Raw genomic sequence first — 124,494 nt, forward strand, 5'->3', positions numbered from 1 at the left:
CAAGATCAATAATACCTTTTGTTTTCAGGTAAATAAATTATACACTGTTAAATTAACATCAAGCATAGTTAAGAGATTTTAATTCTTAATATCACAACAATTATGCACCAAATCAGATCTATTTCAATAACGTTTATTCCTTCGGAGGCTTCTCAATGCATATAATATATGCGATACAATATTGGATAATCAAATTAAGACTTGGTACATTGGTTATATTTGTAAAGCAGAATGTATTTCATCATAATCATAGCATTTAGATCTATGGTAACGTACATTTCACTCAATCACTCAGCGATATTTCCTTTATTAAAACAATTATTTTTCAAAATCATAGTAAATTGATTCATGAATTGTTAGTGTATTCGTGATTATTTCCCTTCTATTCGAAATGCCTTTTTGGAACAAAGTATTAATTTAGTAGCATAGAGTAAATTACATGTTATTTTTTGGAGTATTACATAACATATAGCTAACTGAGAGGAGTATGAGATTGATGAAACTTTCGTTTTTATAACCCACTTTGTACCTTAATGTAGGATGCAACATACTATATGGGCATTCCCATCTTAAATTTGAGAGAACTATCTGGGACACTATTTGTACCTCCTTAATGTGTTTGCGTGGTTGTTTCTGTATTTTGCCCGTGCAGATGTAGCTGATACAATTATAGTAGAATTAGAATGCGCACGGCACAATTTGCCAGTAACTTGAACACATAACAATAGTGTTCATTGAGATCACCATTGTTTAGGCAAAATATCTCACTGAAGAAGCAACCAAATTAGTCGCGAATTCGCATACGTGCGTGGTAATCGCCATATTAGCTGGAATTCAAAATTGGGGCTCTGCCAATGAAATATCAGCTATAATGTGTTGATTCATTAAAAAATGAGTTGATCCATGGTGACAGAAAATTTACTTCTGTGTAACGCTGTGTAACCCAAATACTAATAATTTGAGAGTTGATAACAAACCCGTGCACGTTAATTGAACGTTTTGTGGGATATATACAAGTTATGCACGTATGCAATGAATTGTCAATACAAGTGTATGGAAGTTTGTTTTTATTGAAAATAATTACGTTGTGACTACGTTTTTTAACGATTCACACATAATATCCGGCGACAACCGTGAGATGTACGTGCACGTACTTAATATATAATTTGTCGTCGACAGAAAATTCGATTTTCCGCCACACATTCTCAATCTCCTTGCCAAATTATCATCGTATGGCATTCAGAATCGTATCTAAGGAATGCTCCAGACTGGTTTAATCACAGTCATGTGATTCAGAAGTTGAGTCCTAATAAATTTCAATTAATGGTTATGGACAAAACTGAAAAAATCAATGTGAGAGTGTTGTGAGTATTCGTCTTTGATCATTGCAGTGGTTACATAACCATCCCAAATAAAGGTAATCCAACTTTCTATTTCGGGTAAAGTGCAGCACTTAAGAGAATTCAGAAATTTCAAGCTGCCAAGAGTACATAACTTGGCTGTACTCAATTCGGCTAAATGCGTTACTAATTTTTAACCTGATCTTAAACATGCTGTTTTTAATACTTAATACATTGTCTATAAATTTCATGAATTTTTCCTTTGCCTTTTGCTCATTTTCTTCTAACCGTTGTTTATCAATGTATTATTGCCCAGTGTTGTACCTCAATATATTTGATGGCATATGAATGTATTTTTATATTACACTGTAAAGGGGTTAATTATTCACTGGGTTTTAGTTTTCCTTATTTTGTTGACTGGAAATTGCGCTAAATTAAACCCCAGTGAATATGTAAAATTTAGCATAGAACACATTATCTAAATGATAAAACCGTGAATTTAAAACCCTGGGAATGTGCCTGAAATGGTAAATCAGCGAAATTTAAACCCAGTGAAAATTAGTCATTTTACAGTAATACCGGTAATTATTACATAAGCACTTTATAAAACCTTTTCCGGTTTTGTCAAGTTTGTTTGTTGTCGAGACAAAATGTATTAATCACACTTACAATACTTTTCTCTGGGAACTAAAACAACATTTCAATATAATTTCAAACAGTGTATGCGTAATACTCTGATGAAATTTGAATCTCCAAGCGCTGCCAACAGCAGAGTGCCCAATTCCATTAATCCACGCGGTACTCCGCCATACGTCTCATTCTTCGGCTACATTAATAGGTTGATAAGACAATGTAACAACCCACAAACTATACAAATAATTGATATCACAACCTGGTGCTTGAGTTGGTAGTGAAATGTTGTAGACTGCCTTTATTCGGTGAAGTATTTAATTTAGTCAGAATATAATTAAGTCAAAACATTATACAACATAAAACTATATTACAATTTCCTAATGTCATGGGCATCCATTTTGCATAAAATTACGTCACAGTTACTGTTACGTTACGGTTAGTTAGATCAATGATAGATATAACGTGACGTATACCTAGGCATCGATCCATATAAATAAACCGACCAGATCAAGTAGTCTACAGCAAATTTGTTATCTGCATATACGCTTATTAATCAGTAAATGCTGTCCCAGATGTAGCCTGTTTTTATTTATGTATTTGTACGTTCGTTCATTCATTCAAAGGCAAAGGCAGCGCAGTGTCACATGGAGAGGAAATATACGGAAATCTGTTTTATATGTAGCGCCCTCTAGTGACGTAGAGATGGTGTAGATGAGAAAAAGCAATGTAGTTCACGGCGACAGTAGTTTTTTGCTCATCTGTTACAATAATATTTTTAATTGACAGACAAACTACGGATTCTAACTCAGGGTGCGAATGGCTTCCCGCTCACCAATTTGCGTTTCGGAAACACCTCATCCCTTCGTTCCCTACTGCACTGTGCTTGTATACAAATGTACATGATGTACTGGAAATAAAATCAGTCTGTAATTCTAGTTAATAGTCACCTGATATTAACACTTCGTCAGCTTAATAGTTATAAATTATCACTTTTTATCGGAAATTCGGCCCACAGGCATTCTCTCTGTATTGTCTCCATTGCGAGTTCATCATTTCAGCATGAGCCAATAGAGGGCGCACTTCACTAATATTAGTGGGATCTTACAGATGGACGAATTTGTTAAGGCGCATTCGTGGCATGTTATCGCAATATCTGTAGCTCAAGTAAGTCTATGTTGTGAGAAACTGTGTTGATAATTTTTATTTAAAGTTTTTATTCGAAAGTTTGCATTAAAGTAATATACTCATAGATGTTCTTTTGTGCAACTTTTGTCATTGTCTAAAATCGCAGTCTATAAATGTGTCCGGAAGATTGTATGTCATTTTAACACCGGTTTCTCCAAGATGGCTTGCATGATTCTGCATACTGGATTTTGATTGCAGTTACAGACAATAATGTAAGGTATAATAAAGCTATACATGACAGACAATACGCTTTTTTTCATCATCAATGAGATTAATTAAGCAGTGGTTAATTATATTTGGATGAACTTCATAAATGTATCAGTACTATTGTTAGATATTACCTGTATATGAATATGTAAACATAGATGATAATATACCTACCAAGTCAGCTACAATATGCAAACATCAGTCGCAGTTGGACAGATTTCAGCATCACTAACACCTGCATTTTGTATGAACAATGCATGAAGATAAACCTACCATATACAGTAATATGCAAAATCGCTGATTTGAATAAATTGGCTTGGGTTTATTCATATTTATGGTTGCTTTAAAAGTCACCTTTCTCAAGTTTTTAATTAGTTGGCAGGTATAGCATAAAGTTGTCGATTCAGTTCAGACAGAAACACGATTCCAAATAAATGACCAAGGTATGTCACAGAATTGGTTATTGAAAATCATTTTTGTGGAAACAAATACCCTGCTATCTCGTAATATTCAAATCATATCACCTGAATACCATTGAGACACATATGAGTTCCAAGTTTGAACCCAGCATTTGTGGTTTAATCTTACAGTAAAGTCTCGGGTAAATTTTATGAGAAAGATTTGAATGAAGAAACAAGTCAAAGCAGAGGCAAGTTAGATGGCTTCTCAGAATTTCAGTATCCTACTAATGTCTAGTTGGTTGCTAAGTTACGGATATAGTAAGGTTTCATGAATATGGCCCCAGCAATATATTCCAGTAAAGTGGTTAACATGCCACAGCGTCTGTACATTTGTGCTTTTCAGATAGAGAGTTCAACACAATAGTTATATTCATGTAGTTTATTTTCTTTCTTAATAAGAATATCAAACAAAGACTCAACATGGCAGTTGATGAATTTAAATTTATACAAGTCTTTTCAACTGGGAATATAGAGAAAAAAATTAAATCTGGTTTTCTGCATATATTCTAAAATCATTTCACAAGTGCATATGTGAGATCAAATTTAATTTTTGAGTCCCTGAATTTTATATAAGAGATATGTAAATTGAGTATTTGTGTCACCCTCAATTAGGGGTAAGTGTCGCAGGAATGAAGGGAGCCATTGAAAATTGGATAAAACGATTTGAAAGGAATGTACCGGAGAAATTCATGCAAATCATTTTGTAAACTAAATGTGACATGAAGATTCCAAATTATGAAGTGACCTGACAGAGAGCACCTCAGGTAATCTATATTGCTTGATCCATTCCTGTGCGACATAATAAACTGGAATTTGATATATATTTGGAATTAGAAGATTTTCAAATTTTTGCGAGATGCATAAATGGAACAGTTGCTTTTTCAAAGCATTATGACATTTTAAGCAGAGGCTTCATGAGCGAAGTAGTTTACAGCACCAATGGTCATCTTGGATTTATTCAAACTGTATAGATATGTCCTCTGAGTAACCTGTGGTTACATGAAGGCGAGTCATTAACTACTACTGCAACACGATTACATTTTCCCGTTCACTGTGGGATCCCACATTATGCGAGAAATCTAACATAAAAACAGGACAAACAAAGTCACAGCATTGTAGTGAAGTTAAAAATATCATGTAGGATTCAAAATTTGAATTCAAATCATTCTTTGCAGCAGACATCTGCACCTTTCACGCATTATGCAAGATCTCGCAGTAAACGAAAATAATTAGTGTTGCTGAAGCACCCAAGTGATCATAGCTTCATGTTAGTAGTGTAAACCACAAATAAGCATGAAGTCTGCAGATGGTCCTCTGGAAAAGCACCATTGTAGCTAATTTACGAAATAATAAAATCAGATTTGTCTTCACTGTAGTACAAAATAGAAGCTCCTGTCTTATAAAAGCTCTACTGAATATTACACTCAAATGCTGAAATAACAGTCAAGTAGTGGGTGAAGAAAATAACATGGAAAGGAAACAGGAATTGCAAGAATTCCAGCTTTCATAACTTTAACATGCATAAATGGGATGTACAGAAACCCCAATATTCCACAACGTTAGATAAGGATTTGATTTCCATTACAAGGGGAAAAAATTAAATAAAAACATGAAAAAAATACTCAAGCAATGTTATTTACTACGATTACGCCTAAACCAATTTTTGAATTAAAACACAGAAAGTGACAGAAAGTTGAACACTAAGAAAACATCTGATGAAAGGGTAAACATGCACATAGTTAATATCCAGCAATGCCACTGGGTTAAAAACGCCAAATAAACTTGTCACTACAAAGTGAAAGGTCAGACACATCTCGGTATTTTAGACATATTGTTATAAAACGAACAATTCTTTTTTTCGTAATACTCCAATCTAAATAAAAAACAGTATCCCGGATACCAAACCTAGACCTTGGCTTTGTAATCTTGTGGCAGTATTTGCAAAACACACTAGCAAAACTGGTTTACTTGACGAAAAAAAATTGTTAACAGGCACCAAAAGAAATGCCATCACACTGCAGCAGATCAAGCAAAACTCTCAATCGTGAATAATAATAACGCAACCCCCAACTAACAAATTGACAGACAAAATAAACAGCTCTCGAAATAGAAAGCCATATTGAAAGCTGTATTGCTGAATTTACCATTGCAATGAAGCAAATAAAATGTACATGTAATTTACAATTCATGGATTAAAGCAAACAATGAAATTTGTTTAGTATATATATAGTCTATTCATTAAAGCCAAAGTACAGACACATTTACTAGCCTGACATTTTATAAATACTAAGATTAATTTTAAAACAAAAACAAACCACTTGAACTTCTTATGGCCATCACAAGCTTTAATATGATAAAACACCTTCAATAAGAAAATACACTTTTTTTCAAACTGTTTCTTTTTTTTCTTAAAAAAAATCCCTGAAGTCTTTTTTTCCCTTTTCAGTATAGGCACTGTTACCTTTGTTATAATATTGATACATCTTGAGTACAAACTGTAGAAAACAAGAGTTTAAACACACCAAATTCATATAAAATCTAAACCTACATCATGTCATACAAATCACAAAATTACAGAAAGTGAGGTAGATTGGAGTAGTTGATGATATGCAGGTGTGTCTTGAATTTATTTCACTGAAAAAAAGAGCGAAAAATAGATTAGTCAAGGTTTCCTGGTCTTTCTCTGAATTGTTGTCAAGGATACAAGCTATACAGGGAATGTGTACAGTAAAAAGTTAACTTGCAACACTCCCATTCATCGCTAACCTAAGACATGCCTACGGCTAAGCTATAAATGGAGGAAGATGGTTCAATGTCATCCACCCAGATCTCAACGAGTGTACTTACTATGTTGATAATGATGATGAGATGGTGGTGTTGATATCATTTCACCATTTCTGATTGGATATCCTGCTGGATCCAGCATACCATGCATGTGTGGTTTTGATGGAGTCACATAACCGCTATTCACTGCATACTACAATAGATAAGAAAAGCAGCATTGTGATGGATTGTAAGACCATATTTAACAATGTATAGGTTATTCAGTTATGGTATAGTAGTATCTAAACAAATATTGCCACACAACTACGGAGAATTCCTTTTCACCTTGCACACCCCAACCCGTATGGAACCAAATATTTAAAAAAAATTGACTAAGTCGATCATTATGAATCAGAATGTCAATATATTGAATATGACATAGAGGTATGTCACTAAAAACATAATAACATTTTAAAACAACGTACACGACCCAAATTTATAGTTCCTCTTTTAGGACGGTGACTGAACTGGAACTAAAGAGATACTACCAAGGTTACCGCTAGATAATTCCTAGGATGATTAGAAACACCAAATGACTCTAAAGAAGTTGAAGTGACCATATCAAAAATCTCATTCATGCTTGCTACTGGGATTTTGCATTGGGTTGTAGGAAAATCACTTTATCAACATAAATCTTGAGAATGCATAGCGTAACGTCCACCACTCTTTGAATGTCCAGAACATGCAATGCAAACGCATTTGTACGTATATACATGTATGCATGATTATTTTTCCAAAAGAGGAATGTGCATAAATGTAACTTGCCAGTCTATGAAAATAATATACATGTACATGTTTCAACAACATTTATACAAACTTCTTAGTGATTAAAAAAAAGGTTAAAGAAATTAATTTACCTGTTGAGGGAACATGTGATTTGGCACATCTTTCCTCATTGGGAGTTGTTGTTGTTGTTGATACATTGCTGATTGTTGTTGCATCTGGTGGTAACGCTGCTGTTCTTGTAGATATTGATGGTACATAGGATGGTTGGGATTCAACCTGGGATCGTGTGGTGCTCTAATGCCGTGAACTGCTTGGCTAACTCTGGGATCGTGTGGCATCATATGCATCGGAGATTGGTTCATTTGCCGATTCGCCGTGAGAAGATGCCGCAGACTCGGCGATGACTGGTTAAATCCTGGATGTCCAGGTGGCAAGTGCTGCATTCCCATCGGTGATTGGTTAAAAACGCCTGGATAACCATGTGGCGCATAGTGTGACATTGGTACAGGTGCTCTTTGCATGGGCCTTGGTTGATTGTCTAAGTCTAGAAAGGTTTTGGGACTCTCAGGCTGATCATCAATACCCTCAGCATTAGACAGTTTTGTACATTTTGGCTGATTGTCTAAATTAAGGAATTCCTTTGGGCTCTGAGAGTGTTCATTTAAATCAGCAAATATACTACTAGTTACAGGACTAGAATTGTCAATTGCAGACATAACCTGACTTAGTGGATTTGTAGAAGAAAGATACATGGTAGAAGAATCTACATGACTGTTTTCACGAGCAGTAGTTGGTCCATTTAGATTGAATTTATTAAAATCACCTGCTTTGTTTGCATATTGCGGCCCATTTATTGGGGATGGAGCTAGTTCATTTCGAAAATCAGGTACAGAAGGTTTTAACACTTTTGAGGGATGGGAAATAGCAGACTTGTCACTCATGCCACGTTTACGGTTTTCCTTTGCAGGTTTAGAATCATTGCTTTTGGAGAAATTGAGATATTCGCCGACGAAGGCATCTGGTGTTTTATTTAACGAGGAAGGCATTGACATGAGTGGAGGATTTACTGGTTTATCTGGCAGACTTTTGGTAGGCACTGTATTTGATGTAGTCACAGGTGTAGGCAAAGTTGTGTCAGAGTTCTTGGAAGCAAGAGACACGCAAGGTTCTGAGGCAATATCTCCAACATTGACTGTATCAGGTATGGAATGTCCTGCTGACTTTGCAGTAGCGTTGGGCTGTTTTGAGTCGTTAGTATTCATTTTTGATGGTTGGTCCTTATCATTATTGTCAATAGGCACAAGTTTGGGCATTTGTGGCGGCTGTGAATTTGGGTTTTGTATTCCCTGCCTTTGCAGGATAACATCTTGAGACTGACAAGGTACCTCCTTAGAGAGAGGTGGCATGCCTTGTGAACTTGGTGGCATGCTTTGTGAACTTGGTGGCATAGTTCGTGAACTTGGTGGCATGCTTTGTGAACTTGGTGGCATAGTTCGTGAACTTGGTGGCATGCTTTGTGAACTTGGCGGCATGCTTTGCGAACTTGGCGGCATGCTTTGAGGATGCATCGTCATGCTTCGGGAGTGTGGTGGCACTTCTTGAGCTTGTGAAGTCATGGCCTGAGAACTTGTTGACACTCTGCTGGAGTCTGGTGGCATGTCTTGAGAAGTTGGTGGTATCCCATGAGAAGTTGGTGGCATACTTTGAGAATTTGGTGGCATGCCTTGAGAATTTGGTGACATGACTTGGGAATGAGGTGACATAGTTGCAGAACTTGGGAGTAAACTTTGAGCTTGTGCATGCATTCCTTTCAAATGAGGAGACATATTCTCTGATACACTTTGATTGTGTGGAACCTGCGTTGGTGATTGGGATGGGATCCTTTGCGAAGCCTTTTGCATTCGACTGTTGACTTCTGGGCTTCTCATTCTGGGATCGTTAAGGTCAATCATTTGTGGATGTGGTTGCCTCTGAACATCAAGCATATGTGGATGTTGATATGGAGATGGTGGTGGAGTCCAAGAAGCATCAGCATGTGTACCATTGACAGAATATCCATGCATATTGTCAAAGCGTTGCTGGTGCATTCTCTGAGGAGACTGCATATGACCTGGACTAGCAGCAACTGGAGGTCGGCCCAAATGTTCAGGAGGCACAGGAGTACCTGGCATCTGATTTGGTGGCATTATTCTAGGATGTCGCATTGGACTTTGCGGATACTGTGGTGGCATTGGTATCCCAGTGTTATGTGGTGGACACTGTCCTTGTTGCATATTGTGGGGTATTGGTGGTAACTGAGAACCATGTTGGGAGCCCTGAGGTGTTTGCGGCATGCGGTGCACTTGGTGGGGGTCCATTGGACCTTGTTGCATGGGGGATGGTCCCTGTGGTTGATCAAGTGGTGGCATCTGCTGGGGACCATGCAATAACTGTTGCGGCCCAGACGGATGTCTCTGTGGCATATCTCCTGACATGCCAGGTCGTGGTACCTGTCCAGGCATCTGTCCAGGCATTGGCGGTCTTTGACCATGTACTCCAGTTGGCATTTGCTGACCATTCCTAGCATGATAATTACTCCAGTACTGCTGATGTATCTGTTCCCTTGTCATGGTTGGGTTAGGCATTCTATTCCCGTCTGGATAATACTGCTGGGATCTTGGATGTGGGGCACTACCAGGAAACCCTTGCGGAGGAGGGTATGGGTGATTTCCAGGTTGTCCTGGTCTGTACATTGGTCCACCATTAACAGGGGGACGATACCCAGGATGATTTGGCAGTGGGCCATGCATTATTGGCTGTCCGGGCAGATGTGAAGGCATTGGCTGTCCTGAATTTGGCACACGGGTTATCTGCACTTGGTCACCCATGAATGGAACAGGTGGTTGTACTCGTGCAACATTATTATTAGCCATTGGGAATGGACTACTGCCACGACTGTTGCTATCCTGGCTACTGCTATCTCCATTCACTTGACTCATCATTCTATTGGCAGTGTTTTCAAGTTCAAGAAGTCCATGAGTTGAAAACTGCTTACGAGTTTTTCTGCTTGTAATTGGCTCAATATCTTCACCAACCTGATAGTCATCATCACTATCATTATCTTCATCTGGAAATTCTTTACCTAAACTTTTCTTAAAGCATCTCTCCAAGTTCTCAGCCATGTGTGTGTACTCACTGTCTGGACCATTGTATTCCTGGCAGTTCTCAAAAATCAACTTGAAATCAGAAATGAACTGAAATGGAAAAGTAATCACCAATTAAATTGTTAGATTCACAAAAAGTAGAAAGTAATTTGTACATGATTAACAATATGGTTATGGTATTGGATCTGAGCATGTGCAAAATTAGTGGAGGGGCTCTTTGGAATTAAACATTAACAATTATTAATAATAACAACAACAACAACAACAACAACAACAACAACGACGACGACGACAACGACGACAACGACAGACATTTCCCTTAATATACCTTTCCCTTCCATCTTTGATGATACGGATAAGGTAAAAATGAATCTAGAGTCACGTATTTGACATTGTCACTGAGTCTGAATATTAGGAAAATTGAGAGGAAGGCTTATTCATGATAGAGTAGATTGGAGGTTACATAATAAATTTGAGGAAAATATTTTGGCCACAAATAAAGTTTGTAAATAAATTAACATATCATAATTTGGGAGCAGTTAGTTCAAAACAAAAGTGAAAATATAGAAAAACTCACCTCATCCTTGGATGTGTATTTTTTGCTGTTGATCTTCTTTTCGATGGTGGATAAATCCATCGGCTGGTCAATAATATCAAAGTATCCTGGTGCATATGATTCATCAACAGGCTCCACAAATGGCCATGCATCATCATGAGCTTTGACAGGATCCAAAACTAGGATGAAAACAAAGTTACAAGGTCAGTTACAGATAGATTGACAAAAGTCACATTTGAAACACTACTACTATTACATATGTGATTCACACTTGTATCACAATTTTGTTTAAAAGAGTGTCAATAAAAAAAACTCATCTAACCAGTGGACTGAAATTTCACATAGTTTCACAATAGAACCAGACACTTTCCTTGTTGATTAGCGACATCTGCAAAAATATTTATGTAATATTTTTTTTTTTTTTTTTTTATAAATGAATTGGCACACAAGTTACATTCTGGGGTTCAGAGGGGCATACAACTTTCACCTGATATGGTTGAAATTATGTGCTTATGTGAAATTATTTGCAGATGATGTCGCTTTATTTTCTGACACTGTCATTGGCTTACAGCGACACTTAAACACATTATTGTAATAAGTGGAAAATAATTGTAAATTTATCTAAAACTAAAGTGATTGTATTTAAGGTGGGGGTAAACTTTCAAAAAATGAGAAATGGACTTACGATGGGGAACAAATCGAAGTGGTACCATATTATAAATATTTAGGTGTTATTTTTTCAAACCGACTTTCTTGGTCTGAAGCAACAAAAATATTATCACAACAGGCAAAGAAGGCATTTTTCAATATTACCAGGGTTACAAAAATTACAAGTATGCTATCCTTTGATGTATTTTTTAAAATGTTTGACACTATGGCGTTACCAATATTAACTTATGGTTCCGAGGTATGGGGCTTTGAAAATCATTTATGTTTGGAACGTGTACAATTTCTAGCCTGTCGTTATTTTTTGGGTGTCTCCTGCAATGCTCCAAATGTTGCAGTATTGGGTGAGTGTGGCAGATTTCCTATTTATTTGCATACATCATTAAAATGCATTAGGTATTGGACAAAATTATTTAAAATGCCAGAAACCCGTTACTCAAAGAAACGCTACCTTATGTTATATAATATTGAAAAATCCAATCTTAGATCCAGGTTAACCTGGGTTAGTCATGTTAAAAAAATATTATTTTTATGTAATTTAGATGATGTTTGGGAATCACAAACTGTCAATAACGTAAATGTGTTTTTGTGCATTTTTAAGAAAAAAATTAAATAAGTTCTATATACTGATTGGTTCAGCCAGGTATGTACTTTAGAGAAACTGACATTTTATAGGGAATTTAAATTTTTTTTGGAACCTGAAAAGTGCATTCTCATGTTCAAATGTTAGCTCGACTCCGCTGTTCATGCCACTATCTACGTATTGAGACAGATAGAAAAAATAATGTAGATAGGAGTGAACGCATTTGCTTGCTTTGTAACAGTAACATTATTGAAAATGAATACCATTTTTTACTTATTTGTTCCTTTTTTGTTAATTTAAGAATAAAATATGTTCCTGCTAACTTTTTTAATCCCCCAACAGTCAGTAAATATTAGAAATTAATGGGTACAAAAAATACAGATCTTCTTCAAAGACTGGGAGCCTTTACTTTTCACGCAATGAAATTGCGAAAAGAGCTACAATTATTGTCAATTGTTTAAAAATTGTAATTTTATCTTCAAATATAAATAATGTATGTAGATATTATGGGCCGATGGCCTTCTATTATAAATAAAGACCATATATAAAAATATTTATTTACCATTTTTATAGGCTATCCTTTCCCCCACCACCAATCAGATATATTTTTTGAATTTATATGATGGATGGAAGTATCAAAGCATTTCAGAATTCAGACATTTTTTTAAACAAATACAAAATAATGTGCACCAATTTATGTTCAATGCATGTACCAAGTTTGAAGAAAATCTATTCATACATAACCAAGATACAGCTCTAACAGAAATGCTAAATTTTGAAGCATAAGAGGATGACTTTAATGACTAAAGGGTACCCCACTGATGGTAATAAAACCTCCGGACAGTCTGAGGGCTGAGCCAACAGAGGCACATTGCAAGGGTGGGGACATCAGCAAATATGCTCAAATTTCTAAATGACAGGTTTGAGCATTTCCTAGACAAAAACACTGAGGCCAAAAACTTACTAATTTGCACCTCAATTTCTAAGGACTTTTCAATCCGATGGTTAGATTATTTTTTTTATTAGAGACACTCTGGGAACCAAAATCCAGGATGTAAGTAACTTCAATAATAAAATTTTGCGACAATAGATGGTGAGGGATCTGCTTTTCCAAATGACGTTTTATATTTAGTGTATATATAATACTATAGTTTGATATAATAAATGTACTAAAATTATTGATGAATAACAAGGCAATTTAAATTACCTTTAAATAGTCCAATACATAGTTCATCTAACTCTGTGTAATCATCATCATCATCAATATGGCGTTTCTTTAATGGTCTGGGAGACTGAGAGTCAATGTTCATTAGATCCGGGGGTAGCTCTTTTCCTGCTGATAGCAAGGCTGCTCTTTCTTCACGCAAGCGAACACGCCGAGCCCTCTCTGCAAGCCAAAAAAGAAAAGCAAAAAAACATTGTTAGTATTATCACTAGAGATAGGAATCATCACAACATATATGACCTGGCATTTTAGGGGAACAGTTTGGCCTATCAAATCAACTATGGACTTTGTCACTGACAACTGTGAATATCCTTTCAGCACCAAAACATAACAAAGATATGTCAAAAACCAATGTTGTATTTGAGCTAAGACTAAATGCAGTCACAATCTGTGCATTGAAATGGTTCTATATATATAGATTGAAAAAATTGTTGATAAAGGTATTTTCAATCGAAATCCATGTACACGTATAGAACATGCGACATTGTCGTAGCATCAATAAAATGGGCCTGTATGTGCATGAGAAGTATGAATGACCTGTATCATCCCTCTCAAGATCTCAACATCTACGGCAAATTATTACTTATCAATTGTTTTCCTAACCCCTCATAAAAATGGTCCTGGAGTGAGGCTCTTCAGAAATCAAAGAAACAAAGTCAAATGAAAGGTACACAGGTCAAAAGAAATTACCACTGTAGAGTTTCCTTTTTATTTCTTGTGTACCCGCTAAAATCATATAAAATTATGTATATACACTGTACCTTCTTTAGCAACTTCCTTTTCGACTTGCTCTGCCCTCCGAACTTCCTCTTCAATTTTCTTGAATTCTTCTACTCTATTTTCATCAGTTTCATTTTGGTTTTCCATCTCTTCAACAGCAGCTATAGCAGCAAACTTTTCCTACAAAGCAACAAAGCTCATGAAATGCATTGACGTTAGACTATTTGAGTGGTTATCCACTCACATTAATGAAATACAGTAAGTTGAAAAACACATTTTCGTGCACATTGCAATACAGCAAGCAGTATTAAAACTGTAATGTAATATTTCTTACTGTGTGTTGGTAATTCAGTGAATTGCTGTCAAAGCTCTGGTGAAGAAGAAGAAATCTTTAAATAGATATATTTGGCTGTCATTTTAATGTGTTTAACATGCAAACCAAACGCAGATTACAAATTCAGTTAAGATCTCATTTCAGTTGTGGGAAGACAAGTTAGCATATTTGAAAATAATCTCTAACACATGTTTAATTCAACTAAAGTCTAATGTTTACCTCTTCATCTTGCAACTGTCTCTTTGTTTCTAGCCTGGAAGAAATTCTTCTTGGTGCCATTTCAGACAGTCTTCTTGCCATCTCTTTTTCCTGCAAAACATCACGCAATTAACAAAACACAATGACAACACTGCACTTGCTGTATCTCAAACAGAAGCACACATATTTGAGTAGTTGTATTTATTGTATCTGAATCACTGAAATATGACTAAACATAGACACACTTGTTATTTACAGAAGCATGTATGCTAATACTGTAAAATCTGTATTAGAAACCGTGGCTTCTATTAAAATGGTACAATGCAATAGAGGGGATGAGGCTTCTATTAGAGCATCTACACATATGAGAAATGATGAATTTTTGGTTCTCAATTATTCAAAAAAAAATGGGTGCGACTTCTATTAGGGATGCGGCTTCTAATACAGATTTTACGGTAATAAAGCATATGTGTGTGTACATAAAAATCAATGCAATCAGTACAACATGATTGGTTAGTTTTAACACCAGGTGCAAGCAGTCTTGCAATGAGCTGGATAATGCCAGTACAAGTGTCCTGTAATCATGACTTTACACTGGGTAACAACATTTTATCCCTGACATCAATTTATCTACTTAGATGAAAGTAACATACCTTATTAACTATCATAGTTGCAATCTCAGGGATAAAATCTTCAGTGATTGTTTTATACAACTGCCTTTCACAGACTGTTTTACTGGACTGGAAAGTCTCAGCTAATTGTTCCCAATCTTCTGCAGTTTCACAGATCAGCTGCCATTTTGCTGGTAATCCAAGTTCCTCCTCTTCAATGCCTTCAGTTTCCCACTCGCTGTCACTCACAAGCTCCAAATCAATTTTCTTTTTACTCTTCTTCTTTAGTTTATCCTTTGTAGAAGAATCCCTTTTAGGTTTCCTGCCCCGCTTTTTTGGTGGAGAATCAGTGTCAGTTTTCTTCTTTTTGCATCGTTTACTTTTCTCTGTCGTTTTTTTGAGATTCTCCTGTTCAGGAGATGTAGCTCCATACTCTTCGTCTTCATCATCACTATCCTCAATAAACTCTTTACTTTTATATTCTTTTTTCAAAGTATCTTCTTTGCGTGGCCGGCCTCTTTTCTTTGGTTCATTTTCATAAGTCTCCAGATTTTTCCTCGGTCTACCCCTTTTCTTTTTTTCAACTTGAACACCACCTTTCTTTTGTTTCTTCCTAGCATGCTTCATTGATGCTCTACTACTCTCACAGCCAAGTGTTTCTGTTTCAATTACAAGTTTCTTAGGAAAGTCATCCATTCTATCATCCTCATCATCATCATCATCATCATCATCATCGTCATCTATCTCATTTTCATTCAAAATTCTCTCAGTTTTAATTTCCTGTTTAAAATTCTGTTCTAAGCTGTCAATTTTCTGACATTTGATTTCATCTTTTTTTTTATGTTTAATGCTGATATTTGATATGTTGTTATTTTCCTTTTTAATGTGTCTGCAATTGATCACTGATTCATCATCACTATTGCTATCGCTGTTGGTAGACATCACAGTTTTTTTGTTTTTCTTTGGCGATTTGAATTCATCACATTCCGCATTGTCATTACTGATGAAGTTTTCTGTTCTTGTATTTATCTTTGGTTTAGATATGTCATCAAATAACTCATGATTATCATCATCACTGTTACTGTCACTATGGCAACAATTATTACCCACTTCCATATCTTTCGCTACAAGCTTTTCCACGTTCATAAATTTCTCCTCCAACATGTATTCCTCTTCTGTTGAAAAAAGACCACATCCATCATTATCTTGATTGTCTGATGAATCTTCTTGGAAAGCTTCCACAACTTTTTTTTGAGATCTCGGTGATGCAGCATGTGATGTTTTATCTTTGATACTGCAAAAAAAAAACATCATCAACAAATGACGCTAAATCAATGAGCACAGAAAAATATGTGACTTATTAAGTGAAAACAAAAACAATTGGCTACACAAAACAGCACATCAGATATTGTTGAGTAATCAGAACAATGAAGAAAACTTTATCAAGGCTTTCCTTACTGTTTTCTACTACAATGATAAAGATTGGTTGATCACATTTTCAAACACTGGGTTTAATTGAACACATTGCTAAAACAGCATAGAGTATGAAGGGAAAAATACTGAAATAGTTGTTTTGTTTGTGTGTATGATTGCACATCTATCAAAAGAGAAGGTGTAAAAATGATATCTTTATCTCAAAATTTAAAGGGTTATAGTCGTCATGTCATACTGCATTTACGATTACATGTAGCAGTATTAACTGTGCGATGACTGCTGAGTTTTAACATTACTATTGATGGTGATACTTATATGGTACATAAGCACGACATCACTGTTAGGTAAAATCACTCTAAGCAAGAGGCTAATCCTTTTTATATTCACAGAAGTGTGATACACCATGGGAGTAACACAATACTGATAGGGCTTCATTGTTGAAGTGATGGATTGAGATCTAGAATTTCTACTTTAATTAGTCTCAGGGTGAATACACTGTTGTGTAGACCTCTCTATTGAGTATTCATAAAGAGGCCACACCACTATGACTTGAGTAATGGACATTCTTACTTGTCTTCAACAGTCTTCTTTTTCCTTCCTCGTTTCTTTTTCTCCTTCTCTTTTTTCTTGAGTTTTTGTTTTGCAGCTTTTTCTTTTGCTTTTTGTCGTTTCTTCTTAGCCTTTTCTCGTTCTTTCTTTCTTCTCTTCTTCTCTTTATCCCTGAAACAGAAAATAAAATACTTAAATTCAATCAAATTTCCCCAGGCATATTTTAGATACCACAACAGGTGCAATGTTAACATATTGTTGTCCACACAAATTGTATTCCACACCTTATAGGCATCATTCAAAGGGCTGGCGTGTACTGCATGTAATGCACCAACCCAGACTAGTTGAGAACTTGATTACACATAGGAGAAAGCTTCAGCAAATTTTCCTCTCTCAAACCTTTTGTAACACACATCGGTATGTACAACTGCATGTGTCAATATGTGTCAACTAGTATGGTACAATGCATCAGAGAAGATGGCGCCTTCTATTAGAGCATCTACACATTTACAAGTGTTGATGAAAGGAATATATTGTCACACACATTTTTTCATTAGCACTACTACTACCTACTGGGTGTAACACATACAATAATCACATTCACAGATCCATCCTGAATTTCATTGTTTCACGAGCGCAATGCATATCGACATACTGTAAAACATGTCTTTTTCGCGAACATGTTTTTTTCGCGAATTTGGCGAGAGAACTGATTTGCTAGTTCAAGATGTCGCTAATGACTTTATTATCAATTCAAAATGGCCGCCAAACAAAGAAATCAGCAATGACAAAAGAGATTCGCTAAATCAGCATTTTGCTAATAATTTCTTTGAAGGTCTACTACATAGAACCTATGAATATAGTTGGAGAGAATGCAAGAGCAAAGAATGCAATTCAGAATAAGCTGACATCTTTACCTCTCCTTTTTTTTTCTTTTAACATCTTCTTCTGAAGGACCAGAATCTTCTTTATATAGTCTTGTACCATAAAAATACCAGTATGTTGATTTATTGCTATCATGTCCCAGTGGTTCTACACGCAAGCTGTCGGCATCAAGACCCTGTGTATTCATAATAAACATAGTCATTAGTAATGGCATGGAATGTAGAAATGTTTGAAAGGCAAAAATGAGTCCCATGTATCTCTCGACATTTAAGATGTAAAAATGTAAAAACACAGAATCATAATATAATATTTATTCCTAAGTATTTCCTTACTTGGTCAAATAGGGAGGCCATGTGTTAGAAGTTCCAAATCATTTTTCACAGAATTAAGTACAGGCCACAGACATTTATTTTTGAAAAACTAATTTTCTCATTTTGAAACTTAAAAAAAACTCAAAATATATCGCACAAAATTACTCATATATTACATATTTTTAAGTAATAAGGGGTTAGAGAAAAAAACCTAAGCCCTGGTAATTTAATGACTATCTGTTAGCAAAATGAACGCCATAAAAAGATTTGAAAGCAAAGAAACTTTAAATTTTATGAAATATTTATTATTTCCTTACAGCAAATGGAAAGTAATTCAATTTAGTGCATAATTTGGTTTATTTTAATAATTAGCATAATTACATTGAACAGCTGTCAGGTTTACCATTGGTTGAAAGGAAATCCTTCTTGAATTTAAAGCTCCAGAAAGCCTATTATTTCCTGATTGTTCTACTGCCCTCCAGTCACTCAGTTATTGCAACAAAAGCGTTTTGTTTTGGAACAACAAAGAAAGTTGTAAGTGTTGCTTTAGCTGGCTATACACAATCACACACATAAAGTACGTGCATAATTTACACCACCATGTGGTAATGGATCTTAACAAGCAAGACTTATCTATTTTCAGAGCAAGTTATTCCAAGGTTTATTCACAATATAAAGCAATATAACAATATAACTTTAAAAGAAATAAATGCTAGTGAAATCACTTGTATAAAAATTACATCAAAATTGTTAACCAAAATTGTTGCTTTTGCCAAAAATAAATACCAGTCTAAATAAGTAATCTAAAATATTTGCATATCAATAGACTGCCCTCAGGTGGTGGGATTAGGAATGAGGACTAATACGCACTGTGGTACCTTCAACTACAGACCTAAAACAGCAGTTGCAAGGTGAAACTGATAGGATAAACAAATCAAATTATAGAAATAGCTTTTTGTAATATTTTTATTCTATACCTAGTTGTACATGCAGCATTCAGTTCAGGTCTGTTCAAATATACCAAAGGGGAAAGATGTGTATAAACCTGTTAAATACATCTACATAGGAGATTGTTAGCAGGGTAATAGTGTTATTAGGTAATCATGATCAAAACCCAATCAGAAACTGGAAGTTCAATTTGAAATTTCTTCAACAACCTACTCACAACACCCTATCCCAACCTACAAGTTATTATGTCATGTTTAGATAGTCCTCAATATTGCTCAGCAGAATGATCTCAGCATTTTTCATATTGTAACTAAACAATTACTGAACTGAAATTTACACAAATGTCTCTTTTGTTAATGCTTGTTGCATCACAATGCAAACTCACCCAGACCTATTCATATCTCAGTGACTATAAGTTTTAAATGCTATCACTATTAGATAGCCAAAAAAAATCAGATAACAAGCAGCCTGTCGGCTGAGATAGCTCCGCTGTTAGCAATGCACATTTCAATTAAAGAACTGAAGATATCATTAGAAAATGAACAATATGTATAGTATCAAAGCAAAGGACCTTGCTGTTTTCAACAAGAATTCAAAAATATCACTTTTCACCAAAAATGACAAAAATAATCATCAAAATTAAGTAATTGAAGATATCACCACGAAATTAACAAGGTCCACATGTAATACCTATATATGTAATATAAAAGCAATCACACTTGCGGTTTTTAACAAGTCGAAAATCTCACTTTTTACCAAAAATGACAAAAATATTCACCAAAATTAAAGATATCATTACAAAATGAACAAATCTGAGAGAGGTCCACATGTAGTACCTATGTATGTAATATAAAAGCAACTGGACTTGCAGTTTTCAACAAGAAGTTGAAAATATCACTTTTTACCAAAAATGACAAAAATATTCACCAAAATTAGAGAATTAAAGATATCATTACAAAATGAACAAATCTGAGACAGATCCACTTGCAGTACCTATGTATGTAATATCAAAGCAATTGGACTTGCAGTTTTCAACAAGAAGTTGAAAATATCACTTTTTACCAAAAATGACAAAAATATTCACCAAAATTAGAGAACCAAAGATATCATTACAAAATGAACAAATCTGAGAGAGTTCCACATGTAGTACCTATATATGTAATATCAAAGCAATTGGACTTGCGGTTTTTAACAAGAAGTCGAAAATATTACTTTTTACTAAAAATGACAAAAATATTCACCAAAATTAGAGAATTAAAGATATCATTACAAAATGAACAAATCTGAGAGAGGTCTACCCAAGGTACATATACACCAAGTATCAGGCTTGTAGTTTTCAAGAAGAAGTCAAAAAAGTAAAACATTGCCACGGACGACGACGGACAATCACTCATATGATAAGCTCCGCTCGACAAAGTCGACAGCGGAGCTAAAAAGCGTTTTTATAAGGTGTACAAGCATTTCTATCAAAGTATAACAATTCTGACACATGAATACACAGTGAGAAACATAAGCAATGTTACCTTCAATAGATCTGAGACATCGTCAGCATCTAGTCTATAGTCACATAATGCATGTAGTAATTGCACTTTACTTCTTGTGGGTAATTTCTGAAACTCTTCTTCTCCTTCACCAAATGGGTTCTGTTTACCTTCTTCAATTTCCCAGCGATGTTTAAGAATATCTTTTAGATATAATTCAAAATTAATAATTCTGAAAAAAATAGAAATATAAATGAACTGGTTAAGTATTATCTACTATCTAATATCTAATATTCTACTGTTCTAGCTGCTGATACAGAGAATATGTGACAGATAGCCATAGCGTGTCGTTGTTTATAAACAAACGTCCACACATCAGCCATTGCATTTTTAGCGTGTGTTGTTATCGTTGATTGGGATGTGTACAGTTGATGGCTGATCTGCTTTAAAAATCATGACAAATGGACTCAGCTTCTGCTTAAACTTGAAAGACATATACTGAATTATAAATTGCATGACAGCAACTATTATAGCACGGTGTTAGGCCATAATTTTCACTGGTGACAGAAATATACACTGGCCTATTCATATTTCACAGTTCAATTCACTCTTTGATAATAAGCACAATTTTGACATAGAAATGTCAGACATCTCCAACTCCAGCGTCTGCTTTTTGGAAAAACACACTATATGGAAGTTCTAATCATTTATATGTACGGTAGGTTTGATGATAAATTTGTCAATCAATTTGATGATTGGATTATGATACAAATTAACTTCAATTTACATGTATGTACATCAGCACACTATGTGGACAAACTAGGTCAATGTGTGTTGGAGAAATTATACCCAAAAAAAGAGAATATTCATCACCATTTTATTCAACATCAGCTACCTTGGATTGAAGCCAGAACATGCAGTTGTGTACAATAATGTGCTGAACCAGGTGTAACAAAAGTTATTGATTGCATTTTCAAATTATGAAAATAAACTGCTATGTCCCAGTAAGCCTGTAGGGATTACCAAATATTCCCAGTTTGAACAAAATCAGTCAGTTTACAGAAAACTGTCACTCACACAATTAAATTACAATTTTAGGCCATTTAGGGCAAATATACCTACCAGTCATCCAATTTAAATTAGATCAAAAACAAAATCTATGAGGAAACAATTGTGTATCAATCATATTTGAAGAAAAATCCCCATTCATTTGAGAACTCACCCATGAGTCACTGAACTATATAAATAATTCAATGTGTATATACATTGTACTTTCAGCAATAAACTGCTAGCAGAGGTAAAGATTATCTCGTTGATTATCGCTTCTCTGCTACTTTAACTGTCACTAAAGATCTACTACGTACACAAAGTCTTTATTTTCTAATTTTTAAAAATACAATCATATTGTCACTGGTAGTTTAAACTAATTAAGCCTAAAACAGCAAAGGTATTGGCACCAATAAAAAGCATGTGCATCAGAATGCTGCCCAAAGCATATGGAGTATAATTTACATCAACGGGATCGTTCATTCCATGATGACAGTCTAATGCTCATCATGAATGAGATTTGAAGACACACAAAATAAATAAGAAAATCAACTTCAAAAAAGAAGAGAGAAAATAAAAGTAATTCTATAGCAGCAGAGTAACGCAAGAATGAAGCTGGGAACAAGGATGATTGTAAACAGAGGAGAGGTTATTGACATTTGCTGATATATTCAAGTTCATTATAAATAGTGCATTGCCTATAGCAGGAGTATTTCCTGTCACCATTCACACCCACACACACACAGCAGTCATCAATTCAACAAAGAAGAAAGCTTCAAAATGAGATTACCACTTTATTCCCAGTCTCTCAGCAAACCCAGTTCTTTAATGAATGCTTTCTATTACCTGACCATAATGGATGTCTATCCTGTTTAGACTCTAGGATTTACTATTATCATATTGCATTCAACTTTGACCCTTTCACTCACTATATTCAAATATATGAAATAAATTAATTAAAATTTCAGGAGAATTAAATAGTTTATAGTATGGGTGATTGCACACTGAAAATATAATTTGAGGAGAAAATGCAATAATTACTCTTACAATAAAACTATAATAAATGAAGCCCTATTTGTCATAGCAAATCTTGCAGAGGGACTAGCTTTCTGCTTATAAGGACAAAAAGAATGTTTACATAACAGTCCAACTGATAACTCTTTCTGTCTTACACAAAAGGAGGTGTTGTACACAAAATGAGGAGCATGGTGTGACCACCAGCATGCTATAATGCTTTATAAAAACCCACTGAGAATATCACTGCCCCATCTGTTCTTGTTTTTTAATATATTACAAATGAAAAATCTGCATTTATATGCTTTTGTAGGCTGTAAATTAAAGGAAAATTTAACATATACGAGTCAAAAATGTAAAACAAGTTGGTCATTTTTTATTGGATCACAACACAGATCAAATTGAAATTCTCGAACAAAAATGTCTTTGAACTATGTTTGGACCAAAGTGGACAGTGTTAATTTGGGATATACATTGAATTGTGCAAAATGAACAAAAGACGAAATTAGCCGATTTCTGTCAAACAAAATCCCTGCCAGTCTGTAATATGGGCTAGAATCTCATCAAAATCATCTTGCATCTTTGTGAAATAATAAATTGCCATGTCTTAATAAACTTAGTGATGTATTCTCAAGTTGTGAGCAAAAATGATCAAAATAAATATTTTGACAAACAAAATGGCCACCAAAATGACCAAGTACTTGATGTACAATATGGCCGCCAGTTGGCCATTTTAAATCTGGTCAACAACAAAACAACGTTTAAGCATCTGCATATCATTATGGATCAATTATGTACTGAATTTGAACTGAACTGAGATAATGTGATGAAAGGGAAGAACAAATGAACAAATATAAACCCAGTTGGGACTACTAAAGATAGCTACTATATATAATTTTTTGTTTTGTATTACCTCTCATATTGTTCGGGCACATATTCCTACAAAAATAAAACCACTGAAGCATCAACTTCTCTTTAAACATTCAAATTTGTACAGTTTGCTTAATAGCTGATGAATTGGGCAATGTTTTATTTTAACTCAACGTTATAGTTGGCCATATTAAATTAAAAGAACCTCAGGCTCCCTTCTCTTAAAATAATAATTAACTTATTTTCTGCACTAATTAATAATACCAGGTTTGTCAAATTGTGATTTATTACATAACTATAATCACACTAACAGACGTATTTTACAATGTGTGGTTTTGGAGTAAACTTAAAGAGAGAGACATGTGAAAACTTGTTTATAACATAAACGCATATAATTCACATTTGTTAATAATCAACCTCCTCAGTCACTGTATCAATACCAGTATGACAGGTACATATACCTAGACTATACAGTCTCAGTCAGCTGACGAAACATCCATTTTAAGAGGCATGATCCACATTTTTCAATGTAATAATACTAGGCTAAAATTACCTTTGCTAAATGAGTAAACACGTTAAAGAATAATTCCAGATGCCTAGATGCTACTTGCATATAACATCTTAACATTTTAATACATGTTCATTCGGGATAACAAAATGTCATTCTGGATCAGTATTAAAACATGGATTTAAAAAATATGAAAAAATTTAAATTATAACAAAAGGAAGAGAGACTCAAGCTTAATAAGATAATGCAATGTTAACATAGCAGACATATTTAATCAGGGCTGATGCAGTAATTTTCATCAGATTTAGTTCATGAAAAAAACTTGCTATTATTCAGAGTTTTTGATTATTTTGAAAATGAACAGGTTATAAGAATACAAACAAGATGACTGGTTGCCTATGGTATATTACAGTAAGGCTTGGGAATACAGTTTTATCATATCGGATCTATTAATCAACATGATAACAACAATGTTATTGTTTCCTTGGTATAATTAAAAAAGAGGTGGTCAACCGGTCATCTGATGACAACAGACAAAACAAAATTGTTTTTGTTTTTTTTAACAGGAAGATCATTTTACTTAAAACAATTTGATAATTGTAACAGCAACATGTTTTAAAGTCTATAAATTTATCAGAATCCTCTTGGAGTATCGCAAATCAGTATTACAATTATTCTCTCAATAACTTACATTCTACTAACTTTATATATTTTTCCTAGAAATTACTGGTAATGCAAAAGCAGTGGTTGCACAGATTTAACTTCTATTATATCAGTGAAAGAGTTGCATGTTTAATCCAAGAGATAAATTTCCGATCAGGTTCTACTGGCCAACTTATTCCCTGTGGCCATATGCTACAGCTAAAATAGCTGCCAGATTATGATAGAAAACATTAAAGTATAAATTTCAAGACAAGCACATGTTACATTTAATCCATCATTCTGCAAAAAACATCAGGACAATGTGATCAATCTGCATAACAATAGGTGACTATACCATCAAATTATTGTTGTTATGGTGATAATCTACACCATGGTACAGGGGTCCATGTTATTTAGGTAAAAGCCACCTGCATGCAATTATCAATTTAAAAAACAATAGGGGCTAATTTACATTTTACAATTACTTCTAATCTTTGTACCATATTTGAACTATATCAGTCAAAGCAAGTCCAAGAAATGAGGCTGCACACACATGAACTGAGATGCAAAGAAGGAACACAAACGATTTTTGGAATTGGACTATGTCCCAATAAAGATTAACAATTATTTTGATGATATTGATATAAATTCTAATCCAATAAACCAGATATAAACTGCATGAGCTCATGTGTTATTATTAGACATTTAAGAACAATTTCATTCAATTTCAATCCAAAATGAGGATCACTTCCTGCTCATAGTGCCTGCTTGCAAAAATGATTTAAACAAAGCACACAGATACTAGTAGTTAATTAGTACACAAATTAGCTAATTAATAAGTACAGAATGATTATAAACTATTATCAGATATTTAAAGTGCCTGTGAAATGGCTGCTATTTTCGCGCCTAAAATTATCAATTGATACATAAATATTATTAATTTTTATGTTTCTAAGCATGAATTATTATTTTATTATTATTATTATTATATTTATTATTATATTATGAATTATTACGGCAACTTTATTTTTGTGTATTTTAAAACGAGGCTCCTCATTAGCTTCTCATTTGCATACAGAAATTCCCCTTGTGACGTCAGAAGGGGAAGTCGCATGGCAGCTTGCATTGCCGATACGTGTAAATAAGGCAAATTTCTTGTGCAGTTTTCTCGTCTTTGACTATATTGTCGCTTATGTACTTGTTCGTCGAGGAAGAATGGACCATAATGAACACATAGTATCAATTTTTGTTACATGGGGTTGAGTTAGATGCGAAATATGTCCGTTTTGGTGCAGCTGGTCATCGTGATCGTCATCAACACCGGCGCACGTTTGTACACTGTTGCTGGACAAAATAAAATTTGACGTCGGAATTATCTTGTTACTTAGCAGGTTACTAGGCACGTCACTACACTGTTTTATTTCATCGATCGTCTGAGTAAAACTTTCAAAATTAAAATAAAAGAGAACATATTTTGACATTCTAAACATTAGACTATTAATAGTGATCACTATAAAATAATTAAAAAAAACGACAAATCACAGTTACTAAATTAATGACAGCCGCGTGGAAATAATGTGACATTTTGTTGAAATAGGTGAACGCATCGGGTCACGGCGAGGGTAAGTGCGTTAAAAGCGGCGTTTAATTGGATAACAAAAATAATCGAGATCGACACACATACAGATAAATTCAGAGTGGATTCGAGTTAGCTTGATCCATGGCGTGATTGTCATAATTATAACATCGTATTAAAACTTTATTTGGTGGAAACACATTGACCAAGCCCGGATTCTTATTTCATAAATTATTACACAGATCAAGCTGCAAGCATGGAGGAAAAAAAGAACAGAGGTGTGAATTCGACATTCGACACCAATCACCAAACAATTCAGAAACTTTTAGCCTTCGAAAATGAAAACAGTTAGCAGTGTGTAAGGGCTGTGTAATTTCCCGTTTGTCCGACACTTCGTTTTCGTGTCACTGTCAAAATTATTGCTACCTTTTACTTAACAGGGACTAAATGGTCTCTATGAAACGATAATCAGAATCGCAAAAAAAGTCAACTAATTTGAAACACTTGCCGGACGTCTCTCTCTCTCTCTCTCTCTTCTGAAATCCGCCTCGGTGATCATGGGCTGGTCCGGAATCTATTTCTTTCAAAAGTGTTGCGCCAGGTTTAAGGTTAAATGATGTCGCACCTTCGAATCGATTAGAAACGTGTGAATACATACACTATGGCTATACGTTTCACTGCAACTGTCCACAACACAACATCTAAAAACTCTCTCTCAAAAAAAAAGAAAATAGACAAAAAAAAGAAAAAACGCCGACCGAAAAATGTATATCGTTTAAAAATATACTGAACGACCAGTGTTATTATGGCTCAGGGGTATGACTTCCTCTCACATTTTGTCATTTGGTGGCGCACTTTCAGCGAGAGTCGGAAATCCGGAAACAGTCGACCGTTTCACGATAGGTGGGCGTGGCTACAACACGAGAAATATTCCAAATTTACTTGGATACGAGTAATCATTTGCAGCAAAAAAAAATCAATAACTACCCTTTTCAGTGGGACAGATCTAAAATGGGAAACGTGAGGGTGGGCATTGCACATGCACTTTAAATAATGTGTATAGCATAACTGTACTGGTCCAACTAAGGGCCACTCCCCACTGTCAAGGTCACATTTCCTTCCAAAATAACCTAAATTTGACTCTCTGGTCATAAAACATGGTCTTTGAAGACCTTTCTAAACACCGGTAGTCAAATTTATATAATATAGCATGGATATCAACAGCCACAAATATGGTGCGAATACATGAACAATGATTAGACTTAAAGGCCCAATTCACTTGCCCTGGGCAAGTGTGAATTGGAGGTGGGGCTATGCTAATGAGTGTTTTTAATCACTTGCATAGCCTACGACGCATCCTGTTTCAGCGATCCAACATCACATGACTTTGATTGACACTCAAGATTAGTAGCGCGTCCCTTTCCCGGTTCGTGTTTTTGACTTTTATCCGTCAAAATCTCAGCTCGTACACTATTTATTGTCGTAAATACTACACAGTCACTGCTGTGATATTCAGTCACATACATCCACTTTGGCATGACATAATCAACCTGCAAATTCGAGAAAACACGTTTTTATCGGAACTTGGCTTGAGTTGTTTACTACAGCGTGACAAGCAAGGAAATAATCCCTAATGTTTAGAAGCATATTTATAGTATACCTGGGCCTTTAAGAACTGTGTAAGGCAGTAAATACTTCATTCCACAGTTGCTAATTACCAGTTTTATGCTGAAATCAATCCTAACAGATCGACATTAATGATTACTTAAGCAGAGCAAAACCAGAATACATTTATTCCTGTGAGAATTGCTGAGGTACATTTGTACAATGCAGCATTCTGATTGGTTACTGACAGATTTCACCTATCAGGATGTTGTTGCAGGTCAAACCATGCAGAAATTGCTTCACATGTACCAGTATAATAAGTGTGTGTTCTATCATATACATTTGACAACAAAGATAATGATGAAGATCTTTACTTTGACCGTTTTCCCGTGACTGAATAATAAGAAATGCTATCAAAGCCTCGGAAAAGTAAGTGTGTGTGTGTATGGCAGTAGATGAATGTTTACAAGATGTTTTGATATTCTCAGTTTTCATAAAACCATCAGTTCAACATTTTTTTTGTTTTTAATAATTAAAGCCAAAGTCGAACTAGTGTTCGAAGAAGCAAAATCTTAGGGTTAACTAAATTTTAGCCAATTAATTTCAATTGAATATTTAAAGTTTTTTTAATGTTCATCTTGGATGTCACAGCATAAAATTTTGGTAAAATTGTTGTACTTTCTACAAAGCTCCATTAGAACAACATTGTGTGCAGGAAATTTTTTGCTGAAGTCAGATCTGATCATGTTAAATTTGGAAAAAACAAAAAATTAATATCTATTTAGTGAATCTAAAAAATTATACTATTATTTTGCGCAGAGTAAAAAAAAAAAATTTTATTTGTATCTTTTTAACCTTTATGAAAGAGCATTTCTATGATACTCGACCAGCTTAGCACCCAGAGTACTCCAGTTCCAAAAATCAAGTTTTTATATGGCGATGGGCGCTTACTCGAGCACCCTCTCGAAAAAGTATGCAAATAACAATTTTAGTACACCAAGTGACAGATTGAGGCAAATATGTCATTTGGAGGAAAATAAAATTGTTAAATTAGATGAGTCGTTAGTGATTTCAACAACACTTTTACAATGAAGAAACATAAATGCTCACAAAAATACACACATTTTATTACTATACAATTACGTACCACCCTTAACAAGGTTAAAATTACAAAATTTAAATAAAATTCAAAATCATTAATCTCCATTGATGAATGTGTTCGATCTCACGGCAAACTCTTGATAAAAAGCATTTCCCGTTGCGATGTTTTTTTGCATGATTTGACCTACAACAACACCCATTGACCTGAAAGGTCAAGTCTGTTATCAACCAATCAGAATGTTGTAATGTACCAATGCATTTCTCTGGGAATTCCCAAAGGCGTCATTGGTAATGCAAGGCAGAAGTACAATCTGTTGGAACTGATGTTAATGACAAAAACGGCATGATTTTTTTTTTTAAAACTCGTAATTAGCAATTGTTGAAAAGTAAACTAAATATGGAATGAAGTATTTACCACCTTTCACAGGTAACAGGTCATTGTCGAAGTGTAGTTTACACACAGTTACTTTGGTCTACATATTCACAGTGGTCGATATCCGGGCTGTATTATATGAATACGATTACTAGTATTTGGAAACATCAAATAATGATCAAAGACCAGGTTTTATGATTAGACAGCCAGTGGTGGGGGATGGGCACTTAGCCGAACATGAACCTTAAAATAGAAATGCATGGGCAATCACCCAGGTGCTAAATCATCACCCATTGGTGATCTTTTGGGTAGGTAATGTTTCAGATAAATAAACTTGTCAATTACTTTTAAAAAATAACTTTATAATGTTATATTTTATCTTGTATTTCACAAATTATACATATATATATTGAAGATGATCATACCCAGTTAAAACTGTACAAGTTATTGTAACCACACAAAAAAGACATTTTCAAGCAAATTCAAAATTGAACAAATGAATAGAACAAATAAAATATCCAAAGTTGATAAAAACTGTTTGAGTTACTGTAACCAGAAGATAAAAGTTTACACTGGAGGCAATGACAACGATGAGGACAGACAGTTCTTCTCATATTTCTTTCCCTTCATCTAATTATTATTAATCAAGGTAATAAAAGTAATTATTATAATTATAATTTCCCTTGTTTGATGTTTATTCAAATAAGATTAGCTAATTTAATTAGCAGAGAATACTGAAAATGCTACTTATGCACCTTTAATAATAAACTATATGAAAAAAATGTTGAGATGTGCTAGAAAAGTGCTAATACTGGCTAATTATTATGCATAGGTTTGTACCTAAAACTAATCAGCTCTAATACTCATCACAAATTATCTGTGCACCAAATTTCATTTTAATCAGTGCAAACAATTCTAAGACGAACAGACAGACAGACAAACAAACAGACACACAGACAGAAATACAACATTACCTTCAAAACATGGAAACTAAAACATGTGGTATATAGATAAGATAAGATAATTCTTTATTACAACCTTATAGAATGAATTACATATCTATTTTGGTTTATGAAATGCAATAAAGGTGTTAAAATAAACATAACAAGTTAGATATCTAAAATCTACTACAATACAGTTACATGAAATAATGTAAAAAAAAAAAAAAAATATTAATGACCCATTAGGTGGTTTTCTCTAATGGTATTTGCTGTTTATATAACTGTATATATAACTACAGTCAAGGCAATAGTTGCGTTCACGCACAGCTCCTTAGCACGGGCTAAGAGGTCAAATTCCTTAGCCCGTGCTAAGAAAACGTGCGTGAACGCTTAGGCTAAGGAATGCTAAGTACGGGTTAAATCTGATCCGAATTTAAGACGCGGTCTAGACCTTATCACGGGCTAGCAAAGTATGCGCGAACGCTTAGCCCAGGGCTAAGCGCCCTCTGCGGCAACCTTTGGGTGTGAAAATTGTCCCATGTTCGTATAACGACACTATTTCACCAGTCATGACTCCGCGCTCGCTTCCACACTAATCGGGTTACTGTAGTAGAGCGTACAGCAGCTCCAATCGTAGACAAAATATATTTGGTTCGCTGTCTACGACATGCATTAATAAAACTCTGTATTCTGTTACGACCGTTGTATACTGTTTATGTGCATCCAAATAAGTTGGGTCAGTCTTCTCTCGCGTTCCTGTGCACGTCGCTTCAAAATTAGAACGAAACATGCCAGCAGCAGAAATAGAACCTCGCGCGTGTCATCCATTTTTCGTTCGTAAATAGCGGCTTACCAAAGGTCACCGACTAATGGCACCCCTTAGCCCGTGCTTGCTAACGACTGGCCCTCCCTGTGCGTGGACGCAATTGGGTCTAGCCGAAATGCAAATATGCTAGGTAAGCCTAAATCAGCTTAAATCTTAGCCTGTACTTCGTGTAACGTGAACACAACTAATAACTCTACCTGACATCACAGTGTTACTCACTCTTTTCAATATATAACCTTGACCCTAATCCACCACATTTATCATCTCCCACTTCAAAGAACAAAATTAATAATTTCAATAACAATTCAGTAAAGCACAGAGGGAAATGTGAAAGAGGGGGGATGATAATAATATTTTATGGATGTACAGTAATTACAAGATCTGTCTGTGCTTGGAACCACCACTGGGAATTATTGGCAACTGTAACCTGATATGATAACAAAGCCTTTAGAAATACCAGCTTTGTGTTACACATGGCAGCTTCAATTTAGGCATAATGCCTAATTAATTGAGCACTGTAAAATATGAACAATTTTTACCATAGTTTACCACACTCTTCAGTGTTATTATTCTCTCTACATTTTTTTTTCATTTTTTAAACTATAAGACTACAGTTTGTTTTTGACAAAACTGGGCATGAGCAATTAAAAATAATACTATTTTATGGGTACTTTTTTCATCAACAATTGCTGTGAAAACAGGAAGATCATCAATGGGATAAAATCCATAGTTTGTGTAACAGATGTGGAAACCATGGTGATAAAAAGCTGTAGTTGAAAGGTCAATGAAATCGTGTTGTTGTGACAAAAATACTAGGATGCATTCATGTGCTTGTCTTTCTCGATTTTTATTGAAAATTATTTACCCTATTCAACAAGTATACACACAAGAATTAGCCTGCAGCTAATGTCAGGAGAGAAGAAAAGGTTTCAGAGAATTTCAAATTGGGTGACAGTACTGAAATCGCTCAATAAAACACTACCAATCCAAATAAATATAGGCTCATTCAAAGGACAGTATGGTTACAAGGTCAGGAGTACAGCTGGACACAATGAAGAGACTGAAACTATTAGAGGGGCAAAACAAATCTCACTCAAAACGTGGCCATTTATGTCTGGATCTACTTACACACATCATACCATAAGATATTGTAAACCGTTAATGTTGGGTATTCAATAATTTGAGAGTGTTTGGGCAGAACAAAATTTTTTGAAAACCAAGGGAAATATTCACTTCTACCACATTTTCCCAATTCAAAATTTGTGAAAGTTTGCATGATATTAAAACAGTTTACATACCTAATCAGAGTGCAACAATATAGTGAAAAATACTTTGCCCATCATCAATGCTATTACGAAGTTTATCAGAAAAAGTAGAAACACATTCAGTTATTGTGTGACACTGTCAGTATCCAGAAAACAATACGAATATGACAGAATCGCTAATTGATTCATCAGTTTCTCTAATTTATTTCCCGTCCAAAGTATTGTAGCTGAGATGTTTGACAGGTTTTATGAAGAAGCTGATGTCCCTCTATTACAGCAGTGTGTGTGCTTTTTCTATGTTTTAGAAGCTATCGTATTTATCTGAAAAATTGCCCTGGGCAATGTTCTGGATAATGGGTCATATTTTGGATCAGCAGAATCAAAACATTGCCAAGGGCACTTTTTTCTCAACATTGTATGTACAATCAACTGTTTTTATGTCTATGCCTGGCATCAAGAAAGATCGCCTTTCTCATACAGTGGAGTTTCATCTACACTTGGTATCTATAAACTATTAGTTCACGGTCTCTACTAATTCATGAACAAAAATAAATTTAAAAAACAAAATTTAAACATATTTTTTTTGTTGTGATTAAAAACAAGCAGTCTTTCGGCTGAGATAGCTCCGCTGTTAGCAATGCACATTTCAATTAAAGAACTGAAGACATCATTAGAAAATGAACAATATGTACAGTATCAAAGCAATCGGACTTGCAGTTTTTAACAAGAAGTCGAAAATATCACTTTTTACCAAAAATGACAAAAATATTCACCAAAATTAGAGAATTAAAGATATCATTACAAAATGAACAAATCTGAGAGAGATCCACATGTAGTACCTATATATGTAATATCAAAGCAATTGCCCTTGCGGTTTTTAACAAGAAGTCGAAAAAATCACTTTCCACCAAAAATGACAAAAATATTCACCAACATTAGAGAATTGAAGATATCATCACAAAATGAACAAATCTGAGAGAGGTCTACCCAAGGTACATATACACCAAGTATCAAAGCATTCAGGCTTGTAGTTTTCAAGAAGAAGTCGAAAAAGTAAAACATTGACACGGACGACGACGACGGACAATCACTCATATGATAAGCTCCGCTCGACAAAGTCGTCAGCGGAGCTAAAAAAGTTTAAAACTTGTGACCTTTATTAAAAAAAAAATGTGTTATCCTGCACATCCTGGATAGCTACTTGTGCCTGTGTCAGTACAAGCTCATCGGACTGACATTTCAAAAGCTGCCAGTTGTGTAATTTTGAATTTTTGAGTGTGTCTAAATTACTAGAATTCTAACAACAAACTTGTATTATATATTGGGGGGAGGGAAACAAAATTACCTAGTTTTTTTAATGTCTAGGGCATAACTTGGATGTCACAGCATTATTTTTTGACAGAATTGCATACTTTCTTTCTATAAATCTACGTCAGACCAACACTGTCGTTGCATTGGTCCAATTCTCGCTAAGCCTGTCAATGCTGTTTTGTTTCCTATTAGTTTTTGATCTTGAAAAAACAATTATTTTCACCACAGTGTTTTTTGCCACCCCCAAAAAATTACCCAAGGGCTGAAACACAGCCCATGGGAGATCTCTTGCAGTGGGTGATCTTTCAAATAAATACTGTAGTTGTTGACATGCTTCAATAACCCTTGATGTGCTCAATTCACCCGAATTCACCCGATTTGTTAATACCGGTATTACCTAATAAAATAAATACACAGCAAAATGTCATCATTCCGTATTACTAGTTGACAAAAGAGATCACCATTTAAGAGCATCACACAAACATTAGGTGTGAAGCAGATATGATCAACAACCTGCTAAAAAGCTGGGTTTTTTTTCCCCGACTTGATATTTTCAAAAATTATTCCATTTACACCATTGGCACTGTAAGCCATGGGTTTCATTAAATTGTACCACATCGGATGGTAGCTGGACAATAACGATCATTTTGACTTTTGATAAAATGGTCACTGGATGAACTGATCTGGTGTAGACCCAGGTGAAAGATCTCTATTGATTGTTATCAGTTTTGCGTATTCACTTTAGAACTTTGATCACAATGGTTGGGGGACAATGTACTATTTCAGCAACACCAAATTTGTCTAAAGTCAACCAAGGATTAAAACCATAACCATAGCCCACAGCATGCAGACTTACAAACTCTTGCCTTGGGACTACCATTTTCCAAAATTAGTGGTTTGTCAAAATTAACAAAATAACAATACTTTTGTTTTTTTAGATAAACCAGTTTGTCTTTTAAACCATGATACGAGTATCCTACAAATTAAGCATTATATAATAACATGTATGTGTTTGTGTTAACACTTTTTACATTACCAACTAAAACCAATGGACTAGCCAGTATTGCCATGGGAGCACTGAAGACTTCCAAGAAATTTTGTTAATTTCAAGCCCTATTAAGTTATAATCAAATCAGAAAAGTCTAACAACACTTCAGACAACATTTTCGTTCAAAGTTCACATGAGATGACTATATCAGAAGTATTTGGGTTTATAAAGGTCTTTCATATCAAAGGAAATCTGCACCATTGTGTGTGCAGATTCAGTGGACAAAATAGAATAATTATATTTAGTTACCAGGAAAACAAAATGACAATGTGGATGCTGTTTAAGTCACCAATATTTAGTTTAGCAAAAAGTTAAGTTATGACATACTGCACGAGTAAAATGTTAGCCTTCTTTCATATGCAGGGCTTCACTAAATTTCAATGTGTGAAACACATTTTTTTAAGGTAGAGATGCAGGTTGGGAGACTATATTTCTAATTGCCTTTAATTACTGTAATTACATGAGTAAAATATACTTTTTACCAATCAAGTTATATATCATTTGAAAGAGTTTTATTTAAACTTTTGAGTTTTATGGTTTACAATAATGTACAATGACACCATATTAAGTGGTGTTGATTTTGGGTTAAAATCGTGCATTTTAGGTGAAAGTGCACTTAAAACTATTTAACTCTTGAATGCATACCCTGATTTTAATTTAAGAACACTTATTTAAAACTTCTGTTTACTAGGAACATAATGGCTTATTTATTAGTGCTTCCATTGAAAAGTTTTTACACAGTGCTCTTTGAAACATTCACATTTTATAAATCGTCCACAGTTAACAGAGCCGCTAATTGGCAGCTCTATTGTTTCTGTTCCAGTAAAGACAGTGAAACCATACGAAGCCATTTACTTAGGATAGACCTGAATAATGCCCCTGAAAATTTCATCGAAAACAAATGAACCGTCTAGAAGTTAAATAGTTTTAAAGTCGAAATTTGGAGTAAAAAATTAAACTGAGATAATCGCCATTTTGTAAAAAAAAAATTTTAAACGAATCATTCGCTTCATATGTGTAACAGAAACTCCTAGAAATACACCATACACCGTAATTTGCCGATGTTAAATCGTCAGGTAAAAAAAATAAAATAAAAACATTTACAATTCGAGGGCAACGGACAAAAAATCGTCCGCGAAGTCTCAACCTAGCGTGAAAACTGTCATGGCGTCGTGTTATTAATTCCAGGAGGGGCACAATGGATTATGTAAAGCCGATGACTTATTCATACAGTTATATAAACATAGCGATCGCCATTGGATGGGTTGTGTCTAAATTTACCTTCCCTCAAACCTTTAAAAAATACTTTGTATGACGCAGTTTCCGTGGACCGTGCGAAGTTAGAGGACCAGGTTGAAAAGGGCCCTAATATTTTACTACACAACGACTATTCGCAAACGCCGGTGAAACAAATTCGAAATAAGTCACATTGGAAAGGGAACTATTGTAAATCGATGCAGGTTTCATTCAACTACAGACGAGACAGGGCGATGCAAATTAAACTAACTCTGACCTCTGGAAATACCTCATTCATAGAGTTCCTTAGTACCAGAGGTCGCCGATCACGACCATACAACGTAGTTTGCGACATCGCTACCGGTGCATGCTAGCTGACAAGGGGGTTTCCGATTAAGGTAACCAAGATGGCATCGCAGAGTGCATGATTTTTCCGCGGTGTTTAAAAACAGCATCTCATTGCCGATTTTTCGGTAATTCCCAGGGTATTTTTAGGAAGTTTTAATTAACCGAGCATTTTATGTTTGTGTATTTTGGCACTGAAAAGTTAGTTATCGATGACAGCAACAGCAGTGTTGTTTGTCAATTGCATCACAATTCTATCAGCACGATAATCATTACATCGAAACGAAAAATGTATGTTTTGTTTCACTCCGCTTGCATGCTGGAAGCGTCTATGTCTTGTCTATTTTTTGTAGTTTGCTAGTTAATCGCGCTTGAGGTAAGTAAACAGAGAGCCAGGACAGGAAGTCGCACACCGGCTGCTCCGTAACTGGGGCCAGCACTCATTTGCATATAACATCAACAGTGACTTGTCAATCAAAGAGCAACGCAAACAAATTTTCGGGACTTTTAATCACATATGCGTGCCTCGGTTTCCTATATTTTAAAATTGATTTTTGAGTATGTTCCAACAATGACAATGCTTCGAAATTTTAACACTATCTAGCCAAGACTGTCTGGGTGAGAAAAAGAAAAAAAAAAAAATTCACGAAAAATGCCCACGAACCTGCATCTCTACCTTAAATCCAACCACCTACACACAGAAACCAAACTTCTCTTGAAGGCAGAACTGATGTTTAAACTCATGAATGGTACGGTATTCATTGCATCCATACAACAGTTGTCCTGTTACAGTGAATTAAGGCCTTAATGGCCAACATTTATGTCCCATGGGATGGGCGGAGCTTAATATTCTAATTTGACTGATTATTCAACGTCGACAACTGTCAATCGTTCCTTGTATGCAGATAGTCAACGACTACGCTAATCTCTTGTTTATGTGTATAGTTACTGATCTGAGCTGTGTAAAAAAAACTGTTGGACTCCAAATTCAAGTCGAGTATATGCGCAGTTCCTTTTAGAGTGACGTGGTCTATGCTGCAATGTTCAATAAATATATTCAAGGACATAAACCATGTTGTGTAGAGTAAATAAATATTTTCGGCTGTATGTTGTTCTACTGCAATTCTAAACCTGGTCTCTGAACGATCAATTGTTTTTCATTTTGTCTGGCAATGTTTTCTTCAAGATTACTTTCTACATCAAACAACTAAGATAACTGAAATAATTGTCTGAGATTACATGTATATTCAAGTAATATTTGTATCAATTGCCCTTGCACCATCTAGTGCGCTACCAAGATCTTTTCAAAGTTACGACGCGACATAACTTACTTCGCGATGTCATACACCGATTATACCAATAATTCCTCTCACTCAGTCATGATGCCATGCAAAATATGATACTTCTTTTTTTTTGATATGAAATAAAAGTCAAATTTGACTTAGTTTTATCGGGAGTGGTTATTTTAGATCACTCAATCGCTTTGGTAAAAAACACATACCCGCCACGATGTTTGTGACGTATTAGTTAACTGGCATGTGTCCTTTGACCCGGTGTGTTGGCATCGATTTCAGTTGAAAACTGCATGATGGTTTTCAAAAGAGGTGATTAGCAATTCTAAAAAGGTAAAATAGTTCCTGAAAGAAGAGTTTTTACATGATTCGCGATGATAACAGTTCAAATGTATTTTACCAAATCGCGCAATAAACACGTTGTTTTTTTATTGAGCAGCGTAAACTGATCGTGAACTCCGCATTGACAATGTTATATCGAGGTGGAATTGATTTTGAAAGATTTTTAGCTTTCAATCTAAAGACTGTGTCCATCACAGAAAGTAATCACTTACAAACAAAGAGGTGCTAATTTCACAAAATTGAGCGGCCACTACGTATCGTGCGACTAGGTCTATTGTTTACAAATTATAATCCACGACTGGCAGGATGTGTGTCTGTCAGTGCATAATCACAATAACAATCGGACAATAGTCCTGGTCGGAAGCATTTCCGTGGTGGTTGCTAATTTTGAGTGCCGGTCGGGCCGACCACCGCCGACCAGCGTGGCGAGATCCCTGCCAAATCAAATTTAACAGTTCGTGTGCCCACTCTTTTCACCATCTACAACTCAAATTAGTTGGGAGACCAACAGGACAATATAAGACATCATGCGTCTAACTCTTCATCAAGATTTACGTGTCGTAAATACAGAATAATAAACTGAGGAGAAACAACACATTGAGGTCCACCATGTTGGACATTTCTGCCATAACAAAATAAATAGCCTAAATAATGATTGTTTTGACTTAATCATGTCTATAAAAAGCATTCAACAAACCAAAATTTGGGCCGACCTCTACAAAAATAATTATTCAAATACAAATAACTTATTGTGAACGCCATTTTTCGATAAAGATTTTTAAATGCACAATCAAAATCAATTATTTTGTTATGAGTAAAGTAAACAAGATTACAAATAAAGTTTGAAATACTAAAATTACAAATGAAAAGCTAGTATTATACCCTATTTGTGAAAACACTTGTAAAATCATCTAAGAATGTAATGCCGAATGCAAGTATCTCAACTACAAACAAAATCATTAAAATCAATTTTTTTTTTTTTAATGCTTGGTAAACTCGATTTTTGTAATCATTAATTCACCCTCCCATTTTCATTCCATAATAATATTCTATGAGTCAGTGTGCCTCACTCCTAAATTAAATTTTACCCTAAACTTCAGGCCCACATTAACTTTAGGTAATTCTACGGAAAGCCTGGAAGCTTTCATTGTACACAGGTTATGGGTTCATACAGAGATCAATAGTTTTACTATTAATACAATGTACTTCTGTTTTCTCTGTAACGAGTTAAATTGAGGCATTACTTTGAACTCCCCATGTCAATGATTAATTATGTCCAGGTTTGCTGTTGTTTTTTCCTTATAACGCTTCCATGTTTTTATGAGCAATGTAGGTCTTCAATTTAGGTTTTTTTCTTGTAACAGAAAGTAATGTTTCTGATGGAACTCTCCAATAAAAAAATTAACCCTATTTCCTGTTCTCATGAGATGTTAATCAGGAATCCTTCACATCAATCAAACTACAAATCTCTCAGCACATGTACTTTTTTTCTGTTATGGTAGGCATGATTCAAAATTGTCCACTGACCTCTGTGACCTCCAATTACAAAACCTTTTATTCTGTGTGTCTTGAATGGTTCTACATAATAATGCACACAAAAGAAACCCCATTGATACAATTTCCTTTGCAGTGTTCTAATTAGACTATGAATACAGGCAAAATGAGTTGACATTTTATTTACCCCCTTCCTACATGTAGTACACCCTACAAAGCAATAGGTGTAAACAAAACAACGCTGGCAACAATCTGACCTGGATTTGGAAAAACAAATTCTAGGATATGCACATGCAAACACACACACAAGTTTTTTCATTATTTTTCATTCAGTACTAGAAAATCATATTAATTTGGTTCGAAATGAAAAAAGGAAATATAGTAACACTGTAAATACATAATAAATGTGGAAATGTTCACACCAAAATTTTGGCAGAGAAAAATGATAGCTTTCAAATGGTTAAGGCTTCCCCCCTCCAGGCAGTGGAGAGGAAAACAATCCCATTACATTTATTTTTGTAACAAGTACTGCCCTCAGGAATCTATTTTCCCACAACCTGCAACAAGATTGATACCACTTACAGTTCTGTGATCAGTAGTTTCAACTACGTAAGGAGCAGAAAAAATAAAAATCAATGAATACAGAAGTGTAGCATAAAAATGAGAAAAAAAATACAAAGACTGTCAGTTTTGAATGAAAGAAACAGAAAGAGGTCACTGCGTTTGTAAACAAACAACATGTACGACTAGTGTATATACGTCACAGCATACCTGTATTTTTGTTTAATGCGTCCCTTAAATTGAAAAAATTAATAGCAGTAATCTATACCAAATTCTGTACAAAATCACCAATGAACACACATTGAAAAATATAGAATATATGCAGAAAAACATTGAACATGTATCAGATTCACTATTTACAGGTAATTCTAACAACTACTTTCCTATCTACTATGGCAATTACAATGACCTTTGTATGACCTACAAAAAAATTAGGTCACACAGACCTTGTTTTTATTTCAAAACCTCTTGAATCGTCACAGTAATTAACGGATTCAACATAGATTTCAACTCTTTTACAAATTTAGATATTTTATGTGCAGAATACAGCACCCAATTTTTATCAAAATCCAATTTAAATCAAAATATTTATGAGCTACTGAATGTCAAGTGTAAATCCAAACCTTTAAGTTCAGATACGGGTCTTGTCAAGGTGCACAGATGAAGAAATATTTTTGCTTGTAAGTGATACACTAGATTTTTTTTTTATTTTCTAATTGGTTTCATATTCTGGGAACTACAATTAACATATTAGATGACTGCTGAAACTATTTCACATTCCAAGTGTTCACATTTGTATTCATAACCTGAAGAATATTTAATTTTAAAATGTTACTTTGTATTTCATTCCAGATTGATATGTCCTGAAAATACAACATAGTCTGGTAACATATGCGTCTATAAAAAAAATTACAATTTATTTTAGTTAGGTAATCAAAACCAAATATTATAGGCAAATTATCTATTGACACATTTAAAAAAAAAATACTTTTACCATGAAAATAGAATAAGAATAATCTCTTTTAAAAATAAAAATGGATTTCAATGGTTATCAAATCATACATGGAGCAAAAAAGCCTGAAGTAAAAACAGGTAGAACTACTCATATAGGTGAATTTTTATTTAACTAGCCTAAAAAGACACACAAAACGAAAATTGTTCATGTACGATAGGTAGCAAATTTAAAAACAAAATTGAATCATGTGCTTTTGTTTACATATGTATTCCCTACCTTCTAGGATTACCAAACATAATAGAAATTAAATTTAGAATTAATCTTTAAAAGATTTGAGTATCACAAATTAGATGAAATTGTTTTTCTAAAAAAAAAAAGGAGCGCTGGGCTGTTGGACTATTGTAACATACTACAAAACAAGGCCAAACACAACAAAGGGTGAATTATGTTGAATTTTAAAAAGCACTGTACTTTGTATTTGTGTAGTTTGACATGTGATTGACCTATACTGTAATCTTTCACAATAAATACAATTCGTATGAATGATTATCCGCACCCCTGTTTAACAGAAGGCTCTCAAGAAGAAGTGTAGGAACTACAAAGTCGACTACTACGATATACGTGCAGAAAATAAATTGTTCAAATGACCCTCATCTGTGGTGAGTTTCTATTGTTTTGTTTAATAAATCTAACTTTACTACAGGTGGATTGCACGACACGCACGACAAAATCATTACTATCGTTGAAGGAACGAAAATCACTAGTGCTTAAATGATTTACAATTATGAGTAATCCGTGTATCATCGGAAATGTCGTGAACTGATGAAGGAAAATTCGATGACCACGTTTACAACAACGAGACAACGTACTCCAGATACGACACCACACACGCAATCATACGACTTACGTTATGTCTTTTCTTTGGTAACAACCACGGAGAAGACGTACAATTAAATCAACTAAAAAATCGTTCCATTCCGTCCCAGTATCAGCTGCTAAAGCCTCTTCTAATTCCTGAAAACGGTGAGTGAAAAACAACGTAAAATTAGCAACTACCACGAAACCCAAGGTGAGAATAAACAAAAGACCTGGCTTATTTTAATGAAATTCAAGGGCGTCACAAATTACTTTAATTAAAATAAAAATTCGCACATCACAATTTACCCCATTGGGACTATTTGGAATACAGTGGGGAAAATCGGGACCTGTTACATTATAACTGTGCCCTATCTGGTTCAATAAAACACCCCGGAAACAACAAAAACATAGGCTTGGCAGACTCTCAAACTCTAGTTTCAACTTTGCGGAGTTTCCCCGCTGTCCCGTGAGCGAAACATTGAAATATCCGATGATAAAATCAAACCAATAGTAATATACGCCATACAAATCGAAAGGAATATGTATTTATATTGCCAAAAAATTACAAAACGTACCTCAATTTCAAAATCGGACAAGTTAAATGCTGCCCGGAACAGCGAGCAAAAATGTGCTATCGCTGGTACTTCCCACCAACTACGGATTTCACACAAAACATTGGAGTCTTTTTTCGTTTCTTCTGCCATAACTCTCTTCTACAGCCGCTATCCAATATACCCGATTGACACAAGTCGGTTTGTGTTACGTAAAGATCACGAAAAATAACACAGTTTGTTGTTCATTCTGGCTGTTCGAATTGACCTTCCAGTGTAACGCATAGACAGATGGCACTCGCACACTACAACGATAGGAAGTACGAAAATAGCCGAAGCAAGATCGGAAATTCCCGAACAATAGCAGCCTCGTTCGAGGTTTTTTCAGGCTCATTCAACCATAGTTCAACGAACTCGCGATATAATATTGTACACGATAAAAACCAATCTAATTTCTTCTTTTCCCACAATTATTTGTTTATTCTTTTAGTTTTTCATTTTTTCGCCATTTTTTCTTCTTGTCATATTTATATTTATTTTCTAATACTGTTTTTAAATTTTTTGACATAAAGCAGAATTAAAAGATTATTTTTTGTAAATAAAAACAATACAATAAGTGAAAAATCCGAAAAGCCCGATAAGATTACATTTAAAATATTCTGGACATACTAGTGAAATATTTGTCAAAATGTTGTTAAACCCTCAACACAAGTCATTGGGGAAATGACAAACCGATTCATACCATAAGTGAAGGAAACACCACGGGACAGAGAGGTGTTGTGAGGGCGTCGCTCAAAACAACTCTCCGATGTCCCATGGTGTTAGCTACTTATATACTGGCAACTCCAATTCAATTTAAAGTACTGGGCAAGGTCAACATAACTCCCATAACAACAAAAACGCCCTCTAGAGTTCAATTTTCAATCCCACAATTCTTTACAAAATCCAATATGGATTTCTTCCCTATAGTAAAATAATGGTATTTAGCGAGAAACATCTTCTGTAATCCCAATCTTTGTTTTTGGTCCTAGTCCTAGAATGTTATAAAATTTCGGTATTATGGCCCCGATCAAGAAGCGAAAATTCAAGTTCACGGAACGAGAGGTTTTATTAGTGCGCAATGGAATGATTAGCACTGTAATGCTCGATTGAATCTGCTATGTGTTAACTTGAACATGACTCATAAGGCGGTATTAGGCTTCTCAGTCTGATTTGGCACGTACAGACGTCAATGACTCACACTAAACTGATTGGTTTACTCACTTTAATACTATGTATCTTCGAGGGAGACAGTATGTGATGAAGAAACAGCTAAAACAACAACATGGACACTTTGCCATTATTTATCTAAACATTTCCCGGTCACCTCAGTTTCATAACTGTTTTCTAATGGCATGAACCCATAACCATGAAAGTATGAAGAAAATGAAATCTTGAATACGTCTTATATTGCGCCCTCTAACGACTGACATTTCAAATGTGTCAACAATATAATTTATCTAACTATTTCGAAGTTAAGCTGTGTATCACTGCCCAAAATTGAGATAATCTTTAGCTGATACGTCATCAGGCTGAGGAGTGATCTCTATTCTCACACGTCGTGCTCGCACTAGGGAATTCGCCGTCACTCGACAAGCCCCTGTGTACACCTTACATATAAGTCTCGCCCTTAGCTCTTCTGTGACGTCAGAGAGCTGCGGTTGTTTGTGTGGCCGTCGTTGCACGATGAGTAATCATCACAGCTCCCTGATTATACTGACGAATGAATACAGTTTCACCCATCATGTATATAGAGGGCGTATGTTTCTCTGCAATACTTGAATGTGGTCCATTACCAAATTCCGAATCTTGCCCCAATCTTACGTGGGAAATAATTACCATTTTTACCAATACTTCACATGACGTTCAACTGAATACAATGTAATAATATTATATAAATTTGTTTCAGTCGTCAAATAAACTAGAAAGATCAACAATGTAAATGCGTTGGAAGTAATTTATACAAATTAATGCTAATTAAATACGACCAATCCCGCCCTGTGTGGCGAGGATCTCAAGGCTTGCTGCGGATACTGAAAGAGATAAAGTGTCGAGGCCGCACGCGGCGTCACTTTATCGCGGGAAGAACTTTATATCCCAGAGAGTGCCCACATACGAGGTGTTTAAATTACCCGTCTTGAAATCTGTCACCCGCACCGTCCGAAAACTTACATTTCAAGAGAGTATAATACTTTAATAAAATAAATTCAGTCGTGTGAATAGCCCTCCGCGAGTTCCGTTCTGGGGAAAGGCTCCATATCCCTCCCCCCCCCCCATAGAATACGCTATACAAACCCTGGAGCTTTATTGCGCTATGCATGAATGTAATACACGTGTTTACGAGTCGTGGATATATTTCGGAATTTATTTTAATTCTTCTATTAAATTTGCATATTTAAAATGTGGCAGCTGGACGCTATACTCAAGCTTGCATAACGATCAACTGACGAAAATTCGTGCTCTAACCCTGAACATGACAGTTGAGTCGAAGCATATGTGATACGTCGAAAACAAATTTCAACAAACAAGCTGTTGACTGATTGGTCGATTTGGTGTTGGGTTGGCCAGCCAATCAGGCACATTCTTGTAAGCAGCTTCGTAATGACCCGAACACACTGAGTTCGAATGTCAATGATTGACATGGAATTATATGTAGACTATGGAGCTGTGTTTGTATCCAGACACACGTTCTGAGAGTTCGAAACCAGCTGTGGTTGTTTTTCTTTGTTCTACTCATCTTGGTCAGAGTATTTTTTTTTTCAAATTGTCATCTATTAAAAAGTCCTATGGTATAAAGTATTTATATTATAAGTAATCCCTTTTATGTAATATATGTATTGTAAATATAACATTACATGAAACAATTCAAAATGTGTATTTGTAAGTACATTTGTATTGCGTTACACAATGAAAATGAAGTATGTGTATTTGTAAGTATTACGTTACACGCTGAAATTAAATATGTATTATAAATGACATATCATATGTGTATTCAGTTGAGTGGAAATAAGCCACGTCGTCACAGGCATCGTTATCTCACCATTGACATTTTTGAGCTGTAAATCATTCTATAAAGTTCTGGCTGGTGTTCCGTTGTGTTTGACGACGAACGTATCTCTTTCTGAATATTTACAACAAGCATGCAAATGAAGCTACACATCGGGTACGAGGTTAATTGTTACTTTGAAATGATGACGATAGCAATTAAGCTACCTGGACAAAGATATATCATTTAAACAAAGCTAAACAATCGAAATTACACTTTTTCTTGGCAACTATTTAGATATTGCAGAAATCGAGTTAAAAGTGTTTTTACAGTAAATTTCACAAAACGCTATTGGTGGAAACAAAAACAACCCAAGATTTTCGTGAAAGAGACATTGTCAAAACTTTTATTCAAATTGCACGCAGATCGTAAAAATAAATAATTCTGCGTCTGAATCTAATGAAATTAAAATAGGGGTTCTACAGGGGTCCATCCTGGACCCACTATTATTTTGATCATATGCAAATGATAAGCCGACCGCTGTTTGTAATTCTAATATTAACATATACGCGAATCAGACGGTTATTGATTATGTACAGACTTCACGTGGTGAAGTGTAGCATAACTTTAACGGCGACCTTGAATGATCAAATTCATAGCTACAATACCAATTATTCATCTCAAATCCACCCTGTTACAATTAGGGCGCATTATATATAATGTAGTTTTAGCTACATCGGGGCAAACTTATGGAACTCAATCTCATAAAATACTTTAAGAGTCAGAACTGTCATATTGTTACATTGTATGGAATAAAGAAGGATGTGTACTATAAATATTATAATTTATAGAGGAATTAAGTATGTAAATTATGGGGAGAGGAACTATGTATATTTTAAGTACATGCACTGCGTTGTATGGAGAAAGGGAGTATTTGTTTGTAAGTACTAGTATTACAATATTCGGAGCAAAAATAGCGAAATGATAAACATGGTGCTAAGACTCTCAAGTTGCACTGCCCTCCTTATCAAAGCAATAGCACCACATGTATCCGGTTTTACACATACATCCCTGGCGGTTCAGACAGCTTGTATGTCAAAACCATATTCGCAATAATCACGGGTGAAGAGCGGCCAATGTCACACTCGATACTCACATGGACGCAATGAACGTATACACAATGGCAATAGTAATGATTTGTCGTATTCCCTCCGGAGACCATAGTCGCTACTGTCATCATTCCAAGCTGATAAGCCTGCTAAATAAAGTTTTAAGACAAGTTCTTTGGAGTTGCTGATACTTTGTGAATGAATTGCCATACTATACAAGATCATACGTGAAACATTTGGCGGAACAAACTGTTTTTGAATATTTCATAATTGAAGGTGTTTTATTTTTTTCGCATAGAATCGTGTGTATTATCCCCGTATTCAACTTAAAGTAATGTCGTAGTGTCAACTCAAAAATGTAGTGAACGCATGTTTTGGATATGACTTTGTATAGCAATAAACAATACAATCACAAAGCATCAACACTTTGCAAGAACTGGTAAATGGTATGAGGCTTACAGGTAGGCCAAACAGATACATCAAACAGATGAATGGGTCAATTATATCGATAGAATAACAACTGACAGTTCAGGATCGAAAACATACAATCATGCTATTAAATTGATATCAACACTTGATCTATCAAGATATTGGAGTTATCGGCCACCAAGGCATACAGTTTGTTTCTTTTAAAGGGTGGTAGTCGTCGCGCCACACATGCGCGAGATATACGAGTCTCCTATAAACAAAGATGGCGACTTTGACTGTTGCGCAGATAAACGAGTACAAACTTTGATTAGGTATTTGTTAGGTGATTTGATTATGGGAAAATCAATGTTTATAAACACAAATGTCGCACATGCGCAGCGAGAAGACCACGCCCTTTCAGATTTTTCTATTTGATAAGTATTCTGAGATTACAAAGACAAAATTGAAAAACTATGTTCTAGTCACCCTGGTTCTATTATGAATAGCCTTGACAAATTTGTTAACCTGTTTTCGTTGTTTATGTAATTTACCGTACTGAGATGTTATGTTGCGTATACTGTGTTTTTTATTTTATGTGAATTATTCTGTTTTGCACCTTGAAGTGCATTGAACTATCCTACCAACAGAGAAGCTTTCATGGCAACTACGATTGTTGACACGAGCTAGATAATAAAATATTCTTTAAAGTTTATTGTCCATTTGTGGGGAACACGTGAAGTGTCGTGTGCAAATTATTTGCAGAATTCCTACCCAGAGTTACCCACGGCTTGCCTAATAACAGGAATCTGCCAGTCTGTCTCACACATCTTTCCGTCATTCCTGAAGGTAAGTCCGATGCTCGCATCTTTGATATGAAAACCTTTTGACATTATTGTTATATGAGTTCACGGATCGACGCTACTGATGTTAGAGTACACTGCCCAAGTTTAATATGAATTTAAGTAGCGACTGTCTAACTTTTTTGTTAAAGCTCGTTATTCTTAGTCGGAGTTATCGCTAATTATCACTGATCACTGTTTAACGGTCGTTGTGTTAACAACCTCCTTAAGATAAAGAAAACACATTTACCTTCAAAATTATCGCTTCGTCATGTGAAATGTCCACGGAGTGAGATGTCCATCTCCTGTGAGCTAATGTTCAATGTCCTCCGACTTCGGTATGCCAGCAGAGTGTGGCGTCTGAAAAAATTCGAAATATTCAACTCTATACAACCGCTAGCAAAATGGGAGAAAGCACATGTACGCAATGTTACAGTTGTGAATCGCTGTGTACGCTCCATGGGCCGGGTCAACGTTTGTTTGAGATTTGTTTTTGGTTTGTTTGACAGTACTGTCATTGTGCCAGGCGTACACCGCGAGCATATACATATGTCAAGAAAGTGTGTATTTCATTCCATCAAAGAAAGGAGTGTTGTTTATTTTGCGACTTAAACACTACTACCGGTGTAGTAGTTAATATACACTTTTGATGGGATTCGCATGAAATGGTACGCTTTACGATGCATTGGTGACTTTAGAAAAAGTTCAGGAGTTCATCCAAAGGGGGCCTTGTGAAATATGATGAAAACGCATTGACAGTAAGCCGAGTAGATAACCGGTTATTTCGGTACATTGCTAAAATTATACATAACTAACATTGCAGTGTTGAAGGAGCCATGCCCCCATTGGGGCCCCTTGCCCTTAAGCCCAGACTCCTAAATATGTCAATACAAACGCCTCTCGTACAGTACGTACGTGTTGGTGTATCAATTCAGTAACGGTCTCCCCGGTCACCACAAATTCAGTTTATTGTCAACTTTAGATCCCCGAAATTTGTACAGAATTCAATAACGCGACGGATTCATTTCTATCATCTACTACATGATTGTCTCGTAGCTATCCTTATATGGCCATTAACTGCGGAGACGTGCTCTAGGGCTGGCATTGGTATTTCGCACTCGGGTCAACGTTCTCAGTTACCGATGTATGTGTAATAACAATATGTATATTGGAAAATCCATCACACGGGAAACCGTGACAGTGACATTTTTTGGACAGTTTTGAAGCCATGTAATGAAAAGCTTTTCTCCCCAGTCTACTCAGTAACCAGATATGGTGCTTGACTCCCCGTAGGGGATCTCATACTTTGCACAGTATGCATATATGCGGAATACCCGCTTTGTGGTCACACTGTTATAAGCATAACTACTCTAGTAACTGGTGAAAACATAAATACCACACTTAAAAAAAATAAAACGAACTTGAATCTCAGCATAACTTGAGCAATCGGTAAACGAATTAAATCAGTGAACGGGTAAAAAGCAACAACGCCCAAACGGCTCTGTATAAAGCTGTACAGACTGTACTTTATATTTGTAAAACAAATAAACACAGTAGGCATGACGTCACATATGCCGGATGAAGATTGTTGACGTCCCGGTCGTATTTTTTTTTACGCTTCGCTGATCATCAGATGTTTACATCCGGGCTAATTCACGACCTTTCCCCTGTGCAGATGTTACAGAGTTTATCCACTTATCAACAGATTTTCAGACAGCAGCACAAAAACGATTTGCGCAACGTATTTACGTACATGTACATCAATGTGTAACTAAACTTGTGTTTATACGGTATTGGCTTGGGTTATTTTTGGTGCCGCTCAATCTTGATGTGACGTCACATTACAGCTTCCATGGCAGCGCATGTCGTCCTAACGAACGATCCCTGGCCCTTGACAAGTGATATTTTTTTTACATAAATGACAAACATGCAAATAAAGTGTTAAGACTTGTCTAAAACCCCGTCTAAAATATCAATATGTGCGATAAATTCAGCTTATTTGAAGTATTTGGAAGGACCCGGAATTCTATCGTCGTGCGACGTATAAAACAAACGACGACACAATATGTGCCACTAATCCCCGTATATCGGATAGTATTTCCAGATCGTAGTCATCAACTGAACCAGCGGCTTTTATATCACCAACAGCTGTGCTTTGCCAGTACCTCAGACAACCTCTGAACCAGTACGTACTGTTGTGTGCCAGTGATTTATGCTAATCGTAGTGGCGGTCCTTGTTTCCTAGATGGTACCTCCTGGTGTGTCCGCATTTTCTTCAAAGAATGTGTCGTCCAATTAGGTTTAACATGCCCCTACAAAATAGGGGTCAGGTATGGATGAAATAACAACTGTCATGAACAACGCGAAAATTTAAATAACGTCCACGATGGTCGGAACTCAAATTCCTTGTCATTGATTTATTGATTTATTGATTGATTGATTGATTGATTGATTGCCCGTCTGATTATTTTTTAAAAAAAAAATTAGAAATACCATGGTAGTTTTGAAACATTATGGATGTTTCGAAAACTGTGGAAAACACCCTGAATGATTACAAAAACTTGATGCTAAAAACGCAATGTCAACTAAAGTTTTACAAGAATGCAATGTAGTACAATAATTATATTTTTGTAATGTTGTAAAACATTCTTGACCCCCTGCCCCCGACTTCGTGAAACACCACAGGAATCATACCCTGATTATAGCTGTGAACTTACACACGTGGGCACACATGCATTCTTTTCATGCTTCGATTCATCGTATTGACGCAGCTGCCCCACCCTAAACATATCTGGAATTTTACAAGTGTGCATATTGTTATCGCCTTTGGTTAAATGTATCGCAATCGGACACCAGAACTATGTCGAAATCACCACCAAGTATGGTGTTTTAACTAACATTTTTTGAATAGCAATAAGCATTGCGTATGATTCATAGTGATGGGATGTCTGCTTATAATCACAGCATACCCCTCATTCCAAGCATCGTTGTGCAACTTCACCTACTTATAAGCGAAATGTATGAGCCGTGATAGTTAAAATGTACAAGACACTGAAGCCCAATTAATTTCAAGGGTTACTGTGACAATTGTGACCTTTTCAAAGTAGGTCACAATGATCATAAAGAATCCTATACTTCTCAGGACAAGTCTCGCGAGAAATATCTGACACATATACGAGTATCACTGACAACACTTACAAATTAATATGAATTTGATCACCAATATTACAGGACAACACCAGACGCACCATAGATGTTGTGTGCCTGTTTATAGGGATGTGTACATGCCGCCGAAGTTTGAAGCTTCGCCATCTTTTCCAAACATGAGTGCAATTTTTCAATATTAGTTTAAATTAAAAATAAAACACGATATTCAGATAAACTGTCTGAAAAAAACGAAGTTATCGAAGAATTGACCTACAGTGGTGCTAATTTCCGTGTCATCGGAGGAACTAGTACACTCAAACAAAGACAACCCCTTTCCATTATAAACGTATGCCGATAACACAGCTCGGACAGCCGATTACAGACTTTCACAATTTTAATAGTTGCGTGAACTTCGACAGTAAATAATGTGTATGTATATCTTTTTCATTACAAACCAATAATAAAGAGTCATTTAAAAAAAATACTATTGGTGTGAAATATCTGACGTAATGCGGAGAGAAGATGATTAACATTCTCGAAGACAATATTATTGAACCAAGGGAGGTATTTTCGAGAAAAAATAAACAAGCTAGGGGAGGGGTATTTATCGCCCCAGGCACACCCGTGCTCTCCACTCACCCGCCTGTATAACATACAAAATGGTAACTACTGTGAATGGTTATTCATTGAATAATTTATAAAAACGTGCTCCATTCGCCCCAACCATCCATTAGTACTTTTATTGTAAGTTTGATGTGCCACATTTTTACATTTATGCACAGGCACAGTCAAATACAACATAATTCAACATGCCTAAATTCGGAGGAGCCCCGAAATGTCCCAGATGTTCTGGATCAGTATACCACGCAGAGGAGAAGATCGGTGCTGGAGCCAGCTGGCATAAAATGTGCTTCAACTGCAGTAAGTACCAGTATTCCGTGTAATGTACATTTCCCCGCTTTCCAAGAAACATACAGTGCCCCCAGTTTACACATTACCGTTAAAATTGTTTAGAAACTTAAAATGCCGCTTTTAAAATCAATTACAGCAATAGTAAATTTTGGTGTAGATGTAGACTGGCAAGACTTTACAAAAAATATATAATTAATTGTCAATTTAGCCTTTTTAACGTGATAGCAAAAAATATCGCGACTGCGAAAGAAATTCCTGTCGATCAAGTTCGTTTTCGCAATCACGCTATAAGGACTACAATAACAATTAATTGGTTCTTTTTGTAAAACAAAAAAGAAGTCCCGACTTTGCCAGTCTAGTGTAGATGATATAATTTCGGAATGATTAGAGCAACCATTTGAGCGTCGTCTGATCAAACAGTAACTATAGTTTCGAGCACACATGTACAATATTAAATATTCTTGAAAATAAATAAATAAACACTCCCTCAGTCATTCCATAAGTTTTCGGCGTTATTGTAATGAAAATAAAATAAACTTGCCTAGATTTACTAATGTATTTGAATTACTTGAATTAATTAACGAAATAAATTTCCATTCTGCTGCTGGAGAAAAATAAAAGTTTGGAATAAATTTTAGCCTAAGATTGGCATATTGTGGGCAAATCAGAAGCATGTGATACTAGTACTCATTTTCAATTTGATAACAACAAAATGGACAAAACTTCGGTGGGTTGCCGGGAGTCAATTGTGACAATTAATTAATATAACGTATGGATTTGAATAACCAAAGACATTTCTATTGTCTTTGGAATAACCAAGGCGCATTTTTCTTTTTGTAAGATTTGTGCCATAAAATGTTGGATTCAAGCACCCTTGGAGAACATGACGGTGAAATCTACTGCAAGAGTTGCTACGGGAAAAAGTATGGACCTAAGGGATATGGATTTGGCGGTGGTGCTGGCACATTGAGCATGGACCAGGGTGAGCGTCTTGGAAACAAGCCTACGCAACAGTAAGTTATCTTGTTTACTGTTTTAACAATCCGCCCATGTACCGTGTATATTTTACACGTTGTCAGTTAACTCGACCGTATGGACTCTTGAGTGTTTTGATGACAATCCTAGAAGTAAACTGGTGAGCGTAAACTGCTTTCATGTAGCGTGTAAATAACCACGACAAATGAATCAATCTCTATGATCTTTGTATGAGGCTTTAGACTCTGAAAAGTTTATAACAAATCTTACCTAATACAAAATCCCGAAATGGAATTTAAAATACTCTTCTAAAATCAAGTAAACCGGGCTTTGAGTGAACACAACATTAAAAAGTATGTTTGATTTAGTGATTACCAATATTTCAGGATTTGTTAACAAACCAACCCATTTTATCTTTTTTCATGGTGACCACAAATCAACGGGAGGTGTTCTGATATAATACAAAGTGGGAGTGTAACTTTAAAAATTGAAACAGTGTGAAATATAGTTATACTAGTAAATACTTGACTTCAAGCAAAGATATCCTCATTGCTAGTCATTGTGAGCATTCTCCGTTTTCCTGTGCATTTTACAATAACACGTTTTAATACATGCTATGATTGCTTTGCAGAACTGGGCCAGCAACAGCCCAAGCCTACACTCACTGTGATGTGGCTTCTGACGCCCCATCTAAATTTGGCGGTGCTGACAGGTGTCCTCGTTGTGGACATTCAGTGTACCAAGCAGAGAAGATGATCGGTGCAAACTCAGTAAGTTGTCAATCCCTGTCATATCTATCCCAAATGAAGTAGACAACCTCTCTGTTCACAATCAGTTTATCAATTTCAATGGAAAAGGGTGTATTTACAATATCCATAGATTTGTCTAAAAATGTTCTCACTTATATTTTCTACTCTCTCTTTCTCTCCCTAGAGCTGGCATAAGAAGTGCTTCTCTTGCGCCGCCTGTAATAAAGGTCTGGATTCCACAACGGTGTGTGACAGGGATGGGGAAATTTTCTGCAAAGGTAAGACATTTTATATTCCACCAAATGATACTGTATATGTACAATCAGAGCTTCAGTCCGTACGATTTGGATTCGTATTCAACTTCGCAAGCAATGATATTTGTTCTCCTCGATTTTTCTCTTTACAGCTTGCTACGCAAAGGGATTTGGCCCAACGGGTGTCGGTTATGGCCAAGGAGCTGGTACACTCAGCACAGGACAATAAATTTGCCAGCCGTCAGGGAATTTCATTTGAAGTTCAACCTCAAGTTCCATACTGAAAATATCTAAATACACTGTTCTACAGAAATAATAAAACATACACGACATACAGATCACTGGGGAATTACGGACATTAGAAGCAAAATTTACCATGAATTTTAGAGGTCTGAAATAATCACGTGATAATCACATGGTGCACTGTTTATGTCATGTGATAATCACGCGATTTGTTATAGCTGAACATCAAAAATAATCCACGGTTGCTAAAAAAGTAACTGTGATAAAGCTTACCGGAAAGCACGTAATCGCACGTGAAAAAAAGTTAACACTATTTTCTCGGCCACATTAGTGTCCAACTTGAACTAAGAAATGTTTTATTCACTAATAAATAAAAATAATATGCATATAGGCATACAGATTTTACGACAATTCTACCTATATCCTTAAAATAGATTATATACATTGTAGAAGCTTTCCTTTCCTTTCACACATCTTTCTAGTTTCTTAAAACGCTTCCATATGCATCGCACCCACTTTAATATAGCAGAAACAATAATAGTTTTTAACTTATAAAATAAAGAATTTGAGGGTAAAATTCACCTAAGTGCCTTTCTGAGAATAATATAGCAAGGACTCATTCAAGTCGTAAATCGCACAACCATTCGCATGCAGCACACACTTTGCATAGCCTAGTGTATTGTAATGCAGAATTTTTCTTCTTTCTTCCATAGGCTAATAAAGTTATTTCTTTTTACGTCCTTTTAAAATCTCGGTCTGTTTTGTCGCGTGATCTCAGTCTCTCTCTCTGCCCCTGTATGTCAAAGAACACAAAGTTTCCAAAAGAAACAGTTCAAACACGAGCCCCTGTCTGGTATAGATATTAATAATAAAACAACACTTTTACTGATTTACCCTAATTTACTTCTACTGATAAAATGCGGACCATTAGAAAAATCAACCAAAATACCCTTATGTCAGTCTTTCAAATAATAGGCAATGTTTATGCTTGTATTCTTCCTTCTACGCGGAATTCAGAACGCATATGCGTATCCCTGAACAAGACAAGCGTGTTGGCGCTATATCATTAAAAAGGAAATTTTTATTATTATCGCCAGTGAGATTTAGACCACGTCGTTGGTTACACCATTGGCCATCGAATGTATACAAAAATAATATGCAATATTAAAATACTGACTCTGACAACTATATTTGATTGAAAGCTAGACCGGGTTTTAAGTTGAGATTTCTAGAACAAGTTATATTATTCATACATGTCGATTATTATGCCAAGTATCAGAACAATACAGCATACACGCATTTCCTTGTATCATTAAATAGCGCCACCTAGTGTTCAATCCAGAGTGATCCTTACTGCACTGATGGTGAGGTACATCACTGTTGTCACTAATACACTCTTTAACCAGAGTTATTGGGGAACCAGAATTGCATATTACAGAGTATGACATGGTAGAAATGTGTACAAATCTTTGGCTGAGCAGTGTTAGTAGTGTTGTTTATGTGTGGGCTTCGAATACGAACACAACGTTCAGCACCATCAATGAGGTTTGATTGACAAACCATGGAAAAAGGGACTGAAGCATGCGCATAAAATATTGTAATGACCTTTAACGAGGTTATGATGTAGACACATCTCGTGAATATTATAATTATTAATAGAAAGCATTTATTATGAAATGCCGTAATCATGTATTTTCGGCCTCAACTCTGTCTATTGTGGTAATTTGAATACTGTACACACTTTCTATCATACTAAACCGGTCACCTAATTTAACAACTGTCTCTGGCCTTTACACTGTAATCTGCATGAGCGTAGACAAGCCTATATAGGTTTTGATTGTATATAGCGTCACCAGTGGCTGTTCCCGTCTCCATGTGTCCGGTATAAAATTAAACATTTGGTAACATTTTTGCATACCTGATTTCAGTGGCAAATTAAATGTTACCTTTTAAAGACACACTTTAATGCAAATAAGATTTTTTCCAATATACAATCACCCTAACCATTAAATCACCTGGGATTTTCCGTTGTTTTATGAGATAAACTAAAAAAATTGTGTCCTGGAATAATGAACTTTGTAATATAAAATTGTTTTTAAATTAAAAAAGTAAATTGCTGATTTTAGCATTTGTCTGCATCTCTCATGCAGTGTTCCAAAACAAATTGCAGGATACAGTTGTTGAAAAAGAACATAAAATCAAACTATTGTTAAGAATCAGATTTGTAATCACTCCTATTTTACAACACTTTGCTCACTGAACTAGGGAGTCTTAATAAGCCAACATAGTTCAATACACTAAGTATGAAAATACATACTAGTAATCACAGATTCCTTCAAATTTCATGTTGCAATGATTTACTGTATAGAAATAGAATTGAGTATTTCCCAGGACAAGATATACATTAGCATTACAAAGTTTTCAATCATGATTTAGACAAACATTTTCATCATTTCATCAGCAGCAGATTTAGAGGGGACGCAGGAAGGCGGGCACAGTGCTCAATCTGCTGTTACTTGTACACGTATATCCTGTCTGTCACCATAAGTTACAGTGTGCCTCAATTTTGCGGTACTGTAAAATACTTTATTTTCACTTGGAAATATTTTTCGCTGAAGGAATGATTCAGTGAAAATAAAATCCAGCGAATATACCTTTTTCCTATATTTTACATTCAACTCATCAAAAATCAGTGGAAATAAATTCCATACAAAATATCTGAAAATTGTTTTCAGCGAAAATTAATTACAGCTAAAATAAAGTATTTTACAGTATTGCACTGGGTATTTTCATCCTACCATAAACGCGAATTCCAAATATGGAACAGTTACGCGCACGTAAGTGTCTTCTAATAGTAGGAACCAAACATGGCTGCCCCCAGGGTTTGACTGGACGTTTTTGATTTCGGCATTCTCATTGTGTATTCCTGGGAGATAAAGATGTATAATAATAAGGTTATTACGAGGATATTGCAGCTGTACTTTCTCATGCATACTTTGCAGTATCCTTGCAATAACCTCATAATTATGCAATGCAATAATGATGTCATTATAAAAGCTAATTTCCATAATGTTAATGCTGATATACAGTACAACCTGAAACTAACAATTTCAGCACTAAATCAATGAAAGTGATAAAAAGACTGCTGCTGCAGCAGGCTTCCCTAACTGTTTAACAAACTTCACTAATCAGTACTACTTAACTTGCTGTTTGTACATAGCTGTGATGATTCCAGTGTAACAATAAATAGCTAAGTAAGATCACTATGGCAACCATGAAATATCAAATATGTAATTCCTAAGACATTTCTTTGAATAAATAAAAACAGTAACAAAAAAATTCTAATGCCAAAAGTAAAGAATTAATAACACCTTTGACAAATTGAGGATACAAGAATACTCATGTTGAAAGAAATAAGTAGAAACAACCCTTTATTAGTAAGTGCCATATCTGCTCCTGCCAAACAAGTTTTGATGTCACATTTTCATGTATTATTCAATAATCTTTGTTAATTTATAGGTATTGATAAAATATTGAAATTATTAAAACATAAATGTCACAATCTGGAGGCAAAACAAGACATATATGGCCTTGGATATCATAAAAAATTAGATGGTCACATGAACTTACGTCAAGGCATGTTTGAAAATTGGTTAAGAAGACTTAAAAATAAAAAATAACATGGCTGCCACATTAGACATTTCAAATTATATCAAAATAATTTGTCTGTAAAATGAAGGGTAATACAGTTCTTCAAAATAATACAACATAAGAGCATAAAGATGGAGAGAAGAGGTTACTTCAGAATTACTGTTCTCAGCCAGTGTGATTTTTTTTTTTTACAAAAGCTCTTGCATAGATGTGTATGTACAAAGACAGTAACAAAATAAGATTTTAAAACTACTACAGGAATTAAGAAAAAAATTAGATAAAAAAACACATGCATACATAGCTTGGAAATCATACTCTGGTTTTATATACAAACTTGTATAAACTTATCTTTGGTTAATTGCCGATAACACACATGTACATTTTCATTTTTGATATCATACATACCATATTTGCTCTATTAGTAATGCATGCACTTTCAAGAATTAGAAGTAGTACCTAAAAATAAGTAAAAGTTAATTGATACAGCATACTATAAAAAAGCAATTTCAGGGATGTGCTTCTAATAGAGCAAATACAGTAATCATATTTCATTTAAAAAAAACAACTCCTAATACGCTACAGGGTCTAGCACTGATTAAAAACATAAAAGTAAATGTCACAAGGAAGCAGATGAATAGACATTGATGTTACACATTATTCTTATGAAGATAATTAATCCTTAGAATTAACGAGCCTAAATTACTAGATTGTACTAGAAAATGAACTTCATTAAAAAAAATTGTTCAGTCATTAACCAAACTCCAAATAAATTGATTTGGTCAAATTTGACTACAATAGTGATTGATCAGTTGAGTACGTTATCATCTAAGTACCCTGTACTCTCATCACACAGTATTCTTGAAAGCAGACGCATCACTAGAAAATGTGCACCAGCCAGTTACTGTGAAACATCTACATGGATTATACTACATAAAAAATTGAAGTTCTTGTAAGCAATGTAGTAGCCATAAATACTTAACGGTCCAGTCGTTATACACTGGCGTCACAGACATACAGGTTACAATATACACCAACTCTATAACAAAGTAATAACCATGTACAGCTTGTCACTACACAAACTGATAGTTTTCTTGGGTTGAAAGTGGTTTGTAAGTGTAGCTGCCTGTTGACTGTATGTCCATATCAAACTGAGTCTTCCAATCAATTTTCATTGGCCGACACAATCCACAGCAACGAATCTCAAAGAAGTTGACAATATTTCTGATGTAGCCATTGCTGGAAAACAGAATGAAAAAACAACTGTAAATACTGTTGTTAACATAAACAGAATATTTCAAGTTTAGGTCAAACAAAGAAATAATCTGTTTGTACTCAGTTCAAAAGAGGACTTTCATGACTTTTTTACAAAAATACTGAAAAAGGCGCATCATCACACCTGTTTTATGAGCATTTTAGACCCAGAAACTAATCTTTTTTTTAGTCCAGCCTAGTTAGATAGCTGAATCTTACAGTTCCAGCCAACTCACAGGTAGGATTGCATCCATCTGGACATGCACCATTAGACTAAGATTGATCACATGGATGTTAGCATGCATGAAAGTATACAATGATACTCCACTTACATCACCACTCTAAAGGAAACTGAAGGAAACACACTCACTTGAAAGGACTTCTGATTCTTCCCTTTTCATGTCGGAAATGTTTATATCTTGTCTGGTTCATGCGTTCATTTGTTGACATGCCCAATGCACTGATCTGAAAGAAGAAGTATTATCATGTTTTAGTAATAGTAGTCACATGACACTATCAAAGAAACACAAGACAGTCACATGAATATCACATGGCAACTGTCAACGTAACACATGACAGTCACATGGACATCACATGGCAACTATCAAAGTAACACATGAGTCACATGGACATCACATGGCAACTATCAAAGTAACACATGACAGCCACATGAACATCACATGGCAACTATCAAAGAAACACATGACAGTCGCATGAACATCACATGGCAACTATCAAAGAAACACATGACAGTCACATGGACATCACATGGCAACTATCAAAGAAACACATGGCAGTCACATGAACATCACATGGCAACTATCAAAGAAACACATGAGTCACATGGACATCACAGCAGTAAAATATGCTTAGATTAGTACATACCTGGTACATTTGACAGATGAATAGGAGTCCGACCCATACAACATGTACCAGTGCATTGACAGAAGTCCAAAACACCCATGGTGAACACTTCATTACTTGAAACAACCAGGCAAAGATTCCATCCTCCTCAAAGTTAGTCTCACATTCACCATTCCAAACTATAGTGGTCAAAGACATGTAATTATGAATACCTTGATAAGCAGCTAGGATAGATATTATTCAATGATATATATTTATATACACACTCAAAAGTAAAATGAGAGCAATTTTCAATAACCATTAATACCAATGATATGTCCATGGTTGTTAACACCCAATAATGAACATTCATTTTCACAGCAGATTATCAATTAAACAGGGCACTGACATTTTTTTCAACTTAAAACTGAGTACTTCTCATAGACTAATAAGGTGGAATCAGAGAAACCAGCGGGCATTACACCTGTTAAACTGTCACCGGGCAAACCCAATATCACATACCATATTTTCTCTATTAATAGTGCATATTTTTTAACAAATTACAGTTGTAATTGTTTCTATGGTCAAAATAGGTGATATTTTGATGATTCAGAATACAGTATATGTGATTTTGGGTTTGCAAGTATATGCATTTCTAATCGAGTATTAAAAGTATACTATATTTGCACACAAAAGAGAGACATGATATAAAACAAGCCTGTTTTTAACAAAGAAACGAACACATAGGAGCAAACATGGTAATGTTATTTATATTGTAGGTATTATAAATTTGTTTTCCCATAGTAACTTGGGTCGATGGTGAATACAAACATATTCCCAACTTGACTATATAGCTGTGAAAGATACAACAATGAATGAAAATCAGTAAATAAATTACTCACATTGAATCGTTCCGTACAGACACCATATGATCATGATTTCCAAGAAAAATAAATAACCAATAAAATATTTGTGATTGCCGGCACCTGTTGTTATGAACAGCAGACAATTTAAAACATTAAATTCAATGTCTAGATGTGATGAAATTTTGCTGATTCCAAAAATGTACAGAGCTACCACAACAACATCTTCACATACTGTGGCCCAGTTAATATGCATATATATAAAATTTAAAACAAATCATTAGGAATATTACAACCCTATCTTTTTGTAACTGTATATGTTTCAATCTACACTCTGTACTAAATAATTGGACTGCAATATAATCACTATATAATATAGACAAAAGACCTCAATGGAACACAAAACTCGCTTATTATCTATGCAAGATTTGAGATACATGTAGAAGCAAAATTGCACAAAATAAAATAAAAAAATAAAAAAAACAAATTGATTGCCAGTCAGTCACACTGGATTAGATGATGACACAAAAAAAGTGTTATTGATGTGTTAAAATACAACTCTGTGTACCAAGCTTGAACCTACTTGAACTGAGTGAATTTGATATATACATGCAAGCACTGTGCAAAAAAAGTCAAACATTGTAGAAATTGGTCAAACATACAAACAATCTTAGATTGGGCTATGACGTGGACAAACTTTTACTGTGTTACTGTGCAATTATTTATCCACCAAGCAGAACTGTGCCGAAAAAGACAAAATTGAAAGAGAATGAAAATAGCATACACACAGTAGTAAAACACAAACTAAATCATATTTTATAGTGTAATACTCACCAACACAGTTGTCAATCCAGGGACAGTGGTGGTCAAACTTAGCAATACATCTATTACAATATGAACAATGCTTGGATCTGATTGGCTTTCTAATTATACAGGTTGTACAAAATACCTCAATTTTCAACTTTCCAGTTTCAGCCAGCTCGATAATAGTCTGTAATATTATATCAACGTTTACAGAAAATGGTGAAAAACAAGCAGCCTATCGGCTGAGATAGCTCCGCTGTTAGCAATGCACATTTCAATTAAAGAACTGAAGACATCATTAGAAAATAAACAATATGAATAGTATCAAAGGAATCGGACTTACAGTTTTCAACAAGAAGTCGAAAATATCACTTTTTACCAAAAATGACAAAAATATTCACCAAAATTAGAGAATTAAAGATATCATTACAAAATAAACAAATCTGAGAGAGGTCCACTTGTAGTACCTATATATGTAATATCAAAGCAATTGCACTTGCGATTTTTAACAAGAAGTCGAAAATATCACTTTTTACCAAAAATGACAAAAATATTCACCAAAATTAGAGAATTAAAGATATCATTACAAAATGAACAAATCTGAGAGAGGTCCACATGTAGTACCTATATATGTAATATCAAAGCAATTGCACTTGCGGTTTTTAACAAGAAGTCGAAAATATCACTTTTTACCAAAAATGCCAAAAATATTCACCAAAATTAGAGAATTGAAGATATCATCACGAAATGAACAAATCTGAGAGAGGTCCACATGTAGTACCTATATATGTAGTATCAAAGCGATTGGACTTGCGGTTTTTAACAAGAAGTCGAAAATATCACTTTTGACCAAAAATGACAAAAATATTCACCAAAATTAGAGAATTAAAGATATCATTACAAAATGAACAAATCTGAGAGAGGTCCACATGTAGTACCTATATATGTAATATCAAAGCAATTGCACTTGCGGTTTTTAACAAGAAGTCGAAAATATCACTTTTTACCAAAAATGACAAAAATATTCACCAAAATTAGAGAATTGAAGATATCAACATGAAATGAACAAACCTAAGAGAGGTCTACCCAAGGTACATATACACCAAGTATCAAAGCATTCAGGCTTGTAGTTTTCAAGAAGAAGTCGAAAGAGTAAAACATTGACACGGACGACGGACGACACCGGACAATCACTCATATGATAAGCTCCGCTTGACAAAGTCGACAGCGGAGCTAAAAAGCAAAAATGGTGTGCATGTGAGTGAGTTTTAATGCACCACCCCTTTTTACATTGTTACCAATTTATGGAATATGACGTAAAAATATATCAATGTACTAATTTTTAATTAAAAATTGTAATAAAAAATCATTTGATACATGGATTAGACAGACAAAATTAGCATATATGCATATCAAAAATATTTACATGGATCATGTATATGATAAAGAATGACTGGTCCACACTTGCCAATTTAAAATTGCTCAACATGATTAGAAAATCATTCTGCATTTTTTATTAATTTACTGTATCCATCAATAAAAAGAACTATGTAAGTCAGAGTCAGCTAGAAGTACAACATAGATCTCTGTGCACCCATGTTTCACAGTCATAAGCACAAGGGTTAGACTACAGTAACAAGTTAAAAGGACCTTACCCGTTTCTTTTCTTCAAAAGAGGTCGTAATAACCCCTGGGTCAGATCTCCATGCTTTGACAAAATTGTACAACAATAGCGCAGAGATGATAAAGAATGGAATATGTATACTCATACTATTAATATGTAAGAATACAGTTAAGGAAAGATCTTTTTTTTTTCTCAAGTGGTCACAATATATTAAAGCCTTATGTTCAATGCATGAATTTTGATTATTTTTGTGGTCAAGTGAGGAGATAATATAAACCACTGATAAGAACACAGGCGGTTTATAATCGTTGCAATCGTTGTCACCATATGTTTATAGCTGGGGTTACTCTTTTAACTGACATAAATTTAGATTCTCTGCATATTTTGAGGGGACATGAAAGAGTTACACTCCATCATCCGATGTGGAAATGACTGAATATATACAATGTCTATATAAAGGATATAGGGCCAATAGTAGAAGAACCATGATGAGTACATCAATACCTTAGTTGCTAGGTAAACTGATATTGGCATAATGTTACCATAACGCTCATCAAAGAACAATCTGTAAGATGAGAGGAGAGTTAGTAAATCATTATTTTATTCCGGATACAAAGAGGAAGGGACTAAATATGTACAGGAAATATAAATATACTCAGGTACAAACTGAGCATGTATGTGACTTGTATGTGAGATGAGATTTCCGTATGAGTAACTGACACTTAGAATCACACATTCATTCTGACAAATGTGACACTGAACTTGAAGTGACACTGTCATCAAATCTGCACATATGCATTGGGAAGCCTCGTACAATAAAAGTTTACATTTTAATAGCAATCAGTTTTTACCGTGTTTTGAATTGTGTTTAACACATAGTCAGCTAAAGACCAGCTAGAGAACATTAATTACACTGTAAAATAAGCAAATGTACAGTTCTAATGACAGTATCACTTTAATACTTAAAACACTGGCATGTTTAATTATAGAAGAAAATCAACTTTGTATTAATCACTTCATTTGCTGCATTCTTATTATTTCACAACATTGTGACACTCACATTTTTACAGTATTGATATAAGGCAATGAACAATGAAAAATCATTGCAATATTATGAATATGCACAGATTTAATGATTAATTCCCAAAATATGTACTACGGATAATACTTACTTTGACAAGAACCAAAATAACACGTAGCATAGACCAAACAACAATAGCTTGATTGGAATTGAATAATCTAATTCAGGTATGAAACCAATCACAAAGAATGTAACAAATGGTAAGGTGTACATGACTCTGGTACGACATACCTGGAAACAAAGACAAATGTTGAAAATTATTTTATAATAGCAGGCTTATATGAATACAATAAATTGACTTAACTATTGCAGATATTTTATCTTGAACTTGTAGCGTATACTGTAAAAAATGTTATTGCAGCCAGCATATTGTTTTAGCTAATCCTTAATTTCAAGATGTCGCTAATCAAATACATGTATAAATACACTTTAGTTTAAATTAAGATTGTTAATTTATGCATTGAGTAGCTATTTCAAAATGTTTTATAGCAAGACTTGAAGTAAAGAGCATTTTGAGAGAAGTTTTGTAGCAGTAAGCATTTCAGTGGGATCCTAAAGACAGTGTCACAAAGAATTTTGAAAGTTGCATCCTAATTATCAAATCACATCAATTTATATTGGTGAAGTTGAATGGTTAACAGCAAAGTGCTTTAATTTTGTGCGAGTTAAATTGTCAGGTAAATTGAAAGTTAACGGTAACATTTCATAGTAGTGAACATTTTAAAATTGCTGGAGATGAACCTTTTAATAATTTACTATGTATGTTACACAAAGTTACTCGTAAGTTTACGTTGTTCAAACGATATTCTCATCAAGTTTTCACAATGATGGGGTACCAAGTGCTGACAATACAGTTGTACATGTATGGTGTATAACATCATTACCTTACTCATTGATAACTTATGCAGTATGCCAACATGTTTGAATGCAGTGTCTCCCCGGTGATCCTGAATTTTCTTAAATACATAGAGATTCTTCTTTGAAGCAGCCATCTTCAATACGTCTTCACCCTGGTGGCATTGACAGATTTTTCAGACTCAAGTATTAGTTAATTCTGTTTTTGCAGGTGAATTTTATTTTTTTTCAACTGCATTCATGGAAGTAGGAATGCATAGATTTCTCACCCAAAGCATTTTTTTCTCGTCAAGTTATTGCAACAGGTAGGTAAAGCTTCAAGGGGAACCCCTCAATAGTGCTCATGGGTAATTAAATCCGCCTCTGTCCACTGAGTAAATGAATGCTCATCTTTCCCCCTGTACCGCTAATCCCACAAAACAACAACTGATATAAACATCCTAAGAACGGATTACAATTTGCTTGTTTAAATATAACATAGCAATTGAATTTCAAACAAATACAGAGCAGTCTTCTTGTGCCATGATTTGAAACATTGCGCGCTCGGTAATTTATACATCGTCGGAACAATATGACGCGGAACTAATTCAAGTTGATGATGGCCAACAAGCAAAAGCGGCAATCCACCGGATACACACGACCAGATTGTTGCTGAACGGTCGTGAAGAAAATACGCCGATTCAAGTTTATTTGCCTTTTCCGTTGCGTCAGTCTATTGAAGGTACTGATTTCGTATACAGTAAACCTGAGAACGAAACTTCCTATGCAGATTCTGTATACATACTACTCCTCCAGACTGCTAATATAACAAGTGTGAAAACACGAAGTCAATGACTTCGGTTTTCATATTTCCGTCACAAATCGGTAAACAGAACGTGTATTTACTATTGCCCTCAAATTTCCATATAATATTGACTAATTGGTAGAGACGACAATGAAAAAGTTTACTGTATATTATAAGTTTGGGTTATTATACGGAAATTCCTGTGATAAAATATCAAAATCATGAGTAAAGAAAAGTCGCCGCGACATCACAGGCTTATCTTGTAACCTGTTTACGACACTCGTGTGGAAAATCAAAATGTACCGGTGGTACCGGCTTGTATCTCGTGTGAGATTTGAGTTCTTGTAATCTGGTGGGTGAACGTCGGGTTGACTTTACAGTCAAAATCAAATGAGCGGTGAGGGGGAGAAGAGCATTCTGTCAAAACAATTTTACCGTAGACTCAATTTTAATGACCAATCTGCAGCGTTGTATTTATTATAAATAAGAATCCAAAAATAGAATATAAATACACACATACACTTGATTAAATTTTCTGGACATATATGCGACGCATGAACGAAAATGATCTATTGTAAAAGATATGAATTGGAACTGCCTGTGACGTGTTGTCTGGGTCCCGTTTCATCCTACAGTCAAATACAGAAACTGTGGAAACATCTGATTTCGCGGTTTTGAGCTGTCGAAGTATTTCGCGAAAAATAAAACAAAGGGTAGCACCATACGAAGCAGTCAGGCCAATGTCTTGTTGATATCCGAAACTTGGAATCTCTAACAGAACGGTTATTTCCTGCACGCCTACCAGTATTACACAACTACTATTTGCAGCTCATTGCAGTCTGGCACTTATTCACTGTACCCCTTCCTTTTTTCAGACTGTCTAGAAAGTTATACAAAAAGTTTCATCTCTTAGAAAATGCAAGTCTTTGCCGTACGATCAAAAGAAAAATGTCCACATAGTAGTAACCAGCATCGTTCTGGCGTTCCTAAAAAAAGTTTTTAAAACACGAACACTGCATTGCTTAGTAGCAAATAATCACGGTAGCGCAATCCGACCATGCTACGTTTCACAATTATTATTATTACTTGGTAGTGATTATTAATAAGGTACAAAAAGTAAACTCGTTGAATTGTTCTGAAATGCAAGTAAATTTCAATTTAGTTTCATTGTAAGCGAATGATTCCGGTCGCATGCAAATGCTCGACACCTTATAGGTCAAATCGCTAATCAGCCAGTCAAAATACTCGGTGATGCCAACGTGTTCAAATCACCAAAACGGAGATTTGCAGATGTTCCAGCTCGATCTTTTACCTCTGGTTTTGATGGGAAGACAGCATGTTTTTTTTTTTTGAAATCAAAACATTAGTTGTTTTCGATGATAAACTGACCATTTGAAGACTAATTTAAAATTTTTACGGTGACAACAGCTCATTGTCGAAGCGAAGCTAACCACAGTAAACATCGTAATCTTGAATAGGCGTCAATGACTACGGTAAAATTTGTAAGGTTGTGGGTCAGGAGTGAGTGTTGTTTTGACTTGGGTATTGTGTTTTACATTTCAACAGGAAATTTTTGCGTGGTTTTATTTTCGCGGTTTTGGACTCACCGCGAAATTAAAACCTCGCGAATGATTTCTACTTCTACATTCAATTTATTGCAATGGATATCCGAAAGCCCGTAACCTAATGTTATTGAAATTGTTTACTGTCTTACATCGTCATGTCCCAGTGTTACCGATGGTTAGACCATGGAGGTGGTTAGACATAGACAAACTACGTAACGATAATGCTGTTTGTAAACCAACAAGCTTTGTAGAGTGAATAAATATCTAGAGGATTTACATTTTCGTTTACTCAAACTGTGATTGACAGGAATTTTGCATACATTAGTCACCATTTTAAACTCTTGATTTTCACGCGTCGCGGCACATTTCGACCGAAAATAACAACATTTATACATCATAAGCCCAACCAGACGAGTGTAATCGCTAGCGTACATATTCATGCCCCCGTGGATATGTATTTGGAACCACAGCTTGATCTCCAAACTTCATAATTGGCATATTTCACGGAGCTCCCGCCACAATGTTAGCTGCTTGGTTCGGATTAGCATACTAATACGGTGGCCATGTTGACCCTTATTTATAGTATTGGTTCCCCTTTAACTCTTTGTATGCCATCAATTTCCTCACAATTTCTTTTCAATTAAAATTTTTACCCAATTGGACATTAATTTCTAATCAGATATACCAGTAGATCTTGGTCAAAATTTTAGAAAATATTTGCAAAACAATCACGCAAGATTGTTTTGTGAAAGGAGAGAAAAAGTTGTGCCATTCCAAGGGTCAAAGATTGGCGGTCATCATGACTTGTCATGTTAGACATGGGTACAATACGATATGAATTATTTTTAAGTTTAAATGTTAAATTTGCATCTGATCAGTGTGCATGGCAGTTTGGTCAGGATTGCCAAAACATGAAAACAAATACTACAGAAAAAAAAAAGGGAGGAGCCTATTGCACTATTTGGTTGAACATCTCAGGTACAAAAACAAAACTTGATTTTTCCTGAAATACAAACATAACTTTCCATTCCATAATTTAGTCAGGAAATGATAAATATTTGTTGATTGACTGATGCCTTGGACATGTGCCACTCTCTTGAATATGGAGAAATTCAGGCTTACCTTGGAATTCTCAATATATGTATCTGTACCATTTTGTAACAACAGTGGCATAACATTAGCATTGCCTGACATAATGGCCCAGTGTAAAGCTGTATTCTGGTGTACTTTATCTTGTAAATTCACACTGGCTCCCATTTTAATTAGCAACCTGGCTGGATCAACTCTGTTGGTTTAGAACAGGCACAAATTTACACTTAGAATTACAAATCATTAGAAACACTCAAATACTGGTGTCAATGACTAAAACATGCCCTGCAATCTTGACAGCATTTTAAGAATTAGGGTAGGAAAGATTAAGTCAAACGTGTCAGAAATAATTTAATTAGAAAAAAAAAAATGTTTTTAAACATTCTTTTTAAAGTCATTAGCATTGTATTAAAACATTATAACTACTGTAAAATACTTTATTTTAGCTGGAATTAATTTTCACTGAAAAGAATTTTGGGGTGTTTTGTATGGAATTTATTTTCACTGAGTTGAATGCAAAATATAGGAAAAAAGATATATTCGCTGAATTTTATTTTCAATGAATTATTCCTTCAGCGAAAATAGCGAAAATCAATTCCAAGCGTAAATAAAGTGTTCTGCAGTAAACAACCACAATGTGAAGTAAGGGATATAATAAAACATGTTAAAAGCAAATATAATAAGATGGCATTTCATCGTTTTCTGACTAGAGATGAAAACTTACACAAACATTCTGTAACAACTCCACATTAATGGTGTCATTCCATTCTGATCTAGCATATTAGGATCCTACAGATAGGAAAAAACAGAAAGTATTCGTCATGTACATTTCTTGGATTTCTCGCTCCAGTATATTTTTATGACTATGATAAATAAAAAATAGAGAGTAATCACAACAATCACCTCATCTTGAATACTGAACAATATTAATGTACTAATAAACTGCTATCTCAGTTGTTTGATTTGTAATCAGACTCCTTCAAATTCGAAAGAAACAATCGCATTGGCTGGTAGGCACCTCTCTCTATTCCGTGAAGAGCTCATGTATAAATTAGAATGTTTTAAAAAATCTTACATCAGCCTATATGCACTCATACAATGTGTAATGTGTTGTTTGACATTATAAATATTTACATTTATGCCTTATATTTGACATTTGTGAAATTTTACAAAATTTTGTAGCATGAAATTAAAATGAACACATGAAGTCTATGACTTTCACAAAAATTTGTCTTCACAAACGCACAAATCCTAAAAATTTTCTGTACATTTTTGGTGCTATAAATGCTAAAAATGTTTGTGATTTAACAATTTTTGGGGCATTTAGTAAAACAAAATTTCACAACATTGACACTGACTGTGTCATAGGACCTCAGAAAAATTTCACTGATAGAAAATGTATCAATTTTCAATGAATCGCAAAATTAATGAACATTTGTCTCTTGCGATCGCAATACAGCTGTCACTAAGAATGAAATAAGGAGACTTGCCTGTCCCTTAGCTATCAGATATGCTAAGATAGCTGTGTGTCCAAACTGACTGGAAAGATGTACACCACTGCAACCTTCACCATCTCTGATGGATGGATCAGCACCATACTGCATTAATAATATAACCATTGGTAAATGACCCTGTCTTGTGGCCCAATGTAATGGCGTAGAGTTCAACTCACCACCGGTTCTATCAACCAGTGCACCTTTCAGAATTAGATACCTGGATTGGAAATGTAATCAAATTGTTTTTTATTAACTGGGATGAGTGTTAAGCTTTGTGAAGAAACTCCACCATGCATAATACATGTACCGTAAAATACTTTATTTTCGATTCAAATTCATTTTTGCTATAGGAATGATTCAGTGAAAATAACATTCAACTCGTCAAAAATCGGTGAAAATAAAATCCAAGCAAAACACCCAAAAAGTCTTTTCAGCGAAAATTTATTCCAGCTAAAAAAAAAGGATTTTACAGTACTTGTGTTTTATGCTCTCAACCTAGTGCTAAGCATACCAACTACATTATTATACTCTGAAAGCATGGAAACTACTACCTGTGAGTACTATTCCTGTCACAGGAACAATCACTCACTCAGACAAATAAATGAAAATGTTAGCATTTAATGGTGGCATATATCTCAGACCATACAGTGTTGCTGTTTTGCATTAATTTGGTAAACAAACTTTCTCAAGTATAATTATATATGTATAAGCTCCTTCCTCCCCCTCGTAGATGTCAAACCATTTTAGTGTTAGAGAAACTGATGAGTTAAATTAAAATGTCATGTAACAAGAGTAAGAAACTCTTCTACACTCTAACATTTTAATATAACTATATACATAGATAGTAAACTAGGCATACAATTTGGACTGCTCCATAAATTAATGTGTTAACCCTTTGCACACCATAGATACTTTGTTGCAACAATGTTGCAGGGCCCATTACTAATTTGCATATTTGTACTCCCATTACCCAAAACTTTTTACCAATTCAGTGTGAGCCAGGTAGGTTGACATGTACACAGGGAAAAGAAGACTAGGACACTGTAGTTTCATTTCATTTAAAAAAAAACAAACATTTTATTTACAATTCACTTGGTTTCTAATTTATGATAACACCGAAATAGGCACTCATTTCATCTCTGTCCGTTTCATACCAATGCCGGTCTACGCGCCCGGTAACTTCCTGTCTATGTCTAGCGTATTTATTTGTTTCCCCGACCAACAAATCCAAAAAATCGTCCGTAAAATATAATTTAAAAAAATCCAGTGGTTCCCCGTCGAAACAAACACCATGTCTTGGTCCTGAAAACTGGTCGTTATGTGCTGGAATGTTCACGTCGGTCCTTTCATTTGACCAGATGTTTGGTGTATCGGCGATGTCATCGGCATCAGAGTCCGAGTCACTGTCGGCATCGGCATTCAGCAAGTCTAACAGTTCATTAGAATCGATGTCACTGCCACTGCCACAGTTGGTATTTTGACATAGCAATTCACATCTCAATCTCCCTTCGTCTATTTCTTCCACTGTAAAGCCTTCAAACTCATTGTCTGAATTAGACTCATCGAAAAATCTCAGAATTGCGTCACGATCAGTTTGCGATGACAGCTCCGAGTCGGCCGGTTGTTGTGGCATCCCGGTACTGGGGCCCGCAGTCTGCTGTTCGCTCACAGTTTGGAAATTCATCACTGAGTTAAAACTTTAAACGTATCACACAAATAGTTGTGAATAATTGCATAAAAAATCCAAAAATACTCTACAGGAATTTAATTCGTTCGATTACAAGTCAGCTGTGTTTACAAACAAATGCAAATACGCAGTGGAGGTCAACTGAATGATCGTGTCTGTCAACCACTGAAAAACCTTGCATATTCCCGCCACAGTCAAATTAGTGTGTAATTTATTCATATATTCGGAAGAAGTATTCCTTATTTGGCAGGATTCTTTATTAGGAATATACATATGGAACAGTAGGGCGGGAATTGCCGGGGCAACGACACAGTGATCGTGTTTAAATATTCAAACCAACGGTAATTGATGACAGTGTCGTTTGGCCTACAGAGGTCATTGGATATTCCCGTTTAAAACCCCCATTTTAAAGCGATATTTGAACACTGTGAATGAAAAAAATACATGGATATCCAGTGGAAATACAACAGAGGCGAAATAAGGACTTGCAGTGAAAAATAGCAACGAAACTGGGATGCCTTTTTTACGGAACCAGCGACTACGGCAATTTTCACGTGTTGACCTCTGCTGGCACGCAAGACTGATTGCGATGACAGTCTGATTTTTCGACATTAAAAACTCGCCGACAAGGAAAAACAACATTTTATATAGGTAATTTATTTAAATAATGTTTCCAGTTCAGATGAATATAAATTTTATATGTATTATGCGTTTATTTTGGATAAAAACTGCGGTAGAATAAATGAACTTTCACCAAACATGCCGCTGTGTTTGTTTATTTATGCAAATTGTCACAGCTCTTCACAGACACCGTCCGAAAAACCCGTTGTACAAGAAAAGTACGAGGACAATTCGTATATAATTTTCAGTCTGAACGTACCTGTATTTCTAATTATTTTCATCAACAATTTATTTTTTCATGCAAAGATCATGGGAGATCAGAATCAACTTCTGTTTCAATCTATGAAATACCGGCCGTTTACGGCCGCATTGGGATTTTGACAGTGCATTAACGGGTGGCCTTTTACGGCCGAATTGGGTTATCTTTGGTCAGAAATAAGCGGCCGTATATGGCCGCATTGGGGCGCAAAGGGTTAAATGTTGCCCTGATGATATTACAGATATTCATGCACAAGAAAATACAAATAATTTTATGATAGATTTCATTTTGGGTATCCAATAACCTGACATCTTGTATAAACCTACTTGCAAAGTTCTAATCTATTGTTGATTGCACCCCAGTGTAGTAATGATACGTTTTCATCATCTGGTTGGTTGACATCATAGCCTTCCTGTTCAATCAGGTATTTCACCCTGTCCATGATGCCATACTGCGTAGCTTTCACTATGTCCCATGTACTGTAGTCTTCTTGTTCTTTCTGGATAGGCTGCTGTGTGTGTAGTCCATCCAGATCAATGTCCATCATGGCTGGTCCTGATACTGGCGGCGGCTGTGGTGGCTGCAGTGGATAGGGTGTATCTGGGTCATATTGGGGCTGTACTGGATAGGGTTTCACTCCGTGTGAATGACTCTGGTGAAAGATAAATTTCAAATTAAACACTGGTAATATGATATAGTAGTATGGTAAAAAAACAAGATGGCCACTAGTCACCCATCTTTGATCTGAATGTAAAACAAAAAATTGTCATGGAAATGTAATCAAAAATGTACTATGTATAAGATAAGATAAGATAATTCTTTATTACAACCGTATATAATGAATTACATATCTATTTTGGTTTATAAAATGTAATAAAGGTGCTAAAATAAACACAACAAGTTAGATATCTAAAATCTACTACAATAAAGTTACATGTAATAATGTAAAAAATATTAATGACCCATTAGGTGGTTTTCTCTAATCGTATTTGCTGTTTTTATAAATTTGATAAGCTGTGTTAGTAAATATTTGTTGTTTGTATTCAATATATGAATGAATTTTTCTTTGTTTGTACAGTGCTGAAAATTGTTAATTTTCTTTCTTACAATGACTCTCTTTCATCTGTGTAAAGTTTACATTTTGTGATGTAATGAATTTCATCCTCAAGTAGGTTGCATTTAGTACATTTTCTGTCCTCTGTTTTTATTTTTGGTCTTTTGTGCATTCCCATCTCGATGTTTAGTTTATGGGCACTCAGTCTCAATTTTGCTAACAGACCAATGTTTTCTTTATTATCAAAGATTTTAATGTATGGTTCAGTATTTATATTTTTCTTCAGTAATGTATAAGTTCTTAGTTTTTAATCTAGTCTTTGATTATCTTGGTTCCAAATATAATTGTAATATTCATTTACTTTTTGTTTAAACTGGTCTTTCTTAATTGTTTCTAAATTTTTAATATCATACAGTTGTTTTATTTTATGCAGATTCATTAACCATGTGTCATTATATTTGTTTTGTTGTTGATCTTTTATTGCATCATATACTAGACTGATTGGGCCATTCTTAATAATATTTTGGTAGTATATGATTGCATTCAGTTGAATTTTCGCTAGTAATGGTAGTCGTCCAATTTCCATTCCACTACCAATGTTACTTGCTTGTTATTAACATTTAATAAGCGTCTACAGAACATCAAATGGACGACAGACAATCACTCATATGATAAGCTCCGCTCGACAAAGTCGACAGCGGAGCTAAAAATTTGAACAAAAACTGACAAAGTATGCGTAAGATAACACATTTTGAAAATATAAAATCGCTGCCAGTCAGTCTTGGATTGAATCAGTAAACGTGCATATGTTCCAGATGAATTTCTAGGCACATGGAAAGAATGAACAGATTTGGTTCATAGAGTTCAGAACTATGACTCCGACAGAGACCAATTATAAAGTCCCAGTTTCAAACATTCAAACAAGGACTAAAAAAATTGGGCATCTCACTTAACCTTTTCACCACCAGACTTTCTCACCCAAATTTGTCTGCATTTTTTTTCTTATATTTTTCAATAATGCTGGGAGTTAAAAACAAGCAGCCTGTTGGCTGAGATAGCTCTGCTGTTAGCAATGCACATTTCAATTAAAGAACAGAAGATATCATTAGAAAATGAACAATATGTATAGTATCAAAGCAATGGGACTTGCTGTTTTCAACAAGAAGTCAAAAATATCATTTTTCACCATAAATGATTGTGGATTTTAACAAGAAGTCGAAAATATCACTTTTTACCAAAAAATGACAAAAATATTCACCAAAATTAGAGAATCGAAGATATCATTACAAAATGAACAAATCTGAGAGAGGACCACATGTAGTACCTATGTATGTAATATCAAAGCAATTGGACTTGCGGTTTTTAACAAGAAGTTGAAAATATCACTTTTTACCAAAAATGACAAAAATATTCACCAAAATTAGAGAATTGAAGATATCATTACAAAATGAACAAATCTGAGAGAGGACCACATGTAGTACCTATGTATGTAATATCAAAGCAATTGGACTTGCGGTTTTTAACAAGAAGTTGAAAATATCACTTTTTACCAAAAATGACAAAAATATTCACCAAAATTAGAGAATTAAAGATATCATTACAAAATGAACAAATCTGAGAGAGGTCCACATGTAGTACCTATATATGTAATATCAAAGCAATTGGACTTGCGGTTTTTAACAAGAAGTTGAAAATATCACTTTTTACCAAAAATGACAAAAATATTCACCAAAATTAGAGAATTGAAGAAATGATCATGAAATGAACAAATCTGAGAGAGGTCTACCCAAGGTACATATACACCAAGTATCAAAACAGTCAGGCTTGTAGTTTTCAAGAAGAAGTCGAAAAAGTAAAACATTGACACAGACGACGACGGACAATCACTCATATGATAAGCTCCGCTCGACAAAGTCGACAGCGGAGCTAATAAAAACAAGCAGCCTATCGGCTGAGATAGCTCCACTGTTAGCAATGCACGTTTCAATTAAAAAACTGAAGACATCATTAGAAAATGAACAATATGTATAGTATCAAAGCAATCGGACTTACAGTTTTTAACAAGAAGTCGAAAATATCACTTTCTACCAAAAATGACAAAAATATTCACCAAAATTAGAGAATTGAAGATATCATCACAAAATGAACAAATCTGAGAAAGGTCTACATGTAGTATCTATATATGCAATATCAAAGCAATTGAACTTTTGGTTTTTAACAAGAAGTCGAAAATATCACTTTTTACCAAAAATTACAAAAATATTCACCAAAATTAGAGAATTGAAGATATCATCACAAAATGAACAAATCTGAGAGAGGTCCACATGTAGTACCTATATATGTAATATCAAAGCAATCGGACTTACAGTTTTTAACAAGAAGTCGAAAATATCACTTTTTACCAAAAATGACAAAAATATTCACCAAAATTAAAGAATCGAAGATATCATCACGAAATGAACAAATCTGAGAAAGGTCTACATGTAGTATCTATAAATGTAATATCAAAGCAATTGAACTATTGGTTTTTAACAAGAAGTCGAAAATATCACTTTTTACCAAAAAATATTCACCAAAATTAGAGAATTGAAGACATCATCAAAATGAACAAATCTGAGAGAGGTCCACATGTAGTACCTATATATGTAATATCAAAGCAATCGGACTTGCGGTTTTCAACAAGAAGTCGAAAATATCACTTTTTACCAAAAATGACAAAAATATTCACCAAAATTAGAGAATTAAAGATATCATTACAAAATGAACAAATCTGAGAGAGGTCCACATGTAGTACCTATATATGTAATATCAAAGTAATTGGACTTGTGGTTTTTAACAAGAAGTTGAAAATATCACTTTTTACCAAAAATGACAAAAATATTCACCAAAATTAGAGAATTGAAGACATCATCACAAAATGAACAAATCTGAGAGGTCCACATGTAGTACCTATATATGTAATATCAAAGCAATCGGACTTGCGTTTTTTAACAAGAAGTCGAAAATATCACTTTTTACCAAAAATGACAAAAATATTCACCAAAATTAAAGAATCGAAGATATCATCACGAAATGAACAAATCTGAGAAAGGTCTACATGTAGTATCTATAAATGTAATATCAAAGCAATTGAACTATTGGTTTTTAACAAGAAGTCGAAAATATCACTTTTTACCAAAAAATATTCACCAAAATTAGAGAATTGAAGACATCATCACAAAATGAACAAATCTGAGAGAGGTCCACATGTAGTACCTATATATGTAATATCAAAGCAATCGGACTTGCAGTTTTCAACAAGAAGTCGAAAATATCACTTTTTACCAAAAATGACAAAAATATTCACCAAAATTAGAGAATTAAAGATATCATTACAAAATGAACAAATCTGAGAGAGGTCCACATGTAGTACCTATATATGTAATATCAAAGCAATTGGACTTGCGGTTTTTAACAAGAAGTTGAAAATATCACTTTTTACCAAAAATGACAAAAATATTCACCAAAATTAGAGAATTGAAGACATCATCACAAAATGAACAAATCTGAGAGAGGTCCACATGTAGTACCTATATATGTAATATCAAAGCAATTGGACTTGCGGTTTTTAACAAGAAGTCAAAAATATCACTTTTTACCAAAAATGACAAAAATATTCACCAAAATTAGAGAATTGAAGACATCATCACAAAATGAACAAATCTGAGAGAGGTCCACATGTAGTACCTATATATGTAATATCAAAGCAATCGGACTTGCGTTTTTTAACAAGAAGTCGATAATATCACTTTGTACCAAAAATTACAAAAATATTCACCAAAATTAGAGAATTGAAGATATCATCACGAAATGAACAAATCTGAGAGAGGTCCACATGTAGTACCTATATATGTAGTATCAAAGCAATTGGACTTGCGGTTTTTAACAAGAAGTCAAAAATATCACTTTTTACCAAAAATGACAAAAATATTCACCAAAATTAGAGAATTAAAGATATCATTACAAAATGAACAAATCTGAGAGAGGTCCACATGTAGTACCTATATATGTAATATCAAAGCAATTGGACTTGCGGTTTTTAACAAGAAGTCAAAAATATCACTTTTTACCAAAAATGACAAAAATATTCACCAAAATTAGAGAATTGAAGACATCATCACAAAATGAACAAATCTGAGAGAGGTCCACATGTAGTACCTATATATGTAATATCAAAGCAATCGGACTTGCGTTTTTTAACAAGAAGTCGATAATATCACTTTTTACCAAAAATTACAAAAATATTCACCAAAATTAGAGAATTGAAGATATCATCACGAAATGAACAAATCTGAGAGAGGTCCACATGTAGTACCTATATATGTAGTATCAAAGCAATTGGACTTGCGGTTTTTAACAAGAAGTCGAAAATATCACTTTTTACCAAAAATGACAAAAATATTCACCAAAATTAGAGAATTGAAGATATCAACATGAAATGAACAAACCTAAGAGAGGTCTACCCAAGGTACATATACACCAAGTATCAAAGCATTCAGGCTTGTAGTTTTCAAGAAGAAGTCGAAAAAGTAAAACATTGACACGGACGACGACGACGGACAATCACTCATATGATAAGCTCCGCTCGACAAAGTCGACAGCGGAGCTAAAAAATTGAATATAGTTTCAGTTTTTACTAAAAAAAAATCGGCCATTTTTGTCCCAATCTTCTGAAGGAAAGTGCAGTGACTACTGGTAGTTACATTCCCACAACCCAGCAGCAAGCTTTGATCTAATCATGATGTGTACTAAATATACCAACTTGTAAAATTACCTAATTAAACCATGGTAGTGTCTTTTTTTTTTACATACCCATATCTTGAGCATGTAAGATGCAATGAACACCATCCCCTTTAAGGTATGTCCCCCAATACACAGTTGGCAAATCAATATACATGTACATGCGCAGTTGGACAAAGTATTTGCCATCAACACCGGATTCGTTTAAATAATTAGCAAAACAACAGTATATTGGCAAATCCATCTTTTGAATCTAATTGTAAAGTGAAGCAGGAGTCTGACACACTATTGGGTACTTGAGTATTAATTTGCTTCCAACAGGAAAACAATGTGAAGTCTGACCTAGTTACAGGAAATGCCTGAACTCTTCACCTCTGAACCACATAATCTTCCCAGAAGGCCACACTGTAATTCAGGGTCAAACTGTGCTGTGAGTGAAGGGGTGCTTTGTAAACAGCTTTCTCAATGCCAGTCAAACTTTAGAACAAAGTAGTTTCCCGTGCTTCAAATATATCAGTTTTTGACAAGACTAGAACAGAGTTGAATCATGGAACATACAGGTAAGTGCAATGACATGTTTAAGCTATTGAAAGGAATTGTTATGTCAGGATTCACAGCACTGGTACAATGTATGATAATCACACTTCACATTCCAATGCTTGGGATGTGTATTTTCAGTCAAATTGACATCGTTTTCATCCATGTACTGCAATATACTGACTCAGATTTGAATGAACAAAATTGTTATGTTTTTTAAATACTGTACTAACTGGTACAATGTACATGGTTGTAGGGAAATGATGAGTGAAAGTCAGCACAGCAGAAAAAATAATATACATCCTTGTCATGAATGAGAAAATCTAACCCCACACTCATGGGGTGAAAGGTCAGCTGCTATTTATTATAAGGGGTTGGCCATTAGAAACTTGAGGGGGGATAGCCAAAACATACAATTCTGCAGAGTGAACAATTTTACAGTGAGAATTGCAGTAAAAAACACACAACACAAACACATTTGTTGATGAGTGAACAGTAATGAAGGACAAAGTTAATTTGCATAGTTTTTCTACCATTTTCTTTCAAATGGTGAACCCTAAAACAGGAAGTTCTTTACCATGAACTATGACTATTAAAGTCAATTTCCAAATATTATTTTAAAAACATTCATTCTATCCAACATATGTTGTAAGGTCTGGTACAAATTTGTGATAAAGACCATAATGTAAGTATTCATAGACAAGTTGACACAAGAAAGGTCAACATTAAATTTTGCATTTAGAAAACAAATAATGCTTTTCATCAGGCAATGTGCTACTTAAAGTAGGATAAACTTTGAATTTACAAACTGTGTGTGTAACGGAAAGCATTGATGGTTGCACAAATCATAATGCCTAGATTACGGGCAGCATTTGGTTCCATAGGCAATCAAAGAGTGTAAACATTATTACCAGTCCTTATCATTGTGAAGGGCATATTTGACTAGGAGTTCAATCTATAGGTGTCATTTACAATTTATTTATAAGAGGTAACATACATGTAGATGTACCAAATTTTAATTTTTCAGAATTCACATTTGATGTCTTTACTAATAGGGAAAAATATCAACATTAAGCTTCAAAATTTTGTTGCCTACTATAAAAATTCAACTGTTTATTTATTTTCCAGATTTTCGTAAATAATTCGCTTTTAAAATTTTGACCAATCTGTTTTTAGTTTCTAAAATGTTTTTCTTCTTGGACCAATGTTTTACCAGAAAACTTCTCGCTCAACTGTCGGTACTCTTGGTGGAAGAATGTAAACATCAATAACACAGTCCCTGGAAATGTGCGTAGACAGAAACCAAAGAATCTTACTTTTCCAAGCTTTTATCAACATTGCTCATTATTCACTCATGGATTGATACCAAAATATTACTTTTTTGGTTAGTTTAGAAATACATGTAAACATATAAGTATGTTTCAGAACACTTTCATTGATTTCATACACATGCTGAAATAAGCCATATATCCTACACCATGTCATTTGACATGATATGTCAAGAATTCCAACATCTTCTGAGTATTGACGACCACAATGAATGCATCCCAGAAATAAAATGGGTGAAAAACACTGCAATCATGGAAGTATTAAAGCAGTTCTTTATACATCAGACAGGGATTGAAATAGAATTTTTTCCCTGCATGCATAATGTGCATGTTGAATTTGAAATTTACCTGCACCAACTTGTTGTGAAATGCACTACTTTCAAAGTTTAAATAAAACTTATGGTTTATCGATTGATGCGATTACGAAAGAATTTGCTTTTTTAGCTCCGCTGTCGACTTATCATACGACTTGTCGCTTCCGTCGCCTGTCGTCCGTCCGCTTGTTAGAGTCTCACAATGTTGGTTGAACTTAATTTTGGCTTAGTGAATATAATGAGAAAATGTTGTTTTAATTTCTACATGCACAGCAGGCACATTATATTTTGAGTTTACTAGCACCAAAGTATTTCGACTCTTGTCAGAGTACGAACATATTTGAATGAAGCAGTTATTTATGTCTTTTTAGCCTAATATTAATTTGTATTCCAAATCCTAGATTTTAGTTAGTTAAAATTTATTTGATTTTACCAAATATCATTTTGAGTGTTAATATATATCATCCCATATCATTGCAGGACAATCAAGATCAAGTACAATAGAAACAGAAGCAGATCAAACACCTATGGATGTGTATTTAGATGATCAGGGTCCTATGGATCTGGGCGTGGCAGACATTGATGATGGTAGGATAAAAGTTGAAGAGCAGCAATTACTAGACTACTTAGACGAAGAGAGCGATGAGGACAGCGAGGAGCATGACAGTTATCACAGTGATGATGAAGATCATTTTCCACTCAATTCAAGTTGTTCGAGTTTTGATCTAGACACCTCATCAGGATCAGAAGGAGAGGTTGAACCCACATCTGCACAAATTGCAATGATGAGGCTAGAAGAAAGAGTGCTTTCCCGTGGAAGAAATCTGGCAAAAGTAGAGGATCGATGGGAAGACAGAGATTATGAGGAACCAGTGAAGAGTGATCCAGACGCTTTTATTATTCCGGATGATGATGGGTGGACTCGTAAGTTGACCAGTCTAGATGTCAAGGAGTTCACTGGAGGTCTTCCTGGTGTTGCAGTTCATTTGAAAGATGATGCCACGCCCCTCAGTGCATTCATGAAAATATTTCCACCATCACTGATAGCAAAACTTACTAAAGAAACCAACAGTTATGCCAGGTATATCCAACAGCAGAAAGGATTTGATAGCAACTGGGAAGAGACAGACGAGGATGAGATGAGAGCCCTGCTTGGTTTAATGATATTTATTGGTAGAGATTCAGATATTTCAGATTACTGGTCAACAAACCGAGCACTCAGAAGGGACTTCATTGCCCGCACAATGTCAAAAGATAGATATAAAAAATTAATGAAATATCTGCACTGCAACGATGCAACGAATGACCCAGCCAACATCGAAAATATGGATGAGAGAATACGGCAAGGCAATGCACAACCTTTATATAAAGTAGCACCAATAATGGATGTCATCATGAAATGCTCACAAGACTGCTATAATTTGCACAGGCAGGTAGCTATAGATGAGTGTACAGTTGGGTATCTGGGGCATTATAATGACATGCCCACACAGGTGATATCAAAATCAAAAGTCATCAAAGCATATACCCTTGTCGATGCTGTGACTAACTACATCTACAACATGCTTCTAGTGACCGGAAGACAAGAAGCACTGGACATTTGTGTTGACCTGATCCAGCCGATTAGAGGGTTTTATCATGTATTATACACAGACTGTGATTATACCAGCATCAACATGGTAGATCACGTCATCTCACAACACCATACGTATGTGGTGGGGAGTATTAAACAAAATAGTGTCGGGTTCCCGACTGCCCTGCTTACAAAGTCGAGAAAAAATCCTGAGAGTGATAGAATCAATACCTTACAGAGAGGGCAGTTTGTATCTCGGCAAAGAGATGACATGGTGCCTGTTGTCTGGAAAGACACTACCTTGCTTTTCCTGATCACTAATTATAAGGATGGTTTCAGCATAGGAGATGCCAACCGTGTTGTGAGGTTCATTAGAAATATAGAAGGAAGGAAAGTGCCACATTCCGTGCCTGCACCAGCAGCAGTTCATGATTTCAACCAGTACACATGCAACACAGATCGGGCCAAGTTATGGCCTGTCAACACTATACAACGACAGAGTCAGAGATGGTGGAAATACGTGTTCTATTTCCTGCTGGACACTGCACTGTCCAATGCTTGGATAATGTATAGAGAGGTAGTTGATAAAAAGAAGACATACGAATCTTTTAAAGTTGACGTAGGTATGGCATTGGTTGGAGGGTACACTTCAGGGAAGCAGTGTCTGAGCAATGCTAAGCCACCCCTTCCTACATACAATAACCACAGTTTGATACGGGGGACAAGAAGAGGTGTCCGTTGCACATGGTGCATAAAACTGGATAGAAAAACACCCAGCGACTGCTACATTACAACAGCATTCAAGTGTAAGGAATGTAGCATATACTTGTGTAAGTCATGCTTCCTTCCATACCATGAGTATACCGCAGGTGCCAGTAAGTTTGTCAGCTCTACCCAGACTCAAAAACTAGACTTTGAAGAAGCAGCAAAGCAACTGAATAGTGAAGGGGAAATACCAGCACCAAAATTTCGAGTCATTAGTCATGGCCCAGCAGTTGCCAGTATGACAAGGGATCAAGCTATATGTACTGGTACATGTAGTACAGCTGCAGGTGAGGTACAAAGTTGTCTGACTTCAAATCCAGAACAAGGTACTTTGGTACAAGCAAGCACAGATCCAGCTCTGGTACAAGCAAGCACAGATCCAGCTCTGGTACAAGCAAGCACAGATCCAGCTCTGGTACAAGCAAGCACAGATCCAGCTCTGGTACAAGCAAGCACAGATCCAGCTCTGGTACAAGCAAGCACAGATCCAGCTCTGGTACAAGCTAGTACTTCATGGGGAAGTAGACAAACAAGTGCTGTAGGTTGGTGTAAAGACACGGATAAAGTACATGTACCAGTAAAAAAGCAATGGGACAGAATGATACAAGGGAGCATAGATGTGGAAGGGAAAAATACAGTCAGAAAAAAACCTAAAATAGAAGACAAAAATTGATAGATTCATTATAAACTCCACTTAATGAGAAGTCTTCTTTGGTACTTAAGGCAAGTTTTAAACAGACACAAGAGTTTGAAATGACAATCAATCATTGCTAATGAAAATTTTTATTCAAACTGTTTGTGAAAACACATCTGATTACATACATATACAATGTACATAAATGAATGGTCTATTTAAATTACATCTCCCATATGAAACTTTGCTTCAAGTATTCTATTGGAGATGCAATTCTAGAGCAAATACATTATTCATCCAGGCATGATTGCACCCTCTAGTGGCAGCTTTCTCATAACACACTGTTAATTCATTGGCAAAATATCCATGATTATATTGTTCAGATTTAATAGCCCTGGGTGCATGACCCATAACAATGACATCATCAATGACATCACTACAGTTATGAGTATGGTATGTAATCTCACTATTGTGTTAAACTTGGTATTCCAGAGCTGGCAAATGACAATCATAATATAATATAATCATCAATGATCATTTTAGGCAGGGATCTCGCCAGCCCAATGGAAGTGCTGGTCCCTCATGAATATTAATGAGCTATATCAATATATTATGTATTACAATTTAGAAGAGTTTGAGTTTGAAAAAAATGTAACAATCATAAAATGCAAGTGTGCAGACTAGAAACAGAAACAAATAAATTATTGTTGCAATGTCAAATGTAAAAAGTTAAATGAAACTCATTAGAAACGTTTCAGCCAACATGGAGAGATCCCTGATTTTAGGTAATCCCCCTTGTAGATTAGTTTCTAGTGAGGAACACATAGTTTTTTCTGTGATTTCCACAATTCTTGTTACTTCAGGGCACTGAAGCAAGGTGATCAATACATAGTTGTATTAATAAACATATGGAAAATGTAACTCTGTTAAAAATGTTTTGTAAAACTGGTTTTATTTTCTTATGTAATTATCATTGTTTATAATCTCTAAAATAAACTATGGTAACATCATTGTTGATTTTAAACTTACGAAAGCCCCCTCAACAGCAACATTAAAGACACTTGTGCCTTTGGGATAAAAGTGTGTCATACTGATTTCTAATCACAACAGACTTCATACAATTTATAATAGGGGATTTTTTTTTTTAACTCAACACTTTTTCATTCCCAGAAATCAAATGGCAATCCTTAAGTGGGAATGGATATGTTTTATTTGCTCTACAAATGTGACCAATATGCGATAAAGAATCAACCCCCAACCCACATCCAACATGACTAAAATCATCTATCACTGTCAAACTTGTTACATATGTAATAACCTCAATCAGATAAGAAAGGTGTGGTCACTAGTGATTTCATCGGTGTCATAGTGATACAACTATTAATCTAAAATTGTTTACATATTTTCTACTCCATGTACATGTACCACCAAGATTACATTTAAAACTAACATTAACAGTGTTCTGAAGAGAAACACTAAGTGAAATCTTTCAGTGCAAAGAGACATGTGCTGGTTTGCTGCAAACTTGAACATCAGAGTTGAAAGGTAGTAAAATTTGATAAAATTGCTTTGGGGTATAACAGTATAAAGCCAAATATTTTTTTTTTGTTCAGAGGGCAACAAGGCAAAGTTTAAGAGCAACAATATAATTGCTTTTGGTGTCCAGTGAAGTTCAATAAACCAAACACTCTTTGTGCCAGAATTGCAGTATATTATTCAAATATTAAATGGCCATAAAATTTGCCATAGTGTACTTGTTATGTATAGAAAAGGGTATGGAGACATTCTGATATGAATGAATAACCACAGTACATCTTACATGTACATGGAATGCAAAAAACAGATAATGGAAGAAAAGAATTCTTGAACAGTCTGTTCCACCAGAAAATGTGCGATTTTGTCTTGAAAATCAACTGAATTATGTATATTTGAATACAAATTTGAAATATCATGAAAAAAAAGAATTGCATGTAGAAGTAACACTGTCTATTTTGAGTTAAACTCAAAGACAAAAAGTTTAAATTATCACAGAAAATTTGGACATTACTTGATACAATTGTGAATGTTTGATTACTGGTACAGCAGTTTCGCAGGATAGCTATCAAATTTGCTACCTAATTAACAAAACAGCAACCGACACCTAAGCAACGAAAATACATAGGCGTCGCCAACTGAGACGTTAATCTGAACAACTTAGGGTGTCCCATTTTTTGTAGTTCATCCCTCCCTTCACATTGGGCTTACTGAATATATCACTTCAAAGTTCATATTTATCAAACAAAAGTGAGACAAAATGTACATAAATTTCATCCAAGTCAACAGTTATTAATTACTTTGGCATATTCATATGTAATTGCATCTTCCAACCCCATGCTATAAATAGTATGCCCAGTCTAAACTCTCTGTACAGCTGAAACTTTCAGAATGTGATCGTTTAGAGCAATTACTCAGTACGCATTTGGTTTCACCATTTAAGAAATTATTACCGGTAGCCACGATTCAGTAACCGGTAAACTAGGTTAATAGTGAAATATAAAAAATGGAGGCATGCTATGTTTGGTATAGTCATGGTTCTGTGGTACTTTGGTCCATAAACTTGATAGCATCGCTGTACAGGCTGGACCCTAATGCCGTGGTGCAACTCTATATTCAAGAATTCGTATAGCGGTAAAAATGAAGAGAGCATATATTTCTATACGCCTGCCAATGAAAAAATAACATTAATTCTACGATTTCGACCAACAAAATACCGTCAGGGGAGGATTACATTCTACCGGCTCAACAGCAACATGGACTTGTTATGTCTTCCTTTTAAAATTTACTTTGAACCACTGAAAAATATTTCAATGCTGTGCGATTTCTGCCAGCTTTCGTCCACTGAAAAACTATGAAATGACATGGTCTCTTGTTTCTGGGATACAAAGACCCATTTTTAACGATTTGTTTACAGCTGGAAGCCTGCCTAGTCGTAGAACTACTGAATACAAGTTTATTTTTTGAATTCCGGAGTTTTCACCCACCCGCCTTGTGACAGTGGATTAGTTCCATTTCCACTGGGAGCACAGGTTTATTTGTTTTTGTTTCAAATAAATAGTTTATTATGTGAATTACCACATTGATTGCGAGCATTAATACATCACATTATGCATTTATAATGATGTGGCCCAAATCACGTACACACCCAAACTGTTCGTTCCAAGTGTACGTGCCAAGGTTTTTGCAAATCAAAAAATTTGATAGCCATCTTGCAAAACTGTAGTTCCATGTGCACGTGCCCTTCCAGGAAAATGTGTGACACTCCCTCCTAAAAAGTGAATTCTCATCATTTATAGATTACATGTTCTCATTGAATCTTTTCCACGTATAACACACAAAAAGATTTGGAGTACAGTTTTCATTCAAATCAGTGAGGGTAACTCAAAGAAACAGTTGTTGACATACTGTTATCATACATACATGTATGTCATCATGTACCTGCATTCACCCAATTCAGGCCAATGTACATCTTGCATTATATCCTCATAGCACTATAAACAACCATGTGAAAAACTTTTGCATAAATTGTGGCCATGCAACAACAAATATAATGTTTATTATTGATTTGTCCAAAATTTAAAAGCAGTGGTTTTATTTCATGGTTATCATGGCATCCGTTTTCGCCAAAGATCCAAAGAAATACGGTATTCTTGGTATAATATGAGGTTATTATGTCGATACAGTAGAGCGGTAGTATCGACCGACGGGCGTCGATGCAACAGCATTTTGTCTTTGTGCATACATTGAGGTATTTTCGAATAACCTTATCATTATACACCTTTTCCTCCCAAGGAAATGCCGAAATCCAAAAAGTTTAAAACAGAATCAGCGAACGAGTCCGGTCAAACCCTAGGGGTAACCATGTTTGTTTTTATTATTAGAGGACGCTTACGCATGTAATAATTCCATATTTATATGTTAGGATGAAAATACCTAGTAAAATACAGCAAAATTGCGGCACGCTGTAACTTATGGTGTTACCGTGACAGATGTATAATAAGTACCGGTACATGTACGTAAGTACTGTAGACTGCAGTTTATTTTAGGATGCAACCTTAAAGCGAACCTAAATGCGGCCTTAATTTATAGTTGTGTATATTCTAAACTGTATTCGAAATAATATTGCAGTGGTTTAATTTTGTTTTAATTATAACTGTAGCTTGGATAGGCATTTGAAGTGCTTACCATGGAGGCCATTCATGGAGGGGAATAATTAACGAACGAACGTATTAACATCCGGGTACTTTTCAAAGCTATGACGTTTTAGTATCTGATCGCATTCGTATACGCCATTGTACATAGCCGTTCATGCTGCCAAGCATTGTGTACTATTAGTATAAACTCAACTTTTATATGCACAATGTGCTTTTTAAAACTTGGGTTAGAGCCTTATGCGTTTGAACCACAGTATTCTGAGAGTGAAAGCCCAATTGCGTTAAAGTACCGTACTTCCCCGATCGTAAGCCCCTCCCGAGTATGAAGCCCATCCCTATGTTTTTACTTGGTATTTATCGAGTTGAGGGCATTCACGATTATAAGCCCAGAGTGTTTTTACTGGGCGTCGACGATATTCTTTAAAATATGCGTGTAAAAGGTGTGTTTCATTTCATAATAATCATGATTGGCATGTTAGTTTGGTTCATGCTTTTAGTTTTATGAGAAAACTCGCATTAATTTCAAGTTCAGAGTGCATGGCGAACATACACAACGTGATTCGCATCGTTTCTATTCTGTCATTTACTCAGGATGATCATCGATGTTGCAATTCTGGAGTAATCCATATTTCTTTGAGTAGTAGCCTTCGAAAAGCCAAAAATGTGATCGTCAAGGCGTGTACCTGGTTTTTGGGCATGGTTTACTTTGAGACTATCATGAAAGGCCTAGGGTTTGAACGATGAGACATGTTGGCGACCGAGAAAGGTGTTTAAATTCTTCCTCCACACTCAGTTTACCCACGGTTACTATTAACCGTCGTTTATATTTCGGAAATTGGGAATCGCCAGTTTTTAGGGAAAAAAATCATCGTTTTTTCGTTGCAATCAGTGCTACAGATCGCATTTTAACATTGCGGTAATTCACTTCCGCATTGCGCTAAAAAAATCATTGTCAATAATCGGAAAATTTCATCATTACGACACATCATTTTGATTGGTTAATGAAAGACATGACCTGTTATGTCAAAGGAAGTTGTTCCAGGTCAAATCGTGCTGAAAAACCTTATGGTGGAAAATTGTTTTGCGTCGAGAGTTTGCGTACGTTCGAAAACATACCAAAACGAAGATAATGATAAATGCCTTCGTCCACCGTTTCCTCACAGACCCACCCATTATTTCACCGTAAATTCAGACGGTATGTAAATCGTATTGTAATAAAATGTGTGTGTTTTTTATGAACATGTTTGTTTCTTCATTGTAAGTATCGTTCAAATCAATAACGCATTTTTTTTTCAAAAATAAGTATTATTTTCCCGAGCCCGGCGTGGTGAACGAATATTTTTTTGGGATAATTTTTCGTTGTTTGCAAGATGGTTACAGTGTTTAACCCCAAAACAAAATCATTTTTTTCTGAGTTGGTCCTCGAGTACAAGCTCATCCCTTACTTTTCCTTTACGTGTTTATGCCTCCGGGCTTATGATCAGGGAAGTACGGTATACTGTGACGATTCAGATCAGTCCAGTGTGAGTGATGAGAGTATATCGTCGACGATGCCCCTTGTTCGGATGAAAGTTTTATTTCAAATTACACGGAAGTCTGTGAACAATCTGCTTGGTGTTCCTGTGACACTTGTCCCATGATTTGCCAGTGCAGCCCCGTGAATACATGGACGAAAATGTTTCCACCACCACCCTACGAACTCAAGATAGCATACTCCAGCATCCAGACTTTGAATAATTTGCACGCCGCACAGTGCAGTACTGGAAACAGCATTTATTAGACAGACAAAAAACAAAACAAAATGCCTGTCTCGATCAATCGCACATCCATAATGTTTGTATGTTGATACGCTTGTAAATAACATTAACGTAAAAATCGAAACAACCTAGACTAGAAGTCAATTCACCAGTCCAGCCAGCTATGGCTCCCTAAGTTGCTTATATTTAATCAGATACTATTTCGTCATCATGCTTTGTTACCTTACATGTTTATACCTCATGAGGGCGTTTTTTTATGGAAAGATGGCGCAAACGGAAGTCCTTCGCAGGTTTATGGTTTCTCATATTTAAATCATCATAACTCTGAAGATAATCATTTTTTTTAAATTTTTTTTTCAAATTTATTATCAATATACATAACTTGATAAATACAAACACCAAAATAGGCTCTATTTAGTTCCCCTTTAACAAACAACTACCGGTACATTAGTGCTGAGAACAATGCAACCAAGAGGATACCAAGACGACATGAACATTGTTTATTAACTTATTGATCACGTAATGTGATAATGGAAGATACAATTAAAATCTGTACTAGGAAAAAAAATGAAAAAATGTCAATAGCAGTGAATCTTAGGGCATGATTGAATGTATGACAGTCACACATTTTAGTTCACAGCTATCAGAAGACAGGCATGAAATCCATAGTCCCCTAAAACAACAAGCATCTATGAAAGTGTCCCTGCATAGCATCCATTTTAAGTCTGATATTTTACCTTTATTGTAGTAAATATAGAAAATTTTGAATCAATTGTTAGAGAAAACCTCTTATTGGTAATTTTTTTTTTTTTTTTTTACAGTTTACAGAAGTGTCGTTTTCATGCTCATTTAATGAGTATGCATATAGCAACACTGTAGTAGACTGTCCAGCTGTGAAATAGATGATACAATAGCAACTACAACATTCCAACTATCAAATTTGTTGAAATTTGGGTTTTCACTAAATATTTAGCTTTCTTGTAGTGTAGCTGGGATTGAAAAGATTTTTATAATCAATGTCTGCATTCTGTTTTCAGTAATGGGTCTTTAATATCAAAGAGGTTGTGTCAAATTATTAGTATTACTATTATACAACTTGACAATGCCTGTCACTTTCTGAGACATATATGTAAATGTATTGGAGCAACTTGACAATGCCAAACATCCTGCTTGACAACTTTGTAATATGAAAACAAAACATGTTATCTATAAGCCTGGACACCATTTTGTTAATAAACAAATGACAAACATAGTGTGAAAGTTTCACTTGAAATAAACAACAACTGTGAGAGCTATTTAGATTTGAACGTCCCTGGCAAACTGAAAAACACAAGTGGAATTAAAGGCTAATTTGCATAACCATTCACTCAGAAAGAATTTTGCTAATGTTCATAATTAAAATGCTTGTAACAGTCCAAATTTCAAACCTATTATCGTTTTGTAAAAAGTTAGTGCAAAATATGGAGATTCCATCATTTTTTTGTCACCATGTTTCTTTTTTATTATTTATGTTCGGCCTTGTTAAATCTAGCCAGGGAGCTGTAATGAGATTTACACCCTGATCTTGTCACAGGCGCTCGGAACGTTTCCTGGATAATAAAAAATGACCTAAAGTGGGATCGGCATAGTTATAGTCAGTCGCCGGTAAATTTCCCTACTACTCATATAATAACACAAGGTAGGAAAGCGTTGACACCATGGCATCGAAACTTCCCGAAAATAACACGATTTTCCAAATTATATTTCGATCCGCTTCACAAAACTCAAGCATGATATCGGTTGAAACTATCGATCGACTTACATTACCTTTATTCGAACTAAAACGGGTTAAATCCTGTGAAAATCAAAACACCAGAGCAATATGAATCAACCCGTCTACGCGGATATTTTGAAACAGAGGCTCGTGCATGCGCAGCTCCAAACATGCGCAGTTCCATATACATATACGCGCGTACTGCGCCGTCTCACAATTTGAATATCTAGGCCCAGTACATATTCACAGATGATACCGATGTACCTGTTTTTAAAGTTGTATCAAAATTTAGAAATTATTTCTTTAATAGAATAAAAGATGGAAAAAAGGGTGAAGAAAAATGTACAAGTATGGCTTTATAAAATATAATTGATTGTGAATAGAAGATGAAATAAAAAAAATAAGTGTACTGTACTGCTTATTATTGTTTTGAATCTTGAATTTGTAGAAATTGGCCTTTGTAATGTTTTTTCTCACAAAATTTATCTTCAGCAGAAAATATAAAAGTTAATGCCTGTATAACTTTATTTTTTGTTCACAGTAGGCTAACTTCCTGAAATTATTTTCTGCAAATGTTAGTATGTATTGCCTTTGTGATATTCACTTCTACATGCTGCATTATTGACGATTCATGGATATTTCTTTTGTAATTTTTATAATTAGTTTATAATTTTCCAAATGAACCAGTGTTCTCAAGAAATGTATTATGTAATATGTTATAAGCAAACATTTTATATTGAAGCGTGCTTGTTTAATTTTATTTTGATTTTTGATTTTATATTATAATAAGTTACTTGTATTTCCAATTTCCAATTTCTTTTTTTTTTATTTTGTCTCATCAGAGTAAAACTGAAACACAAATAAAGATTATGAACACTTGTGAGAGTGCTGTTTACCCTTCTTGAGTGTGTGAGGGCGCTGTTCATCCTTGAGTGTTATTTATATTTTCTTTAAATATTCATATTTCTACCTTTGAGATGTATTGTAAATTCTTTATTTTTATTATTAATTTCTGTAGAGGATATGTAATGTATTATTTCAATGTATTTTGTAATTTTGAGAAAACACTTCTTTTGCCGAGGTCATGTGACATGACAGACTCCATCTTGTAAACTTCTGTTTGCAAACACTTTTCGTTTGCTGTCTGCAATTTCACCCAGTTTCAATCTTTATCAGTCTCTAGAAGTTTGAAAACCATTTCATGATTTTCTGAGCTCGAGCTGTGTGAATGGCAACCTGAAGCTGAGGAGAGCACTGTATCTCACTCAATTTAAAGTTGTTCTAGTCAGGGTTTCTTTTTTTGTTTTGTTTTGTTTTTGTTTTATGTTATCTTAACCATAGTATGAACTTGGAATAAAAGAACGCAGTGAATGACATACATGCGTGTCTCTATGTGTGTCTATCTGCACGTTACATTTTGGCGTAGTCGGCAGGATCCAAGTGCGACTTCTACATGGTTTAAACCCTGACTTGAAGAGAGAATTAAGGCCAAGTTGAAAGTGTGTTTCCTGGGTGGTGTGCTACATTTCACCTGAACTGTGCTACTGTGTTCTCATAGAAGACACTGATGTTCAACCTGGGCTGATGACACATCATCAAGGATGAAAAGACAAGTTTGTGTGAACTCTTTCAAATAGACTCTTTTATTGAAGTTTGTTTGACAATAATTGTTTGAATGTTTATTTTGTACTTGTGTATTTCACAGAATTTTCACAGTGTTTGTTTTTAGTAGATCGCTGCAGTGTATGTTTTTACACGTTGTGCACTGTAAAATTTTACTTGAAGCTGTTATTGTGTGAATGTAGTAGTATAGGATCCCTTACTGTGTGATAATCTGTTATTAAGGTCACACTGTATGTATTTAGTACTTGAGTGTAGATTATTTTAGTTTAATGCTATTTGTGTACTGCTGGTTCACAATTTCTTTTTGCTGTATATCCTACTATCATGTCTGATACAGAGCAAGCTGCTACTGAGGCTGATGTCCAAGGGATGTTGCAGAGAATTAAAGCATTGGAGTTGGCTGTTACACAAAAAGATGAGGAAGTGGCTGCAGCATGGGCAGATGCTGAAGCATCTAGTATGGAGGTAAAGCGTCTGATTGCTTTGGAACGAGAGACATCTAAGGTCAGTGCAGACTCTAGTACTGGTATGGGAAAGGTGGTGTACATGTCTCCGAGTAGGAAACTTGACAGGTTTCATGACAAGCCTGAAAAAGCCAGTGATCTGTCAGTAGAGGACTGGATTGAAGATGCCCAAGCAGTTATATCCTCCAGAAGACTAGATGTGAGTGAACAGGCTGCATTTCTCATTGAACATCTTGTTGGTAAGGCCAGACGTGAGATACTTGGTCGTGGAGATGCCGTCAAAAGTGATCCAAGTAAGATATTTGCAATACTTATAAGAGTGTTTGGTGACGGTGATAGTTTACCCCAGCTACAGCAACAGTTCTTTGCGTATACACAGTCTGATGGAGAAGACATCATTGCATGTTCCTTGCAGTTAGTTTGTTTGTATGACAGAATCGTACAACTAGATTCGTCATTCAAACCAGGTAGAGAAAGTCAGTTAAAAAGTCGTTTAGCTGAAGCTGTTCGAGATGACAGTTTGCGAATGGAGTTACGAAGACTGAATGCAGATCAGCCAGAACTTAGTTTTTTCGATGCTCGTGACCAGGTTATCAAATTGATGGGTCAAAGGGGCAAATCTTTGAAAGCAAAACGTGAAGCTGCTGTTCGTGAGGTATTAAGCGACCAATCTAAAAGTGATGGAGAAGTTGCAGCACTGGCTCAACAGGTGTCTATGCTTTCAAAACAAGTTGATACCCTCACATCAATGGTACAGAAATTTGTGAAACCTGAGAATCGTTCACCTGTGTCAACTGACAATAAACCTCGATGTTGGACATGTAACTCACCAGATCATCTAAACCGAGACTGCCCTAAGAGAAAGTCCAAACCAAAGCCTAAACCCCAAGATTTAAACTAAACCAGCCTGCTGCAGAGAGCCGTGTGGTAGGTGAGACTAGGATTGATGGAGGCTCATTTATACATAGCGTGGTGGGAGATTGTCCAGAAGCTGTTCTAAAGTTGGGAGGTACAGATGGTGTGTGTGTACTTGACACCGGTGCCCAGGTCTCAACAGTAACGGAGCAGTTTTTTAGAGAATATCTTGTTAAAGCAGAGTTAATAGATGTTGCATCATTTATTAAGTTAACTGGTTCTCAGGGCCTTGATATACCCTACCTTGGTTATGTGGAGCTGTCTATTACTATTTGTAATCATACATTTAATAATTTGGGTTTCTTAGTTGTGCGTGACCCAACCAATACTCCTGTTGAGTCACGAAAGAAAAGAGTACCTGGTGTTATAGGGTCCAATGTTTTTAGGGATATAAGAAATGAATTGGTAGGGCAGTATGGTGATAACTTTAGAGAGAAAATACAAACTGGGCTTAGTGTGAATGAGATTAACTTTCTTTATATACTAGAAGCTTACAAGCCAACGTTTGTAAACAATGAAGAAGTGTTTGCAATTTCAGTGGAGAACAGACCTGTGAGAATTGCTGGGAAGAAACCTGTATTGATTCCTGCTCGTTCTATACGTGTAATTGATGGATCTCTCAGACCTGCTCCCATTGGACAGACATACAATGTGTTGTTGGAGCGAAATGAAGTTCATGTTGCAGAGTTGCAGAGTGGAGTGGCCATTGGTGCAACATATGTGACTGTGACTGATACTGGTAGGGTGCCTATGCAAATTGCAAATTTCAGTGATCGTGATGTTTATTTAACCCCTCGCACCCCAGTGGGAGTGGCTAAGTCTGTTTCTTTAGAGCCAACTATTAGGTTTCATGCTGTGAATGTAAATGAAGTACAAGTGACAGAAGCACCAGGCAGTGATGTCACAGCTCCTGAAGTACAAGACCTTATCTCAAGAATGAATGTTGGTGATGTTAGTCAAGTCCAGAAGAACAAGTTAAATATGCTGATTGATAAATATCAGAACACATTTAGTAAGGATGAGGATGATATTGGATTTTGTGATTTAGTACAGCATCGAATAATTACCACTGATGATAAGCCTGTTAAAGTACCACATCGTAGAGTCCCACCACATCACTGGGATGAGGTGAGGGAGTACTTACAGAAATCTTTAGAGAGAGGTGTTATTAGAGAGTCGTCTAGCCCTTATGCATCACCAATAGTTTTAGTAAAAAAGAAGGATGGTAAGCTGAGGTTATGCGTGGATTATCGCTCCTTGAATATGAAGACTCACAAAGATGCATATCCTTTACCTAGGATAGAGGAAGCTTTAGAAGTACTTGGAGGCGCCAAATATTTCTGTAGCCTGGATTTGGCACATGGTTTTAATCAACTTCCGGTTGCTGAGGAGGACATTGAGAAGACTGCATTCCGTACAGGTACAGGAGGTCTTTTTGAGTATACCAAAATGCCATTTGGTCTATGTAATGCTCCTGCCACCTTTATGAGGTTGATGGACAAAGTATTTGGTGATATCAATTTTCAGACTCTTCTTGTGTATCTTGATGACATTTTAGTTTTTGGTTCTACTTTTGAAGAAACTCTATCGAGACTCGATATAGTACTTTCTCGTTTGACTAAGCTCAATCTCAAGGTAAAGCCTGAAAAGTGTCATTTATTTCACACTAAAGTACGCTATCTGGGTCATGTGGTGTCTGGTAATGGTGTTTCCCCAGATCCGGAGAAAGTGCGTGCAGTTCAAGAGTGGCCTCGGCCAAAATCAGAATGTGAACTACGTGGGTTTCTTGGATTGTCTGGGTATTACAGGAGGTTTATTCCAGAATATGCTAAAGTGGCTGCCCCACTCCACAGCTTACTAAAGAAGCCTGATGATGTCATAGGGAAGTCAAAGAAAGGGAGGAAGAAAAGAGTTACTACCAATAATGGGTGGTCATGTGATGTCAATGAATGTTGGAACCAGTCTTGTGAAGAATCATTTATGGCACTGAAAAATGCACTGACATCCCCTCCAGTCTTGGGCTATCCTAATTTCAAACAGCCCTTTATCTTAGAAACTGATGCTAGTTTTTTAGGGTTGGGCGCTGTTTTGTCACAGAAACAAGGTGATAAAACTGTTGTACTTGGGTATTCTAGTAGAAGTTTAAAACCTAATGAACGCAATATGCAGAACTACTCCAGTATGAAATTAGAGTTGCTTGCATTAAAGTGGACAATCACTGAAAAATACAGAGATCTTCTTATTGGAGCTGAATTTGTAGTCTATACTGATAACAATCCATTAAGCTATTTCCTGACAACAGCGAAACTAGGTGCCACCGAAACTAGATGGGCAGCTGACCTTGCACAGTTCAATTTCACAGTAAAATATAGGTCCGGCAAGAGCAATGGAAATGCAGATGCTCTTAGTAGAAAAACTAGTCATGGGGATGATTGTTTATCTGTTACATTGGAGGAAATCAGAAGTGAACATTTTGCTGAAAACGCTCTTGATACTCCTGTTTCCACTGTTCTTGAAGACTCCATTCGTGCATGTTCTGAAAGGATGTCTACTGAAGTGTTGCTTAGAGAAGTTCGCGTTAGAACTCAAAACACAGAGCCAAAGACAATTTCTACTTTGCCGTCTATCTCTAAGACCGACTTATCACGTATGCAGATGCTAGATGAAAATATCAGCAGACTTTGGTTCTACTGGAAAACTAGGCACCCTCCTACTAAGCGTCAGCTAATGAGGGAAACCAAACAAGCACGTAAGTTGCTCCGGTGTTGGAAACGGATCATGGAAGATGAAGGTGTGCTGTATCGAATTGTCCATGACACTGGTAGAGAAGTGAAACAACTAGTGCTCCCAGAACAGATCAAGAACCAAGTGTTGAATGCAGTGCATGATCAGGTTGGGCATCAGGCAGCTGAGAAGACAACAGCATTGGTGAGAGAAAGATGTTACTGGCCAGGAATGGTTGGAGAGATTGCCGAGTACTGTAATAGATGTCAACGTTGTACTTTGGCCAAAGCAGGGAAGAGGCTCCATCCCACCATGGGATCCCTGACTGCTTCAAAGCCATTGGAGATACTTGCTATGGACTACACTGTACTAGAACCCAGCTCGAATGGTGTTGAGAATGTTCTTGTGCTCACAGATGTGTTCACCAAGTTCACTCAAGCAATACCAACCAGAGATCAGAAAGCGACAACAGTAGCTCGTGTCTTAGTTCGTGACTGGTTTGTTCGATTTGGAGTACCTCGTAGAATTCATAGCGATCAAGGCCGTAATTTTGAAAGCAAAATTATTCGAGAACTTTGTAACATCTACAATATCACAAAGAGTCGCACAACTCCATACCATCCAGAGGGCAACGGACAGTGTGAGCGATTTAATCGCACTCTCCATGATCGATTGCGCACACTCCCTCCGAAGAAGAAGTCAAAGTGGTCTGAGCACTTACCTGAGCTAGTGTATGCATACAACTGTACTCCACACTCATCTACTGGCTACTCTCCTCACTATTTGTTTTTTGGCAGAGAACCTGTACTTCCTGTCGATCATCTACTTGGCATTGATGTGTGCAAGGATGATTGCTCGGTAGATGGATGGATAGCCGATCATCACAGAAGATTAACAGATGCATTTGAAATGGCCTCACGGAAGACTGAGAAAGAAGCTCTAAGAAGAAGAGTCAGGAATGATAGTAAAGCTGACAAAACTGATTTGGAGCTTGGTGCTCGTGTGTTCTTAAAGAATAGAGTGATAGGGCGCAATAAGATCCAAGATAAATGGAATCCTGAACCATATATGGTCATTGAAAGACTTGACACTGGTGGAAATACTTATGTAGTGGAACCTGTCACTGGTGGGCTACCGCGCAAGACTGTACATCGAACTGAGCTGCTAGATTCCAGAAGTCTTGTCAAAGACATGGAAGTTGGCAGTGCCACAGAAGAAGATGTTAAGTCTGAAAAAATATCTGACAGTGACTCTGAAGATGAAGAGTGTGACTTTCGTATTGATAGTGAGACCAGGTGTGAATTGCGTACTATTCCTCCTTCTGCTGAAGTTAATGTGGATAACAATGAAAGGTCTAATCCAAGCATACCTACAAAGCCTCTGATACCTTCTGATAAAGTGGTTGAGCAACCAAGTATTTGCCTTAAAACAGAAACCATTGCTAATAAAACTCCTCATGATAGATCAGCGGAAAAGTTGACTAGTTCAGAAAACGTAATAAGTGAACCTCGAAGATCAACTCGTGTTACAGCTGGACAACATTCCAACCCACATAATTTACCAAAATCAGTCATCGAAGAAACTTCTGTGTGTGTAAAATATGATCCTAAAATGTTAGCAAATATGGTTCAAAGCCATGCTAATTTGGCCCAGTCCAATATGCTGATGATGCAGATGTTATCTGGGATAAACCATGTTTAACTTTCACAGTAATGTAACGCAAATGTAATTTGTATTGGGTTATTTGCTATTTGAACTTTGTACTTTGTAATTTCTTCTTTGTGTTCAATGAACATGTTTAAGTGTTAATATGATAATGACCCTTTCACAACAGCGTAACGCAACCTGCATTTGGAGCCACTGTATTTGTTCTATTTGATGCGCGTCGTATTCTTAGCGCGTCTTTGTGGATCCAGTTCATGTTGGTTTAGTTGTTAACTGGTCATGATGTCATCATGAATCTTTTTGATTATTACAAAACTTCTGTTCTGTAATTTCTATTCATTGTTTGGTTGTTGAGGGCACCAACCTTCAAGCAGGGAAGTGTGTGAGAGTGCTGTTTACCCTTCTTGAGTGTGTGAGGGCGCTGTTCATCCTTGAGTGTTATTTATATTTTCTTTAAATATTCATATTTCTACCTTTGAGATGTATTGTAAATTCTTTATTTTTATTATTAATTTCTGTAGAGGATATGTAATGTATTATTTCAATGTATTTTGTAATTTTGAGAAAACACTTCTTTTGCCGAGGTCATGTGACATGACAGACTCCATCTTGTAAACTTCTGTTTGCAAACACTTTTCGTTTGCTGTCTGCAATTTCACCCAGTTTCAATCTTTATCAGTCTCTAGAAGTTTGAAAACCATTTCATGATTTTCTGAGCTCGAGCTGTGTGAATGGCAACCTGAAGCTGAGGAGAGCACTGTATCTCACTCAATTTAAAGTTGTTCTAGTCAGGGTTTCTTTTTTTGTTTTGTTTTGTTTTTGTTTTATGTTATCTTAACCATAGTATGAACTTGGAATAAAAGAACGCAGTGAATGACATACATGCGTGTCTCTATGTGTGTCTATCTGCACGTTACACACTGATGAACAAATGCAATGTGTTTGATATTATTGATGACATGCTTACCAAGTTGCTGCGAATGAATTTGTATCAGACATCTTTATTTCTTGGCATCAACAGGTACATCGGTATCATCTGTGAATATGTACTGGGCCTAGATATTCAAATTGTGAGACGGCGCAGTACGCGCGTATATGTATATGGAACTGCGCATGTTTGGAGCTGCGCATGCACGAGCCTCTGTTTCAAAATATCCGCGTAGACGGGTTGATTCATATTGCTCTGGTGTTTCGATTTTCACAGGATTTAACCCGTTTTAGTTCGAATAAAGGTAATGTAAGTCGATCGATAGTTTCAACCGATATCATGCTTGAGTTTTGTGAAGCGGATCGAAATATAATTTGGAAAATCGTGTTATTTTCGGGAAGTTTCGATGCCATGGTGTCAACGCTTTCCTACCTTGTGTTATTATATGAGTACACTGTAGCCTCGTTATAACGAACTCTTTGGGGGACATACAATTAGTTTGTTATAGTGAAATGTTCACTATAATGAAGCACATATTACATTGGGTTTGTTGTGAGCGGGAGACACACTATGTGTTCATTATATCAGGAAATTCATTATAACGGTGTTCATTATATTGAGGTTACAGTGTAGTAGGGAAATTTACCGGCGACTGACTATAACTATGCCGATCCCACTTTAGGTCATTTTTTATTATCCAGGAAACGTTCCGAGCGCCTGTGGATCTTGTACGGGTCGGCGTACCGAAATACACAGTCTCTCTATTTTTAACCATTTTACCAATAGGGTCGACCGCGGCGTTAGGGTCCAGCATGTAAACCGAAGCTGCAGTGTACACTGACAGACGGAGCCCAAGACTTTTCCCGGACCCAAAATGACCCGAATCCCCAGACATTTCCAAATATAGTGAATGTGTAAAACTAGATTGTGGTCGAAGACTAAAGTTGAACATGTGTGCATCAACCGATTTTCCCCAAAATACATGATTTACAAGCTAAGAACAATACAAACACAACGTTTTCACATTGTGACACTAGCGAATTTTTGACGCGAGACTTGACCGCACTATTTCTACAAGCGATTTAAAAATGGACAACAACAAAATTAATTAGTTGATAATTTTATTGTCATCGCCGCTATCGTGACCCCGTGCAATCCCAAGGCATATTATTGGAAATAATAAAGACGCAGTCGATAGATGCTATATTTCGTATTTGTCCCGTGAAAATAAGTTAATAAGGCAAATTACTTACATGTCCGGGCAAAATCGTGTGGTTGCAACTCGCCTCTTCGCCGTATTCCGCCATCTTGTTTGCTTTGCTTGGACTTCTGGGTATGAAGGGCCCTCTAACAAAATGAATTAAGACTACTACGACTACTACCTACCTAAGTTTACGTAAAATGTCTGCTCCTATAGGGCGCCATCTACGTACGTTCAATACATTACAACGTTTACAAAATAGTCACAACCGAGTTGGCAACTTGGCATTACGTTCTTTTATGACACTTTCTCTATTTTTACGCAAAAGAAACTGCAAAACAAAAATAGTACAAAAATATAGGCGTTTCTTTCAGTTTATGTAAACAAATAAACTGTAACTTTTTTTTTCAAAAATGTTCCCAGAAAATTATTTCGATAGATTAACCATTGACTCACAAAAAAAAAGAAAAAGAAAAAAGTTCTATCAGATTTCGGGAAAATTTCAAGTTTACGTAACGACATCTAAAGAAAGCCCACAACGATTTACTACAGGTATTTAGTTGTAATTATAGCTTACTTACAAAAAACCTTGACAGCTGTGGTACAAATCGTGGCCACTTATTTTATATGTCGTAAACTATAACATGACGACGATTCAACTCGTACGTATCTCAAATCAACTTCATACAACCGCACGTGAAATTCTGCTTTAATGCAGAATGTCTTCCAAACTCTACCAAATACAACATGTTATAAATCAAATATTCATCTGAAGTGTACATATTCGATTGTAGAACATCTTGATCGCAGTGCTTTTGGTATGGTATATATTTGTCATGGCGAGACCTACGCTAATGCTTTGAGAACAATTTCATATTATAATGATTAGACAAAATGTTTCATTGGCCCAAATCAAGCTATGTATCATGTTCCTCGCCATGATTTTTTGCTCTGAATTTTGTACTTGTATTATGTTTAATGTATTCGGTTACATTATTCGGTTTCGTATCAACTGGTATGAAAATCAAATAAACTGCGTGAGATGGGGCCAGGGGGAGTTCTATTTCCCTTTCTTTCAGTGTACCCAATGGTGTTAGACAATATGGTGTCGCCTTCCCTGTTCAATGTGTATATATATGACCTAATTGTGAAGGTAAATAATCTTCCATGTGGCTGTCTTGTTGGCAACAAAGTTTTTTTTTAATAATTTCAGTTATGCGGGTGACATGTGTTTACTAGCGCCCTCTATAAAAAGGCTACGAAAACTTGTGAATTATTTGCTACTGATCATGATATGCTCTATAACGTGTTGGAAACGAAGTGTATGCACTTTCCATCCAAGATTAAACTGAACATTCTGCCTCCGGTTAGCCTGATGGGCCAGAACATGGATTTTGTCTCGCAGGTTACGTATTCTCACAGACGGAGCTGCGTCACGATCCCCCAAACGTTGCTAGGACCAATCACAAACAGGAAAAGACAATGTATTTTTGTGGATTAACACCTCTGTTTTTCCCCCACGCTAACCAACTTTCGCCACGCTAACGAAACAAAATTGTTGGGCCATAGAGCCACGTGTGCGCTTGTTTTTTTTTTTTTGTTTTTTGTTTTTTTTTGAGCTAACCTACTTCTTAGGACATTTGTCGAGTGCAGCTATGATGATTATAACGTATTGTTATAATATTTACTGTTCACAGTTGTAGTGTGTTTTTTTTTTAAACAAACCGACTTTTTTGAAGTTTTTTTTTTCCGTACTAGATTGTTGGTTCTTCATATGACCACAGTGTCCGATCTATGTTTGTTGTTAACCGTGTCAAATCATTTTATGAAACTTACAGAAATATTGCATATAAATTTAGAGAGCGTGCTTGTCTCGTCCAACAACAGTATATTTACTAGTTTATTGAGATGTTATGTGCAATTACGTAATAGCAAGCGAACTATTGTTTCCTGTTTATATTTTTTAGTCATTCTACTATTTATTTATTATTATTTTTTTAGATATGGACCTATTTGTCTGAAATAAATAATAATGACAATTGTTCATGGTGGAACAAATAAAATAATAAACAAATCGGCGTCCGAATATTTCCAATCACGTTCGCTCAAAGAGGAATTTTTATTCGAAAATCCCGGTTCCTATACACAAAGGCACTGTGCCTAAAACTATGGGAGCGTTATGTGATGTAAAGAGTTAGATATAATTTAGTTTTTTAAGTTAGCTTGAAACTTTGTCGCGCATAAATATCTTTCGATTTTCGTTACTGGAAACATTATTGATAGAGGGCGTAATTTGAAAGCAAGGTGGAAGAAAACGATATACGAGTAGGCTTCGCACAACAATTATAGAAATTACATTCTATATTGTCTGGTCATCGCTGTATTTTGTTGCAATACATCGCCTTCGCCGCAAACTATCGAGACTGTGATGTCAAATCATACAGAAAAACACGTATGTGAAAACTTTGAGCCATGGTGAAATCAATATTGCATTTTTTTGCTAGCATCCGGGTGGGGATTGGTTGCCTTGTAATGTACCCGCCGTTTTCCTTGAGTGTAGTCGTGACAAAGTCACTAAGCCATATTTTTCAGTCCAATCAAATCTATGATGTTTCAGTTATAATGTTGACATTTATGATCCCCAGAACACCCGAAAAAACACAGTATGTTGTATAACGATAACATTTTCCAATCACGCAATTAATTTTTTGTGTTGGAAACGGATTGAACGATTCACCTACCGGAAGCGCCCTCTACGGACCAGCCGAACATCTACCGGTATTTCCAATTTTATTCTGAAATGTAGGGATGTCATTTTTAATATCCTCAATACGTCGAGTTAATAGTCAAGTTTATAAATACATTTATTTTTGAAAAGGTTTATATTAGGAAAACTAGTTTTCCCGACAATAATATTAAAGTATACATCTAGTTCATTGTCTGTGGAGAAATAGTAAATGTATGTACAGCTATGTATGTGAAATCAAACCCGAAATACATGTTTATACCTGATGAATTTTCTGCACCAGAGACGTGTAATTATGAGACTGCTACCTATGTACATTTGCATATAAATTCTAGCCTTGGTCTCACCCGAGATAATTATAGCACATCTCACAGATGCCCTAGAAAAGCTGAGCCAGTATTGTAGTTCTTTGTAGGCACCTATCCATTCAGAGAAATTGTCAATGATTTGAAAGTAGTCATAGTAAAAACAATCCTATTTTAGGTATACTTAAGACATTTTATAAAAAAATTGTTTACAATGGCCAAAATTTTTAAGTAATTCTTTGTATACATGTGCATCACTAGGAACATTAATATTAATATTTTTGCAAGGCGACAGCAATTGAAACCCCAACCATAAGTTTTTGCAGATTGATACTGTGTTGCTGAATGGTGCAGTTTGATCTGTGGCCAAAATGTGTTCTGGTTTAAAACAAATCTTTGAGGAAGCTGTCAATTTCACAAAGAAATTGTGCGATGTCATTGTTTATGTTGTTTTAAATCCAGTAATTGAATTTGGTTCGAGTTACCCAGTGTTGAGAATGAACGTTTTCAATTTTCAGAGAATGACATATTAAAATCACCTGAACTCAGTGTTGTTAAAATAGTTATTGCTTTATGTCTGATAAACAACAGGTGATAGCATCGTGGTTATCGTACATGAGGATATCCAGAAAAATAAAAATTCAACCTACGGGTAAATAATGATTGTAAAGCATTGAAAAATATGCGAGTCCCCCCCCCCCCTCAAGTTTGCTAACACCATCCATACTTTGTCATACACACAAAATAACCTGATAGCATCATGGGACCTGGTTATGAAAAATGATTATATGTCATTCATTTATAACTTTCATAATTATGTGTAATGCCATGAAAATACAGAAGAAACTTATTTCTAATATTACAAATTTTGAAAACCTTGTGTCTTATAAAAGACTATGCTGCCCAATGGGGTCAGCTGAAAAAAATCCTTGGAAATCAATTAAAAACATTCAAAGACAACTCACTATTCCTGGTGATGAAATTAAAAAATCATTATTTTGTCGAGCAAAAGGCTATACACAGCATGTGTAATAATAATTTCTGTAATGCACTGCACATCAGCTTAGTAACGCAATATTTGAATTTGTCATGAACTCCCTTTCAGGGGAACCGCACCTTTGCAATGTTTAACACTGACACAAATGTATTTATTGATTTCATAATTTTATTTATAACTACAATCTGTACCACCACCAGAAAATAGTAGAATCATAAATCAAATTAAATTAAAATTTTCCAAATTACAAAGTATACTATGCAGAAACAACCCTTCCAGGCTATTCACATTACCAAAAAATATTTCATAGAATTAAATATAAAGATTTAACACTAGTTTCTAAATGCAGAGACAACTTACTGGAGGAAAGATTAGTTTGTGTGGAATGTAAAATAGAGATGGAATAAAATAATTACATTTCTTTGTATAAGGAGAACTGTAGAGGGCACTTCAGCCACTTAATATTCAATATTCATATACAACATAAACTAGGAATTGTTATAATATACAAACTTGTATAAATGAAATGTACAAACTGCAACTTTGTTTTTGACAAAAAAATATCCGATATCCTGTGTTTAGTCTAGTTTAGTAAAAGAGAATAATAAATTTGGAAATTGTTATTTAAAGTAATTGAACAGAAATAATGATACAGTTAAAACAATGATGAAAAATTCATTTTAATTTCATTCAATTCATTCAGCTAATTATAAAGTAACCACCCCCCCCCCAGACTCTAAATGAGTCAGATTGTACAATTCTAAAAATATTAAATACTCAATCAGGTACAGGCACTTAATTATGCAGAACAATGTCAATGGTGAAAATATTGTAAATAGATACAAGACCAATCACATGATTGGATGATGTGTAGTGTTATATTCAGAGAATTGGTCATGATCTTGGAAATAAAATACTGTAAAACAATTCAATAACAAGTGTCATCTGTGGTGACAACATTATTGTAAAGATATAAATATGTGTTTACTTCAGAAAGTTAAATGCTGATGGGAGTTGGTATTTCTCACCTCTGGTAGTGAGGTGCCATGTGTAAGTTTTCATTTTATCTTTATTTTTCTTAAAAATACACAATTTCAGGTTCTCAAAAACAACACCATACTAGATGACGACACATACTTGTATACCTGTATACCTTAACTATAGAAGAGCACCCACACCATCCACTATGTTGGAACAAAGAATTACATCTTCATTCTTCTACACAGTGTAATGAAAGACAGAATGGTTTAGTTGCTTACTGCAATTGAACTACATATACAACTACTTATAATGTTTCCAATGCACAGATTGGATAGAATGCTTTAAAGTCAGGTGACCCATCAGGTGACATTCACATGTTTAATTAGCATGAGATAAGGAACCTGCACCCTGACCAAATCCAACTCCTTTAGGGCCGAACTCTTTACCATAGCAAGCTGAAGGGGGAAAAATACTAGTAATATTATCAATATAAAACTATGAATATTATAGCAGAAAAAAATATACATCATTTGGAAGGTCATATTAACAGGCATGTAATACACAAAAAATGAAAGTATCCTTTTCACTGGGTTCACTATACTATATTACGTAACTACTAGTAGACATTGTTATTAGTGTTGGCATAATTGAATTTGCAACGATGATTATTTACAAAGTCTAGTAATCTAGCAGAATGATATTCACTGTAGCAACTGTAATAGTGAGTCTAATAAATAAAATATTCTAAGTGAATGAAATTTACCTTTACAGAAAACTTCACCTTCTCTGTCGGTGCACGTAGTTGAATCCAAACTCTTCCCACATATGGCACAGGTAAAACAAACTTTATGCCAAGACTGTGAAAATAAAATACTTTAATAGTTATGAGATTACAACAGATAAGCAGTTACAGTTGTAAGAGAGTTACTGAGTTAAAATGCTGCTGAAATGCCATTTCACTCTATGTGGTAGTTAAAATGCTAGTCTGTGCACAGTGTACGTGTGAATTTTTAGTACATGTAAATAAACAATGCATTTTGCACACTGTATCTATGTTACAGTGGACCTGTATCAAACGAAATGTCAGTGGCACATTTACTATGAACAATTCATTAACTCAAACCAGAAACTGCTCAAATTATGCTATTTTTTTTTTCATGAATACAAAAGTATACAAACTTGTACCGGTAGTTTATTTTGTATATTTGTAATTTGGTGGTGTATTAGTATTGCAATTTTGTTCAAATAATGGTGTTATTACCAACCTCTCCAGCACCAATGATTTTTTCAGCCATATACACTGCTTTACCACATCGTGGACATCTATCACCTCCCCCAAAACTACCACCCGTGGATCCTCCGGAACCTCCACTCCACCTATCATGAAATATATTATCAATCTTTAACATACACAGGAAGGTTGTAACTAAAGCTACACAAAGCTATGTCAACGATATTATGGCTCACTCGCATGTTCTTATTTGTAATTACCAATACCGAGTAGACTGGTACCGGTATGTCATATTTATACAACAGTAACTCAAAAAATATCTGTAGGACACAGTGTATGAATATCTTCTAACCCTGGAACAAACCCTGCTAAGATGGACTGAGTAAACAGACTCCTGTATAATGGAACTTATATAAACCAAAAATGAGAAAACTGTTAACTCAGTGTTTTGTTTATATAGTTACTCTAGCTTTGGTATGCACGCTGGGTTTTACTTTACAATGTGCAGTGCATGGGAATACATAGTTAAACTATATTCAGATTCCAATCTATTACCATGAAGATATATATTGTCTGAAAGCTAATTTGTCCAGGTACAATGTATACAAAATTGTCAAACAGTACAAGATGTCAAACAAATAAAAGAGTTCACGAGTTAATTTGGACCCGGGCTATATATAAATAAAGGTATATATGTGTCTGTTATTGCACAGACAATAACCACAGACTCACGTTTTCTGTGGTTGCTTGGTGCCACCCTCCATGCTAAGGGCACCGGCTCCTCCACCATAACCAACTCCTGTCGGACCAAAGTGCTTCACATGACACGATTTGCAGTAGACAACACCTTCATGCTCAGCAACAGTAAACGAATCCAATAATTTATTACAATCGTCTGATAAAAGATAAAAAGAATGTCATGTTTTATATTTAAAAAAACAAGACATGAAATGTCACAGTCCCCGTTATTTGATTATAAAGTAGTACAAGGAACATCTGCAAACAGGTGAATGAATATGTACTCTATGTGGGTACAACTCATCATAAAGTGATTTCCCATAATCTAGTTTTGTACTGACAACTAAAAACTTCCACTGACCCATGTTCAGAATCTCAGAGTACACAAGTGCAACAAAACTATTTGTCATACATGTATACTTGCTCAAGAAACTGCATTCATAAATCTGAGTGAACCTTGATGTACATGACTTCTTTGTTAATCAGGTCTTAGTATATTACCAGGACCTGGGTTTGTTTCAACATCACCACTGGGCATCAGAATCATTCTCATGTTGTCAAATACAATTTTTTATTAATACAGTAAGGTTTATTATTTAAAATGTATTCATTGTACATAGAACAACATCTGTTAATTTAAACAATTGTAAAAGCTATGTTTTCAGAGCAAGTACATGTAATAATTAAGGAAGCCAGTAAAGGTTGGTCTGCTCATAACCTTCAATGGAGAAGTAACAATAATTGTTTGAAGTCTTTTTAGTGCAGTGATATTATTGCATTTCATCATTATTAATGGGTATAAAATACTGTAAACCATTTAATTTTCACTTCTAGATATATTCAGGATTCTATGAAATTTCAATAAAGTCCCTGACACTCCATGTTGTAGGAACCCAGAAAAAATTGCCTTGCAAAATTGAAGCAGTTCACAGCACCACTGTAAAAAAAAAAAAGTTTAAAATGAGTATTGTTAAAGATATACACATGTGGGTTCATAAGACATACCGGTATGTACCAATCTGAGCAGTTCTAGAGATTAGTATCACAAGATTTTACTCTCCGTGATTCAATATCAGCCCTATGTATAACGCTGTGTTGATCAGGCGAACTAATTGACAATGGCCCTACAGGTATCGCTATGCAATCACAGTAGTTTTGTATTCTTCTTGCATTTCGACCATGGAAAAATATTTGTTTTTGAGAGTGGCCGAATTATTAGAAGAAAAACAGAAACTATTTTTTTTTAGTATAAATTCTAGTAACTGAAATGCAGGATTGGTAAAGAACAAGACAATAAGCAAGATTGATAAACCTTCAGCGAGCACTCCTGAAATTTCAGATCATTGGTACCATGTTTTTGGATACATTCAATAAAATTGGGTTATTTATTTGATGTAACGAAACATGCATTCACAGCAGACGGAAATTCGTTTGAGATGTTACTGGATTTTTGTATTCAGTTTTCCATTTCAACCACCATCATCACTTAGTAAGCTGAGATCATGCATAAATGCACAGTGTAGTGCCACCAGAAAACCAATTGCTTGAGAATATTTTGCACCATTACACCATTTCAAATATTATATTAATTCACAGACAACAAAATAAAGATTTTCAATAACATATAAGTTTTCCCACAGTTCATGATTGTATGGCAATTACATGGCTTCACCAGTTTTACTCTGGAAGAAGTTGGAAACAGATAACAGGAAGGGGCTACATGGCTACATCTTTTTTTTTTGAATTTGAATCAAGCATGATTTTTAAATTTTTTTTTTTTACAAATGTCTATTTCAGGGCAACAGAAACAAAAACAATAAATGTGTAGGTAGGCATTTTAACAATTGCACTATTAATATTGGATGAAAACGTCATTACCGATATAAATCATAATTCTGTTCAAATTAAAAATAAGATCACATTTAATTTAGTCAGTTTTCATAATTAAATACATAATAACATGTACTTATAAATTTGAATAAGGTTCAACGGCTTTTTCATTTAGTGCCAGTTTATACACCATAAAACTTCTGGTTTAGGTGTCACACTCAAAGAGTGAAAGGCCTTTGGTTTGGCATCGCGAAATGTTGGAATTGAATCCCCCCAAAAATTCAGTAAAGTTTACGAAAAGTAAAGTATTTTCTAAAAGAAGTTTCGAATAAATACAAACACGAATACATTGCTTAGTTGTTAGTACCGGTAGCAAATGATCACGGTAGCACAATCTGGTCATTCTGTGTTTCGCAAGTGAATAACTTACTTGTTTTCGAAGTATTGCAATTGTTTATTATTATTCAGTAATGATTATAATATGCACAAAAAAATAATTTGTTGAATTTTTATGAATTGGAAGTAATATTCAACTTAGTTTCATCGTAAACGAATGATTTCGGTCGAATGTAAATGCGATGCGATGCGATGCGATATCCGCCATGTTATTTCAGTACACGTGGTCATTTAAATATGTTAATGGCGGCTCAGTGACCTCGTGGTGAACGCAACATGGGATTCACCGATGTTTAGCAAGATCTTTATGCTATGATTTTGACGGGGAAAACGGCATGATTTTTTTTAAATCGAAAAATTAGTTGTTTTCAAAAAAATAAACTGAGCATTCAAAGAATAATTTAACATTGTTCACAGAAATAACAGCCCATTGTCGAAACGAAGCTTACCCATTCACGCTATTCACAATAAACATGATACTCTTGAATAGGTGTCAATGACTACGGTAAAATATAAATTAGACTCTTTTAGGCATCAGGAGTGAATGAAATATCCAAAACATTAAAAAAAAAAAACTGCCGACAAAACGGGCGATTTCACGGTCCGTTCACAGACTGTGGTCCGTTGCAGACTGCTCGACCGACCGTCCATACACGTGTTGTCACTGTACATCCGCCATGTTGAATCGCACAAGATCGCCAAAATCTTCATTGCAACTAACAGTTCAATGCTCACAACATAAAAAATACGAATATAATCATAGGCAACCTGCTATTATATAATGAATAAATTGATCGACACAGGGAAATTCTCCCCCCCCCCCCCGAGTTGTGAATATTTCGGAAATCGCTACACAAGCAAAAGACCGGAAAACGATTTACCGGTACTTGAAAACTATGTCCTCGTGAATTAATCGTTCGTGTACAATAATTTGACAGGGTATACAATTCACAAACTAGTTTCGTAGATTAGAGACAATTGTTTGCTTTTTTTGGTTTTTCACAAGAATATAAAGCTGGCAATCATCATAATATTCACGTCCGTACGTCACAAAATGTACACCAATCGTACCCCAATAAACTGGAAAACTTACCTTTGCAAACACGTCTCTTATGCCGCCTTCTTGAAGTTCTTGAAATCAAATAAAGTTACTAGTTCTTCTAGTAACGAGTGAATGAGACCACTGAGCCAAACAGAATACATGTATAAACAGTACTATAATAAATTGCACGCAATGGAGAAATCACGTGCCGTAATAACAGCAGCCTTACTCACAGATCTAATCTACTGTAAAATATTTTATTTCAGCTGGAATTATCATTCGCTGAAAAGACTTTTTCTGGTGTTTTGTATTGAATTTATTTTCATTGATTTTTGACAAGTTGACTGTAAAATATAAGAAAAGGGTATATTCGCTGGATTTTATTTTAACTGAAACATTCCTTCAGCGAAAATAGCAAAAAAATGTTGCAAGCAAAAATAAAGTATTTTACAGTAATTAATTTATTCTGAGCATGCGCAGACGTTTTGTCAATGTTGCCGGGAGAGGCAATTTTTGATAAAATCGTGAAAAAGACCCACTTGGGATTTTCAGATCTGGAAAAAAAATTACGTGCATACTCGGAGGGGACATGTTCATCAACCTGCCAAGTTTCACTGATATCTGCTGTAGAATTTCTGAGAAAATGTTGGAGACGTAATTATGGACATAACCTGAATTAGTAGTCCCCTTTTCAGGCTGCGCCTGAACGGGGACTAAAAATGTATTTTAATGTATGCAACATTTTTGAAAACCATGCAGAATGCCAAGTCTGTTTTATTTCAAGGAAATCCAATTAATCAAATTCAGCAGGATTGGTAAACCAAATTTATGTTATTTATAACATGAGAATAATAATTGCCTTTTATTCAGCAATATATAAATAAAGACTGGGAAAATGTGAAGTTGGTTTTTCCCAGCTGCCTAACAAAATATGAAATGCCTCGAGAATGAAATAAAACATTTTTTGGAATAAAATGAGGAACTAGTGGGACTTCAGATAAATGTAATGTAATGATGTTAGGTATGAAGTTACCAAATTTAACATTACGACCATTTTATTCACATTCTAAAGATGACCCTGGGTAACATAATGCCTTGAGTATGTATCTCCAAGTCCATTATTGTTCAAGACAAAAAAAATCCCAAACTTTATTGATCAAATTTGTTTACATTCATTCTGTTAAAAATTATTGAATGTTTCTATGGAGAAAATGGCAGCACAAGATAATTCAATATAGTGTCAAACTATTCCTCGTGTCAATAATTGGAAGTCTACTCACCACATTTGAAACACATTTTATGCCACTTTTTGCCAGCGCCCGACACTTCCTCTGCTTGGTAGACCGATTTCCCACATTTACCACATTTTGGACCACCTCCCCAACGCGACATAATGATGTAATCTGATAACAAGTGACAGAAATTCAGACATTATGCAAATTCATTCCACATGTATTTGCTCTAATAAAGCACATGTTGCATAAATTATATATACTGGGTTATGGCAATATGATTTAATATGTAAGCATTTTACAAGTTTGACATGATATTTATTTTTTCATAGTCAGATGGATATGAAAAAAAAACAAATTTTTTTCAGAATGATTTTACATATCACAAAAGTATGGGAAAATAAAGCATTTTTAACCAGGACCAGTGAAAAATACAATGTCTTGAAGGGTACTGTTAAGTAGACCAGAACTGATGAAATCATCATGGGTTCAACAGACATGTAAATTGAATCATCACTACATACAACTTTGGTAATATGTTTTCTCAAATCACATATCTTTTTATATCTATGCTTTCAGAATATTGTCTTAGCTTTAAAAATAATCAAGTTGGAGTATTTTATGTTAATTAATTCAGGAATTAAAATTGAATGAATTATAACTCGAACTACAAACTGATAAAAAGAAAAACAAAAGTAATCTAATAACAATCTGATATAGGTATAGTCTCCATAATGATTGCAATGTGTAATTAAGGTGATCAAGCCAAGTTACAGAAAATAAGCAAAAAAATGGTAATTAACTGGCAAAAAAATGATGGAGTGCATACCTACCATTACATCAAATTGAAACAAAATAAGCTATTACAAGAAAGCTGATGAGATTAGTTTCAGGACTTGGAGGTAGAGAATAAATATACAGAATTCTTTAAAAAAATACTTCACACATAAATTTTTCCACGGAAGAGAATCAGACTCAGATGACCATTGGAAGCATAGCTGACCAGCATTTTGCCCAAACAATAAATTTATAATATTAGCAATGAGTTAAGCAAGAATGCAAAGCTCTGCAAATGAAGCATTCTTGTTCTGATGAGAAGCACTAGCTAAAATTTAATTTTCAATAAAATCTATAAAGCCTCCTTGAACCTAGCAAGTCAAGGATTTCGAATCTCAGTAAAAGTTGAGTGGTGCAATTAAACTCTTCACAAAACTGGCATAATGTTACACTTAATCACTAAAAATACATCCAGTTTAAGCCAGTTCACTCCTTCAATGAATTCAGTTACAATTCACAAACACAACAGTCAAGTGTTTTATTTGCTCTTTTTTTTTTTTCATTCTGGCTATAACCAGGTAACACCGAATTTACCACATTATTATAATTCTGATTATTAGTTCACAGTATATTTGATTTTCATTAAATCCATATATAAACTGTAGAATGATTCCCCAATAACATTCTCACAAGTTCTACTGTGAGGAATTTTCCCAATTTGATGATCTTTTGGTATATGACAAAATTTTGCTAACATTGCTGTCACTCGATGTTGTAGAGAAATTTCCACTGCCACAGAATTTCATGATTATCGCCAACTCACAAAAATGCTCTTCTTGCAAAATTAAAGCAGTTTACATCATATCTGCAATGTTGGCTAATGTATAGGATAGCAAGAACCTGGCTGGTTAATAAAGTTAATAATTTAATATGCAATACAATTTTTGCTCATATCTGATGAAGTTAAAATAAGAAAGATAAAAGCCTAGCCCAAACATCTTGAATTATACACAAAACACACTGAGTGAACATGAATGCTAAATGCCAAAAGCTACATGATGTATTCAATGTCATTCAAGTTGTTGTGGAAACAATTTGAGTCAGAATTAGTGCAATCTGATATTTAATAATAATAATAATAACGATTTAATAATAAAATTAATTTTTAAAATACTAGCAAACTATTATTTGGTTTGGGCATAAATTTCTTAGCATAAATTGCATGCAATAAAACATTTACTTTAGTAATCCACATACATGTTGTATTCAGAGGAATATTGATACATTATGGCATGCAATAAAACATTTACTTTAGTAATCCACATTCATGTTGTATTCAGAGGAATATTGATACATTATTGCAAATACATTATTTATACACCTATTATCTGTGTGAATTAAGTTTCTGTCACACTTTTTTATTTAGGCAATATACAGTAAATTTAGGGAAGATTATTTATGTACCCCACTCCAAGGGGACCATCACAATTCCATGGTGTATGTGGAGCTAAATTGAAAAGCCCTACACATACACTCATTATAGTATCTCTACTTGTTAGAGAACAGATTAGATAATTTGGATGCATTAACATGCTTCTGTCAAATTCCCTTCAACAATTAATTATTTAATCTCAGTGCCTCAACAGGGACTGTGATTTAATGTTGCCATGATACCCTTGAGTTATGCTGCCCCCCTTAGGGCACAATGTCACGTCCACTGGCAATGCAGATTCGTTTCCAAGCTCACACGCAGACTATTGGATCGCTACACTTCCCTGGCCTGTGCGATTCAAGCCATGCAATATAGGGATCTCCACGATCTGCTAGACCTTGATTATGCAACCTCGTCGTGAACAGTACACTCTTGTTTAATGTGTGAAACGTCCTTCGTTTCGAGTACCAGTTTCATCGCGTTGAGCGTCGAACATTCGAGTAGGACTTCCGCATTAAATGTTAAATACTCTGTACCAAACCACGGGCCATCATCGCCGTAGAGAGTTCGCAATTAGTGATTTGCCCAATTCTGAATAAATTCATCATCAATAATATTTAAAGGCACTTGCAAGTTTTCGATTACGATTTATCGAAAGTATTGCCAGAACTAGCGGTGTGGTCACACCCACCCACTCATCAACCACATGCATAAACTGTTGGTGATCCGAACTGTACGTCATTCGACGAACCACGCAACACTCACGGACAGACAAACATTTAAACTGTTACCTGTTAGGATTTAAACAGCGGAGATACAACTTCAAATACGGTTATCGACAACTAGTAAATGGACCCTACCAAAGAAGCTACAGCGGCAAACAACTAAATGAACCCGGTTGGACTTTTTGAATGGGTTCAATCTTTTGCACACCGCACCAAAATGTCGTAATTCACTAACTATGCTAATATGGGCATACTTGTCCTTGGTTGGAAACCCAGGTAAACACAGCGTGGCGTGGCGGGACACACATCGGACTTATTCTGATTCGTATCTTAGGTCATTTGTGGCGAAATATTTAGTAAAAGCTTGATGAATCGTGATTCCAGCGATCGAACTGACAACGCTTTCTACCCACATCGTTCTGCGAGTAGTACAGTTGATATACCATAAATAATAACTTATTTATTTATTTTATATTTTTGTAAATGATTTATCTATCGTGTTCGATATGGGTCCCATGCGATGCATGTTAATCAGATCATTTGGATAAGTTGCGGCGCAGACGACTGATTTATTGACATGCTGGCTAAAACGTTCTTTCATCGATAATCTAGAAGCGTTAAAAAACATTGTAGCGAGTAGCGAGCGGTATTTCATCATACACATAATACACATTTGGGAAATTATCCCGTATGTGTCGTGTATATGATACAACATTAAATCCACGGGCAATAACTAGATCATCAGTGTGTCGTGCTGTTCACGTTGAGTGTGCCTTCTCCTGACAAGTTGTTAGCTGGCCCCACACGCCCCGTGACGCCGATGAGAAAGGCAGACATAATAATGTGCCGCTGGATAAAAGAACATGTGATATGTGCAGCCAAAATATAGTTGAGGATGAGCAACATTTTGTAATGAAATGTCCAGCTTACAGTCACCATAGGGACAAATTATTCCTGACTGCACAAAATAAAATTCCAAATTTTGATAAAGAAAATTGTCAGAATAAATTCATTTTGATTATGGCAAACCATACTCTAGCACCAGCCTTAGCTGTCTTCTTAAAAAACAGCTATGGAACAAAACAGCAACAACTATCAGTGTATTAGGCCACATTTTGTGTTCATTCCATATTCTGTATTCACTATTGGCTGCAAATTGTCTTTATTGTTTTTGACTTGTTTTATTTTTTTTAGAAAAGTTTTTATTTTTTGTTTTCTTTTTTAGATTGTATTTTTTTTAAATTTCTTTCTGGAAGACCCTTTTTATCCTTTCCTAAGGATTTTATGCGTCTAATAAAAAATATGTTGATGAGGTGGGGGTGGTGTGTATTCCGAGTCAGACCTGGTACCCATGTTAAAGTATAGCTTTTCAAAAAACAACAAAAAACATCTAAACACGTACTTATTTTTGTGAAATTATACCCCTTTTCATCAAGTGCAGAAACTTAAAATAGGTACCCTATATACTGTACATACTAAAATCATACTGTTTCTAAGTTGAGGTAACATGAATTCATGAGATTCCTTTTTTCACACTTTATTTGTATACATGTATTTTAAAATATTCGACCCTAAACACAGTACACGCGTATAACGCGTCAAAAAACTAAATAACACCCCTTTTACGCGTTTTTTTTCTTCAGCTTGCGTACCATATTTTATTCAGAGAACCCCCTGGGCCTTGATGGTCCATTCAGAATGCCGGTCTATTACTAATATAAAATACAGTACAAAAATTAGTTACCAACCCTGTGTGGCTTTGAGTCAGCTAAAGTGAATAACATTTGGATCACTAAATCCGATAAGAAATCCGAGCCAGCAAATCGTTTTGACACAGATTACTATAATGGTGGGCCATTTAAAAATCAAGGAGCAATCTTTTCACGTATTGTGTATCCAGTAGAGCTTGTTGTTTGACCTTTCTTTTTCAGTATAGCCATGGAAGGTACTCCGGGGTTACCTTCCATGGTATAGCGAAATTGTTATAATGTATACAACCAATGGTGGTCGTCGCGCCGCGTTCTGCTCGATATGGGACTCATAGCGACCTCATAGCGACGCGTTGCGGGACGACCACCGCCCTTTAAAGAACTCACTGACTTTTAAATACGGGAGAATTGTGCCCACAAGGATTCTTTAGCTGATCTGGTCAGCAAAATTTTGTTAACTTGCCAAATGTTTCTCGCCAATTTTTCGCCCCAGAAAAAGTTGCACACGTGCGGAGACACAGTAGTGTGTTACAAAATATAGAATATAATCCACCGACGAGGGCGCAGCAACTCACGGCGACTCATGTCAAGACAGCTCACCGATTGTTCAGCAATAATAAGTACATGTACTCAGTTTTTTTTTTTTAATGTGCCATTTTGGTTGACATTTATTACTACTTAATAATAATACTCGACGTAAACAGCTGACATGAATCACTAATACAATGCCATCTACGCCGAAACTGACTAAAATACACTGCTGCCGCGGTATCAGTAGTGGCGGCGGCACGGGGGAGGGGGTCAGAGGGGCGGCCGCCCCTTCGAAAAAAACGTTTGGGGCGTCGCCCCTCCAAAATCAAGCTGAAACCTTTTGTGTCAGCAAAATTTGCCCCTCGAAATGCAGGAAATAGCGTTTTAGAGGGTCTAGATTTCAAAATGTTTAAGGGTGAGCATTCCCCGGACCCCTCAGTAAGATCGCGCCTTCGGCAAGAGCGAGGTTGGTAAACAGATCTCGCCCCTCCATGGAAAATGTTATGCTGCCGCATCTGATCAGTTATCACGTTGCATACTTGGGCCACGTACAAGTCATTACAAACTAACTGCTAAAATGTTATGAGTCATAAAATGTAGGTTTGAATATAATACGTGTGGAAATAATCACCGCCATATTCATGTGTTCTTTGTTTCAAATGTTAACCTAAATAGAATAAGAAATGGAATGTTTGTGTAGCTTATGGTGCTGTAGCCGACATTACTAAACCAGGGAACAATATTTCTAGTACTGAGTTAGGTCTCGTACGGAGATTAATATATAAGCACGTTAGTAGCGAATCTCGCGTCAGTTATCTCAAACCACTAAGTAGAATTATTCTTGGTAATTTACCCTGAAACATACATTTATTCTCTTGGTGATATAGGTCAGATTCAAGATACATGATTTGGCACAGATGCAGCTATTTTGAGAGAACTCTATTAGATTATTCAGTTTCGGCTCTAGTTGGCGCTGTCTGCGAAAATGCATTATCCGCTTCACATGTCCTGGGGTCAACCTGTTTGGCATCTTCGTCAGCCAAGGACCAATTACTAGTATTCGACCGAAGTCTCAACATTATGAATGGCCGGCTTTAGCGAAACTGTGCGATTCGGACGATGCCTGTTTGGAAACACGACAAATCGTATCAATGCCAGATGCGAGCAATCTGTGAAAACAAATTAGCATAATTTAACCCATAATTGTGGACCATTCCCATTCAAAACAGACAAAGTATAGAATTGAAATGATGATATTAAGATTTTATTTCAAATCAACCTGTTATAAACTGCACACACGGTATATGGTTATTATCTTCGTTCGGGTGAGAACCACTTGTTTTCGATTCCTTACCAGTATCTTCACATTTTCAATGGTACGGCGGCCTTCCCTAAACGCACTCACACCCATCATAGTCCCAGAACATGGAATATGACTTGTTCAGGGAGTAAGGAAAGAGAAGATGTTCTAGAATAAAAACGTAAGTCACATCGATTCACATGAATTAACTCATATAAATCGAATGTATTTGTGAAAGTAACCCGACCAAAATGTACGTTGCGTCCTAGGTTGAGTCTAAGTCCGTCGACGAGGGCGCAGCAACTACACTGGAAATGATCACAGCCTCTGTGATAAGGTAATATTGATTATTCTGACAACTAATACATGGCCATGATTGGTCACTCATAGCCCTATTTAGCGTACATCATTTATTCACATCATGTTTGTATGATAGATACAAACTGCTTATTTGCAATGTCCAATTTAGGAGAGATGTTTACTAAAGGAATACACGGCGTGTATTGATGCATGTAGTACTGATATTTGATAACACATCTTGATAAATACAGTAGAGCATGATATAAAAGTGTTATTTCGACAACAAAAGTAGTTGGATTCATGGAATAAACAGATTAAAACACTAGTACGACAGCACTGCGTTTGACATATACGTACAGAATATTCAAAGCCCCCTGGCGATTTTGTTTATTTATTCAATATATAAGGTTAGTTAATTGCCAAAACGATGTTTTTATTTACATCAAACAATATTATTTGAACATGCTCCAAATACATAAATATGTATGGTGCTTTAACTCGAATAGTACTGGTATCTGTGCTAAAAACTTTAAAACGATTGGTGCAAATAAGCTGACATCAATAGAATAGACCCCGATAGTTAAAGGGCGGTAGTCGTCGCGCCACGCATGCGCGAAATATATGGGTCTCATATAAACAAAGATGGCGACTTTGGCTGTTGCGCAGATCAACGAGTACAAAGCTTTAATTAGGTATGTTTTAGGTGATTGGAAGGTATCAATAAAGTCACAGGCTGTAATTAGTGCTATTCGCGCCCAAGTCAAGCCTCATACTTATGATTTCCATTAGAAAAGCGCATTGGATTGTGGGAAAATCGATGTTTATCAACACAAATGTTGCACATGCGCGGTGTGACGACTACCGCCCTTTAACAGTTATAGGTGTGAACAAGAACTTCTTTAGTAGTCTGATGTCAAAGTCAGCATGTAAGCTACACATGCACGGACGACAGGAATTTGTAAATTACGAATTACTTTGTCGTGGTGCACAACTGAAACTGGAATAAAAAAGACCGACGTTGAGGACGTTCTTTGGCACAACAGTTTTGTAAATTTAAATTTTGAAAAAAATAGCCGAAAATTTTAAAATTCGGGGTGCAAAGGTTTGTGTTATCACAGTGTTAGTCCGTTGTAATGGCGTTAAGAATTGTAAATTTTTGAAATTTGAAAACAAGAATACCTCAGCACCTGTGTTATGCTATCTTGGACCTAATCGAAAGAGATATTCGTAAATATTGATTTTATAATTTAATTATGACCTATATTAGTTGTGTTCACGTTACACGAAGTACGGGCTAAGATTTAAGCTGATTTAGGCTTATCTAGCATATTTGCATTTCGGCTAGACCCAATTGCGTCCACGAACAGGGAGGGCCAGTCGTTAGCACGGGCTAAGGGGTGCCATTAGTCGGTGACATTTGGTAAGCCGCTATTTACGAACGAAAAACGGATGACACGCGCGAGGTTCTATTTCTGCTGCTGGCATGTTTCGTTCTAATTTTGAAGCGACGTGCACAGGAACGCGAGAGAAGACGGACCTAACTTATTTGGATGCACATAAACAGTATACAACGGTCGTAACAGAATACAGAGTTTTATTAATGCATGTCGTAGACAGCGAACCAAATTTATTTTGTCTACGATTGGAGCTGCTGTACGCTCTACTACAGTGACCCGATTAGTGTGGAAGCGAGGGCGGAGTAATGACTGGTGGAATAGTGTGGATAACATTTGGATCACTAAATCCGATAAGAAATCCGAGCCAGCAAATCGTTTTGACACAGATTACTATAATGGTGGGCCATTTAAAAATCAAGGAGCAATCTTTTCACGTATTGTGTATCCAGTAGAGCTTGTTGTTTGACCTTTCTTTTTCAGTATAGCCATGGAAGGTACTCCGGGGTTACCTTCCATGGTATAGCGAAATTGTTATAATGTATACAACCAATGGTGGTCGTCGCGCCGCGTTCTGCTCGATATGGGACTCATAGCGACCTCATAGCGACGCGTTGCGGGACGACCACCGCCCTTTAAAGAACTCACTGACTTTTAAATACGGGAGAATTGTGCCCACAAGGATTCTTTAGCTGATCTGGTCAGCAAAATTTTGTTAACTTGCCAAATGTTTCTCGCCAATTTTTCGCCCCAGAAAAAGTTGCACACGTGCGGAGACACAGTAGTGTGTTACAAAATATAGAATAGAATCCACCGACGAGGGCGCAGCAACTCACGGCGACTCATGTCAAGACAGCTCACCGATTGTTCAGCAATAATAAGTACATGTACTCAGTTTTTTTTTTTTAATGTGCCATTTTGGTTGACATTTATTACTACTTAATAATAATACTCGACGTAAACAGCTGACATGAATCACTAATACAATGCCATCTACGCCGAAACTGACTAAAATACACTGCTGCCGCGGTATCAGTAGTGGCGGCGGCACGGGGGAGGGGGTCAGAGGGGCGGCCGCCCCTTCGAAAAAAACGTTTGGGGCGTCGCCCCTCCAAAATCAAGCTGAAACCTTTTGTGTCAGCAAAATTTGCCCCTCGAAATGCAGGAAATAGCGTTTTAGAGGGTCTAGATTTCAAAATGTTTAAGGGTGAGCATTCCCCGGACCCCTCAGTAAGATCGCGCCTTCGGCAAGAGCGAGGTTGGTAAACAGATCTCGCCCCTCCATGGAAAATGTTATGCTGCCGCATCTGATCAGTTATCACGTTGCATACTTGGGCCACGTACAAGTCATTACAAACTAACTGCTAAAATGTTATGAGTCATAAAATGTAGGTTTGAATATAATACGTGTGGAAATAATCACCGCCATATTCATGTGTTCTTTGTTTCAAATGTTAACCTAAATAGAATAAGAAATGGAATGTTTGTGTAGCTTATGGTGCTGTAGCCGACATTACTAAACCAGGGAACAATATTTCTAGTACTGAGTTAGGTCTCGTACGGAGATTAATATATAAGCACGTTAGTAGCGAATCTCGCGTCAGTTATCTCAAACCACTAAGTAGAATTATTCTTGGTAATTTACCCTGAAACATACATTTATTCTCTTGGTGATATAGGTCAGATTCAAGATACATGATTTGGCACAGATGCAGCTATTTTGAGAGAACTCTATTAGATTATTCAGTTTCGGCTCTAGTTGGCGCTGTCTGCGAAAATGCATTATCCGCTTCACATGTCCTGGGGTCAACCTGTTTGGCATCTTCGTCAGCCAAGGACCAATTACTAGTATTCGACCGAAGTCTCAACATTATGAATGGCCGGCTTTAGCGAAACTGTGCGATTCGGACGATGCCTGTTTGGAAACACGACAAATCGTATCAATGCCAGATGCGAGCAATCTGTGAAAACAAATTAGCATAATTTAACCCATAATTGTGGACCATTCCCATTCAAAACAGACAAAGTATAGAATTGAAATGATGATATTAAGATTTTATTTCAAATCAACCTGTTATAAACTGCACACACGGTATATGGTTATTATCTTCGTTCGGGTGAGAACCACTTGTTTTCGATTCCTTACCAGTATCTTCACATTTTCAATGGTACGGCGGCCTTCCCTAAACGCACTCACACCCATCATAGTCCCAGAACATGGAATATGACTTGTTCAGGGAGTAAGGAAAGAGAAGATGTTCTAGAATAAAAACGTAAGTCACATCGATTCACATGAATTAACTCATATAAATCGAATGTATTTGTGAAAGTAACCCGACCAAAATGTACGTTGCGTCCTAGGTTGAGTCTAAGTCCGTCGACGAGGGCGCAGCAACTACACTGGAAATGATCACAGCCTCTGTGATAAGGTAATATTGATTATTCTGACAACTAATACATGGCCATGATTGGTCACTCATAGCCCTATTTAGCGTACATCATTTATTCACATCATGTTTGTATGATAGATACAAACTGCTTATTTGCAATGTCCAATTTAGGAGAGATGTTTACTAAAGGAATACACGGCGTGTATTGATGCATGTAGTACTGATATTTGATAACACATCTTGATAAATACAGTAGAGCATGATATAAAAGTGTTATTTCGACAACAAAAGTAGTTGGATTCATGGAATAAACAGATTAAAACACTAGTACGACAGCACTGCGTTTGACATATACGTACAGAATATTCAAAGCCCCCTGGCGATTTTGTTTATTTATTCAATATATAAGGTTAGTTAATTGCCAAAACGATGTTTTTATTTACATCAAACAATATTATTTGAACATGCTCCAAATACATAAATATGTATGGTGCTTTAACTCGAATAGTACTGGTATCTGTGCTAAAAACTTTAAAACGATTGGTGCAAATAAGCTGACATCAATAGAATAGACCCCGATAGTTAAAGGGCGGTAGTCGTCGCGCCACGCATGCGCGAAATATATGGGTCTCATATAAACAAAGATGGCGACTTTGGCTGTTGCGCAGATCAACGAGTACAAAGCTTTAATTAGGTATGTTTTAGGTGATTGGAAGGTATCAATAAAGTCACAGGCTGTAATTAGTGCTATTCGCGCCCAAGTCAAGCCTCATACTTATGATTTCCATTAGAAAAGCGCATTGGATTGTGGGAAAATCGATGTTTATCAACACAAATGTTGCACATGCGCGGTGTGACGACTACCGCCCTTTAACAGTTATAGGTGTGAACAAGAACTTCTTTAGTAGTCTGATGTCAAAGTCAGCATGTAAGCTACACATGCACGGACGACAGGAATTTGTAAATTACGAATTACTTTGTCGTGGTGCACAACTGAAACTGGAATAAAAAAGACCGACGTTGAGGACGTTCTTTGGCACAACAGTTTTGTAAATTTAAATTTTGAAAAAAATAGCCGAAAATTTTAAAATTCGGGGTGCAAAGGTTTGTGTTATCACAGTGTTAGTCCGTTGTAATGGCGTTAAGAATTGTAAATTTTTGAAATTTGAAAACAAGAATACCTCAGCACCTGTGTTATGCTATCTTGGACCTAATCGAAAGAGATATTCGTAAATATTGATTTTATAATTTAATTATGACCTATATTAGTTGTGTTCACGTTACACGAAGTACGGGCTAAGATTTAAGCTGATTTAGGCT

The 124,494-nt window shown here is 35.5% G+C and overlaps 5 protein-coding genes across 7 annotated transcripts; 2 read left to right on the forward strand and 3 right to left on the reverse strand.

The window, feature by feature from the left end:
- Positions 1-4,190: 4,190 nt before the first annotated feature.
- Positions 4,191-43,138, reverse strand: LOC100373268 (uncharacterized). Of its 2 annotated transcripts, XM_085500563.1 has the most exons (14): positions 42,805-43,138; positions 42,279-42,385; positions 21,062-21,251; positions 18,312-18,454; positions 17,416-17,565; positions 15,454-16,705; positions 14,822-14,911; positions 14,603-14,638; positions 14,310-14,448; positions 13,531-13,710; positions 11,096-11,253; positions 7,507-10,608; positions 6,674-6,803; positions 4,191-6,460 (listed from the first exon to the last, which is right to left on the reverse strand). In XM_085500563.1, exons 1-14 carry the CDS (start codon positions 42,931-42,933, stop codon positions 6,453-6,455), a joined length of 5,814 nt encoding a protein of 1,937 aa, XP_085356689.1. In that variant the 5' UTR covers positions 42,934-43,138; the 3' UTR covers positions 4,191-6,452. The 2 variants fall into 2 exon arrangements, with proteins under 2 accessions (XP_085356689.1, XP_006817978.3); XM_006817915.3 differs by lacking the exon at positions 14,603-14,638 and having other exon boundaries at positions 42,805-43,137.
- Positions 43,139-48,121: 4,983 nt separating this feature from the next.
- Positions 48,122-55,190, forward strand: csrp2 (cysteine and glycine-rich protein 2). The gene is given in 6 exon segments (NM_001164997.1): positions 48,122-48,168; positions 52,091-52,229; positions 53,062-53,233; positions 53,827-53,965; positions 54,129-54,222; positions 54,351-55,190. Coding segments are annotated over 5 exon segments (594 nt in total). The 5' UTR covers positions 48,122-48,168; positions 52,091-52,117; the 3' UTR covers positions 54,428-55,190.
- A 2,521-nt stretch (positions 55,191-57,711) lies between these two features.
- Positions 57,712-101,240, reverse strand: LOC100373420 (palmitoyltransferase ZDHHC17-like). 2 transcript variants are annotated; one of them, XM_085500571.1, is made up of 14 exons: positions 101,171-101,240; positions 73,241-73,566; positions 70,342-70,564; positions 69,576-69,640; positions 68,885-69,047; positions 65,443-65,568; positions 64,650-64,789; positions 63,938-64,042; positions 63,509-63,629; positions 61,884-62,040; positions 61,089-61,172; positions 60,229-60,386; positions 59,714-59,808; positions 57,712-59,328 (listed from the first exon to the last, which is right to left on the reverse strand). In XM_085500571.1, exons 1-14 carry the CDS (start codon positions 101,222-101,224, stop codon positions 59,163-59,165), a joined length of 1,983 nt encoding a protein of 660 aa, XP_085356697.1. In that variant the 5' UTR covers positions 101,225-101,240; the 3' UTR covers positions 57,712-59,162. The 2 variants fall into 2 exon arrangements, with proteins under 2 accessions (XP_085356697.1, XP_085356700.1); XM_085500574.1 differs by lacking the exon at positions 73,241-73,566 and having other exon boundaries at positions 101,171-101,200.
- LOC146750829 (uncharacterized) lies at positions 93,546-94,723 on the forward strand. Its single transcript, XM_085502834.1, has one exon. The coding sequence runs from the start codon at positions 93,546-93,548 to the stop codon at positions 94,584-94,586; it is 1,041 nt and encodes a 346-aa protein (XP_085358960.1). The 3' UTR covers positions 94,587-94,723.
- Positions 101,241-106,217: 4,977 nt separating the features above from the next.
- LOC100373570 (cysteine and glycine-rich protein 2-like) lies at positions 106,218-115,754 on the reverse strand. Its single transcript, XM_002735873.4, has 6 exons — positions 115,617-115,754; positions 112,665-112,787; positions 108,111-108,273; positions 107,413-107,524; positions 106,911-107,004; positions 106,218-106,602 (listed from the first exon to the last, which is right to left on the reverse strand). The coding sequence occupies exons 2-6, from the start codon at positions 112,774-112,776 to the stop codon at positions 106,526-106,528; spliced, it is 558 nt and encodes a 185-aa protein (XP_002735919.2). The 5' UTR covers positions 112,777-112,787; positions 115,617-115,754; the 3' UTR covers positions 106,218-106,525.
- Between the last annotated feature and the right edge of the window lie 8,740 nt (positions 115,755-124,494).

This window comes from Saccoglossus kowalevskii, chromosome 1, assembly GCF_978046115.1.
Source record: "Saccoglossus kowalevskii chromosome 1, keSacKowa6.1, whole genome shotgun sequence".
Lineage (NCBI taxonomy): Eukaryota > Metazoa > Hemichordata > Enteropneusta > Harrimaniidae > Saccoglossus > Saccoglossus kowalevskii.

What these genes read in the sequence shown, in the direction of transcription:
- LOC100373268 (XM_085500563.1), bottom strand. Translation starts at nt 42,933, where the DNA reads ATGGCAGAAGAAACGAAAAAAGACTCCAATGTTTTGTGTGAAATCCGT. An exon ending in TACCAAAGAAAAGACATAAC is followed by an intron (nt 21,252 to 42,278) that starts GTAAGTCGTATG and finishes TATTTTTTTCAG; the next exon opens with AATTATTAATTTTGAATTAT. An exon ending in CACTGAATTACCAACACACA is followed by an intron (nt 14,449 to 14,602) that starts GTAAGAAATATT and finishes GTTGCTTTGTAG; the next exon opens with GAAAAGTTTGCTGCTATAGC.
- LOC100373420 (XM_085500571.1), bottom strand. Translation starts at nt 101,224, where the DNA reads ATGGCGGAATACGGCGAAGAGGCGAGTTGCAACCACACGATTTTGCCC. An exon ending in ACACGATTTTGCCCGGACAT is followed by an intron (nt 73,567 to 101,170) that starts GTAAGTAATTTG and finishes ATCTTTCACCAG; the next exon opens with AGTCATTCACACGGAGTGAA. An exon ending in AGAATCAGAAGTCCTTTCAA is followed by an intron (nt 59,329 to 59,713) that starts GTGAGTGTGTTT and finishes TCTGTTTTCCAG; the next exon opens with CAATGGCTACATCAGAAATA.
- LOC100373570 (XM_002735873.4), bottom strand. Translation starts at nt 112,776, where the DNA reads ATGTCGCGTTGGGGAGGTGGTCCAAAATGTGGTAAATGTGGGAAATCG. An exon ending in AAATCATTGGTGCTGGAGAG is followed by an intron (nt 107,005 to 107,412) that starts GTTGGTAATAAC and finishes TTATTTTCACAG; the next exon opens with TCTTGGCATAAAGTTTGTTT. An exon ending in AGGTGAAGTTTTCTGTAAAG is followed by an intron (nt 106,603 to 106,910) that starts GTAAATTTCATT and finishes TTCCCCCTTCAG; the next exon opens with CTTGCTATGGTAAAGAGTTC.
- LOC146750829 (XM_085502834.1), top strand. Translation starts at nt 93,546, where the DNA reads ATGTCTGATACAGAGCAAGCTGCTACTGAGGCTGATGTCCAAGGGATG.